Source organism: Megascapheus bottae, chromosome 13, assembly GCF_031878675.1.
Source record: "Megascapheus bottae isolate mThoBot1 chromosome 13, mThoBot2.hap1, whole genome shotgun sequence".
In the NCBI taxonomy this organism is placed as follows: domain Eukaryota; kingdom Metazoa; phylum Chordata; class Mammalia; order Rodentia; family Geomyidae; genus Megascapheus; species Megascapheus bottae.
The window spans coordinates 3,886,936-4,013,852 of NC_143521.1; the positions used below are offsets into that span (position 1 = coordinate 3,886,936).

The 126,917-nt window shown below is 38.6% G+C and overlaps 1 protein-coding gene and 1 non-coding gene across 4 annotated transcripts; both read right to left on the reverse strand.

Moving 5' to 3' along the window:
• Positions 1-16,325: 16,325 nt before the first annotated feature.
• On the reverse strand, positions 16,326-84,836 carry Tmem144 (transmembrane protein 144). Of its 3 annotated transcripts, none has more exons than XM_090343194.1 (12): positions 73,914-74,030; positions 68,440-68,609; positions 65,733-65,855; positions 63,978-64,077; positions 60,635-60,715; positions 54,166-54,247; positions 51,879-51,952; positions 49,698-49,816; positions 46,437-46,556; positions 44,498-44,595; positions 41,531-41,584; positions 16,326-16,386 (listed from the first exon to the last, which is right to left on the reverse strand). In XM_090343194.1, exons 2-12 carry the CDS (start codon positions 68,546-68,548, stop codon positions 16,336-16,338), a joined length of 1,011 nt encoding a protein of 336 aa, XP_090199320.1. In that variant the 5' UTR covers positions 68,549-68,609; positions 73,914-74,030; the 3' UTR covers positions 16,326-16,335. The 3 variants fall into 3 exon arrangements, with proteins under 3 accessions (XP_090199320.1, XP_090199319.1, XP_090199318.1); XM_090343193.1 differs by lacking the exons at positions 16,326-16,386; positions 73,914-74,030 and adding exons at positions 36,622-38,975; positions 84,748-84,836; XM_090343192.1 differs by lacking the exon at positions 16,326-16,386 and adding an exon at positions 36,622-38,975.
• LOC150055434 (U6 spliceosomal RNA) lies at positions 45,311-45,417 on the reverse strand. Its single transcript, XR_016537519.1, has one exon. It is a non-coding gene; the product is annotated as a U6 spliceosomal RNA (small nuclear RNA).
• Positions 84,837-126,917: the final 42,081 nt, after the last annotated feature.

The window sequence follows — 126,917 nt, forward strand, 5'->3', positions numbered from 1 at the left end:
CAAACCCACAGAAGTCTAGTGAAATTAAATGCCAGATACTACACTGTGCATCTTAAAGCATATTTATTAGAATTAAGAAAAAATAAGCAACAAGAATTTCATTTAGTCAGTTTAAATACTAATGAAAAATCCAACAAGAATGTCATGCCTGAATTTTTCTTTTTAGTGCTTATCAAATAGCACCATAAGAAATCATCTTTCTTTTTGGATGGAGGTTTTCTTTGCTAAGTAGTCTGTGATTAAAAGCATGACCCCTGCTTTTAGGGTTAAAAGCATATCATCTTTGCAATATATATATATATATATGTATGTGTATGTATATGTATATAATAACTGCTTACCATTCACTCTGGTCCTTTGCCTAGGTCTTGAATGAAATAGAGCTAGAATAGCTGGAGAGCAGGGAACAAAACAAATCTCAGCTGGATCCTGGGGGATTGAATCCTTGGACTATGTTATTGGTCTGGAAATGAGCCCACCAATGAGAATTTAGGGTTTGAAGAAATTTGTTAAGGTGTTGCAGAAGCTGACTGGCTGGAACACAGGGTGGAGCTAACCCTGTGACCCCAAATAGGGGTTCAAGTTGGGCTTATAAGAGTAAACCCCACAAAGAGGTATGAGTTGCAGGGTGAAAACTACAAATAGGTGCAATGTTCCAATATAAGGAAAACATCAGCTCCTTTGAACCAAAGGGCTTTTACAATGGTAATTACACATTACTCAGCAAAACATTGGCTCTTTTTAACTCAGCAGGAGGTCAGGGGACATTTCTCTGGAAAAACAGAGTCTGTGGTTTGAGTTAGAGAAAAACTGTGCATTCCCTATCTTTACATTCCTTGGCTCCCAGTTCTAGTTTCTGGCTCTGTTTGCTGATTTAGTGAAGGGGCTTTTTATTATAAGGGACCCTTACAACTAAACCAAAATATTATTTACCACATAAGTGACAGCAGCCTTGCTTCAAGATAAGATTGAAATCCTATTAGTGGTCTCTGTAGATCTGTGTTGTCACTTGAGAATTCCAAGTTGCTCAAAGAGATGCAATTGGCATTTGCTGAGAAGCAGGTGCCTCTGATATATTTTCTCTGTTTTATGACGTAAATAATTACACTCTCATTTTTTTAATGAGGAAATTGAGAGAGTTCAAGTCATTTGCTAAACGTTATGCTCTGATGTGCAAAAAAAAAAAAAGCTAAGAAATGAGCCTGAGTTTGTTTCCAATCTTTATATATGGCTTTTAACCTAGAATATACACTAAAATCACCTTGGCAGATGTAAAAATAACACTGATACAATCCTTCATGTTTCCTTTGATGGAAAAGTTGACAAGGTTATATGACGATATTGTCCTAATATTAAATTTACTATTTTTGATAACTGTTATGCAAGGTAATGGCCTTGTTTGAGCAAATATATGCTTAAATATAATCTATGTATTGATCAATCGCTCTATAGACAGAAAAATATAATAAAAATGAGGTGAAATATATACACTTGATATCTCTAGTTGTCGCATACTGCAGTTTTTCAGAAGTACCAACAATAATCCCATTTATAACACTTCTATTAGTATGATGAATCTATTTCCTTCTAGAATGTGTGTGTGCATGGTCATGTCACAAAACACGTCCTGTGACTTTCCAGGTAGCTCACAGGTGGCCATATATTCAGAGGAAGCCCAAACTGCCCCATGGAAGTTGTATGTGGAGACCTACACAGAAAGGAACTTCAGCTGGCACCTCTCAGCACTGGAGGCCTGAGTTGAGAGCCATATAGCAGTGATTTGTTAGTCAGGGGTGAGTCTATCTTGGCTTTATCTGCTAGTTGAGCTACAACAGCTACTGATGGGTCATCAGAATTTTGGGATTTCTTAGAAATCTTCCAGAAGTAAGTCTCTGTTTCTGTCCTATTTTCTGTAATATATTTTTCTGGGGTAGGATCTGAGTGGGAGCTGCTCACTCAGCAGACTTTGGACTCAATTGGCTGAATGGGAGTGTCCGGCCCATTAGGCAAACTAAGAGTTCTAACAGGGAGGAGCTTGGGTCCACTAGGCCCCAACTCAAGCCTTCTGTGTCTTCAGGAAACCCTAGCCTTATTAAAATAAATTCCTGGTTAATGAAAGTTGTCACTATGGTAAATTATCCTAGGGCCACTGCCTAAAAGTTTGCCTCGAAAAACCAGTAGGGCTTCTGTCTTCCAAGTCTACATAATGTATCTTTAACCAGTTTGTGCAGAAATTTGTAGGCAACCCAGCCTACAGATGTGACAATCCTTTGGAGCTGCTGGGAGACCCTGTTGCTGCTGCCCATTGTTTGGAAAAACTTCAAGGATAGCCTGACATCATCTGGAAGGAAATCTACATCATCATCCTGACCATCACTCCCTGCCTGACTACATCATGCCCTGACTGCTTCCCAGTGGGAGACTACTTTGGATTCACTGGAACTAAGACTTTGCTTGTGGGACATTCTTTCTGTGGTAGATATAAAAGAAAGAGGGACATTAGTAAAGAAAGCCTTGGGAAATGAATTGAGGAAACAAAAATAGTTTCCTCTGGATAAGAAACAATTTGAAAGTGTTCATGGTCTGAGTCCTGGAGGAACCAGGCCAGGCAGCTGGTCAAAGATCTGCAGACCTGAGGGAAGCAGGCCCTTCCTCTGTTCATGAGGACATGGGCTGGGAAACCCTGGCCTCATTCCTGAGAACAAGTTGGCAAGCATTGGCACAGGACCCGTGATGCTGGAACAGACTGGTGGTCTTGATTTGCTTTTTATGAAACAAGGGGGATTATGCATGATACTAGAAGAGACTTGTTTTTATATCAACCGATCTGGAGTTACTAGGGAAAGTCTAGTTTTAGTTAAACAATTTTTTTAAAAAAAATTCTGGCCTCAGAATCCTGGTACCAGTCTCTCTCTTCTGGTCGCCAGGGATCATTGCACTGACATTGGCCTTGGTAGAGCCATTAGTTATGATCCTACTAGCTTTAACATTGGAACCTTGTCTTATTAATTGCCAGACTCGTTATATCAGGATAGAGTTTGAGCTGTTAAATCGATGGTCTTATATATGCAGGCCAACTCTCTGCCAGAAAGATAAGGTCAAAGCATGTCAATGATGTTGACATGTACCGGTAGGAGTCAAGAAGGTAGTAACTTGAAATTATGTCTAAAATTAACCAAGTATTCCAAGCCAGGTGAACGTGGTGACTTTCGAATAAGGAGGAAACCACGACAGTCACCTAACCAGTAGGATGGGGACACTCCAAAAGCACAAATAACAGAGAAGAAAGGGAAATGTAAGTTTTGTTTTGCCATATGTTTAAGAAAGGGAGAGTAGTTTGAGATATAGATTTGTTTTGATGGAAAAGTAGACTGGGATACAGATTTTTCTTTGCTCTATGTTGGGGACCGACTGTGGGGTCAATGACCATGGACCTGACCTTGGACCTATACAACTGTATACACAAGGAAGTAACTCTTATCAGGATAACTTTAAGCAATGTCAATCAGTTCTTATCTGGATAACTTTAAGCAATCTCAATCAGTTCTTATCAGGATGACTTTAAGCAATGTTAATCCTTTCTCATTTATCCTATATGTGACTTGTTTACTATTTTGTATGAATGTAGCCTCTGGCAACTCCCTAGTTTTAAGAAGAGTATTTAAGGTCGGAACTTAAAATAAACAAGACAGAGTCTTAGGCGGCAGTCTGGAGCTCACAGTCTTCTTGGACGGCTGACTTGGGCTGTAGTCCTCCCGAACTCCATCTGTTTGTCTCTCTTCTATTTTTTCCTAGTCCTTGCCCCTATTTCAGGAATCCCAATCCGCGAACCCTGGTTTGCTGCCGGCTGGCCCGGCAACTGGCGCCCGAACAGGGACCCTGAAAATCTGGGACGAAGGCGGAGGACCCTGCTGTGGAAGAAAATGATGCCCGTTGGCTGCCCGAACTCTATGTTCAGATTGTGGAGAGTGACAGTGGTCATCCAAGCAGCGACTCACTGGACCTTCACCCCCAACCCTCCAGTAATGCATCCAGTAATGGGGAAAAGACCTGAATTCATGTTTTTGTGTTAAGTGTAAAAGTCTCTGTTTCTTTGTCTTGTTCGTGTTACATATTTTTTCTCGTCCAATTTTGTCTTTGAAATTGGTACCAGTTTTAAATATGGATCCTTATGGTTTTTCTAAAGTTTTGTTTTGAGCCTGGTTCTCACCTGCAAGAGTAAAATTGGCAAAGCTCTCTTGACACAAACTTCCGGAAAATGAATGGCCAATATTAATTTTGTGCACTTTAAAATCTTTGAGTATGAGTGTGTATGAATGAGTGAGTGAACATGTTCAAGGTTTAATCAAGAAAATCATTTAGGTTTTAATTATTGCATTGTTTTAAAGAAGGGGGAGAATGGAACATTAGCAAAAAAAAATGTACTTGATGTTCGTATGACAGCTCTTAAGTCCCATTAAGAAGGTCGAATCAGTAGATTGGAGAGAGAACTCCGAGAGCATCAAGGGAGGCACTTGGAGCAGAGAAAAGAGCCTCAAGAACCTACTAGTAAGGTCCCAGAACAGCAGAGACAGATCACGTTGAAAACTACTGCAGCTTCTGAAGAACGAGGAATTGCCAGCACTTCAGATCCACCAACAGCCAATATCAAGCCAACTGCTGTTGTTTCTACTCCAAGTAAAGTGACAACTGAAGCTATGGCTGGGAACAAATCAACACCTATGGCCAGTACCCGTCCAATGGTCACATCTGCAACAGTCACCAATCGAACAACTCCGCAGATCTAAGCCCCAGATGGATGAATTCCCCCCCGAGAGGAATCGCAGTCAAGGATGGGATAAGAGGGGACGCTCTCTGACCAACCTAAGACAGGGCCTTCAGCTTGATCTGAAGAAGTTCCCCATGACCGGTAAGGCAGAGTCAGCGATCCACCCAACTTAAGACAAGCAAGTCCGCATCTTTTAAAAGAAAGACGGGGGAGATGTTGGGGACCGACTATGGGGTCAATGACCTTGGACCTGACCTTGGACCTATACAACTGTATACACAAGGAAGTAACTCTTATCAGGATAACTTTAAGCAATGTCAATCAGTTCTTATCTGGATAACTTTAAGCAATCTCAATCAGTTCTTATCAGGATGACTTTAAGCAATGTTAATCCTTTCTCATTTATCCTATATGTGACTTGTTTACTATTTTGTATGAATGTAGCCTCTGGCAACTCCCTAGTTTTAAGAAGAGTATTTAAGGTCGGAACTTAAAATAAACAAGACAGAGTCTTAGGCGGCAGTCTGGAGCTCACAGTCTTCTTGGACGGCTGACTTGGGCTGTAGTCCTCCCGAACTCCATCTGTTTGTCTCTCTTCTATTTTTTCCTAGTCCTTGCCCCTATTTCAGGAATCCCAATCCGCGAACCCTGGTTTGCTGCCGGCTGGCCCCGGCAACTAGAAGAAAGGAATAAAGGGATATGTAAATTTTGTTTACTACTTGTGGACTATCTGCTTGTTTGTTTCCTGCATATTACCTGTCAGCTGGATGGAAGACTGGCACTGCCCTCTGCTATCCAACTAGTGGAGTATAGTCTCCATGGCTAATTAAAGGCTTCTAGCTATTTAAAATGAATTTTGGGGTGTTGGCTTGAGATTTGGAATACTTTAATGTCAACATTTTTAATATTTTTTAGCAGTATAGAAAGGTTTTCTTTTTTTTCAGTTGGTCCCAGGGCTTGAATTCTAGGCCTGGGCACTATCCCTGAGCAATTCAGATTAAGGCCAGTGCTCTACCACTTGAACCACAGGGCCACTGCTGATTTTCTGGTGATTAACTGGAAATAAGACTCTTACAGACTTTAGTTCCTGGGCTGGCTTTGAACTGTAATCCTCAGATCTCCTGATTAGCTAGGTTTGGAGGCATGAGCCACCACTGCTCAGCCTGTGCAGAAACCTTTTAGTTTGATGTAATTTCCTTTGTCCATTTTCTTTCCTATTAGCTCCCTGGGATTCTACTCAGGAAGTTCCTGCCTATGCTGGCAATAGTTTCAAGGTTTTAAGTTTTTCATCCAGTATTTGGGTATTTGGGTTTATTTCTGGATCTTCTGGGCTATTACATTGTTTTATTTTTGTGCCAGTACCAACTCTAGAAACTACTTAAATATAATGAAAACTAAATACATTATACAAATTTAATATTTCACCATGAAATATTTGAAGAGAGATACATTTAGCTTGATCACAATATATATGTATTAAAATGTGTTACCCAATAAAAGCCAACACTCTGAAAACTTTATAAGAAGGAATAGGAGATACACTAGACCTCCTTGGCACAGGATGAAACTTCCTTAATCAGGACCAAGAATCACAACAAATCAGAGAAAGGCTGGATAAGTGGGACTGCATTAAACTGCAGAGCTTTTGTATGGCAAAGGACATAGCTACTAAACTAATCAGGAAGCCTACAGAGTGGGAGAAGATCTTCACCAACCAAACAACAGACAAAGGCCTCATATCTAAAATATATCAACAACTCAAAAAATTGAATCACTCCAAAACTAATCTCCAAAGTAACAACCATCCTATTAAAAGATGGGCCAAAGACTTAAAGAGAGTCTTCTCTGAAGAAGAAACAAAAATGGCCTATAGACACATGAAGAAATGCTCAACATCTCTGGTCATAAAAGAAATGCACATCAAAACAATGCTAAGATTCCACCTCACTCCAGTTAGAATGGCCAGGATCAAGAAAACTAATAACAATAGATGCTGGAGGGGATGTAGCCAGGAGGGATCACTACTACACTGTTGGTGGGAGTGCAAACTCCTTCAACCACTATGGAAAGCAGTATGGCAGTTCCTCAAAAGACTAAACATAGAACTCGCCTATGATCCAGCAATTTCACTACTCGACATTTGCCCAATCGTCCAGAAATAAGGACATACTAAATCCCCTAGCACAACAATGTTCATTGCAGCACTATTTACCATAGCAAAGATATGGAACCAGCCTAGATGCCCCTCAGTTGATGAGTGGATCAACAAGTTGTGGTATTTGTACACAATGGAATTCTATGCTGCTGTCAGAAAGAATGACATTGCCCCATTTGTTAGGAAATGGAAAGACTTAGAAAAGATCATATTAAGTGAAGTAAGCCAGACTCAAAGGAACTTAAGCTCAATGGTTTCCCTCATTTGTCCTAATGAGTATAAACCTTGGGCTCTCCTAGCAGAGATTTGCAATAGAGCAAAACCTTGATACAAAAGGCCATATAGTATGACGCTAAATGAAAGGATCTCTAGGATATAGAAACATAAGCCATATAATGAATGATTGTTGTTCTTATGGTACTATGTTATCTCTCATCTCTTTTGCTGTCCCTTGGTTATCTCATATTGTTACAGTATCTCACTTTGTTACCTGATATATCGGATATATTTGTATTTGGTTATTTGAAATTGGATAGGGAAGGGGGGAAAACAAGATGAGGGGTGGGGGTGGGGGGGAGGGAAATGGGGACCAAGACATGTGAAAGGGTATCAATGTATGTGAATTAATGCACCATCTATCTGGCAAATATCATGTAACCCTTGTATTAATTACAATAAAAATATATATAAAAAATAAAATATGTTACTCAATTATGTCAAATTTGTAATTTTATCTGTCAGTATACAATAAATTTAATTTAAATAAAAAGGAAGTTATGCATGGACCCTGTTTAAGGAATGTGATGTAGGCACAAGAACTAACAAAATGAAGACTTCTCAAGGTATTCATTTTATTATTTAAAGTCTGAGGTGTCACTTTTGAAGTTCATTTATGATTCTGTCTCTTCTTGTGTAGTTTCTGGTATGGGGTTATGGGGAGGGGATTCCACACCCCTCCTGCTCTGGATTCCACATCCCACCTGAATCCACCACACAGAGACAGTCTCATATAAAAAGGTGAATTTATTGGGCAACTAGATAGTGAGCTGGCCTGCCAGGGACACAGTGGAGCTAACACTGTGGCCCCAAGCGGTTCTCACGCTGGGTTTTTACAGGCAAAAACCATGCAGTCAAGTTGGGCCACATGCAGATGGCCAATGGAGTTATACTATACACAGAGGGACTACATAGTCATATCCTGCTACACACAGCCAGCCAATAAGGTTACAGCCTGCCTCAGAGTAACTGTTTGAACTAACCTATCGTCTTGGTTTGAATTTGTGTGTGAATTTGGTGGGTCTCCACACAAAGCAGGTGGATGTTCTTTTTCATGGGGGTGGAGATAAGGTTCCTCCTTCCTGGAAGGGCAAGAGTGGCTAGGATGTTTTACTACTGTCCAACTTCAACATTCCCCAGTGAGGTGGGGGAGCTCTTAGTTTTTGCTCTCCTTAACACTCTCCCCTTTCTTTTTAATCTAGTAAAATCCTTGACTCATTTGCCTCCGTACCAGGGAGTTATATTAGGTGTGTAGGATCATCAGTTTTATAGCCCCAATCCTGAGACTACAGCTGCTGTTGTAATGGCATTTGTAAACCAGGGGGTGCCAGACATTAGGAAGAAGTTACAGAAAGTAGAAAGGCTGGGAGAAGAGTCTACAGGATTTGATGGAGGTAACTGAGATGGTATACAATAAAAGAGAGATGCAGGAAAGCAAGATGTGAGTAAGGGTGGAAGAAAGAAAGGCTAGAGCAGTAGAAAGTGCGAAACAAACCCGAGACATGGCAAGGATCCTCCTAGCGACCACAGCCAATGCTCCGGACGAAAGAAAATGCCCACTACATAGCCTTACTTGAGGCCAAGGTAAGGACATCGGTCGGAGGGAGCAGGAGCATCTTAGGTTACAGAAAGACCAGTTTGCCTATTGCAAGGAGCTAGGGCACTGGATTAAAGATGGTCCAAAAGATACTATGACACTGGGTGAGATTCTTGTCACGTGTTAGTTGCTAAAGCAGGCCACCTCAGGGATTAGAGGAGATGAAGTTCAGCCCCCTCCCTGAACCCAGGGTAACCCTCAAATTGGAGGGGACTCCAATTAACATTTAGTTTTACTTGAGCCTGAGGGCAAATTAATGGAAAAACCTCCTGGGTGCAGGGAGCAACCCGGATGAGCCAATACTCATGGACCACTTGAAGAACAGTGGACTTAGGCATGGGCCAGGTATCCCAGTCATTCATGGTCATTCCAGAATGCCCCTACCCCCTATTGGGGTGGGACCTGCTCACCAAAATGAAACCTCAGATGCCCTTTCAACCAGATGGAATTTCAGTTCTGGATCACCAAGGCCACCCCATCCAGGTTTTAACTCTTAATTTAGATGATGAATATGAGCTACACCAACAACCAAGGCCACCAGATGCCAATATAGACTACAATAGTCTGGGCAGAGACGGGGGAAATGGGGCTAGCAAAGCCCCATTTAATTGTATGTATACGTAGAATTAAAACCAGGGACAAATCCAGATAGGGTCTGACAGTATCGCATGCCACTTGAGGCCTGAATGGGAATAATTCCCCACATCAGGTGTCTTCTAGAACTAGGGATACTAAGGCCCTGACATTCTGCCTGAACACACTGTTATTGCCCGTAAGCTGCATTCTAATGACTATTAGCCAGTTCAAGACCTGAGAGAAGTCAACAAATGATTAATGGATACACATCCAACTGTTCTTAACCCCTACACCCTACTAAGTTCTCTGCCCCCTCACTATCAGTGGTACCCTGTCTTGGATTTGAAGGATGTTTTCTTTAGCATTCAGGAGTCAAAATTTGCTTTTGAATGGACGGAGGCTGAGAAAGGCATCAACGGACAAGTAACATGGACTAGACTACCCTAAGGATTCAAGAATTCGCCCACCATCTTTCACGAAGTGCTTCATGAAGATATGGGTGAGTTCTGCTCTAACCAGTATGTTGCTCTTTCAGTATGTAGATGACCTTTCGATTGTAGCTGAGAGTTATGAAGCATGCCTGCAGGAGACCAAGGACCCACTCCAAACTCTGGGAGACTTGGGGTACCTGGCTTCCACCAAAAAGGCCTTCATCTGCAAACCTGAGGTAAATTATTTGGGATACCTACTAAGGGAAGACCAGAGAAGGTTAACCAAGGCTAGAAAAGAGACTGTACTCAAAATCCCCAGGCCACAGAGCCCTTGCTAGATACGACAGTTCTTGGGGTTAGCTGGCTTCTGCAGATTATGGATCCCTGGGTTTGCTGAGTTGGCTAAGTCCCTTAATGCAGCTACTAACGAGGGCTCTGGACTGACAGTATGGAAAAATCCTTCAAACAGTTTAAGATGGCCCTGCTGTCAGCTCCTACCCTTGGACTACCTGATGGGACAAAACCTTTTTATCTGTATGTAGATGAGCACAAGGGCTTAGCCAAAGTAGTGTTTACCCAATACCTGGGCCTTTGGAGGAGACCAGTGGCCTACCTCTCCAAGAAATTAGATCCCGTGGCTGCTGAGTGTCCTTCATGTCTGTGAATGATATCTGCCACTGCCCTGCTAGTCAAAGATGCTAATAAACTTACTCTGGGGCAGGAACTGCACATCACCACCCCTCATGCCATCAAGAGGGTCCTTAAATAAAATAACCACCTGACCACTGGCTGAGCAATGCCCAACTCATTCAATATTAAGGGCTATTACTGAATCCTCCCATAGTTACACTTCAGGCACCAGCTGCATTGAACCCTGCCACCCCGCTGCCTAACCCAGACTTAGAAGCTCTGCTTCACAACTGTGCTGAAATTCTGGCTCATGTGCATGGAATCCGAGCCAACTGGAAAGACCAGCCACTGCCGGATGCTGACCTGATCATGTACACAAAGGGTAGCAGTTTTGTCAGGGACAGCCAGAAGTATGCGGGGGCAGCAGTGGTGATGGAGACAGAGGTCATGTGGGCTGACCTCAGTGCAATGGGCAGAATTGGTGGCACTAGCCAAAGCACTGACTCTAGGAGAGGTCAAGAACCTGGCTGTTTTTATTGACAGCCATTATGCCTTTGCTATGGCCCATGTCCATGGGACTACCTATAAAGAGAGAGGACTGCTGATGGCTGAAGGAAAAACTATCTTAATAGTCTGCTATCTTAATAGCAGCTCTCTGGTTGCCAAAGAAATTAGCCATAAAAAATCTAAAGATCCTGTGTCAAGGGGAAACAATTTTGCAGACAAACTGCACAAGAGGTAGCCCTCCAAGTAAACTGAGCTCTGGTGGCTACCCTACCTGATCCTGGACCAAGAGACCTCCCTGAGACCCCCAACCAGACTAAGGAAGATATAGAATGGATAAAGCAACTGCTCATGGCTCATGGTGGTTTGATTCAAATGGCAGTGTGATTCTACCTGAAAAGCTGGGAGACCAGATCCTGTTTAAAATGCACCATTCCATGCTCATGGGCATGAGAAAAATGCAGGACCCATTGAGACATGCTAAGATCTGAATCAAAAATGCAAACTCAAAAATTGAGCAGATTGTCACTAAATGCAAAGCTTGTGAGCTGACTAGTGCTATCCATAATTCCACAAACCCTGGTTCCAGGTTGAGGAGCAACAAGCTGGGAGTCTACTAGGAAGTAGACTCCACTGAGGTAAAACCTGGTAAATATGGTTATAAATATCTGCTAGTCTTTGTAGATACTCATTCAGGGTGGGTGGAGACCTTCCCTATAAAGCATGAGAGGACACAGATTGTGGACAAGAAAATACTGGAGGACATTTTACTTAGATAAAATGAAATAGGAAATGAGACCCAAAAAATTAAGGTGAGTAAGGGTCTGTCTACGGACAGCCTCAGTGTAAACTTTAATTCATCTTGTGGACTTCTGGATTCCATTTTGCCTCAGTAGATAATGGTGGCCCTTAGGCAATATTTAAACTATGAAAAATACCTTTAGTAATCTAACCCCACCTTTTGCCTGCCAAAGTGAAACCCCTTTTGCCCACCAAACTCGTGTGCCAATTTAAACCAAAGTGATAGGTTGGTTAAAACAGTCATTGTAAGATAAACTGTAACCTCACTGGCCACTATATAATCCTTTGTGTGTGTTACAATCACACACACAATGTGTGTGTGTCACAATGTGTGTCACCTATGTATAACCAGACTTGACCGCAGGGATTTTACCTTTAAAACCTTAGCCTGTGGGCCATTCGGGGTTGCAGTATTCAGCCTCAGAGCCTGTGTGCTATGAGTTTAGGGACTGGTCAGTTTAGGGACTTCCTCAATAAAGTTGCTTTTTGTTAACAACTTTGTTGTGGTGGACTCTGTCACTTTGGACAATTAGGTGGGCTTGCCCACCTGGATGGGGGTCTTCCCACTACAGAATGTCCCACCATCAAGGTCTTAGTTCCAGTAGAATCAAAGCAATCTCCTATCAGGAAGCAACTGTAGGGAGGACAGGATGGGTAGCAGCAGCCTTGTCTCTCAGCAGCTCCAATGGAATGTCATACCTTTTGCAGGGTTGCCTGAAAATTTCTGCACAGACTGGTTCAAGAAGCTTAACCTAAGGCCTGACTGGTAAAGTCTCCCAATGATTTCCTGGTTGCTTTCTCTGAGTACACGGATTTTCGCAGGCTGGCACCCCATTGGTTTTTAGGACAGTACCAGGGTGACAACTTTTAGTAACCAGATTCCTTTAAATGAGGTTAGGATTTTCTAGATTTGAACCTGTACCCATTGCACACAAGTGCAGTCTCCACTCTTACACACTTGCTTATTACCACTGTTTCCCATGCCTCTTTAATTTATCCTGTCTCATTTTCCAAAAAAGACTCTGATTCCTTTGTCTTAAGGGGAATTGATGGGTGAAGATCCATCTTCCATAACTTCTTCAAGCTGACTCAGGGGTACTGACTCTACACTTAGCCAGGGATCCTAAAAGCTTAGCCTGTTTTGCCAACGGGTTACCAGGTTTAGATATCAGGAGCAATATTTTACTTCAAACTAGAGATCATATATAACATTTAACAACTGCTCAAACCTTTTCTTTGGCTACAACAGTGTAGCTTGCTTTGCACTTGTTTGCAAAGGCATTTTGATTGTCTGGGTAACTTCATCTCTGCTACCCTAACAACATCTATGTTAGCTGTGCAGATCAATAGGGACATAAACTTCTTTCCTGAATTTGTGGCTTGTATCAGTCCAAACTCTGCTCAGTTACAGTTTTGAGCAGATACAGCGGGGTTACAATTTTAAAATATTCATTCATTTTGACAACCTTAAGTGTTTACTGCCCCCTATTACAGATGACTGGCAAGTTCCTGCCCAGTTATGAAATAGCTACACATGGGCATTAGAAAGGCATGTTTACAAACTATTCTATGACCTCCTGGCTCTGATTAATTTTGAAAGGCAAAGCACAAGTGACTCTAGATTCTGACACCATCTCTGCCATCCAAGCAGTGGCTTACTGCATCTGGATGCTCCTTTGCTTTTGTCCTGTGAGTGTACATTCCACACAGGGATAAATGTCCCATTGGCATTTCACTTGGTTGGTTGCTGGACTTGAACTCAGGCTCTGGCACTGTCCCTCAGCTCTCCAGTTCAAGGCTAGCACTCTGCCACTTTTGACTCCAAAGCAACTCTACCTCACCAGCACTCTGCTGGCAAATTAGAGATCACAGTCTCACAGGGACTTTGCTCTGTCCATGCTGTGGACAAAAACAAAGAAGAAAAAATACCTCAGGAAAACATGCAACAAAAACAGAGAAACAGAGACCTTTAAGTAGCCCCAAAATTGTGATGCCTGGTGACAAATCAACTGTCAGAGTGACAGAAAGCCCACAGAGGGGCCTGAAAAGTCTCAGGGGGTACCTCCCCTGTGGAGTTTCCATTCTCCAGCAGCCAGCCAGCCGTGGCCACTCTAACCTGCAAAAAGTTCTAAGTTTCCCTGGGTAAAACTCTCTTTCCAGATTCTGAAGCTTTTTCGTTTTAAAACCTTTAAAATGTTGCAAGACCAAGTCTAGGGGAAGTTCCTTGGTGGATGCCACTTGTCCTAAGCTTTCCTGCAAAGTAAGTCCAGTCATGCAGTGGCAAGGAAAAGGGAAAGCAAAATCAGAGGCTGACAGACACGACCAGATACAGAACAAGAAACAAGATCAAGGTTCCTTCCTTTTACACAATTTTCAACATGTCCTGGCTCTCTTCCCAAGAGGGTTAACAGAAAGGGTTCATGGTGTTTCTTCTCTGTAACAGAAAATGTTACAAGAAAATCAGACTCAATAAAATACACAACACAAAAACATCAACTCAGATGAATGTTATCACCAAAAAACCTGTTTAGATTCAGACATGTCTTGCTGGTAGGACTTGAACACGTGTCCTCTCAGATACCACCTATTATCCCAGAAGGGGGTTAAGATGTCCCTTGACCACCCCGGCCTTAGACAGCTTATAAATTCAGCTTTTTCAATCTGTTTTAGGCCCAGAGTGCACTTTTCAGATACAAATACAGAAATACAGAGCGGTTGACCGACTTCTACTGACCTCTGGAGGCCTTTACTTTTCACCCAGGCATCTTCCCCACAAAAATGTGGCTAAGAATTCCTCCAATCAGAGACTCTCTTGGGTCTGATGCCCCCTGGTTATGGATGGGATTCCATATCCACCAGTGGTTCTCAAATCCATGCATCACTGCATTTAAGGTCTCATTCCTGGCCCATTCACCAGAAATGTTATGGAGTCAAGGGGAGGGGATTCTACACCCCTCCTAGTGGGGATTCCATGTCCCACCAGAGTCTACCACACAGAGACAGTCTCGTACAAAAAGATGAATTTATTGGGCAACTAGATAGTGAGCTGGCCTGCCAGGGACACAGTGCAGACTCGAGGTAACACTGTGGCCCCAAGCGGTTCTCAGGCTGGGTTTTTAAGGGCAAAAACCATGCAGTCAAGCTGGGCCACACACTGAGGGACTGCATAGTCATATCCTGCTACACACAGCTAGCCAATAGGGTTATGGCCTGCCTCAGAGTAACTGTTTGAACTAACCTATCATCTTGGTTTGAATTTGCGTGTGAATTTGGCGGGTCCCCACACAAAGCAGGTAGATGTTCTTTTCGTTGAGGAGAAAGTTACTCCTTCCTGGATGGAGAAGGATGGCTGGGCTGTTTTACTATTGTTGAACTTCAATATTCCCCGATGGGGTGGGGGAGCTCTTAATCAGTTTTTGCTCCCCTAATCAGTTTCCAGGTTGTGACAATGTTTTGAAATTCTATGTATTAGCTTGATGTGCTGAATACTTCCATGGCAAAAGTTTTGATTTTGTGGTTCATATTCTCAAGGTAGATTTAGACTTTACAGAAAGATTTCTGCAGTGCAGATCCTACCCAAGAGGGATGATGACTTTGGAGGTTCATTTGGATTACTATGAAGGCTGCAGTGTTGGATTTCTTGAGTAGGCTACGGTTGTCCTAAAGAAAGGTATGAAGGGACAAATATCAGATAATTTTGCTGAAGAGATGTGTCAGAACTCAGGACAATCATATAGGAGCAGCCACTCTGCCTTGCCTTGGCACTGAACAGACATGAGAACCCTTTACATCCAGTGGAAAACCACCCAGGCAAGGTGTCTGTGCCTCTAGGGGGATGTTCAGAGCATGCTCTATATCGTTGACACTCCCATCTCTTCCTCCTATCTGTAAGGTTCTGGATCTTAATACTCTTAGATTTAAGATACTCTTTCTTGTTTATTAATAGCACAATAATTTACATAGTAAGTATATCAAAACTGAGAGAAAACCTTTGATCTTTTGCTTTTAATTTTCAGGTCAAATGTCCATGTCTTGGAGCTCACTGAGGAAGTGGAAATCCTTTGGCTGGTTGTTTGTCTTTTTGCTAGCTGTAGGGCTTAAACTCAGGGCCTTGCTCTATCCCTGAGCCTCTCTGTGCTCAAAGGCTATTGGCTAGTTATTTTGGAAATGAAGCCTTTCTGGTCAGGTTGGCTTCAATTTTTGATCCTCAGGATTTCAGCCTTCTGAGATTCTAGAATTACAGTTGTGAATCACAAGTGCTAGATTTGGAAAATCCTTGAACTTTACCTCCTTTTCCAGCTGTATTTGCCTATTTCAGGCCATGTGGTCAAGCATATGTGCTAATGCAAGGCCCACCTAAGTGGTCCTGGCTATTCATTGAAGGTATTCATTGAATATTCCCATCAAAATGTAGGCTCACATTTAATGTTTTGAGGTAATAAGAAATGGAGCCAGGTGGGACCTTTGTGTGGTGATCACATTGAGAGAAGAGCCCTCAGTAAAAGATTAACCTTCTTATAAACTAATGGATTATTTAAAGTGGTCTTGCCTCTGTCTAGTGTCTGTGTGTCCTCTTGCTTGTGTGTCTTCTGCCATATCATGATACATCAGGGGACTTCTCCCAAAGTATGCTCTCAGTTTCTGCAGCCTTTAGAACCAGAGACCCAAATCAATGGCTTCTTTAGAAATTATCCAGCATTGGCATTTTGTTAAAGAGTTACAGACCATATCTTGTGTGATTGTTGTTCATAATGTACTATGTCATTTCTCTCTTTTTTTGCCCCTTGGTTAATTTCATATTGTTTCTATATCTGACTTTGTTACCTGGTATATTGTATATATATATTTGTTTGTTTATTTGAAATAGCAAAGGAAGGGAGAAAACAAGATGATTCGGAGGGGTTGGGGGAGGGAAACGGGGACAAAAACATGAGAAGGGGTATCAATGTGTGAGAAGTAATGCACCTACCACCTGTCAAATGTAACTGTAACCCCTCTATACATTACCCTGACAATAAAATAAAATAAAACAAAATATGGAAGAATAGAAAAAAAAGGAAGTATAGGTCAAGTGGCAGAAAACATGCATATGAAGTATGAGGCTCTGGGAACTATTCCTCAGTATAAATAAATAAATAAATAAACAAACAGTCACTTCCTCATTCAACCACTGTGTTTAAAGTACCCACCAGGCATGTGGCAAGCACTAAGTGAACAATCAGATATTCAGTGCTAAACAAAGTACTCTATTCTCATGTCATTTATGGTAAGAAGGTATATCTATCTATTTATCTATAAGTGTATATACATATATGTGCATATATATGTACATATATGCAAATAAAATAAAACACTATGAAAAAGTGATAATAAAATGATTATGATTAAGGATTCAAATTAACAGTGTGATTATATAAACACAGTTAAAGAAGTATTTTGTTAAATCCTCCTAGATGAATTCTTGTCACATTAAATAAGAATATATAATTTAGAGAAATTGTATAAGCCAGGCGCTGGTGGCTCATTCCTGTAATCAGTCATGAAATTCCTTGAGAATTTTATCTCGAATTAAAACTGCCAGAAAACTAGAAGTGGCACTGTGGTTCAAGTGGCAGAGCGCTAGCCTTGAGCTGAAGAGATCAAGGACAATGCCCAGGCCCAGAATTCAACCCCATGACTGACAAATAACAACAACAACAACAACAACAACAACAACAACAAAAATCAAGTAATTGTATAGCTACATCTGCTTATAAAAGAAGAATCTCTGAAACAAGTCACAGAGTAATAGCTCAGCTGAGACATAATCATACCGTAGTTTTTGAAAGACCATGCATAGTCTGCCTCTGAAATAGCTCTACGTGGCCTACTTTTAGTTTTAATGTGTTTACTACATTACTACAGAAGAGAAATGACCTGATCCAATACAGAAGAATTCTTGTGTTTTACAGTGAAGTAGGACATATTTTGTTTCAACAAAGTTCTTCCTTATGAAATAGTTAATGTTGAACTTCAATAGTCACATTTTATGTTGAAGGTGTTTGTGTTTGTGATGGTTTACATCATGGAATAGTATGTAAAAGTGGCTTGACTATACTTATTGCTATTTTTCTTGAATGCTGGCATTTCTGTAGTGGATGTGTTAACTGGCTAGAGTCAAAACAAAAAATGTACTTTTGGAAGAGACATCTCTAATATCCTCCTACATGCTTATGGTTTTAATCTTTTTTGTTTTCTTTGTCAGTCATGGGGCTTGAACTGTGGGCCTGATGCTGTCCCTGAGCTCTTCTGCTCAAGGCATGCTCTACCACTTGAGCCAAAGCTACACTTCTGATTTTCTGGTGGTTAGTTGGAGATATGAGTCTCACAGAGCTGGGTACTGGTGGCTCACACCAATAATCCTAGCTACTTAGGAGTCTGAGATCTAAGGATTGCAGTTCAAAGCCAGCCTGGGCACAAATGTCAGTGGAAGAGGGAGAAGAGGTGACAGAGCTTGGGTTTTTTTTTTAGTCAATGCTAGCTAACTATCACTTGAGCCCAACCTGAATTTTTGACTTTTTGGTAGCTAAGTGGAGATAAGACCCTTATAGGTTGTCCAAGCTATTTTTCAGTATAGTTTGTGTAAAATAAAACTTTTCCAAGGTAAAATCCCTCTAGCTAAATAGTTTTTAGTGCTTTTATTAACTATACACTTAGACTACACAGTTTTTCTGAAATATTTATTTAAATTTTTTATTGTAATTAATAAAAGGGTTACATGATATTTGCCAGATAGGAGGTGCATTAATTCACATACATTGATACCCTTTCACATGTCTTGGTACCCATTACCCTCCCCCCCACCCCCCACCCGTCTTGGTTTTCCCCTCTTCCCTATCAAATTTCAAATAACCAAATACAAATAAATCCAATATATCAGATAACAAAGTGAGATACTGTAACAATATGAGATACCCAAGGGACAGCAAAGGAGATGAGAGACAACATAGTACATTAAGGACAACAATCATTTGTTATATGGCTTTTGTTTCAATATCCTGGAGGTCCTTTCAATTAGCTTCATACTATATGGTCTTATGTATCAAGGTTTTGCTCTATTGCAAATCTCTGCTAGTAGAGCCCAAGGTTTCTACTCATTATGACGAATGAGGGAAACCATTGAGCCTAAGTTCCTTTGAGTCTGGCTTACTTCACTTAATATGATCTTTTCTAAGTCTTTCCATTTCCTAACAAATGGGTCAACATCATTCTTTCTGACAGCAGCATAGAATTCCATTGTTTTTTTTTATTTTTTAATTTTTTTATTGTAATTAGTAAAAGGGTTACATGATATTTGCCAGATAGAAGGTGCATTAATTCACATACATTGATACCCTTTCACATGTCTTGGTACCCATTTCCCTCCCCCCCCACACCCACCACCCGTCTTGGTTTTCCCCCTTTCCCTATCAAATTTCAAATATCCAAATACAAATAAATTAGAATTCCATTGTGTACAAATACCACAACTTGTTGATCCACTCATCAACTGAGGGACATCTAGGTTGGTTCCATATCTTTGCTATGGTGAATAGTGCTGCAATGAACATTGTTGTGCTAGTGGATTTAGTATGTCCTTGTTTCTGGATGGTTGGGTAAATGCCAAGTAGTGGAATTGCTGGGTCATAGGGGAGTTCTATGTTTAGCCTTTTGAGGCACTGCCACACTGCTTTCCATAGTGGTTGAACGAGTTTGCACTCCCACCAACAGTGCAGTAGTGATCCCTCCTGGCCACATCCCCTCCAGCATCTGTTATTATTCGTTTTCCTGATCCTGGCCATTCTAACTGGAGTGAGGTGGAATCTTAGAGTTGTTTTGATTTGCATTTCTTTTATGACCAGAGATGTTGAGCATTTCTTCCTGTGTCTATAGGCCATTTTTGTTTCTTCTTCAGAGAAGACTCTCTTTAAGTCTTTGGCCCATTTTTTAATGGGATGGTTGTTACTTTGGAGATTAGTTTTGGAGTGATTCAATTTTTTGAGTTGTTGATATATTTTAGATATGAGGCCTTTGTCCATTGTTTGGTTGGTGAATATCTTCTCCCACTCTGTAGGCTTCCTAATTAATTTACTAGCTATGTCCTTTGCCATACAAAAGTTCCTCAGTTAAAGTACCTAGGAATTAGCTTAACTAAGAATGTAAAGGACCTTTTTGATGAAAACTTTAAAACCCTAAAAAAAGGAAATTAAAGCAGAACTAAGGAAATGGAAAAACCTCCCATGCTCCTGGATTGGAAGAATCAACATTGTGAAAATGACAATCTTGCCAAGGGCTATCTACAAATTCAACGCAATACCCATCAATATCCCAATGGCATTCTTTAAAGAAATAGAAGAGGCAATTCAAAATTTCATATGGAATAATAAAAGACCCCGTATAGCAAAAACACTTCTTAGCAGAAAGAACAGCGCTGGAGGAATTTCAATTCCAAACTTTAGACTCTATTACAGAGCTATAATTCTCAAAACAGCTTGGTACTGGCACAAGAACAGGCCTGAAGACCAATGGAATAGATCTGAGGACCCAGATATTAAACCACAGACCTATGGCCACCTAGTCTTTGACAAGGGAGCCAGAAAAATAGAATGGAAGAAAGACAGCCTCTTCAACAAGTTGTGCTGGCAGAACTGGTTAAGCACCTGCAGAAAACTAAAGTTGGATCCTTCTTTGTCACCCTGCACTAGAATTAACTCCAAATGGATCAAAGACCTGGAGGTAAAAGCTGACACACTGAAAACTTTACAGGAAGGAATAGGAGATACACTAGGCCTCCTTGGCACAGGTCGAAACTTTCTTAATAAGGACCAAGAATCACAACAAATCAGAGAAAGGCTGGATAAGTGGGACTGCATTAAACTGCGGAGCTTTCTGAAATATTTTTGTAACACTTTTGAATTTTGCTATTTGAAAAAGTTGTGTGGTATAGTTGGTTTGTGGTTGAGTTACAAATTTAAAACTGCTGTTAGCTTTGTAAATTAATATACTGCTTCTTGTACTGTATCATGTCCTTCCATCTGCAGCTGAAGCTGGAAATCCTATTGATTGTATAGCTACCATTCATTTTCTTCATAAGTCACAAAAAAAGAATGTGAAATTCAGTGAATGTAAAAAATTCTATTGGGAGATGAGTCTCATTTTACTAAAATTAAATTATGGGGTTTGTTTTGTTTTGTTTTTGTGGGTCACAAGGCTTGAACTTGGCCTGGGAGCTGTCCCTAAGTTCTTCAGCACAAGGCTACCACCCTACCCCTGGGCCTGGGCATTCCCTGTGCTCTTTAGCTGAAGGCTACTGTCCTACCCTCGAGTCAAGCCCCATTTCCCAATTTCTATAGGTTCATTGGAGATAAGAGTCTCAGGTCCTTTAGTGCCCAGGCTGGCTTTGAACCTTGATCCTCAGATCTCAGCCTCCTGAGTAGCTAGGATTATAGGTGTGAGTCACCACTCCTGGTAAATTATGTTTTTTTTCCACTAAAAAACTAAAAAAGAATTTTACAGCTTTTCCTGTACAGACTGTCTTTGAACTGATATCAGCCCCTGAATAGCTAGAATTATGGAGACAAGCCACCTTTGTCCAGCTCCATAGTATTTCTTGAGTCTTAGGCAAATATCCTCATCATTCATGAGACTTGATAGCATGATTAATTTAGGCTAATTTTGTTTCATCTCAGTTATTTGAAATTATTTCTTTAAGGATACTTGCTTTGTTTTAGTGGCTACTTGTATTTAGAAACTATTTTGTGGTTGGGGCTGGGAGTTTGGCCTAGCATGCACGAAGACTGGGGTTCAATTCCTCAGTACCACATACATAGAAAAAAGCCGGAAGTGGTGCTGTAGTTCAAGTGGTAGAGTTCTAGCCTTGAGAAAGCCCAAGGACAGTTCTCAGGCCCTGAGCTCAAGGCCCAGGACTGGCAAAAAAAGAAATTATTTTGCGGTTATCAGTGATTGGAAACTTGAAGACTTTTATTTTTATTTGGGAATTATTATACACAATTGATTTCACACTTGCTTTACTTGTATATATTTCAGTGTGGGATAACCCCTAAGAAAAACTTCTAAAATACTGTCATGCAATTGTCAAAATTTAAACAATCCCAAAGTAAGAATACTTCACATTTAAAAACCCAGGTATAAACCCTGGTTAACCTATAAAAGCACATTAATTTTTAGATATCATGACTAATTTATCAAGGTAGGAAAATGGGGCCTTACTTATTTTTAAGACCTTAAAAAGTTTAAGTCATTATATATTTAGAAAATAAGTTCAAGTTACACTCTGGTTGTTGTGCCAAAATTGTTCCATGTTCTGGGAATGACCCCCTCCCCTTCCTTGCTCAGGGCCCATGTACTAGGAATCAAAAATACATGTTCCCAGAACTAGCCTGGACTTGAACCCCAGGTGGCAACAGCCCAATGTTCAGTGGTTAGACGCCTGAGCTCTGACCAATCCTGAAGCGACCAGTGGTTCGAAGTTACCAAACAACCAGTCAGGTGATTGTAACTATGGAATTCCCCTATAAAAGCTGTGTAAAACCTTTGTTTGGGGCCTCTTAGCGTTGCCTGCTACGGGTACGCGGAGGTCCAAGTTTGAACTCGTAATAAAAGACCCTTGCTTCTTTGCTTTGACTTCGGCCTCTGGTGGTTCTTTCGGGGTCCTAGGAATTCGGGTACAACACTGGTTAAATATAATTGTTTTTGCTTCTATTATAATTAGGAGTTCCAATTTGTTCTAGTACACTAATACGTATAACACAGCCTACAAACTTAACCCTCTGATAATTAAAATTGACAGGGAATATTTGCCTTTGGCATTTCTATTTGCTACTCAAACACCTATTTTCATCAGTGTGTTTCTACAGGAGACCAAAGCTTTGGAATTTTTTTGAAAAGTGTAATTATGCTAATATGGCTCATAGCATCTTTGACATCTGTTTTAATATAAAAAAAGAACAAATTAACTTTTTAAATAAGTATTTTGGGCAAAAGTAAAACTCAAATTTTCTCCAAAATGAATTTTAAAATTTACTTAACTCTTTACTTTATTGGTAAGACTTAGATATATATGACATCTTGAGTAATTTTGACTCTCTCAGTATACACCACTTAGTTCTTACAGTGTGTCTCCACAGGATCTCAGTGGCTCATGACTGCACCACTGTTGGTACAGAGGTGTCCTGATCAACTTCCCCAAATAGCTGGATTCCCTAATGGCAGGATCTGCCAGGTTTTTCAGCTAGACACTTTTTCCTTTGCAGTTCTGAGTCCTTACATTGAGTATACTTCTACCATTGTAACTAAGGTAGACTTAGATTAAAGCCATGTTTTAAAATATGTTGGTTTCAATATGAAAAAACGTCCCTGAGTTCCAGGCCCAATATGAAAGTTTCATGCAATGGATACATATGAAAAAAAATTATTAGTAACGGTCTGTTTTGGTGGGAAGATGTAAGGCAAATTCCTCACAGTAAAGATTTCTCACAATCAGTTTCCTTTGCATGATTTTTGAAATAGCCTCATACTTCAAATCAAAGTATATCTTTGTTTCCTCTGAAGAGGGTTGGCCTTTCTATGCCACCTGCCAGTCTCCAAATCTGTCTTTTCTTCCTTTATTCTTCTGCTTTATATTTTCTGTTTGCAGTAGCCAGTTAATGTGTGTGACATTATTATAAAACTTGCTTGCCAGTAATTATAGACTTCCCTTGAATTTTGGAACAATTTTTTTTGGTTAGTCCTGAGCTTGAGCTCAGGGCCTGAGCACTGTCCTTGGACTTTCTGAAGTCTAGAGCTCTACTACTTGAGCCTCAGCACCACTTCCAGCCTTTTTCTATGTATGTGGTACCAAGTAACCAAACCCAGGTCTTCGTGCATGCTAGGCAAGCACTCTACCATTAGGCCCAACTCTTGGCCCCTCATTTTTAATTACTGTATTAAAGGCACTGTTTGTAGATTGGAACATACAATGAGCTCAGCTGTTCACACAAATACCTATTTGTTCTCTAAGAAAATGGAGCTACTCATCCCAGCTTCCACAGCATGCCCTGTCTTGATAGAGATGTGGCACATGGGTCTCTCCTGGGACTACAGCATTCCCTGGCATTTCCTCTCTTGGCCTTCTTCTCACCCTTTGCTCTTCTATGTAGTGATTTGTTAACACAGACGGGTGGGTCTTCATGTGAGTTTCAGGTTTTATTATTGCAGTAAAACTGCTTTCCATGGCATTTTCTAAAAGAAGGAAGACCTCTCAGAATCCTCGAAGAAAAATAATTATCCCAGCAATGATTCTCAGCTGACCCAAAGTTTGAAAAAAAATAACCCAGGTGAATCTTCATTTCTTATTCTAAAATTGCCAATGCAGGTCTTAAGCGTTTCAATATAAAAGATGAAAATAAAAAGCACTAGAAAATGCAGTTGAAATTTAAGAAGTACCTTGAAAATGTGTCCATGACTCATCTGTTAGGAGGGGTCATTTGATATTATTTAGATGCATGTTAACTAGAAATAAAAATTAAAAATAAGCTGCAAAGTATGCTTATAAAAATGACACTATTGGTATAGGAATGAATTTTTTTGTACTACAAAAAAGAGATGTGACCAATGACAAGTTTAAAGTTCTAAACTTCATAGGAAAAATGTTAAGGGATAAAATAGGAAGTTACACAGGAAGGACACTGAAGAGATATACAGACTCAATCAATGGTGCCAACTAGGGACCACTCACGCACACACAGAGGCTCTACCACTCACGTAAATATTGGACACTGGGAGTTAACTGGGAATTGTGTGGAGACTCTATCATCACTTAGAGTACAATTAAGTTGCAGCTCTGCAGCATATCATGGTAACAACTATCATAGCTTCAAATGCAAATCTGTCTTATGATACAATACTTCAAGGAATATGCCTTGTAAGCAGATTTGCACAAGTGCATTAGACAATTACAAAGACATCAGTTTTTTATTCTGCTTTTATTTTAGTAACAGAATGCTGGAAACTATCTCCAGATGTGGTGTGTGTGTATGTGTGTGTGTGTGTGTGTGTGTGTGTGTGTGTGTGTAAAGCAGATGGAGCTTGAGAGATTGGAAGAGATTAAGAGTGCTGTTTTTGTTTATATTTTGTTACAGTTCTATCATTATTTATTTTAACATAGACAGAAACCTAATTGTAATTACAGATACCATAGGAAACATGAAAAACTCCCTGATAGGGCCTTGTGTGCTTCGCTTTTTTTGCTCAAGATTGGTCCTTTACTACTTAAAGCACACTTGCATTCTGGCTTTTTTGCTGGTTCACTAGAGATAAGCCCGACACTGGCTGCTCAGACCTATAATCCTAACTCTCAGGAGGCTGACATCTGAGGTTTGCAACCCAGTGTGGGTAGGAAAGTCCATGAGATTCTTATCTCCAATAAAAACTATTCAGAAATCACCAGAAGTGGCACTGTGGCTCAAATGGTAGAGCACTAGCCTTGAGCACAAAGAAGGTCAGGGACAGTGTCTGGGGCCTGAGTTCTATCCCTGGGACCAGAAAAAAGAAAGTCTTAACAAACTTTTTTGCCTGGGCTGGCTTTGTTTCTTAATCCTCAGATCACAGCCTCTAGAGTAGCTAGAATTCCAAGTGTAAGCTACTAACATTTAGTTGTTGGAGTTTTGAATTCTAACCAATGTGCTTATCTCATGGGCAAGAATTGCCTAATGAGCCATTTGGGTCCTGGAGGATTATGTTGAGCCTTTGTGGAAAGCTTGCCTGAATAAATATTGAGCCAAATGGATGGGGCCATGGAATGATATAGGGAAATGATACAAAATCAAAGGAAAAGCACATTGTTTTCTCTAGTTCTTGTCTTTTGATTTGAATCCTCGTTTTGATCTTGAAAAATTTTTTTTTTCAGGCAGAGAGCTGCACTTCATAAAGCATAAGCTAAAGTTAATTCTAAATGATTAGGCATTCTGAGGGTTTGCAGTGGCTATAACAAATCTCTCATTTTACCCTTTCCCTCATTCAACACTCATTGATCTACAGACATACCTTGTGAGATTAACGTTCTGTTCTTAACCCATGGAAGAAATATGTCACATTATCACATTAAAGTCTGTGGCTTTGTTATCAAGATAATCTGTATGTATCATAATTTAGTTTCAGGTCTGAGAGCTCCAAAGAGAAACACCAGGTCGTGGGTGACAAAGTGAAGGATCCTAAATGACTCCCGAGTCTATAAGTGAAGGTAACTCTAGGAAATGTGTCAGCTTATGACTCTGAGCATTGACAAATCCAGTTTTCCTCTTTTAGTGAGGCCTACATCTTGGTAATTTTCCACTCAGTGTTTAAAGCTGAAATAAACACTATTCCAGCTTCTCTGCCACCCACTGATGCTGAGCATTGTCGGGCACCAAACACCATCCTGTACCCAGAACACAGGGACTGAGGACATGCCTCTGCAATCCATTCAGCCAGCAGTAGTAAAATCCCCAAGATTCACTATTCCTTGAATTACACAGTGTGATTGACTTAATGAGGCCATTGGGGAAACATTGCACCCTCTTGTTTGCAAAGAGATCTTCAAAAATATCAGGGCAAACAGTCCCAGGTCTCTGTGACCTAAAAAGCCAATTAAGTCAAAGAATTATAACTAGATCTTAGAGAAACCTGAATTCAATCCCCTTAGTGATTTAGTATTGATGTCTTTGTCACGGGATGGGAGAAGAATGCGGCTTCTAGCTCAACATTTTTTTCAGTAACCCTCACTCATGTTGGTAGCCTGAGCTCTGAAAAGTCCATCATGTCCTGATTATTCTGGAAAAATAAATACTCTTCTGCTCACATACCTCTAAAAATGAACTTTTCTGTGATGTCTCTAACTTCTAGGAACTTCAATGATAAAATCCAAACAATACAGTAAATAAAACAGGTAATGAAAATGCTATATATATATTATATATACTTATATATACATATGTATATATATATATATATATTCTTTTTGGTGAGTCATAGGGCTTGAGCTCAGCCTGGGTGCTGTCCCTGAGCTCTTCAGCTCAAGGCTACCAGCCTACCCCTGGGCCTGGGCATTGTCCCTGAGCTCTTCAGCTTATGGCTACTGCCCTACCCTTGAGCCAAGCCCCACTTTTCATTTGTCTTGAGGTTAGATGGAGAGAAGAGTCTCAGGTTCTTCTGTACCTAGGCTGGCTTTGAACTTTGATCCTCAGATCTCAGCCTCCTGAGTAACTAGGATTACAGGTGTGAGCCACTGTGCCGGCTGATAATTTTTGAAATAGAATATGTTTGTTTTTTATCCCAGTTTGATTGTAAACATCTGCAAATGGAATGAAATAGAATGATTATAGTATATTGATTCAGAGGAAAATTGAAAGACAGAGAAAGGAAGAAGAGTAGAAGGACAAGAAGAGGAAGAAGAGGGAAAGAAGGAAAAAGGAGGAAGGGGAAAAGAAAGAGGGAGGGAAAGAGAGACTCCAGAATAAAGATCTAAAAACAAGTTTTATCACTCAGAATTAAGCCTATGCTGCCCTCAGCTGGACAGTTTGAAAACATATTTTCACATATGAATTAAATGAGTGATTGTGTAAGCATTCCAAAAACTAAAGGCAAAGCAACCAGACATCTCATAATCATGTTAACCAATTTATCTGATGCCATTTTCCACAGTTATTAAAGCTCAACATTTATCCCTTGTAAATGTCCTAATTCTTAAAACGAATTCCTAATTCTTAAGAATAAAAGCTCAATAAGCATTAATACACCAGAGATACGAATAATAGAGAACTGAAGGAAGAAATAATTTTCTAAACAATGGCAATGGCTCTAAGCCTCAGATTTCATTGGGTGATATTGATATATGTATTTGGGATTTTGGTATTCAATTATGCAAATATAGGAAAGAATTTTTTTCTGGATTTATTATACAACTTTAATTTTTAAGAAATTAGACCATCCGGTTTGGCTATACTTATTAAAAGGTAAAGTTTTAGAAATACAGAAACATAAATTATCAGCTTATCAAAAGATTTAGAAGCTTAACGCAATACTCAAGGCTCATTTTTTGTGGTTATTATATAAAGCCACCTTCTATACTTTTCTTTTTTATTCACATACACAATGTGCAATTTATTATGGCCTTAAGAGATTTGGTATTCTTTAATTTCAAGATTTCTTGGAATACTGGTTTTACTATCAGCAAATTACATTCTACATATGAGGATGCATTTTCCTTGGTTATTTAGTTTTCACATAGCCTTAGATAATTTCATAAAGGAACTGACAGAATTTATCTTTACTAATGTATTCTTTGAGAAGCAAGAGCAAATGAAATAGATAATTTAATTTCTCTACTTTTAAAACTTGCTAATCATGTTTTTTGTTGTTGTTGTTTTCGTTTTTCATTTTGTTGTGCCAAGATTGTTCCATGTTCTGGGAATGACCCCCTCCCCCCTTGCTTAGGGCCCATGTACTTGAACCCCAGGTGGCAACAGCTTGGTGCTCAGTGGTTAGACACCTGAGCTCTGATTTGACCAGTGGTTTGAGTTATCAAATAGCCAATCAGGTAATTGTACTTTCCCTATAAAAGCTGTGAAAAGTTCTTGCTCAAGGCCTTTCAGTGTTGCCGGCTACAGGTACGTGGAGGCCTGAGTCTAGACTCGTAAATAAATGACCCTTGCTTTTTAGCTTTGACTGTGGCCTCTGGTGGTTTTTTTCGGGGTTCTAGGAATTCGGGTACAACAATTTGTTTTTGTGGGTCATGGGGCTTGAACTCAAGGCCTGGGCATTGTCCATGAGCTATTCCTCTCAAGGCTACCATCCTACCCCTTGAGCTCTAGCCCCACTTCCCATTTTCTGGTGATTAATTAGAGGTAAGAGTCTCACGTTCTTTAATGCCCAGGCTGTCTTTGAACTGTGATCCTCAGATCTCAGCCTCCTGAGTAGCTAGGGTTACAGGAGTGACCCACCATGCCTTGCTTTATAAAATGTTTTTTGAAAACATGTGAGTATATAGCTGGGTGCTGATAGATATGAAAATATGTCTTCAGTGTACTTGATGACAAAAATATTCCAAAATAAAGTATACAATTCCTAGTTTGCCACTTATGTGTGTCTGAGTAGAAAAATTCTCAATGTAAATGTCACATAGTAGTTCTTTGCCGGGGCTAGCTGGCAGCGAACCAGGATTCCTGAAATAGGGAGCAGGGACTAGGAAAAAATAAAAGAGAGACAAACAGATGGGATTCAGGAGGACTACAGCCCAAGTCAGCAGTCCAAGAAGGCTGTGAGCATAAGACTTCAGCCTAAGACTGTAGTCCAGTTTATTTCAAGTTCTGACCTTAAATACTCTTCTTTAAACTAGGGAGCTGCCAGGGGCTACATATGTACAAAATAGTAATCAAGTCACAAATAGAATAAATGAGAAGCTATTAACATTGCCCAAAGTCATCTTGATAAGAAGTGATAAACATTGCTTAAAGTTATCCTGATAAGAGCTACTTCCTTGTGTATACAATTGTGTGGGTCCAAGGTCACTGACCCCACAGTCACGGTCACTGACTCCACAGTCAGCCCCCAACAGTTTTTAGATGAGCTTTCATGAAAAATAGATTTTTTTTTGGTACAAGTACTGGAATTTAAACAACAGTCTCCATCTCCATGTAATCTTCATAATTTCATCTCAAGACTTATCTAAAGACTTGTATTCCAAAATAAGCTCATATTTAGAGACACTGGGAATGAACTAGACTGTTACAAATAGTCTAATTCCTCTTCTTGTTCTTCTTCTCCTCCTCCTCCTCCTCTTTCTCCTCCTCCTTCTTTCAATTCTGGGGCTTTAAGTCAGGGCCTAGACACTGTCCTTGGGCTGTCTCAAGGCTAGCACTCTACCACTTGCAGCTTTTCCTGTGTAGTACTGAGAAATTGAACCCAGGGCTTCATGCATGTTAGGCAAGCACTCTACCACTAGGCCACACTCCTGGACCTTTAATTCTTTTGCTGAGAGAGAGATAGACAGAGAGAGAGAGAGTGACAAAGAGACAGAGGGACAGAGACAGAGAGAGACACAGAGACAGAGATAGAGAGAGGAGACAGAAAGGAATAAGGAGACAGAGAAACAGTAGGGTGTAGAAAGTTTATCAGATCGTTCACTGATTTATAGTAAGCCATGACTAGGAGAAAAATGCGAGACTGAATAAATATTATCTGGAAAAGGAACATGTGGAAAAATTCTTCCAAATGGAATAGGGCTTGCAAGAGTCTCAGTTCACTACAAACAGTAAACAAAACAAATAGACTCATGCTGTAAAAGGTATTGAGCACTAAGGCACTTAGCAAGGTAATCCTTCAAAGAGGCATAAGTCAGCACAGACAGCTTCTTTGATTGCACCTGATAAAGTTAGACAGCAAGCATTAAGACCAACAAACCACTTCTAACAATATTGCATCCCAGAACAAAGCTCGAAAATGGAGAAGGAAAAATAAACTTAGCATTCAACAGCAAAATCCACTACAATTGGCATCTAAATAAAAATTCTCATAAACAGAAGCACTTGTATTCATAGAAGCCCCTTATAAAGAAATTATATAATAGAATTAGAAGACAATGACATTAAAATAGCATATTCTCCACATATTCGAGAAGGCAGAGGAAAGCATAGTGTGTGAAGAGGAGACTAAGAGATGTAAAAATGACGTAGGTAAACTTTTAGAGGTAAATAGAAATATGTCAAAAGGGAAAAACACTGAGTGTGATTAATAGTATTTAGACACTAAAGGCAGAACCACCGATAATGTCTAAAATGAAACAAAGAGGCGGTATAAAAATAATTGGTGATTTATGAAAAAAATAAAGTGACCTAACTTATGTGTAATTGTAGCTTTAAAGTAAAAAGAAAAAGAGAAAGGAAAGTGTTGTACCCGAATTCCTAGAACCCCGAAAAGACCACCAGAGGCCACAGTCAAAGCTAAAAAGCAGGGGTCCTTGTATTTACGAGTCTAGACTCGGGCCTTCTCGTACCAGCAGCCGGCAGCACTGAAAAGGCCCTGAGCAAGAACTTTACACTGCTTTTATAGGGAAAGTACAATTACCTGATTGGTTATTTGATAATTCAAACCACTGGTCAAATCAGAGCTCAGGTGTCTAACCACTGAGCACCAAGCTGTTACCATTTGGGGTTCAAGTACATGGGCCCTAAACAAGGGGGGGAGGGGGTCATTCCCAGAACATGGAACAATCTTGGCACAACAAAAGCTTGTTAAAAAAAAAAACCTACTGGAAGGCAGGACTGTGGCCTAGCAGTATGGTGCTTGCTTAGCACACAAGAAGCTCTGGCTTCAATAACTCAGTACCACATACACAGAAAAAGCTTGAAATGATGCTGTGGCTCGAGTGGTAGAGCACTAGTCTTGAGAAAGCCCAAGGACAGTTCATGCCTCAAGACTGGCAAAAACAAAAACCAAAAACCAAAAAAACAAAACCCTACTGGAAACAGTATAGAAGAGATAGTATAAGTCAGTTAAATAAAAGAGAAAACAGAGTAGAGGAAACCTTAAGACCTAAAGCCAACTCATGAAATAGATCCTGAAAATAGGTAAATATTAAGCTAAAGTGTTTAGGAAAGAAAGCTCCAAAATGATCAATACTGTTAATGAGAAAGTTGTCATAATTGAAGATCTAACAAATACCAAAAGGAGAAAATGAACTATTGGCTGGGTGTCAGTGGCTCATACTTGTAATCCTAGCTACTCAGGAGCCTAAACTCTGGAGGGTCACTGTTGGAGGCCAACTTGGTCAGAAAAGTTCATTAAACTCCATTCCCACAATGAGCAAAAGCAGGGCTGAAAATTTAGTACCAGTGTAAGAATACCAGCTGAGAACGCAAGCTAGAGCAAGCAGAAGACCCTCAGTTCAAATCCTACTACTGCCCCAAACAACATAACTAACAAAATAACAACTTATTAGAGGTAAATGTTGACTGTAACATAGTTGCGAAGCACAATCTGTGCCATTAAAAAACCCCATCAGAGTAGGAAACTTCCTCACACTCTATTGGTTTTTAGCATGAGAAACTAATAGGGCTAAAGCCTTATCTTAATGATTACCTAAGTGCCTTACAGTACTCTGTAACTTTCTTCATAGGTCTTTAAGATTTTAATTTGATTTCTTTGGATTTTCTGATCAAGTTCCACAACAGATTTGTTAATGTATCTCAATGGGTAGCCTCAGATGCAAAGAAAGTACTTAATAAATACGTTTATTATGATTTAGTAAATAAATAAGCACCTATCTTATAAGAATTGCTGGTGTGTAGGTCGGTAGTAGCATGTATGTTTAGCATGTGTGAAGACCTGAGTGTAATCCCCAGCACCAAAAGAAGAAACATTCCAATGAGAAACAAATTTTGGAAAGTCTATTAGTCCACTCTGACACTCAGGAAAAATTCCTGAGCTGTTGATATATTTTAGATATGAGGCCTTTGTCTGTTGTATGGTTAGTGAAGATCTTCTCCCACTCTGTAGGCTTTCTAGTTAATTTGCTACCTATGTCCTTTGCCATACAGAAGCTCTGCAGTTTATTGCAGTCCCACTTATCCAGACTTTCTATGATTTGTTGAGTTTCTTGGTCCTTATTAAGAAAGTTTTGACCTGTGCCAAAGAGAGCTACTGTATCTCCTATCCTTTCTTGTAAAGTTTTCAGTGTATCTGCTTATACCTCGAGGTCTTTGATCTATTTGGAGTTAATCCTGGTGCAGGGTGACAAAGAAGGATCCAACTTTAGTTTTCTGCAAGTACTTAACCAATTCTGCCAGCATCACTTGTTGAAGAGGCCGTCTTTCTTCCATTCTATTTTTTTTGCTCCCTTATCAAATATTAGGTGGCCATAGGTCTGTGGTTTAATATCTGGGTCCTCAGTTCTATTCCATTGGTCTTCAGGCCTGTTCTTGTGCCAGTACCACGCTCTTTTGGTCACTATAGCTCTGTAATAGAGTCTAAAGTTTGGTATTGAAATTCCTCCTGTGCTGTTATTTCTGCTAAGAATTGTTTTTGCTATACTAGGTCTTTAATTATTCCATATGAAATATTGGATTGCCTCTTCTATTTCTTTAAAACATGATGTTGGAATATTGATGGGTATTGCGTTGAATTTGAAGATAGCCCTTGGCAATATTGCCATTTTCACTATGTTAATTCTTCCAATCCAGGAGCATGGGAGGTTTTTCCATTTCCTCAGTTCAAAGAAACAACCATCTAATTAAAAGATAGGCCAAAGACTTAAAGAGAGTCTTCTCTGAAGAAGAAATAAAAATGGCCTATAGACACATGAAGAAATGCTCAACATCTCTGGTCATAAAAGAAATGCAAATCAAAACAACTCTAAGATTCCACCTCACTCCAGTGAGAGTGGCCAGGATCAAGAAATCTAATAACAACAGATGCTGGAGGGGATGTGGCCAGGAGGGATCACTACTACACTGTTGGTGGGAGTGCAATCTCTTTCAACCACTATGGAAAGCAGTATGGCAGTTCCTCAAAAGACTAAACATAGAGCTCCCCTATCACCCAGCAATTCCACTACTTGGCATTTACCCAACCATCCAGAAACAAGGACATACTAAACCCACTAGCACAACGAAGTTCATTGCAGCACTATTTACCATAGCAAAGATATGGAACCAACCTAGATGTTCCTCAGTTGATGAATGGATCAACAAGATGTGGTATTTATACACAATGGAATTCTATGCTGCTGTCAGAAAGAATGACATCGCCCCATTTGTAAGGAAATGGAAAGCCTTAGAAAAAATCATATTAATGAAGTAAGCCAGACTCAAAGGAACATAGGCTCAATGGTTTCCCTCATTTGTTCTAATCAGTAGAAACCTTGGGCTCTCCTAGCAGAGATTTACAATAGAACAAAACCTAGATACATAAGGCCATATAGTATGACACTAAATGAAAGGACTTTCAGGATAAGGAAACAAAAGCCATATAGTGAGTGATTGATTGTTGTCTTTAATGTACTATGTTATCTCTCATCTCTTTTGCTGTCCCTTGGTTATCTCATATTGTTACAATATTTCACCTGGTTATCTGATATATTGTATATATGTGGTTATTTGAAATTGAATAGTGAAGGGAGGAAAACAAGATGAAGGGCGGGGGTGGTGGGAGGGAAATGGGGACCAAGACAAGAGAAAGAGTATCAATTTTTGTGAAATAATGCACCCTGTATCTGGTGAATATAATGTAACCCTTCTATTAATTACAATAAAAAATATATGGAAGAAAAATTACTGATACAGGCAGATACAAAGAAAAGGGGTGTAGGTGTCCAAAGATTCAGATGCACCAAAGGCTTTGGGGTAAGGGATGCCCTTGGCTGTATCACCTCTTGGTAGATGGTGGATGAAAGGGACGATGGCATGGTGCATGGATGATGGTGACAGTGATGGCATGACCATGGTAGAATGTCGGTTGAGCAGGATTCACATCTCAAGCCAGGGTGCAGTGTAAGAACTGCCAACAGGTTTCACCAGAACTATTTCCATTCTCAATGGCTTCAGGACCTTCTAGGACCCATCTTTCCTCCCCTCCCTTCCCCTCCTGTGCTTTGTCCTCTCCCTTGCCCCACTCCAACTTTCCTTCTTCCCCCCTCCTACCCTTTCTCTTCCTCCTCCCTGTTACCTCTCCCCTTCCCTTTTTTTCCTTCCTTCCTTCCTCCCTCCCTCAATCCTGCCCTCCCTCTTTCTTTCTTTCTTTCTTTCTTTCTTTCTTTCTTTCTTTCTTTCTTTCTTTCTTTCTTTCTTTCTTTCATTATAAAGGTGATGTGTAGGATTCTTCTACCAGAGTATCACAATGTCTCAAAAGCTATGTACATAAGGCCATATAGGATAAGACTAATGAAATGAACTCTAGGATATGGAAACAAGAGGTTTATCTTTGTGATTTTTTTTGCCAGTCTTGGGTTTGAGCTCAGGGCCTTAGCACTGTCCTTGGATTTTCTCAAGGCTAGAGCTCTACCACTTGAGCCTCAGCTCCACTTCCGGCTTTTTTCTATATATGTGGTACCGAGGAATCGGATCCAGGTCTTCATGCATGCTAGGCAAGCACTCTACCACTAGGCCAAACTCCTGACCCTGTGATTGTTGTTCTTTATGCACTACGTGAAGGTATTTCTTTTATCTTTTTTTCATTTTATGGTTCATCTCACATTGGTAATGTATCTGACTGTGGTACTTGGTATATTGTATATACATTTATATGAAATAGGGGAAGGGTTGGGGGAGGGAAAGTGGGAGAAAAACATGGGAATGGGTATCAATGTTCAAGAAGTAATGTACCCATTACCTGATGAATATAACTGTAACTGCTCAATATATCACTCTGACAATAAAGTACAATTAGAAAAATAAAGGTGATGTATTGAGGGGTTACAGTTGCATAAGTCAGGTAAAGAGTACAATGTCACTTCTTCCCATTTCTTCCAATTTTTTTCCCTTTCTTGAAAGGGTCAAGAGAAATACTCCTCTTTCCAGACCATGTTATACCACAGGCAATAAATTGGAAAGAGGGTGATGTGAATTTTAGCTCTTTGAAATCTTTCATTATACTGGACACTAGTGGTTCATGCCTGTAATCCCAGCTACTCAGGAGGTTGAGATCTGAGGATCATGGTTCAGAGCCAGTCCAGGAACAAAAGTGTGTGAAACTCTTATCTCTAATTTCATCAGAAAACCAGAAGTGGTGCTGTGTCACAAAGTGGTAGAGTGCTAGCTTTGAGCTGAAATGCTTAGAGACAGCTCCCAGGCCCAGAGTTCAAGCCCTGTAACTGACCAAAACAAAAACCAAAAAAAAAAAAAAACCAACCCTCCCCAAAACCCAACTTTCATTACTGAGTAGCCAGTCACAAAACAAAAGGTAAAAATTTCAAAAATATATTGCAGCCATTCTAAATCTGCTTCCCATAGCTTCACCTCAGTGTTAACATTCCACGTTTATTCAAAGTCACAAAAAAGCAAGTATGTTTTAAATCTTGTACACTTAGTATTTTACATAAAATTCTATGTAGTTGTTTTATATAAATATTATAAATTATATATGGTATTTTACATAAATATTGCTTTAGTTACTAATAATCTACTTATTGGCTCTATGTTATACACAGTATTGTATGCCTTGCCTTGATGACTCAATATTTTTCTGTTAACAGTATAGATGCAGGTAAGTATAGTCATTGAGAACTCCAAATATAAACAAATTAATACAAAAAGAAATAAAAGATTTGGTTCCTTTGGAGAAATGCTGTACTGTTGATGTACTGTTAATGACTGTTAATATACTGTTAATGTACTGTTAATGACTGACTCGAGTTCTCTTTTTCCTGCAATCAGAATGACCTGGCTAGCTGCTCCTCTACTTGCTGTAGTACTGCTGCTGGACGCAAGATGGCAGGAGCTCTTTTTACAATAAGGCAATCATTTCCGATAAGGAAAGCCAAGCTAGAAATCATTCAACATAAGGATCTGGTCATACTAGACAGAGAACCTCAAGGGAAGTAGGCATTAACTCCCTAAGATGAGCAAGTATGGTGGAGATTCCAACTTGTTCCTTTAGACAAACCACAATAAATTGCTTGACAATCATTTGGAAAAGCCTTTTGATTTGTTTTTTACTCCAGGCATTGTCTGGTCACAGCAACTGTGTATAAGGAATCATACTTTTGTTGTAGTTGTTTTATTCATTTTTCTTCTGAAATTGCTTTAATTCATGTCTAAATTTGGCACTTAAATTCTGAGTCTCAACTAACAGCTATCCAATATAAAATCCTAAAATACATTTAAAGAAGAAAAATAGCTTTGGTATCATGTCAATTTATTAAAAAGTTATCAGCATACATTAATGTTTCAAGTTAAAATTAAGATATTATACTAGAATATTCATTTGTATTAGCAATCCAATTTGAAATAGGAACTCATTGCCATTTGTGATATGGAGCAATGTGATGTAACTAGGTGGGAGAGATAGGCAGGTAGCCCTTGGATCTTACAGTCTATAGATATTCTTTGCCCCCCAATATTATGCAATGATAATGGCTAACAGTTTTATAGTGCTTGAGAAATTCCAGGTGTAAACATTTACCCATTCTAACTAATCTGAACCATACAGTAGCCACGTGAATTAAGTACTGTCATGAGCTCCATTGCATAGAAGGAAGGCTATCCTGAAGACTCAGGACCTGTCCAAAGCCCTGGGATGATAGAGGAAGCAGAGGTGGAATTTATAGTTGCACAGGTTGGCCCTGGAGTCTATGCAGTCAGACCACATTCTGCTTCTGCACTACAAAGCACGAAAAGATTGGGCAGCAATGGGTGAATGAAACAGATCTGAATATATGTAGAGTTTGGAAGCCATGGCTGGTCTTGCACTAAGATAGTACTTCTATTTGTGTGTTCATAAGGGATCAGCAAGTTCGTCATTTTCTTCTGTCTACTAGAAACCATCAGTCAAAACAGGAAAAAGTGTCTGGCTTGGAGTGCATGTACATGACCCCAGCACTCAGAGGCTGAGGCAGAAGAAGAAAAAGTTTGAGGCCAGTTTGAGCAATACAGAGAAATCAAAGAACCAAAATAATAGGGAAAAAAAAGGCAGAAAAATGCCAGATAGAATGATCTTAGATGTTTCACTAAAAAATAAGTGGCTTCATATGCTCATTAATCTGTAGGAGTTGCTAATCGAAGATGTTAATGCGGGAAACTAAATGCAGATAGGGAATAAAGTGAGATCAAGGAATTTCAAGACTTTTGATTTACAATATCTCAAGTAGTAGTATACAATCAAAATAATTGTTGTCCATGCTTTCTCACAAATACATAATGGGAAAAACAACTGCTTTTCAGCTGATCTGTTTTACATATAGCCAGGCTAAGTTGATAATTCATTAAAAACGAGGAAAATAATATACTTGAAATGATTAAAGCGACATCTTAGAGTAAGTTAATTTAACTAAGGTCAACAATATTAAACAGATGATGAAAAGGTAAGTACCAGAAAATGACTGAAAAGAGAGGGGAAGAAAAGAAATAAAAAAAATATTGTGTAGAAATGGTGAAAAGTTTCAACTTTGTGGGAGAAAATATTTTGGAGATCTCTTGCAGTGAATGCATAGAATTATTACAATTAATAATAATGTTAAAATTTCCAATGTATGTCCAATATAAAAATGTTGAGCTGGTGAGGTGAAAAATATATGTTCATTGTTTAATAGGATATTTCTATAATCCATAAGTAGATTAAAATATCACATTATTAACACATGCATACGTAAATACTTTTCAATTAAAAGCAAAATTTTATAAAATCTTTTAAAAAATGGCTTCTTTAAATTGTTCCTGATGAGCTGGACTTAAATACCAGGGAATCAGTCACAAATACAAAAGATAGAATGCAAAAATAGGCCATAACAGTCCTGAATCTGACTTTAGTTAATTTCCCCCAAATTTTGCATGACTAGGTGTATACTTATGTCTGAATACTTGTGTTCATGTGAGTTATCTATGTCCATAAATTCACTGATGGAAGATTTTGGTTCTCTGAGGATGAATTTTATCTGGAGACAGTAAAAGTATTTTGAGTTAAAACTGATGATGTAGAGCTAAGAAATATTCATTTGACCGAATAAAACATTTCACTTAAACATAATAGAATGATCTTTGTAACATAAATGTTACCAGCCATGACATTTACTTTCTTTTAGCAAAGGATCCAGGCATCTTTGAAATTTAATTACATAAGGTCAGTTTTTGCCCTTCTCTTCTCTTTATTTTTGCTCCTCTTTAGTCATATGTTAGAAATTTGCACAATTGCTTCTCTGAGCACAACCCCACTGTTTTGTAGCGATGTCACTCCAACCACTCCAGAGTAATGCTCAGAGGATGAAGACTTTCCTTTAGTCACCTAGAGTCCTGTCTTCATTACCAGCTCATCATAAGTTTCCAATCACATTTATTGGTGGCAGTCATTTACCCATGCCAAGCATGGCTGAGATTCATTCCCTGAGTGAATTCACTCTGCTCACAGAAGTATCGCTCTGATCCAGCAGAATTCTCTGAGCCACTGCCATTTCTGTTAGAGTTTAGAAAAAGCAGTGCATAGAGCTCCAGTCAGGATAGTGCAAAATGCAAGAGTCATTAGTAAGTAATTCCGTAGACCCTGGATAATAAAGGAGAATAACAAATGTAAAAACCTGATTCAAATTCAAATACATAAAAAGGATTATATTCTTTCAAGATGGCTCGGACTTTGGAAACCACTGCTCTAGCCACCTGTGTGCTTTTACTGCTCCTTTTTGGAAATCATCCTTATTCTCTTGCAAACCTAAAGCCTCAGCAACTGACTCTCAGTAATCACACAGGAGCCCAAGTGTGGCCCTATGTAATGAGGTAATGAGAGAGACAGCCATTAACCAAGAAATTGCATCAGAGAAGGTTGGGATATGAGAGACATGATCAATTAGAATGGCTGTTAGAGAGTATATTGTAGGATTCTTAATAAAGCTTTGTCTGAACCACAGGGAGTTGAGCTTCTAACAAGTATGGATAGATTGATTGCCCAGGGAAATAGGGCAGGAAGTAGAAGTTCCAGATAGAAGGAGATCTATGTGTAAAGTCCTGTTGTAAGACAAAGCTTGGTTCTGGGCAGTATGACTGGAGTGAGGAGAGGTAAGATGGAGGTGAAGGAGGTGGGCCTGCCTGTTCATTTAGAGGTCTTATAATCTTGTTATGCTTTTGAGTTCTAGTTCTCCAAATAACAGGAATACAGTAAAGAAGGCATATGTGCTGAAAAGATCAACTTGGCTTTCAGTAGGGGCTGGACTTCTCCATAGAATGGAGAACAGATTGGAAGGGCCAGAATAGATTCAAGAAGGCTGAGCAGGAACTGGCTTTGAACCTCCAGAGGAAAGATGGCAAAGCACAGATAGACAAAGATGGTTCTAAAGGGTGAGAAGAAACAGAGAGGAGGTCAGGAAGGACAGCGTGCTGTGTCTGATGGTGGTGGTGCTTGCAGTGGGAGACATTGGTTACCACATTCCAATGTAACCAAGTCCATTTTCAGATTAACCAAGAAATATCTTCTAGTGTTAAACAGAAATATTTCATTTCCTATAAGATCTATAGCTAGGGGTGCAAATAGATCGATTTTAATCTCTCACACAAGATAAACTCTCAAGCATTGAAGAATAGCTATCTTCTATTCCCAGGGGCCTTTCTTTTTGGTCAATATTTTAGCTGCTCTGCCCATTTTTTACCTGGAATGATTTTAAGCTCATCTTCCTGGCTACCCACCTCTGAATGCCTGCCTGTCACTTGCAGATAGACACATATAATATTTAGAGGCAAAATTTGAATGGCACAAAGATGTCTCCCTTATTTGGGGGACACTGTCTCAGGTGACATTCAAGTCTTCTAATAATCAAATCACAGAATATTTCTGTTATTAATTCTTCACAGTGTGAAGTAGCAATGTCATGTAGCAGACAAACAGGGCTCTGGGAGGAAAAGGGAGAATTTAGGAGGAGGTGACTCTTTGAGCATCATGCATCTTGCCTGCTTCACAGCCCTGAGGAAGGACTGGTAGCTTCCCTCTCTTGGTAACTCTGCTAAGGAGCCTGTGGAACATCTACTAAATCCTGGGCTCCTCTAGCCAGGCAAGGAGGTGTGCTTGCCTGGAGAGACTTGTTTCTCCATTTAACATGAGAAGCTTGGGGGCTTTTTGTCCTTACTGGCCCATTGCCAGGTCTGCTTTGGGGGAAGACCAAGAACAGAAACTCTTAACTGGATGAAAATATCTGGACAGGAGAGGTCAGGCTCTCCCAGTGGCACAAGAGCTTGCTGCATAGGGCCTTCCATTAGTCTCATTCTGCCTCCTTCCCTCACACTTCCTGAGAAGACTCTGGCCTATCTATTGCTGAAAAACAAACTGCAGACATTAAAGGTAAACTTGTGCTACAAACCCAGAGCAGAAACTATAGACAGGATGAAGAAAAATGTGAGCACTGCTAATGGAGATCTTCTTTCATGCAAATAGCTCTTTAAGATGAATGGCACTTGACATATAAAACACCAATATATCTATATCTATATATTTCTATTTATACATTCTTGCAGCAATTTACCTTTGTCTGATCAGAGGTAGGTCTTTATGAAGTTGAATGACTGTAAACATCATCTCTACTAAATCTCAGTTTCACTACAAGTTCTAGAAATAAATGGCAAAGACGTCCTGATGTGTAACAGCTTACTGACACATATTCATGGACACATACATGTATAGGGATACAAAGACATACATATATGCATTTGAGCTCCACATGAAGGCTTCAGGTTTCCCAACATGCTTTTCCTAATTTTCAAGTCTTCTACCTTAACCTCAATACCAGCAGTAGGGCAGAAAAATTCTCAATGAATATTTAACAATGTTCAAAGATTGAACATACTCAGACAATTTCTAAATGTACTCTGTGAATTATAAATTGATATAATTACTTAAATTAAAAAATGGGATTTGATCATAAGTACTCTACAACCTAATTATGTGTGAACACTTTGCTAAGCTCTTCTGTATTATCTGTGTAACAGAAGAATAATGTTTTCCCAGAGTCAGAATGAATTTTCCCTTTTTAGGTTAAAATTTGCCCAAATTTTCTGTCTCCCAGAGAAAAGGGAGTGATTATATTTGGGGAAAATCAATCACTTTCTTTAACATACCTGTATTTCCTTAAAAACAAAGATGCCCCACAATGCAGCTATAAATCCTGGACCCTTAAATAAAAATAAGAATTTTAATTAAATTGGATATTGTCATATACTATATTCTATGAATATAGTTAGAATGTTGAAATATTTTCTGATAAAACTATCCATAACCAACGATAGCCTCAAATTGAGTTAAAAGATTTAGTACAACTGAGTAAATGTTTTATTGTTGTTCTTTTCTTGCTGGTGTCTGTTATTTTGATATTATAATGTATGACATAAAATATTGTTTAATATGGCATGTTTCTAAGAAACTATGTGGGGGGGGTCTTGAACTTGTTCTTAGCTTGTTTTTCATAGCTGGTGCTCTGTCACTTGAAGCACACATTTAAGCTGGCTTTTTTGCTGGTTATTTTGGAGAGAGAGTCTGTGGATTTTCCTACCTGGGCTAATTTCAAACCACTAGTCTCCCAGATCTCATTCTCCAGAGTAGCTTCTAGTACTACAGGTGTGAGCTCTGGCACCCCGTAGCTTATTTTTCTATTGGCTTGGTTCCTTAGTGTACTAGAAATGGAATTACTAAGATAAAGTTATAAATAACCTACTTTCTTTGACACTGGATAATTTCAGTAGGAGTAGGAGTAGTTCTATGTTCTTGGGTCTTACAATAATGCATATAGTGTATACTTCTAATTTTAAAAAAATATTACAAATTCAGAACCATCAAGTATGTCTAACATTAAACACAAATGAATGTTATAGGTACCATGGAGAGAAATTAAAAATTATATAAGTTAAACCAGGTGCCAGTACCTCGTATCTATAATCTCTGCTATGGAGGATGCTGAGACCTGAAAGATCCCAGCTTGAAGCCAGCATGCACAGAAATGTTTGAGAAACTCTATCTTCAATTAATCAGCAAAATGCTGGACTGGAGGCATGGCTCAAGTGGCAGAGTTCCATCTGTGATCAAGTAAGAGTGAGAGTGTGAGGCCCTAAGTTTACCCCAGAATAATTAATAATAACAATAATAATAATAATAATAATAATAATAATAATGACAACAACAAATAGAGTAAAAAGATAAATAAGATTAAGTTTCAGGAGTTACTTAACTCAAAGATTAGAACAAATAACAGGATGCAAAGAGTGAGAAAAAAATGCAAAGAAAAGTAAGGATTCTGCAATTTGTAGACCTGGAGGTATGTAGGATTGGTATGGATATTTTCAACAAGAAAAAAATGTGGTATTTGGGTTAACCCTGGTATTTGTGTAGAACCTGTGAAGAATGCAGCCTTTTCAACATTTTTATGATTCCTTTTCAAGCCTTGCAGGAACTATGGATAAACAATTTTTATCATGTTCTCTCCTCTACCACTACCAACCAGCTCCTTGACTAGGTCAACAACATTTGATTCCATTCTCTGCAAGGAAAGGAAGCAAGAATATTTTACTGTGTTTATCAGCATCTGAAAAGTCAGCATCCAAGGAGGCAGAAAAATAGGTCAAAGGAACTGCCTTTTATCAGTGACATAAAGTCCTGACCCTCAAGCGTCCAAATCAAACAAGCATTATGAGGCTTTCAGGCAACCCCACTCTGAGAAACAAAAGAGCAGACACAATATTAATGTCACGCCAGCTTTTTTTCACTTAACTCTCAAAACTCATTTCCCTTCAGAGAACACAGTAAAAGTTATCATTGCAATTTTAAGTTTTCTGTCTGAAGATTTTTCTAATTGCTTTTGGACATATCCTGTGCTTGCATGAGGTTGTATGGGTACACTTGATGGAATGCACAAGGTAATTCAAGCAGAGGAAAAAAAATCTGTTCAGCCTCTCTGCTCTAGGCAAATAGAGCATCTCATTGCAGACAAAACTGCCTTGACAATTGGCATTGTGTATTTTCCTTTTTTAAAACAATGCCAATCACATGAAAATCAGTTTTTAAAATAAGTTAGTTTGATCCTGGCTTTAAGAAGCTGAACCTTCAAGATTAGCTTTTAGAATTGTAAGGGATAAAGAAAAGTAAAGGTTAACAGATTATGATCACTACGGGCTGTGATTTCCCTCTCCTCCTCTCCTCTCCTCTCCTCTCCTCTCCTCTCCTCTCCTCTCCTCTCCTCTCCTCTCCTCTCCTCAGTAGCTCAATAGCTTTGAGCAAAATGAAGCTCAGGGACAGAAAGCAGGCCCTGATTCAAGCTCAGCTCTAAAGAAAAAACAGTAACAAAAATGTGTCAGAAGGAAGAATCTTAGATCTGAGTACATTTAATCTCTCAAGTCTGCCATGAGCTTTCAAGTATGGTTTATAAACTTGTATCTGCATCTTTATCTATATCTCTTTATCAATGACTATCAATATCTACAATGGCATAACCAGTTGATATACTTGTAAATTGCTTAAAAAAAGAGATCAATAGCATTATACACTGCTTAATGTCATCTGAAATGACATTAAGTAAAATGGCCTAACAACAGTAATAAAAACAAGAGCAGGATGGTGGCTCATGCCTCTAATCCTAGCTACTCAGGAGTCTGAGATCTAAGGGATCAAGGTTCAAAGTCAGCCCAGGCACAAAAGAATCTGAGACTCTTATCTCCAATTAACTCCTAGAAAACGGGAAGTGAGGCTTGGCTCAAGGGTAGAGCCATAGCCTAGAGCTGAAGAGCTCAGGGAAAATGCCCAGGCCCAGGGGTAGGGCGGTAGCCTTGAGCTGAAGAGCTCAGGGACAATGCCCAGGCCCGAGTTCAGGCCCTATGACCCACAAAAAAAGGATATTAATGATAAATATCAGTAAAACTGCTAAAATAAGTTAATTTACAATCAAGGGCATAAAGATTGAAGTATGTCAATATAGTTACCTGAAAATCATTTTGTCTATGAAATAGTCACATTTTATAGCAGTGTTCTGTGAGTAATTAAGTATGCTTCAGAAAAATTAGATTTAATTTGAAAAATGAAGGAAAAACATGGCTACTTACAGCAGTGATGATTGGAAAACTGACCACGGCACTGAGAGCGTGATTAGCCAGGAACCAACAGCAGGTGGCTATTCCCCACAGCACTCCTGACAGGAAGCCTGGAACATACAGGCACAGCACACACTGCAAGACAGGCTCTGGCATCAAAAAGTCACACTCTACCTAATGGAAAGCATCTGGGTGCACCGAGAAATGCATTCTGTCAACACTGTGGCCAATATCGATTTTTAAGCTTGTTGATGATCATGTTAGAAACCAAATGCTTTTTCTGTTGCTATGCTGTAACTACCCAACCTTTCCTTTTGTTGACAGCAAAATACAGTTCTCTAAGTCTGGCTGAGCTAGAGACTGGATTGTCCAGCTTGGGGAGGGATAGGATCTGAATAGTAACAGCATTCCCGGTAAACCACAGATCGAAGAGGAAGTGACTTTCAGAGTGATGCTGGAACACAGATATACAGATACCAGCTGACATTGCATACTTTAGTTCCTATTCTACCATTTCCTAAGAGGTAGGCCAGAACAGTGCTATCAGGCATCCAGAATGAATCTCTAACTTACATTTCATATTTAAATGTTAGTTGTGGACCTATATCATAAATAAAGGGGAAATAAAAATATCTCCTAAGTTAAAAATATGTATTGAGTCAAGACCAAAAGCAAGTGCATATAGCATACACTTTCTTTTAACTTTATAACAAGCTCTTCTTACTTATTGGAAGCATTCCTGAAGTGACTGTAGAGTCTTGCTAGTTATACTTTGTACATTTTTTTAATTTATGAACTTCTATTATTATCTTCAAATAGTTGTATAAAAATGTGGAACACTTCACTAATTTGCCTGTCATCCTTGTGCAGAAGCCATGCTAATATTTTCTGTATTGTTCCAATGTTTGTATATATGCTAACAAAGTAAGCACATATTTTAATATTTTAGAGTAATAGACTGCTTACTTTTTTTGGTGCTAGTCCTGAGGCTTGAACTCAGAGCCTGGGTGCAGTTTCTGACCTTCTTTTTGTTCAAGGCTAGTAGTGTTCTACCATTGAAACCACAGCTCCCCTCCTAACTTTGGTTGAGTCATTTATTAGAGATAAAAGTTGCATGAACTTTCATGCCTCAGCTAGCTTTGAAGCTTTGAACTCTGATCTTCACATTTCAGTATCCTGAGTATCTAGGATCAGTGCCTAGCCAGAACCCTGACTTTTTTTTTTTTTTTGCCAGTCCTGGGCTTAAGCACAGGGCCTGAGCACTGTTCTTGGACTTTCTGAAGCTAGAGCTCTACCACTTGAGCCTCCGCACCACTTTAGCTTTTTTCTATGTCTATGGTACTGAGGAAGCGAACCCGGTCTTAGTGTATGCTAGGCAAGCACTCTACCAGTAGGCCAAACTCCTGGTACAAACCCTGACTTTTAATATAAAACAGTAGATAGTGAAAAAGAAATTGTAGACCGATGATCAAAATAGATATTTTGGCACTGGAAAAATCTCTTACGATTGACTGTTGGGTTAAAGTTCTGTGAAAATGATCAGCATTTTACATCTAATTTCATCAGAATATGAATTACTTTGTATTTGGTGGCAAACTGGGACAAAGCAATTATGATAAATAACAATGTGTACACATTTGTAACATATATGCTGACACATACACATAATACACAATACACATATACACACACAAGCAACATATATACACATACATGCATGCATAGAACCATACACATAACACATGATTCTACACACATATGCAAATACAGACATACACACAACACAATACACACATACAATGAGTATGCAAATACCCACAGACATACAGATATACACATACTCAAACACACAATAGATGGCTGAATTCCCAGGAGACGATTAATCAGACTCAGCAAGTTGAGCTTGCTACTTTTCCACAGAAGTAAGAGTCTGTGCAGTTAATCCTCTTACCTGGTAAGATTGCCTTTGGATAGAGCTTAGGACTATTTTTCATGATGACGCAATAGGCCAGAAAGTAGACTGTACTCGTAAGAAAGATGCCACTGAAGTGTGCGAAAACATAGTCTAAATCTGAAAGGACATAAGCATCATGTTAACTATCCCAAGTCTACCTACATTTCTGAACATACAACAAACTCACCAACATCAACCTTAGCACTAAAGGAAACACTTATTATATTTAATCATCCTCATTATTTACATGCTATTTCATAGAATCTTGACAATCTTATTGACTCTAAAAAAATCTAAATGGATAGATTTTAGAATCACCTTAGAAAGCTACACAAGTTATTCCAACGAGGATCCTGTCCAATTGTTTACAGTAGTGCAGCTGCTAGGGAGACGGGTGAGAGGCTTAATGGAAGCCATCTTGAGAAGTCCTGCTGCTACTGCCAGCCTGAGCAGGTGGCACTCTGTCACACAGATGGTGCACTATAGGGCCTTGGCATTCCATATTTCTGTCACCTAAAATTTTGACCAAGTGAGTGGTCATGTTTAGGGATTAAAAACTTAAAAAAAGGGAGGGCAGATGAATGGGAAAAGGAAAGGTTGGCAAATGCATTAAATATTAAGTAATAAATAATATATAATTAAATATATAAGTACATTTAAATATGTGAAATGGAAGCATGCAACTTGACGGCATGGGTGAGGTTTGGAAAGATGGGAGGGAAACATTGGAAGGGTTGATAGTAATCATCTTGACCATTATCCTTATAAACTGATTTGATGAACTGAAAAAAATTAAACACAAAATAAAAATCTGCCTATTCCTGAAAATCCTAAAACATTCCACTGGTTCATGAAAGAGCAATAGATTTACATGTAGGTCTTTACAAAGACTTACAAGACAGCATAACATAGTGTTTAAAACAGACCAGGGCCGGGCCCGGGAGTTTGTCCTAGTGGTTAAAGTGCTTGCCTAGCATGCATGAAGACCCGGGTTCGATTCCTCGGTACCACATACATAGAAAAAAGCCAGAAGTGGTGCTGAGGCTCAAGTGGTAGAGCTCTAGCCTTGAGAAAGTCCAAGGACAGTGCCCTGAGCTCAAGCCCAGGACTGGCAAAAAAAAAAAAAACCAACACAGACCAGGGCCACAAGTGCTGGCTTGTACCTACAATTATAGCTATTCATGGTGAAGAAACCATGAGGAATTTGGTTTAAGGATGTTTGATCCAAGTGTTCTTGAGAGCCTCGTGTCAATGACAAAGCCAGGTGTGTTGGCACATGTCTGTTATCAGATATGCAGGAGGTGTAAGTAGAATCATGGTTCAGGACAGTCCTGGCAAAAATTGGAGAAGTTGTTTGAAAAGTAATGATAGCAAAAAGATGGGGCCATGGCTCAAGTTGTAGAATATTTGAATAGTAAGAATGAGGTCTAGTGCCTCACCACCACCACCACCACCATCATCAAAAAAGACATGGCTCACCTGATCAAATACGTACCCACTACTAATCTTGGGATTTAGGCAAAGCAACTCATGTTTCTCTGACTCAGACTTTTCCCCCATTTTTAAACAAGATAAGTAATAGTGTCAGTTGCTATGAGAATTAACTCGGTAAAGATCTGCAAAGTCCCTACAATAGGGCTCAAGCAAAATTAAAAAAAAATTCCTGCCTAGTATTATTTTTGAACACATGGTTATAAAATGTGTTCCCATGAGATCACTTCAGAACAGTCCCTCAGAACTTGTTGTTCCAGTTAGAGAAAGAAGGACAAGGACATTGTTTATTATGTCCCAGTACCAAGAACAACTTGACTTCTAAACAATTACTTGTTTTAGTAATTACTTGTTCACTGAATCCTGAGACTTGTTTGATTTCCCTTGTGGCTCCAAGAAATTTGAGTGCCAAGGATATAAGTGTAGTTCAAAGATTTTTAGACTCCTTTTTGGCTCCATGTATTTATTTCCTCTTGTTTTTTCTTCTTTTTAAAGTTATCTTACGTTATCCTCTTTTTATTAGTTTCTAATCCTTAAAAAGAAAAATATCAAAATCTCAGAAAAGTATTTGGATAAAATCTTAACAAAAGAAAGACAGGTCAATGAAAGGTTTATTTGATCCACACAAAGCATAAGGCAGAAAGGAAACCATGCTTCTCTTCCTGTCTATCCACTGTTAAACTCATGCTCAAAACTCATCCTTTTGGTTTTGATTCCTATATTATTTTATGCTAATCTTGCTATTTGATTTTAATTTACATTGTGTGACAGAGTATCACCCAGTAGCCCATGCTGGTTTGGAAGCCTCTAAAGCTAGGGTTGGCTTCAAATTTACTTTTTTTTTGCCAGTCCTGGGGCTTCCATTGAGGGCCTGGGCACTGTTCTTGGACACTTTTTGCTCAAGACTAGCCCTCTACCACTTGAGCAGCAGCAGCACTTCTGGCTTTTTCTTTGTATGTGGTACCAAGGAATAGAACCCAGAGCTTCATGCATGCTAGGTGAACACTATCACTAGGCCACACTCCTGGACCCATAAAGTTATATTCTTTGTCATCTGCTTTGCCAACTTCTTTATCAATCTTCCCCTCATGACTTTTGCTCTTCATACTCAACCCTTATCTGAATGGCATTTACATGGTTTCTGCCCCATGTGATCTAGAACTTCATTGCTTCATCCTCTTATCGCTTCAGGGGCATAATTCACATGATTATGATCACCATAATTATGGGGCCCAAAAGTAGAGCCTCTTATATTCCCTTGAGATCCTTCCACAGTTGCTGAGAACAGTGCTTACTTCTGAGAGATTACTTTTATGGCTGGGGGCTGCAGATTCATGAGGAGGTATTAAGTAGGCCCTTTCAAAGGATCCCATTCTCTATACTTGAAAAATAACATCCTCTGATGAAGCAGGCTAGCTTTGACCTTTACTTGTTTCAAAAGTGCTATGCTTTATATATTACCTTTTATTAAAAAGTAGAATACATATTTTCCCAGAGATCATCTAACTGGAAAATTATCTGAAAATCTTACAGCAAAACTGGAAACTGTCAGTTTTCAGCAGTTGAAATAAGTCCTGAGCATAGTCCATTCTGCTATACAAGATCACATGAAAATACTTAGCCTTTTATTACTTTTAGTCTTTAGTGCTTTTCTAATTCATCATTTACAAATGAAAACTAACACACACACACAGCATTTACTCAAATTCTTTTTTATACTTGTATTGATATGAGTGAAATGGCTTATAAATAAGACTGAACTCTCACCATACTGGCTCGCTCCTGCATACATGCTGTCATTCCTTTTGCCATGGTCTTTGATGTAAATGATAGGCACAAATGTAGACCCATAGAGGATTCCAGAGAGCACTGCCAGGCTGCAACCCCTTCAGAAGCAAACAGACAGCACAATGACTCTCAGCTCAAGGCAGCGCTTCTAGAAACATACTAATGGAATCATGTCAGATATTTGCTTCCAATGTGATCACAAGTAACTTAGCAGAAGACACACACATCCACGACTGGTAGATATCTTGTACTCAGAAAGGGGCAGCGTGGGCACTCCATAGTATCATCCTGGCACAGGTGCCATTACGCACAGCAGCACGTCACTGACACACCCACAGCATTGCAGTGCTACACACTTGACTCTCAAATGGAGTTGCTTGGTATGTGTGGACTGTCTGTTTCTCGGGCTTCTTTGTGCAGCACCTTGTGGCATTTTGCATGGAAGTAATACGGACTAAGACTGGGTACATTTCTGCTTAAAATAACTACCAAAAGCACAGACTAGCTCTGATTTAATCCAAGAATCTGCATTTCCATCAAAACTTTCTTTCTTTCTTTCTTTCTTTCTTTCTTTCTTTCTTTCTTTCTTTCTTTCTTTCTTTCTTTCTCAGTTATGGGACTTGAACTCTGGGCATTGTCCCTGAGCTCTTCAGCTCAAGGCTACCACCCTACTCCTTGAGCCACCATGCAAGTGTCTCATAAGAAGAAAATTCGATTTTAAGTGCTGGAGTCCTGCTGCTTTCCTCTCTGCATGGTAAAAGCACTTCCTGTGATTGTGGAGGGAGGTGATGAATATGCTAGAACAGATCTTTTAACTTAATTCAAAGGATAGATAATGACTTCAGATAAGAAATAGTTCTAGATACAACTTATCTCCTTATTAAGGCATAGTGGTGCATTCCTGGAATCCCAGCACTTGGGTGGATGATTAAGTTGGATCATGAATTCCAGGTCAGCCTGGACTACATACAGAGACTGTGTCTCAAAGCAAACAACAACCAATCAGAAAACACATGCACATACACAGAAAACACTGAAAAATAACTTGAAAATAATCCTAAACCCTAAATTTAACTCTCATTTGACTTCAATACTTCTCATTCAAGCCGTCTGAGTTCAGGCAACATTGCTAAAGGGGTATGAGAGCCTGGGACTGTTTCAGCTCCCCGTGAAGTGTTCTATTCATAATGGAAATCCATGCATTGTGTAAGAACTGTCCTAACCACAGACAAGACACATCTCAGGCCTGCATTATTATAAAACAACTGAAGTTACTCTCAACAAAGGTTCCTATAACAAAGGAGATGGTTTGTGAGAAAAACAAAATTCAAATATATTTGAAAGAATTTTGTTATTTAAAAAAGTCTGTATCATTCTGAGAGCAAAAATAGTAACCTACTTATTGTTTCTAGAGATTTCTTATTTGTTTGTTCATTCGTTCATTTATTCAGTTGATTCAAATTGTGCTGCTTCTTTCCTACTGTTAAGTTAATGTGTATTTAATTAAAAAAAAGTTTCGGCTGGGACATACATAGCTCAGTGGAAAGGGGCTTGCCTAGCATGTAGAAGGTCTTAAACCTGCTCTCCACACACATCAGCACAAAATATAAATAATAAATAACTTTATATTCAGGCACTCAAAGAAAGCATCTGAGACAGTGTTCAGATTCAGAGTTCATGCCTCATGACTGATAAAAATATAAAATAAATAAATAAAACTCAGCATGTTCAAGTAAACAAGGTGATAGTCAATTTAACCCTGCAAGTCCTATATGAGTACAGTGGGGATAGGTATCACATAGACAATATTCCATTATATTTGAGGACAAATACAAAGTATTACATTTTAGCCCCAACGAACTAGAAGTCAGCTTGGCTCTGTGTGTGTGTGTGTGTGTGTGTGTGTGTATACGCCAGCACTAGGGTTTAAACTTAGAGCCAGGGATCTGTCATTTGAATTTTTGCTCAAAATTACTGCTCAACACTTCCAGTTTCTTGGTGGTTTCCTGTCCAGGATGGCATTGAACCATAATTCTGAAATATTGGCCTTCTGAGTAAATAGGATTATAGGTATGAGACATTTTCTTCTTCAACTCTGTTCCCCTGCTCTCTGCCCAGCTATGGAACAGAGCACTAGAGAAGGAATTCTCCTCTCCTTACACTATGCGGTGGTGTGCTGAAGAAAGTCTGTCCACCCAGGAGCAGCCCGCACAGGGGTCTGGAGTGTTGATCACCTGTTGAAAATATAGGCACAAATGAAAGACAAGAGACACATAATGCTAAAAAGATTTCACTGGTTTTTCTAGTGTCTTAAGATATGCATAGATCACCTATGAGATTTTGAAGGCCTTATTTGAGAAGTATTTGGCTGTCGCCAAGTTCTCCATTTAAAATGTGTGACTATTTTGATATATTTGTTAAAACAAACAAAAGCTGTTAACTCTTGTGGTTCATTAGCACTGTTTTCATAAACTATAAAACAAAAAAAAACCAAAAACAAAACAAAAAAAACTCCTATAATCCCCTTGATTTTGGGGGCTGGGAGTTTGGCTTAGTGGTAGAGTGCTTACCTCGCATGCACGAAGAACTGTGTTTCGATTCCTCGGTACCACATACATAGAAAAGTGGAAGTAGTGCTGCAGCTCAAGTGGTAGAGTGCTAGTCTTGAGGAGAAAGCCCAAGGACAGTGCCCAAGCCCTGAGTTTAATCCCTAGGACTGGCAAAAACAAAACAAAAAACCAAACCCCTTGATTCTCCTATTACAGAATGCTTAAGATCAAAGAGCAGTTTTCAGATTGAATTTATTTTTTTGTTACTAATTTAGCTAACAAAACATTCCCAGCCATGTTTTAAGATTAGGTCAATATTGTAAGAAAAGAACACTTAAGAGCACATTTATCACATTTCTGTTATTGAATGTATTTTTGGTGCTCCTTTCCTAAAGTGTCCTGAAGTATTCCTGAAGTTACTCCTGTTACTTATAGGAATAAGTTTCCTTCTTCACAGGAAGGGGACCATGATGTGTGTCAACACAGGAACCAGTCACTGCTTTATGAATCTTTAAGAATATTTGTTCAAGTCTTCTTCTTGCCTCAAAAATGTATGTATCTTTTGCCACGTTGTACTTATTTCATTGGATGATTTGTTCCTTTGTTTGCAGTGGTTGGTTAGGAGACATCAAATGACTCAAATTACAAGGAACCACCTATAAACTCTACTCAACCTTTCTTCCAGACCGTCCCCAAAGTACAGATACCTATGGATTAATAAACTTTTTTCCTTTGGGCTCAAGTGGATTACAATTCAACTTCAGTGTCAATTTAACTCAGCTTTCATTTTGGTAAAATTTTAGGGGAAGTAAAAGAGATTGCCTTAGAACAAAATAAGGAGATACAGTACAGGCAGCTCAGTGGTCTGTGGACTCTGAGTTCAGAGGAAGAAACCAGCACTGGGCCTTGGGCAGGTGCAGGAGGCAAGATACAGGAAAAATTAGTGTCCAGGTCAGGGTAAGGTGAATTCACCCTAATAACATTTCTGCACCAGCAGCCATAGATACCTGTGCAGATTCTGCTCCCTTTAAAGCCCGTCTCTAACTCCTATTTGTGACTCCAGTCTAACTAGATTCTTTAAGTCACAAAATGCTTCCAAAATGCTTTCAGTTCTTTTTTTCTTAGATATGTCTAGTTTTGTTCAGGACTTCCAGTACAGGCATATGTGCAGATGCAGCCATAGAGATGGTCATACAATGGAATACTATGCAGTTGTACAAGAAGACTAGGCATGATCTTAATGCTCTTGATCATGAGGGTAGGAAGTCAAGCATAATGCTAATATCACAAGTCTTCATTGATTCACCACTGGCCTCTTGTCCTTTTTCTCCTTGAGCCCACTTCAAACCTCAGCTCCTCCTTTCTAAGGCTATTTTTACATTGCTCTGTAGAAATGAATTCAGAGTCGTCTGTTGTGTAAATATCCATGACACTCTCTAAGTCAACTATGAACAGACACAGATCTCTTAGCTAGGAGATTCTTTGACTCTTTTCTTTCTTTCTTTCTTTTTTTCTTTCTTTCTTTCTTTCTTCCTTCCTTCCTTCCTTCCTTCCTTCCTTCCTTCCTTCCTTTCTTTCTTCCTTTCTTTCTTTCTTTCTCTCTTTCTTCTTTCTTTTTGCTAGTCTTGGGGTTTGAACTCAGGGCTTGAGCACTGTCTTTGGGTTTTCTCAAGGCTCGTCTCTACCACTAGAGCCACGGTACCACTTCCAGCTTTTTTCTATGTATGTGGTATCAAGGAATCAAACTCTAGCCTTCGTACATTCTAGGCAAGCACTCTACCACTAGGCCAAACTCCCAGCCCCACTTTGATTCTTTTTTTAAGCCATGAAAGGTAAGCAAGTACTGCTTTCACATTCTTTTCAAATTTATATCAAGTTGTATCTCACACAATACTTACATGTTCTGTCATTAATGGTGTGGTGTCAACGGAACATGCATTTGTTGGTATTTCAGTTTTGATGAATAAAAATATGAAAGCACTGTAAAGAAAAGAAAATGTGGGCTGGGATGTAACACAATGGCAAAGCGCTTGCCGAGCAAGGGCAATGTCTTGGGTTCAATCCCCAGTACCAAAAAAGAGAAAGACAAAAAATAAAATTGGAAAAGAAAAGAAAATGTCACTGTTAATGATTTCTATCTTAAGAGATTTTAAATCAAGCTAACTGATATTTTAAGAGAAAACATAATATAAATAATTAGGTCTCTAATGATATGATTACTTCCCAATTGCCTTTTTAGTTTTCCTCCATTCCTTCTAAACTTCAGTTCTACAGTCTCATCTCCAGTCGTAACTGTGAGAAGGGAACATCTCCCAGGCTGACTTCACTCATCTTCATCCAATTGTCCTCTCTGAATTGCCATAATTCAGAGAAAAATCACTGCACAGTCCAGACTTTGCAGTATAATTCCACAGGCAACTTTCTTTCTAAAGATTTTCTAATTTAACAGAGGATAGGGTCACATCTTACTTCTCTTTAAAACCCTCAAAATACTAACACTCAGTGAAACTGCCTATATAAAAGTAATGATGGTGTGGAATATTGTAGAATATACCTGTAATCAAAGCTCCTAGGAGGCTGAGGCAGGAGGATCATGAGATCTAGGCCAGCCTAGGCTGTACAATGAATGATACCCTGTCTCAAACAAACAAGCAAACAAACCAACGAATGCCCTCACAACAAAATTTAATTATAAGCACATATGTATGAGTGTGTTTGAATTTTTAATGAACAAAACTAATATTAGACATTTTTCTTTGAGAATCCTCTACTTTGTATAGAACTGTTTTCCAATAATTTTATTTTTTCCCAATAATTTTAATACAGAATACATTAAAACTACAGATAACTACTTTAAAACTATAGATAAACACTTGCATTTTTCCCAAATAAATTGATCTCTCCAAGCTTAGAAAAGTTTTATCTAAGAAATAGGAATAATCCTTATTCAGAGCTATGATAAAACAATTAAGTGATAATGTACACACAACTCTCAGTGTACTCTTTATGTTTTTTGTTTTGTTCATTTGCTCTGAGATGGAAACTAGGTAGCTTAGCCTGCCTGAAATTCATGATCTTCTTGCATCAGCTTCTCTTATTTTGGGATTATAGGTATATACCACCTTGCCTACCTTGGTGTACTTTCTACTGAATAGTAAAATCTCAAAACATGCTAGTAAAGACAGTCTTGACTTCCATATGAATGGGAGAGGGACTGCTGGAATGGGGAAACAATCATGATTCCAGTGGTGTAAGCCCATGCATCTGGTCATTTGAGTGGCAAGAACAGGTGAGTCAGAGAGAAAAATGCTGGTTCAAAAAGGTCAAGAGGAATAAAATGGCAGTAAGCTAGGGGAAGGTATCTGATTTATAAGTCTAGCACCAGTGGCTCACATCTGTAATTCTAGCTACGCAAAAAGGATGAGACTTGAGGATTATGTTTCAAAGGCACCCCAGGCAGGAAAGTCCATGAGACTCTTACCTCCAGTTAATTACTAAGAAGCCAGAAGTGGAGCTGTGACTCAAAGTGTAGAATGCCAGCCTCGAGCAAAAAAGCTCAGGACAGTGCTCAGACTACGTGTTCAAGTCCCTACCTAGCACCACAACAATTAAATACAATTGAAATAAAAGAAAAGAAAGAAGAAGAAAACACGGAGTGGCCAAGGCAGCTGAGGAAAGTGTCTGAGGTTTGGTGTGATAAGTAATCCTGGGTGGAAGACTGCGTGGAGCAAGGTGAAAGCTGAGTTGGGAGGAATGGCTGGATCTGAATTCTGTGAAGGCCAATCCATTGAGGAGCTTCCAAAGTTTTAAACGGGAGAAGCTATGAGCGATGAGCAAACCATTCCAGCCAAAGGAAAGACTGAAACCTGGGAAATTGGAGTGAACATATGGCTGAGTGGTGACTGACCAAAGAGCAGAGGAGGGAAAGCTGGAAAATCTTCAGAACGAATTTTCTGGAACTAAGTTTAGGGGAAGGGTATAAAGAGAAAAAATTCAGACTTGAGAGTTTTCATTTGAATGCTTAATATTATGCACGAGAAAGGGAACTGAGAAAGAGGAATTGGAGTGCAGGGAAGCGCCCGTCCCGTGCTAGTCACACTGGTGAGAGAATGCTGAGGACAGAGGTGAAGGACCTCATGGTGATGCACTGGTGGCTGCTGACCCACAGGACCTGTTCCCCCTGGCTTCTACTGGACACCCAGGAGCAACCTACCTATGGCTGTCTCTGTAGGGTTAGTTCATTTTGGTCTACAGACATCTACAAGAATGGTAGCCCTGCAGAATAATGGCTAGAAATAAGAGTTTGGGGCTCTTTGGAAAGTGAGTGAGCAGCTGAAGCTGGGGAGATGTTCTGCCCTCCAGGGAGAGCAAGTACAGTAGAAGAGCAGACAGCAGACTCTAGGAAGATCTACAGCTTATTTTTTTTTCTGTGGGTCATGGGGCTTGAAGTCTGGACCTGGGTGCTGTCCTTGAGCTCTTCAGCTTAAGGCTACCGCCCTACATCTTGAGCCATGGCCCCACTTGCCGTTTTTCTAGTATTTAATTGGAGATAAGAGTCTCACGCTCTGTAGTGCTTGGGCTGGATTTAATCTGTGATCCTCAGATCTCAGCCTCCAGTAGCTAGGATTATAGGTGTGAGCCACCATGCCTGGCCCAGAAAGAAAATGAGAATGAAATGCTGCCTTTTTGGAGTCCTGCCTCTTGAGATATCACTTAAGCCAACAATGTTTTGTTTCAAATCCTACTGAACTCAAGAATGATGTTGTGGACAGATTTCACATATCAGATAAAAGGAGAAGGCAGCATTTAATATCTAATCCTTTAAATATTAGACCGTGAAGAGCATTAACTGTGTGGTTAACACAATACAAAGTCTGATCCTCAGATTATTTTTGAGATTGCTACTATTATACTTCTTTTTGGCAATATTGAAGTTTAAACTTAGGGCCTTGTGCTTGCTCAACTGATGCTCTACCAATTGAACCATACCTTCAGCCTTGCTTTTTGCTGGTGAATTTGAAGATGGAGTCTCACAAAATTTTCTGCCTAGATTGGCTTTAAATCTTGATCCTCCAAATCTCAGCCTCTTGAGTAGCTAGGATTGCAGAAGTTAGTCTCGTGTGTCTGGTTGTTTAACTCTTTTTCACAGATACAAAAATTAAGGAATGATTTGGAGAATGCAGTAATTTTCCCAATATTACATGGGAAGAAGTAATTACATAAGTAAGTGAGCTGTAATTTTAGAGTATGTACTTTTTATTTTCTTGGCTGGTTGATCCTGGGGTTTGAATTCAGAACCTGGATACTGTTCCTGAGAGTTTCTGCTCAAGACTAGCACTTGAGCTACAGTTCCATTTCTAGCTTTTGTCTGATTCATTTGAAATGAGAGTCTTATGGACTTTCCTTTTGGGGATGGTTTAGATCTATAATACTCAGATCTCAGCCTTCTGGGTAGCTAGGATTATAGGCATGAACCACCAGCTCCTGGCAAGAGCATATACTCTTTTTTTTTTTTTTTCCAGTCCTGGGCTTGAGCTCAGGGCCTGAGCACTGTCCTTGGACTTTCTCAAGGCTAGAGCTCTCTCACTTGAGCCTCAGCACCACTTCTGGCTTTTTTCTATGTATGTGGTACCGAGGAATCAAATCCGGGTCTTCGTGCATGCTAGGCAAGCTTTCAACCACTAGGCCCCAGCATATACTCTTATTAAAGGAAGAAAATATAGAAAAGCAATATTAATAGGTTGGATAACTGGCCTTAAATTGACATTAAGGGGAAGCTTGGGCATGTTAGATTATAAATAAATAAAGAAATTATTTTTGAGAGAGCCATCCACAGCTAGAATTGCACAAAGTATATAAAATTGCCACTAACCAGAAGTTGCCAAAATTTATGGTTTTAGAATAAACTATATTACTTCATCTCTTTCCCTGGGACAACTCTCTAGGTGACATGGAGACTGTTCCTGAGTGTAGCCAGGGACCAACATAGCCGGAGGAAAGGGAACATATTGTTCTTCCCTGAAGTATAAAAAAGTGTTAAGATCCTTCTGGGTATTCATCACATGAAGTACTAAGAGGGAATATAAATGAGATCCAGCAAGGATAAGGAATTGAATTTAAGGTGAACTAATTCCTATTAAAATGTTAATTGACCAGTTAGAGATTTCTAGTCTTATTCATATAGTGTATACTACTAGATGCAACAGATACTTCCAAAATAGGTATTCAGGATGAGTATATGTGTTCACTGGTGAGGCAGTGTCATAGCTAACTTAAGACTGAGCAAAGAGACAGGGAAGTAGAACAGAGATGGCATAGTAGTTACCCTATCCTGAAGCTTCATGTTCTATGATTTCATTTACTTGCCTGTGGTTAATTATTGTCTAAAAATACGAATAGAAAATGACAGAAATTAGCACAGGCTTTAAATTATACATTGTGCTAGTGTCACTGACTCATGCCTGTAATTTCAGCTCTGCAGGTAGCTGAGAACTCAGACTCACAGTTCAGAGCCAGCCCAGAAAAACAAATCTGAGAGATTCTTATATCCAGTTAACCAGCATAAAGCCAGAAGTGGAAATGTGAGCCCTTTATGATTGGAAAAGCTAAGTGTGAGCACCATGACTAGTAAATAAACACACAGGCACACAAAATTGTTCACTATTGTGACTAGTGTGCTGAAAATTCATTGCATCCCATTCTGTAAAATACAGTGTGTGATTCTTCCATTTGTCCAATGTATCCACAGTGTGTATACTATTAGGTCTGGATATGCAGAGGTCCTTATCTTGAAACTCCAGTTCAGTAGCATGATTTGCAATCACTCCCACCTTCTCTCACTCCATAACATACCTCACAATAGACTAGAACTTTGAACAGAGCTTTGAGTAGCCAGGGCTTTGAAATGACACTCCATTTTACTTTGTCCCTTTCTCTATCTGTGACCTATTTCACACGTTATATATGTCTCACATTACTTACTGTCATATCAGCCTCCACCAGACAATTTGAACATTTCTACAATCCACTATAAATATCCTAGGCTATAAGAAAGACTAAGGCTCTAACTCAGGCTGGAACCTCCTCTCTGCAAGTATTTTCTCCTGACTAAACCTATGCTGGTACTGAGTGGTCTTTTTGTCTATTCTCTGGGCCTTTGCACCTAACATTCACTACGTGGAAGTTAATCATATGGTAGTAATCTTGGGTGTCAGTTACTCTAGTGGTATCCCAGTGCTGCTTCTAAGTGCCCACACACATAAGGGGAGTGATTCTGGAAAATCAGGTATGCCAAAGTAGTGCATGAAGTAATTTCTTCAATTGGAACCTTGGAAGTTCTCTACTATAAAAAGAATATATATATATATGTCCAATATATGCTCATATGTACATACATTATACACATGCATGTGTATATACACATATATCTACATACACACATGTATATAAACACATATGTGTATGTATATATGTATTAGGTTTAAGCTGGTAAGACAGCCAGAACCAATCTTCTCTCTGTGATACTGTGAACGAGGAGAAGGAAATTCATGCCTTGTTGTGGCACCTCACACTGCAGTAATGCAGCCACAGTGTGTAGAAGGGTCTGACTAGATAGCAAAGGTACTACATTTAAGTACAGTTAAGTACCATCTGAATTTTTGTACACACACAGGAGGCTGGGTTGATGCATATTCCCCTTGGAAACAGAAGTGCTATATTAATTAGAAAAGCAAGCCAATGATGAATGTGGAATCAGGAAGCCATTCTAACATTTTTTGTGTAGCATGTTTTATATATATATATATATATATATATATGTCAATTCATTTTTGTGTTGGTACTAGGGCTTGAACTCAGGGCCTGTGCTCTTGCTTGGATTTTTTGCTCAAGTATGATGCCCTATCACTTGAGGTATACTTCCACTTCTGTGTTTTTGCTTAGTAATTGGAGATTTAAAAAGTCTCTCAAATTTGCCTTCTCTGGATGGCTCGGAACCTTGATATTCAGATTTCAGCTTCCTCAGTAGCTAGAATTACAATATGAATCACCATTACACAACTATAACAATGTTTTACTTAGCAAAGTAATATACCCAATTCTGATTCATGAGATACATTTTATGACTTTTCCACATGACGAAACACCTTAAAGGATTTTTCAAGTATTTTATAGCTTTCTAATCTTGAGACTCCTGACCCCTGACCTGGTACTTTTTTGTCTTCTGACATACATCTGCCATGGTAAATTAAGAATCTGAAAAAAACTCATGCAGATTTTATGACATATAGTTTGGAGAGATTTTTAAACACATGAGGGTCAAAACATACAGTAAACACTGGGAGGCAAAGCTAACCCACTCCATGATACCTTAGTATGGACAGCCCAGCTCCAATGTAATTGAGGAGTGGTTTTGACACTTCTTCTGAATCCATTCCAAACCAGCCAAACCTGGAAATTCAGAAAGTCACCTCAAACCAGACACTGTGGAAATAATTTATCCTAACATTTGAAGCAAGAACATGGGACTAGATTTCTGGGTTTATATCTTAGTCCTTTAACTTACTAACTTTGATTTGCGATATGCTAGTTCATATTATGAAAATAGTAGCCAGTTGTTGTGGTACACATATGTAATAAGCGCACACAGGAGGCTGTGGCAGGAGAATTCTGACTTCAATCCAGACTAGCTAGATAACAAGACCCTGACCAAATGATGAAGATAAGAATGATATATTTTATTCATAAACTGCTTTGATACATGGCAACTCCTTTGTACAACTATTTAAAGATTTTTTTGCAGATGGATGCTATTTTTATTGTATTTTATTGTCAGGATAATGTATAGAGGGGCTACAGTTACATTTGTCAAATGGTGGGTACATTATTTCTCAAAACTTGCTACTTTTTCTCATGTTTTTGTCCCCATTTCACTGCCGCTCCCCCTCCCAGTCATCTTGTTTTCCTCCTTCCCTTCCCTATTTCAAATAAACCAATAAGTGTGTATACGTATACTAGTATACAAATCAGATGCCGTAACCTCATGAAATTAACCCAAGGTGGAAAAACAAGAGAGAAAGGAATAACTTTACATAGTACATTAAGAACAGCAATCACAAAGATAAACCTCTTATTTCATTCACCTAGAGTTCATTTCGTTTAGTCTCATCCTGTATGACCTTCGGTACACAGCTATTGTGGTCCTTTGTTAGGAGAATCCTAAATGTGTACTAGTAATTACAAATGAGGGAAAGCATTGAGCTTGTGCTCCTTTGGGACTAGCTTACTTCACTTAACACGATTTTTTATGTCTTTCTATTTCCTTACAAATGGGGCAATGCCATTCTTTCTGATGGTAGCATAGAATTCCATTGTGTATAACTACCACATCTTCTCGATCCAATTGCCTACTGAGGGGCATCTGGGTTGGTTCCATATCTTTGCTATGGTAAATATTGCTGCAATGAATATCATTGTGCTAGAAGCTTTAGTATGGCCTTGCTTCTAGATATTTGGGTAAATGCCAACTAGTGGGATTGGTGGGTCATAGGGGAGTTCTGTGTTTAAAGATAATTTTTTTAAAAGAAAAGGATGTGGTAGGCAGGTGGGAAAATTATTGTACCTGATTTACAGGTTTGTTGTAAACATTAAATGGGCTAACTTATGTAAGAGTATTTACTATGAATGTCCCTTTTCTGTTAATTCTAAGAAATACAGTTCAAGTGACTATGAATACTAATTAAGTTATTCTCATTTCATAGTGTGTGTGTGTGTGTGTGTGTGTGTGTGTGTGTGTGTGTTTGCTGGTCTGAGGTCTTGAACTCAGGAGTTGAGCATTGTTCTTGACCTTTATCTGCTCAAGGCTAACACTCTACCACATAGCTGCACATATGGCTTTGTTTTGGTGGTGAGAGATAACAATCTTATGGGCTTTCCTGCCTTCACTCACTCCTAATCATGATCCTTGACTCCTGAATAGCTAAATCACCAGCACTCAGCTTGTATGGCATTTTTGCTTCAAATTTTTTTGTCTTGAGGATCATACTGAGCATCTTGTATATGCAAGGTAAATTCTCTACCATTGAACTCCAGCTGCAACCTGTCTACAAAATTTAAACATACTTAAAAGGAAATTCCTGATTAAAAATTAGCTCTTTGGCATCAATTTAAATTCTTTTTTTTCCGGGCTGGGAGTTTGGCCTAGTGGTTAAAGTGCTTGCCTAGCATGCATGAAGACCCGGGTTCGATTCCTCGGTACCACATACATAGAAAAAAGCCGGAAGTGGTGCTGAGGCTCAAATGGTAGACCTCTAGCATTGAGAAAGTCCAAGGACAGTGCTCAGGCCCTGAGCTCAAGCCCACGACTGGCAAAAAAAAAAAATGCTGTGACATTTTCATGACCATTAAGAAGAATCACTAAGGTCTATTCAGTGATTCTGAGTGTTTCAGAATTCCTGTCCAAGAAGTACAGATGCAAGGAGCACCACTGCCTGGGTAGGAAGCTGGCCAAAACATGGGAAAGAACAAGAAAGAGTGCATTCATGGGGAGTTTCTAGTAAGTGACTTTGCTTTGTTTTGAGGTGTGATGTTTTTGAGTAGAAAGAAAAGTTCAGAAAGTAAAATGAGAGAAATTCTTCATCTTACTCAGCCTTCCAAGTTGACTTTCCTGTTCATCCTAACACTGACAGAGGGCAGCTCAGCCCAGCAGAACTCTCCTTCCATGTGAGTCCAGGGCATCACTTCCCACCACATGTAGCTAGTCAGCACTTAAAATATGCTGAATGTTCCATTATCCCAGTTTTTAATTAGCTGAAGAGTCCCTTACAAGATCACTGTTGACTTGTGGCTACTCTGTTAGACAACGAACTCTGACTAAGGTTAGCAAGGGTTTCCTTAAAGAACCAGAAAACAGGGACTCCAGGCTTTGTGGGTATGTTCACTTGTAACTGCTCAGCTCTCATTGTAATGTAAAATGAAAAATGCTTGACATGGCCTGGCCATAGTTGGCTGACCTTGTTTTCAGGAAGAATGTTTCAGAATGGGAGGATTGGGTTTAAAACCAACTGGAGTGGCTGTAGGTTTGTCACACACCAGTGTGTGACATATATTTTCAGGACAATATATTTGAAATGAGGTTTACAACTTGAGAGGAGGTGAAGTGAAGGGTGAGAAAGGGGAGAAAAATATGGGAAGGGGTAACAATGTTGAAGAAGTAATGTACTCACCACCTTAGGAATATAACTGTAACCCCTCTATACAATACCCTGACAATAAAAAACAAAACAAAAATACTCCTGAAGTAACTGTAATTCTGCAACTCAACCTTTGAATGTCATCTCCTGTATACAGTGCTTAGCTCATGTAACTGTGAAAACCAGGTAATGATAAACACATTTCCAGCAAATTATCTTACAATAGAAAGGGAAAACAAATATCAGCTTCCTTTTTTGTTCCTAAGTTGTCTCCTATCTGTAATTCTTTGTAATGTTTTTTGTTTTGCTTTGGAGTTTTTGTTGTTTTGTTATATTATTCAAATATCTAGATAGCTTAGTAAGAATTCAGGGTAAATAACTATGGCTTATGTTATTAGCTAAAAGAAACATAGCCACAAATATACTGTTATAATTTTCTGAGCAGGGGCAAGTCCTGACACTTGCATGCCATTAGAAATAAGTGCAGGAAATCTTAGTTGAAGTAGTTTGATTTGTGTTACCTTGAGCTTGCCCAGCCAGTTAAGGCATTAAATGATCCCCAGATCAGGATGCCAAGGCCTAAGCCGATGGTTTTGATAATTGGAACAACAGCAATGTTCCCTGTAGATACAATACACAGAAGAAATGTTATTTTCAATATAGAAAATACATTAAGAAACTGAGATAGTGTTTATGGAGTTTTGACAAATTTAGTATACTAGAGTTTCTCATTTATTAAATACAATAACTACTTTTTTTTTGCCAGTCCTGGGGCTTGAACTCAGAGCCTGAGCACAGCCCTTGGGTTTTCTCAAGGCTAGAGCTCTGCCACTAGAGCCACAGTACCACTTCTGGCTTTTTCTATGTATGTGGAACCCAGGAACCCAGGTCTTTATGTGTGCTAGGCAAGCACTTATCACTAGGCCAAACTCTCAGCCCCTAAATATAATAACTATTTTTTAAGCACCACATTTTTTATAATGATTGCTAAAAGAATCAGAGCCAAGGGAAAAATCCCTTAGAAAACAAGCTAAAATAGCTTCTAATTGTACAAATGATCTTCATCCTTCATACAAACCTCTATTCCAGATGTCTTTCAGAAGCTGTCAATGATAAAATTAATGGTAATCATCTTTTTGTTTTTTTCACATAGGCTTTTTATTTGTCATTATTAGAATTCTGAATTTCAAACAGATTCTTGGACTGGTGGTTTGTATCCATCAGCTCGTTCAAATTTACCACCAGTCTTGTCCTCAGTAGCTTTTCCATAACTACCACCTTCACCATAAAGCTCCGTGAGTTTTCCCAGTTCAAACTGGCTTCTTCAGCATTGTTGTTTCCTAACGAAGACATCATGATAAACAGCTTGGCAAGTCTTTTCTATGTCTTTCTCAATGCTGTCTGGAATCAACTGATTACTTCTTTCAAGTCATTTGTCTGCACGTCTCGGGTCTCAATTTCTTCCATTGTCTTCTTTCAGATCTGGTGGACCTGCTGATGCTGAGCGCAGGAGGTCCTGCGGATCTGATTGTTGTGTTTTTGTAAAACCAACACGGAACAGGTGAAGCATATTACCATCTGCAGTCTTTGGCTCCCTGACCAGCACTATGGAGGTTGGCAAAAACAAGCGCTTTACAAAAGGCGGCAAAAAAGGAGCCAAGTAGAAAGTGGTTGATCCATTTTCTAAGTAGGATTGTTTTGATGTGAAAGCCCTGGCCATGTTCAATATAAAAAATATATAATTGCATAATGTCCTATTAACAAGAAAGAACTGTAGTCAAAATTTTCTCATAGACAAAAGGCCAGGGCACATAAACTACACACAAGTTATACTTCAAATGACTGGAATATTTTTACTCTAATAATTGTTTTTATCAGAAACTTTCAATGCTTGAAGAAACAAATCAGGGGGGCCGGGGGTCTGGCCTAGTGGTAGAGTGCTTGCCTAGTATGCATGAAGACCTGGGTTTGATTCCTTGGTACCACATACATAGAAAAAAAAAGCCAGAAGTGGTGCTGTGGCTCAAGTGGCAGGATTCAAGCCTTGAGACAGCCCAAGGCCCAGATCTGGCAAAATAAGAAGAAAGGAAAGAAACAAATCAGGAAGTGTACAAAAACAATGTACTGAGTATCTGAAATGAAGAAATGACTTAATTTGTACTATCTATAACTAAGAATTATTCAGAATTGTTGAGCCATTTCTACTAATTGTGAACAAAACTTCCTATTCGGCCATTACATTAAATGTTTATACAAAAAGTCTTATTATACATTACCTGTTGCCCAAATGCAGCCCCCAACCATGGCAAAAGGCCAAAACTTAGGGCATCGCAGAATCAGGTTGACCACTACAGCAACCAGCCACACAGCAGCACAAAGCACCCACTGGAGAAACATGCCTAGAAATAAATTATGCAAGATCAGAACTTCAAATATTGAACCAATTCATGTTTAAGCACACATACATGTACATATATACACATGTATGTGTACATATATGCATACACATACATTTATTTTTATATATTTATATAATGTATAAAGTATATTATACATGCATGTGTATATAAATACATATATATATTTATGTATATATATAAATTATAGGAATGGTAACAATTCATTGAATGCCTACATACCAGGCACTTGGTACATATCATTCTTATGACTAGTCTACATATAATCAACTTATCTCAAAGATGGAGAAAATGAATCTGGGATAGATCTGCTTGTTCAAATATCTGGATGTTTGTAGAGCCTACACTCAGTGTGCTCTTGCTTAAAATTGTTTTCTTTCATTGCCAGACAAATCAGTAGTTTTCCATCAAAAGGACTTTGATAAGTGGAGACCTATGTTTCCACTGAGATGCCACAAGGTGACATGAACAGCATGAGCTTTAGAAGAGCACAATAATGATTTAAATCTTTAGGAATCATTTATTTAGATAATCTTTTGGGTAAAATGAGTCATTTACAGCCATTTACAAGCCTCATAGCATTGAAATTCAATGTGTATGATAGGCCAGATTTTATAAACCTTAGCATTAGCTTTCTAAGTAAGGGCTACTTCCTTTTTGATGTCCTTTGTTACTTCTGGCACTACTTAATAGCACAGAAAGAAACACCAAGATGGCTTCTATGCTATCATCTTTGATTCTAACTTTGGAGGATTTTTGGCCTCACTGCTGAGGAGAGAAAGTATGAGCTGCTATCATCTAAAACAATATAATAGTGTCACCTAGATCAAAAAGAAGTTTATTTTACAAGCAAGAAATTGAAAATAAAACAGCTGATAAGACTTTACCAGAGCTGTGGGTATAGCTTAGTGATAAAGTGGTATGTGTGAGACCCTGAAGAATCAGTTTTCAGCAAACATACACACACACACACACACACACCAACCCACCCACCAAGCTTGTGTGGGATCATAAAGCAAATTGTGAAAACCTCAAAACTGAGTCCTCTGCCTTTGTCTGCTGTTTTTCTACTATTTCCATTCCAAAGAAAAGACAATACAGGATCTGGCAGAAAAATATTTCCCATCCTATTGTTTAAGTTATATGAAGACATTAGAAATTAAGAAGATAAAACAAAGCTTCTGGGGAAGTTAGCTCAACTGACATTCACTTTAATATCTACAGCCTTGCTTGTGGTTTCCATATGGCGGGCATAAAAATATAACAGTTCGCTTTTCATTACCTGACAGTTACCTCACATTTAATTTTAGTCTATTGTGACAGGTGCTTCCTCCCTATCCCTGGAAGAAGGAAAACATTAGGAGTGTGTGTGTGTGTGTGGGGGGGGGATTTAAGGGTCCTCTCAGCTTCCCATTTCCATGTAATTGACAGAAATATGGAATCCATGACAAAAAGCATTTTTAAAATGTCTCACCAAAAGGAAAGTCTCACACTGTGGCATTTCTAGTTTATTAGTAAAATAGAACAAAGTAGGGAGAAACAGAGAAGGGAAGGAGACCTATCTTCTGCTTTCTATATAAGAGATGGAAGTGAAAAAAAAAAGATTCCAAATGGTGGTCTTACAGTATTCCTCTTGGAGAATACATCTTGAATGTTCATCTAGATTATGCTCATGTCTCTAGCAATCCCTAATCACATGTTTTTAACAGTGGAGTTAGGGTAAGCCTATTACCTAAAATATGGCTAAGAAGGATTTTATTGTTAATATATCAGAGATAAGTGTTCTCAGTCCACTCAAGCACAGGGACAATAGGTATAATTTTTAGCACAGTATTTCAGATATGTCCTTTTAACATCGGTAGCTTCTTAACTTCTAAAAGGAGAAGTGAGTCAGGTATTTTATCTTATGTACTCCTATTGAGCAGAGGAAAATTAGATGCTCTCATTTTTTTTTCAGTTTTACTTCCTAGTTCTAATTCCTGAGTCTGGATCTTTAACATTTTTAATTTCTTTGTCACCTCATCTACTGATTCTACCTCAAGTACACCATGCAAAACCATGGATGTTAAGGGAATAGCTTCATTAGAAATATAATAAAAATGTGTCACATAATAACAATAATTGTGTAATGATAACTACATATATGCTGCAATAAATATAGCAATTTAACCTAAGGTTGCTTGTAGAACTGGCATCAGAAGGGGCTGGATAACTAGATTATTATGAAGTTGGATGAAGGACCTGATACTAGCTGTAGCTGGTTAAAATACTACATTACAACATATATTAATTGAACTGGGAGCATTATTCTATGTTTGCTTCTGATTTTCTGTGACACAAAATTATGCACATGAAAGTATGAAATTCACGTTAGGCTCACATTGTTCTCTAATTTATCAGTTGTGTTGGATAAACAGGGTATTATACAATTTATGTGAGTTCTGTTCATTAGCTATCAGTATCAACAACAGTTTATTTTTGCAACTATTATTTTAAAAATATTGACAAGGAAAATAATTTAAAATTTAAAAATATTTTTAGTTTAACAATGGAGAAAAATAATTACCATCACCAGTATCATATTTTTTGAGTGGCACAAAGTTTGAGCCAAACAGAAGTATCGCTACAGAAGAGGAGAGGTAGCCAATTGCCAGGCCTGTTCCATTATTGTTCATGGTGCTAGGAGGTCCAGGGAGAGCTGATGCACTTTAGACTCGATGGCCTTTTCAAGGGTTTCTGAAATAAAGAAATAAAAATGAAACAATGAAAAGCTGTACAACTCTGGACAAATTATGATCAATATATGATATTTGTTCAATAAACATCTACTAGAGTTCTTTCTTGTTAATAGGACATTATGCAACTATATATTACATTTACACTCCATTTCCATTTACTACTAGTAAATATGCTTTATTACTAATGTACAAGTAAAAAGAAATCCAATTTTTCCTCCAAAACTTGAAAACTTCTTCCAAGTTCTGAATCCAGTCTTCACTACATTATAACAAATATTTCCTTGTGAAGGGGACTGGTATTATGAAAATGTGTTTGAGCTTGGAGTTCAATTGGCTGTGGTGTCAATCAAACTCAAAGGTGCCTGGAAAGACATTTAGAATTATTAAATGCTTTACAAGCAAAAGCTTTGGTTGTATTTCAGACAAGAGCTTAAGGGGACATTTAGGTTGTATTGTTGCTTATTGACTCAAAATAATCTAAAGGTGAAGGCATTTTTCTTTCAAATGAGAACATATCTACAGTGGACATCCACTTAAATAGTTGCATAATCATGGTATATTGACAGGTGGTATAATTCAATTGTAGAGTGTATGCTTATATGCATATATGAAACCTGGGGTTCTGTCCTTAGATCAATCAATCATGAATCATTATTTGACCTTTATAAGCAAATGGAGATAGAGTAGTGCTTTAGCCGGGCACTGGCAGCTCATACCTGTAATCCTAGCTATTCAGGAGGCACTAAAGTCCATGAGACTCTTATCTCCAATTAAGCACCAGAAAACCGGAAGTGGCACTGTGGCTCAAGTGATAGACCACTAGCCTTGAGCTGAAGAGCTCAGGGACAGCACCCAGGCCTTGAGTTCAGGCACTATAACTGACAAAGAAAAAAAAAAGAAAGAAAGAATGCTGCATGGAACTTGTTGAATCAAATATGAGCAGTGGGTGGGTTGTGTAATACTTGCAATTTGCAGAGCAGTGCAAGGCAGCCTCTGGCTTGTGCAATTTAGAAGCCCTGAGTCATGTATGGATAACTAACTTTTTATTAAACTTAATCAAATCAAGTTAAAAAAAAAGTCCAGCCATGTTAACTACATTTCAAATGCCTACTATCCATGTGTCTTGTAGCCACCACCCTGGACAATGCAGATTCTAGAACCCTTTATCACTGCATAAAGTTGTCATACCCAGTGTACACATGATGACAATTAACCTATTCCCTAGGAAAACCAAAATCACCAACTACCCAGAGTCAGATCTTTTTCACAAGAAACATTTGGAAATGGTCACTGAATATAATTCACCTTTTTCATTGGATAAGCTCCATAAGGAAAATATCCATGAAATAATTTGTTAGTCTTTTCTCAACATCATTTTAGATTCATGTTTTATATACTGGCTTTCTGGAACCACTACTCTGGAATAAAAGTCAGGATAATCCAATCTTTTCTTTCCCCTTTCAACCTCAGATGTTGCAGTGACAAATTAGTGTGGATGTTTCCAGAATATATCTGAAATCACTTTATTTTATCTGGAATTGCTAATATTTAAAGATCCATATATTGTTCTTAAGTGTTCTTGTCTTCTTGCAGAGGATATTAATGTAACTAATAAACAACTACAAACCATCTTGATTCCTTTATGGACAATTTAATGAAACAGAAATGTATTCAAAACAGGACAATATCTATAGTACGGAAAATTCTTATTTGAAATTTTCTGTACTTTTTTTTTTGCAAGTCCTGGGGCTTGAACTCAGGGCTGGGACACTGTCCTTGACCTTTCTCAAGGCTAGCGCACTACCACTTGACCATAATACCACTTCTGGCTTTTTCTGTGTATGTGGTATGAAGGAATTGAACCCAGGACTTGGCGCATGCGACGCAATAACTCTACCACTAGGCTTCATGCTTATCCCATTATCTGTACTTTTTTTTGTTGTTGTTAAATATATCTAAAATATATATTTAAAAAATATATACACATTTTAAATAAGTATACAACTGGAAGTTCATATCCCATGTCATTAGGAGATTGCTCACTTTCCATCTAATAGAATGGCTAAAATCCAAAACAATGACAATACCAAATGTTGGTGAGAGAGAGAGAGCATGAAAGGTGAAAAATATCCCTAAAAAAGCAGTACATATTTTCCAATGTAGTTGAAATAATATAACACTCATTATTAAAACTGTTATGTATCACAACTAGAATCCTAATTAAACATGATACATGGTTACAGATGTTTTTACTTTCAGATTCTACATCACATTGTAAGAAATGTTAGTTGCTATGTAACCATGTATTTTTTAATTTCATCACTGAGAACTACAAATGCAGTGAGAATGAACCTCAATCTAAGATACTTCTTCTCTCAAAGTAAGTGGCATTTGTCTTTACTAAGAGCTAATAATATTTCAACATAGCTATGAAAAAGCATAATATACTTGGCATATTTTCCAATTGACTCTGAGAACCAGCCTGAAGTTACCCTCCCTGAGATTAGATATGAGTATCTGGGAAAAAGAAATGTGCCTGAAGATAACTAAATTACCTTAAACCCTGAATCAGTCACTGGAAAGATTTGCTGGAGTTTACAGAAAGCAAAACATATACCCCATTCATAGCTGCATGAATAAGGATCTGATATCTTTGACTATATTAATGGCTTGATAAGACTTATTCAGTATCTGTCCATTCCATAAAAAGTAAATTAATAATCAAAGCTTCTGATGGCTTTAAAATGAGTTTTGGAGAGAAATAAAGATAATTGTATCACTTTACCATGTAAGTGGCCAAACAAAGGTATGCTTTCTATAAATTGATTTGCTCATATTCAGACTATAAAAATTAAATAGACTATCGTGAAAAGGTCAAATATTGTTTATGCTCCTGACAATATATATTTTCATTAGTATCAGTAAAACAGATCATTAAAATTATAATTTTAAAAGTGAATTGAATTTGAGAAAATGTACTTGCTAGAATTATTCAGAATTCCAAGATAAATAAATTCATCTTATTTTATTTTAATTAATTGTAATTATCTTTAAGTCATTGTGCAAAGGGATTTCGATTTAACAGTCAATTTGTAAGTACATCCCATTTTGATCCATTTACATTTTTTTAATTTTATTTTTTTTATTGTAATTAGTAAAAGGGTTACATGATATTTGCCAGACATATCTGTACTTTCTTAAAAACATACTGCTGAAAAGAAAGTCCCTTCTGTGGGGATGAGACTGAGGAAAAGGCTGAGACATATTAAAAAATTAACCTAGTGTCACTATCCATATAGTCACTATCCATAATGTTAATTATGGATAAACCTAATGTTAATTTACATGACCCAAGTAGGAAAAATGATAGGATAAGATACCAAACCTGGCATAATAATATACTGGGATGAAAGTTGACGGAACTAAGGCCAGAAGAGGCCTGCTTGGATTACACAGAAACTTTCTCATAAAAATCCCACCCAAAAAAGAAATACAAAACCCATCACTTCAGGAGAGCTGAAAAATATAATATATATAATATATTGAGTAATAAATTATATAATATACAATATATTATAGAGAGAGAGGAAGAAGGAGTATGAGAAGGAAAAGGAGAAGAGGAAGAGGAAGAAGAAGACGAAGATGAAGAAGGAAAGAAGGTGGAGGGGCATGAAGAGGAGAGGAGAATCTAGGAAGGACATCGAATGAAACAGGATTAGCTCTTGGCTAGGACATTATTTTCCATTTTAATTAAGATCAGCTGAAAAAGCCCAAAGTTTTACATAAAAAGAAGAGATTGTCATCTGGGAGCTGGAGGCTCATATCTGTAATCCTAGCTTCTGAGGAATTTGAGGTCTAGAGGACTGAGGTTTGAAGCCAGGTTGGGCTACCTGGATTCTATCCCCAAATAACCAGGCAAAAGCTTGGCTGCAAGCATGGCTCAGGTGGTAGAGGGTTTGAAGGGCCAAGTGGAGGTACCCTACTACCTGAGCCAAGTTCCAGAAGGGCAGAAGGACCCTGAAGTGGAAATAATTGGAGGCGCTGGTCAAGTACAGAACCTGCACACTGTGCCTGCTGAGAGACCTGTCTTCAGTTACTGCCTGCAGGCACATGGAAGTTATGGCACAGCAATTCGTTTCACAGTGCCCGTCTTCTATCGCAGTTTTGACTATCAATAGCTTAACATCATTAAGGCAGAACTGATCTTGGTTGAATTAATGACAAGTTTGTGGAAACGAAAAGACATCACTTCGGCATATTATTCTGAAATTCTATGTAGCATATACCTAAGGCTCAAACTACTGGTATTTTTTTTAAACTTTTACTTTGTCATTATTTTTCTTGAAAAATTTAGTTGCTACATATGAACATAGAAAACATACCTAATAATCAAGTGACATGCCGCCTATTGGGTTTTCATAAGTCATGTCATATATATATATGTATATATATATATATATATATATTTTTTTTTGCCAGTCCTGGGCTTCAGCTCAGGGCCCGAGCCCTGTCCTTGGACTTTCTCAAGGCTAGAGCTCTACCATTCGAGCCTCAGCACCACTTCCAGCGTTTTTCTATGCATGTGGTACCAAGGAATCAAACCCCGGGTCTTCGTGCATGCTAGGTAAGCACTCTACCACTAGGCCAAACTCCCAGCCCACCTCAAGTCGTATTTGAATCGGCTTAAACCCATTTGTTTTCTCAAACGTTCAGGGTAACTTTGAAATTCCCCGTTGCTCCCCATTTAATGCTTACTTTGAGATGTTCATTGATGTTAGCTATTTATACTTTAATTTTTTTACTACTTTTCTTTCATTTAACTGGTGTCTTCCTACAACCCCTTGTAAACTAGTACTGGCTGTGTCCTCTGCCACGTGCTACTTCAAAGACTGTATTTTCAGTTCCTTCTTGGTTTCCTCAAGGCTCCAGAAAAGTCAGCAGGGCAAGGACTTTACTCGGCGCCCGCTTCTATTTGCAGAGATCAGAGATCAGATCTGCCGTAGGGCGAAGGATCCGAAACTGCAGGGCTCCAGACTGGATAAGGTAGGCCCAGCGTGCAGTCCCGGTGCTCTTGCTGAGCAGAGTCCGCTGACCACGCCCGCGCAAAGATCGTACCCGCTCCTGGGCAGAATCTGGGTACGCTCGCTGCGCAGAATCTGGGTACGCTCGTGCGCAGAATCTGGGTACGCTCGTGCGCAGAAGAGTCCGTGCCTGCCCCGGGCGCAGACGTCTTCCTGCGCAGAGTCCGTACCCTCTACGCAGAGTCCCTACCGGTTCCCAGACCTCCCAGGTCGGTACTCACCCGCCTTCCGAGCCTCTGCCCAGAGCCGCGCTGTCCCACTGGACCTGGAAGCCAGCTGGAGCCGGGCTTTATCCTGACTCACCCACCCCGCCTCACGCCACTACTTCCGGCCGAGCCCGTCACCTCCACACCCGCTGGGAGGCCCTCCCCAGCCGGCCGGCGGGGGCCGCCCTCCGCCCAAGGCTGGGCCACCCTGCGGTCAGGTGACTGGCTGGATCGTCCAGGCCCTCTGTCAACTGGAGGAAAAGAGAGGCTTGGTGCGTGCACGTGGGCACAGCCATGCAAGAAAACCTCTCTGAAGTGTCACTAGTGTTGTGCATGGATCAAACAGGAGCTGGGGGATTTCACAGTGAACCTGGAGACCCGAAACTGACCTCTTCCCACTTCACTTCATCACCAATGCTCTGTAAATCCAGATCACTGATCTATGTCTCGACTTAATATATAAAGACTGTGATACGGGAATAGAGCTTAAGTCTGATTGCCCCTGACAATATCCCCCACCTTCTCTTTTCTACTCCCTCTCACCTCTCTCTTTCCTTCTCTCCCTCCCTCCTTACTCCTTCCTTCCCCCTCCCCCCTTTTTTCTCTACCATACTAAAACCCATACCAGACCAAGTACAGTAGAATCTGTACGGACAGTGTTCAGAAATAAATTTCTTTTTGAACTTCTTGTAGATTTAGTGTGGAAATTGGTATGAAGATCATGTTCTAGATCAATAGTTGTCTGATTTCTCTGCCTATAAAAATCACCTAGGAAGGGGTTAAAATAAAAAGATCCTTACTATTGGTTCAGAGTTTGAGAAACATTTCTCTAGTTTTCAGCTGTCTAATATGTAGCTTCTTGTAGCATGTGGTTATTTATCTTAGAAAAAAATAAAATTAATAATTCTACTGAGTTACAATAATTAAACACTTTCACAAGACATTCAGCTTCCAGTAGTAATACAGACATCTCTATTGCTGGTAAAAATAAAAAGTATCTTTATCATTGCAGAGAGCTCCACAGGAGAGCATTGTAATAGACTTGAGTACAGTGTTAAGTGAAGAAACCACCTTCCAGGTTTCAGTACACCAAAGGACATAGACATTAAATTCCAAAATAGGAAATACAAGTCCTTTCCTACTGAGTTTCAGCATAGTCTCTTGAAGAGCTGATACTAAACTAAGACCAACTGGTGTTGATAATGAGTTTTGAGATCACAAGGGAAAAACAAAACAAAACCAAAACCCCAAAACTCTAGGGACTGTTAAATGATGAGGTTTCTGTCACATTCATTAATAAAGAGAAGGCAAAGTATTTCACTTAAGATTTTTTTAAAAATGCCTCTTCAACATGATAAATTATATAGGATGCTAAGTATTCACACATAGTAAGACCAAAAGAGAAAACTCTCAGAGTACCATAAAAGTGCGATATCTACGTATGTCTGGTCATACAAAAATATTTATTGAAATGAATTCTAGGAAATGGAAAAAGAGGGTTTTTTTCTTTGTTCCCCCCTCCCTCCCTCCCTCTGTTGCTCACTCATCTTGTTTATCTGTTGTTAGGAGGGCAAGTGGTGAGACAGAAATGGGGACAAAGGATGAGCAAATGTAGGAGTGGTAGACACTATATTAAAAATGTACTATTCACTTCATGGTTGACAGGTCCTCTTTTCCTGACTTACGCAATTGTAACCCCTCAGTACATCGCCTTTAAAATAACAATAAAAAATAAAAATGCCTTTTTACTTAAGGGAAATGATTAATTAAGCAATCCAGAAAAAATTGAAGAAATAAATGCCTTCGCCATATGTACACAGACATATCAGTTCACTATGCTCTATTGTGTTTTGTGGAGACACGACGAAGGTGATGATCTCACACACTGAATGTTTATGGCACTTTATTGGTACCATTTTGCTAGTCTCATAATACTTTATGAATAATAATTCATAACAATTCATGACTTATCATCATACTTGTTATGATAGTGATGTGGAGGTGACTTTCTGATTGCTTTGTGGTACCATGAATTTCAAACATATAAGACAGATTTTTGGACCTCACTTCTTCCTCACCCCAGGTTTGGCTCCAAAGCCTTGTACATGCTAGGTGAGTGCACTGTCACTGGCATCCCAAAACAAGGAACTTAATCAATTCAGTTGCTCTACTGGCTGTTTCCTTGTCTCTCCTAGGTCCTCCTTATTCCCCAGGACACAAAAATATTAAACTGAGACAGTTAATACCCCTACAATGGTAAGTATTCATATTGGATGGAGTCTAATATCTATCACCTTAAATAAAAAGCTAGCAATGATAACACTTGGTGAAACAGGTATGTTAGGAGCTGAGATAGGTTAACAGGCTTTGCTTGCCAACTGCATACCCAGTGGTAAATTCACAAGAAAAATGGGTCAACCTTCACAGAGCTATTCCCCATACATGTCTTCTGTTCAGAAGTGTCTGTCTAGATCATTTTCCCATTTCTCAAGTGTATTGTTTTATTTTTATCATGAAGTTATATGGGTTAAAGTGAAGTTGAGCGTTTTATTGTGCCCGTCTTGGGGCTTGAACTCAGCACCTAGGTGCTGTTCCTGAGCTATTTTGGTGAAGGCTAGTGCACTACAACTTGAGCCACAATTCCACTTACAGTTGAGTTTTTTCTTTTTGTTTGTTTGTTTGTGTTTTTTTGTAATTAATTGGCAATAAGAGTGTCACATATTTTTCGCCCAGGCTGGCTTTGACCCATGATCCTCAGATCTCAGCCTCCTGAGTAGCTAGAATTACAGGAGTGAGTCACAGGAGCCTGGCTAAATTCTTTATATATTGTCGGAATATCAATCCTCTGTCAAATGACAAGTTGGTAGACTCTGCAAGTTGTCTGTGCACTCAAGATTTCTTCTGTGCAGCAGAAGTGTTTTGATATTATGTAATCATACTTGTCAATTCTAGTTTGTTTCTTGGGTGGAAAACCACTGCTTATACCAATGCGCTGAAGTATTGCCCTTCTGTTTTCTTCTAATACTTTCAGCATTTCAGGTTTAGGTCTTTGATTTACTCTGAATTGATTTTTATGAAAAATATACTGTATTGTTAATCTTCAGAGAAATGCAGAAAAAAAACTACCATTAGATTGCATCTTATGTCAGTTGGAATGGCTACTAAAAAAATAAAAGAACAGCAAACACTTGAAATGATGTAAAGAAAGGAGCTCTTATATGCTGTCGATGGGAATGTACATAAAGAGCCATGATTAAGATTGTCAGTCTACATATTGAATCTCTATGGTTAATATACTGAGAGATGTATTGACAAAAAGAGACAACATGTAAGCAGAGGCATTAATATAAGCAGAGAGATGTAAGCTCTGAGAGCGAAAGAAAGTCTGGGAAAGCAGAAACTGCAACAAAGAGAATACATGATAGCTGATAAAACATGGATGAACTAGCTTCACAGTGACAACAGAAACTTCTTAAAGACAGAGAGAAAATAGATTCCGCCCCTCCCCCCACACACTCTTTCCTTATTTTTTCAGGTCCTCAGACTTAGGTGCTGTTCCTGAGATCCTTTTGTTCAAGACTAGCACTCTACCACTTGAGCCACAGCATTACTTCTGGAGTTTTCTGTGTATGTGGTATTGAGGAATTGAACCCAGGGCTTCATGCATGCTAGGCAAGCACTCTATCACTGAGCCAAATTCCCAGTCTGAAGGAATTGTTTAAAAGATGCAAATTTGTACAGTACAAAATAAAGAAGAAAATGGATTTCTATAAAGGGATAGTTGGGATATATGGGGTAAGAGAATGCTAGGGTGTGACACGGGTCAATACTCATTGTACTCATCAATGGACATAGTGAGTTAAAATTTCTTTATACAATTATTTAAGGATAATAATAATGTAATATTTAAAATCAGTAAGGACAATAAAGGAGAGAAGCCCAAATAGGAAACATAGAACAACTGCAACAAATAGAAAACAGTTACTTTATAAAGGATTGCTTTAAATATAAATGGTCTTCATAGGGGCCGGGAGTTTGGCCTAGTGGTAAAAGTGCTTGCCTAGCATGCATGAAGACCCGGGTTCGATTCCTCGGCACCACATACATAGAAAAAAGCCAGAAGTGGTGCTGAGGCTCAAGTGATAGAGCTCTAGCCTTGAGAAAGTCCAAGGACAGTGCTCAGGCCCTGAGCTCAAGCCCAGGACTGGCCAAAAAATAAATAAATAAATAAATAAATAAATAAATAAATAAATAAATGGTCTTCATAGGATGGATTTACAAAACTTTCACTGTGATAGGAATGGTCAAAATAGCAAATGTTGAGCATGCTAATCATTAGATTGTTCAATAATTTTGAATCAGTAAACACATATACACATACATGCATGTAAGCATACACGCGCATGTGGTCTAAATATACTAAAGAGCAAGGCTGACAATGAGTAAATTACAGGATCAATGAGATGTTTTATAAGAAAAATCATATTAAGTGAAGTAAGCCAGACTCAAAGGAACATAGGCTCAATGGTTTCCCTCATCTGTCACAATCAGTAGAAACCTTGGGCTCTCCTAGCAGAGATTTGCAATAGAGCAAAACCTAGATACATAAGGCCATACAGTATGACGCTAAATGAAAGGACCTCTAGGATATAGAAACAAAAGCCATATAGTGAGTGATTGATTGTTGTCCTTAATGTACTATGTTATCTCTCATCTCTTTTGCTGTCCCTTGGTTATCTCATATTGTTACAGTATCTTACTTTGTTATCTGATATATTGGATATATTTTTATTTGGTTATTTGAAATTGGATAGGGAAGGGGGGAAAACAAGATGAGGGGTGAGGGTGGGAGGAGGGAATGGGGACCAAGACATGAGAAAGGGTACCAATGTATGTGAAGTAATGCACTTTCTATCTGGCGAATATAATGTAACCTTTCTATTAATTACAATAAAAAATATATAAAGGAAATCGACTTTAGTTAATTATCAGGCCACTGATTTAGAAAGGTGAGGAAAATATACCATACTAGCACTTGTACAAAAAAAGCTGGAGGGGTTGGAGGTGTGGCTAGCTGTTAGAGTGCTAACTAAGAAGCAAAGTGTCAAGTACTGAGTTCAAGTCATAGTTTCAGAACAAAAGAAGAAAAGAAAGCTGGAATAGCAATTTCACTTCAGATGAAGCCAATGACCAAAAAGATCACCAGAGATAGACAGGCATTGCAAACCACTCTGAGATCGGACAAGCCTGCATAAGTGCCTCACGGTATAGTGTCAAAATATGTGAGGCAAAAACTGATAAACCAGAAGATGAATGGGCAAATAAAATGTGGTGTATATATATATAATGAATTTTTTCATATATTTTTATTGTAATTAATAGAAGGGTTACATGATATTTGCCAGATAGATGGTGCATTAATTCCCATACATTGATAAATCAGAGAAAGGCTGGATAAGTGGGACTGCATTAAACTGCAGAGCTTTTGTATGGCAAAGGACATAGCTAGTAAACTAATTAGGAAGCCTACAGAGTGGGAGAAGATCTTCACCAACCATACAACAGACAAAGGCCTCATATCTAAAATATATCAATAGCTCAAAAAATTGAATCAATCCAAAACTAATCTCCAAAGTAACAACCATCCTATTAAAAGATGGGCCAAAGACTTAAAGAGAGTCTTCTCTGAAGAAGAAATAAGAATGGCCTACAGACACATGAAGAAATGCTCAACATCTCTGATAATAAAAGAAATGCAAATCAAAACAACTCTAAGATTCCACCTCACTCCAGTTAGAATGGCCAGGATCAAGAAATCTAATAACAACAGATGCTGGAGGGGATGTGGCCAGGAGGGATCACTACTACACTGTTGGTGGGAGTGCAAACTCGTTCAACCACTATGGAAAGCAGTATGGCAGTTCTTCAAAAGACTAAACATAGAGCTCCCCTATGACCCAGCAACTCCACTACTTGGCATTTACCCAATCATCCAGAAACAAGGACATACTAAATCCACCAGCACAACAATGTTCATTGCAGCACTATTTACCATAGCAAAGATATGGAACCAACCTAGATGTCCCTCAGTTGATGAATGGATCAACAAGATGTGGTATTTGTACACAATGGAATTCTATGCTGCTATCAGAAAGAATGACATTGCCTCATTTGTTAGGAAATGGAAAGACTTAGAAAAAATCATATTAAGTGAAGTAAGCCAGACTCAAAGGAACTTAGGCTCAATGGTTTCCCTCATTTGTCATAATCAGTAGAAACCTTGGTCTCTCCTAGCAGAGATTTGCAATAGAACAAAACCTTGATATAAAAGGCCATATAGTATGACGCTGAATGAAAGGATCTCTAGGATATAGAAACATAAGCCATATAATGGGGACCAAGACAATGAAATTTTATTTATTCCTCAAATGAGATACTATTATTGGGAGGGAAATGGACAGGCCTAAAACAAATTATGTTAAGTGATATAAGCCAAGTATACAGAGACAAATAGCACATATTTTCTCTCATATGTGGAAGTTAGATCTAAAATATAATTGGATATGATCCATTCCTGAATAGTTAAACCAGAGGAGGGTAGCAGTGGGGGAGGACTCAAAGGCACAACTCTCCTAAACATGTAAAGTACTGTTTAATGAAATCAATTGCAGGAAATGGAAATGGGTTATTTATGTTGCTGTTGGTGCTTTGTTGTTTGTGTTTTCATATTTTTTTCTGCTTATTGGGGAGACAACAGGGGTGCAGAAAGGGAGGGAGGAAGGGTAAACAAATGCAATAATGGTATTCAGTATACAATATGTGGAAAATGAGTTACACAACTTACAGGCAGGAATGGGAGGGTGAAACTGGGGGGGTCCAAAAGAGAAATGCAATATATATAATATATTACACATATGCATATATACATATTTATACACATATGTGTATATATAAAGATATACATGCATATGAATATATTTACATATGTATAGATACATACAAATCTATTTTCATTTCTGTTTTTTAAGAAACTATCTCCATGCTGGATTTAACTCATAGTATACACTATGTGGAATATGAGCTATACTCTTTATAGGCAGGGATGGGAGAAGGAAACTGGGAGAAAGTGAAGTAGATGACACTCTCCAAAAGAGAAATGCAAACATTACCTGAATTGTAAACATACTTCTCTGTATAACACCGTAATAATAACAAAAACTATTTTTTAAAACTGATAAGCCCCCAGTTAGCTCATTAACCCATTTATTAATTGGATTGTTGACTGATGGTTTAGTTATTTCAGCTCTCTGTATCTTCTGGATATTAGGCCATTGTCTGATGTATGGGTGGTTAAAAAAAAGAAAAAGTAGCCAACAGACACGTGAAGAAATGTTCAACAACTCTGGCCATACAGGAAATAAACATCAAACAATACCTTTGGAAGGGCCATCATTGAGAATACAAACAATAACTGATGCTGGTATGACTTCAGCCAAAAAGGAACTTTAATGCACTGTTGAGGGGAATGTAAACTGTTCAACTACTCTGGAAAGCAATATGGAGGTTCTTTGAAACATAGAATTACCTTATGATTTAGGAATTCAACTCCTGGACATTTATTAAAAAGATTAACAGACCAGGATTTAGCAAAGCCACTAGTATAACTATTTCACTGCAGCACTATTCACCACAGCCAACGTATGCAATCATCATCTCAGATACCCTTCAATGGACAAGTAGATCAAGAAAATGTGATACACACACACACACACACACACACACACACACACACAGACAATGGAATTTTACTCATCAAGTTGAAAGAATGATATTCTATTAGCAAAGAAATTGAAGGAATTGAAAAAAGTATGTTAATTTTAGCAAATGAGACCCAGAGAGACAAAGGTTGCATGATTTTGCTTATATATGTGAACTAGAATTGGTTTATAAATACATAAATACCTTGGGTGGTATGCAGGTGTATATAAATAAATTAATTGAAACATGGTAGATTTATGGGATATCTCATACAGTGTAATTCCTTATAAAAGTAAATAACAATTCATTGAAATATATACCAGGAAATGAATACTTGAAAGGAGTAGAATGGGATCAAGGAGAGGTAGAGCAGATGAATGAAGAGAAGAAGAGAGAATGCAGTATCCCACAACATTCAATGAGAGTTCTACAATTTGATGTGTAGCCTACAAAATCAAGAAACTCAAGGTGAGTTGGATTGGGCACGAATATTGAATGGAGTGACACTGATCAAGATACCTTGTATTCCTAAACTGCTTTGTTGAATGGTGACTCCTTGGCACTACTACTTGGGTCTTCCCTGCACAGATCCACCATGCAACTGATCAGGAAGAACAGTGCTAAACATCAACAACAGCATCAGCTAATTGGGTAGTTACAGGATATTTCATCCAACAATGATGGATACTTTCTCACATAGAATACTAAGCCAGACAGATTGCTTTTGAGGCCCCATATGTCTATCTGTCAGAACCCACAAAACAGTGTAACATACAAAAAAAAAATTAAGTTAACCACTGATGGCTCTTGTCTGTAATCCTAGCTACTCATGCCTATAATCCTATACTACATTGAGGATTGAGAGTTCCAAACCAGTCTGAGTAGAAAAGTCCATACATCTCTTCTTTCCAATTAATCATCAAAACACCAGAAGTAGAGGTGTGATTCAAATGCTAGAGAATTAATCTTGAGCCAGAAAAAGGCAAGTAAGAGAGTGAGGCCCTGAGTTCAAGCTCCAGAAAAGGCACACACAATGAAAGAACAAATAAATTCAAGACTACTGCATCATTATTGCTTTACTAATTCCAATAAATGAAGCACACTAAAACAAGGTAACTGTGATATGAGGGAGAAGGGCTAAATGAGAATTCGTTTTTTCAATTTTTCTGTTAACACTGTTCTAAAAACAATCAATATTTACTTTAAATTTCTGATTATTTTATGCCAGTGGCTCAGCCCAGTGAATTAAATCAATTGCATTATTTATCTTTATATGTAAATTTATATATACACATATATACATATATAAAGATTTACATGCATATGTATACGCACAAATTAATGCATTTTCCTTCTTTTCTTTTTTCTTTAGAGACAGGCTTTCCACGCTGGCATCTAGCGCAAAATTCTGCCTTTTTAGCCACCCCAGCCCTTGGGGTTATAGGTATGTGTCACCAGGCTCAGCTCTGTATTTGCTTACTGAAATATAGTTAAGTCACTTAATACAAGAGATGTACTTTCTAAAATGAGAAATCTAATGACAAGTAATATTTTCCCATTCTACAGGAGCTATACCAATCAGTTCCACATTTATTCTTGGGATACATGTTCACTGGTTTATGAGGTTTGGGAGTTGTTTCTATGTAAGTTTTAACTTCCACAAATGCTAAATTCTTTACAGGCTGAGTGATCCTGCTTCCAGTTTTGAGAAAGTATGCATTGTATTGGGGTGGGGGGCTGCTGACTCCTTAGATTATGAAATCATGTACGGCATTCTCTTTCTGAGTTTATTTTAGAAGGAAGAAGTTTAATCAACACACATAGTTAAATACCAAGTCTATTCTCACCAAGCATGGGGGAACTAAGAGATACCAATGAATCCTCTGGATTTCACAGGCACAAGTTCCCATCACTGTAAATCAAAGTATTATTCTTTAGTTCTTCAGAATGACTAGCTTAAATGACTCCATTGATATAGTGACTGCTTGTTTTGCCTGGCACACCAACAAATCTTCTTCTACTTCGTTGTATCTTTTGCTTGACCTCATGCCAGAAAAAGTCTTGCAGTTATGTGCAAGTGGACTTTCCCCTGGGGAAACCGGGAGACTGCTCTGTGCTGTTGCTACAGATTTGAGCCCTGTCACTGTTCAGGAGGCTGAGACATGGGGTGACAGCTTGAGATGGCACTGTCATGCATCTATCTGTCTCAGAAGAGTCTCCAAAGACATCTGGGGAGGGGAGGCCACAGAGGAGACATTTCTGCCATCCTCCATGGATCAGGAGCATCCAGCATCCAGCAGTTCAGATGTCCCCATTGTAAGAGGCATGGTCCCATTCTGTTCCTGTTACAGCTCCAAGGTGACAAACAAGGTCAGTCAAGTATGCACATGAGCCTCTGCTACCATTCCAGTTCTGGGTGAGGCTTAGTTTTCATGACATCTGCTTTGTGGGTGGGTGAAATCTTTCATTTCACACCACGAACACTGTACTAATCTTACCTTGTCATTTTGATTTTGTGGGGAAGTAAGTATCTTAATTAACAAATTCTTTTCAGGAAAATAACAGATCATGTCATGGAACCCTATGAAATTTTCCAAGAAAATGTGATATTAAGATGGAAAGAGGGGCGGGGGCTATGAGAGAGGAAAGAGAGGGAGAGGAGGAGAAGATCTCTCTGAAGTGAAAATTCTCCCTCAATGAGGCCTGCCCTGAAGGAGGCAGGTGGAGAGTAGAGAGGCTCTGGTTATCCTTTGAGGAATGCAAGGATGTGATTCCAGCTGGTACGCAGGTGCTCCAAAGAGAGAGTTACATTACAGTGTGAAATGGGAGTGGGCAGTGTGAGAGAGGCCTAGTGGGTTCAGAAAGGACTTAGTTATTTCTCAGAGGGAAATGGGGACTCACCAGAGTGGTTTAATCACAGGGTACTATGTCAGCCATCTGTGTGTAGTGAATGCAAATGTGTAGTGGTAGCAAGAGAGGACACTAAGGCTTTGTTGTCTCTTAGTATCTGTGGGCCAAGAATCTAGAAGCAGCTGGCTAGAAGCTAGAGGTCATGTAAGGACACAGAATCCTGGATAAAGGGGTTACTCACAGCCTGGAAAATTTTCTCTGGATGTTGAAGGAAGACCTCAGCCTCTCCTTACATTGAGCTTACAGCGGCACTGCTGGACTCTTCTTGTAAGGTAGTGTTGGCTTTCCACAGAGTGAGGGCTAATGGGAGAGAGTAATTTGTCTTAGTGACCTAGCCACTGAAGTCACAGCTGCCCCCTCTGCTGGGCTGTCTTCATCACAATGTCCATTCCTGGGGGATTGTGGATGTCAGGGATGGGGATCCATGGGATACCTTACAAGTTTGCTCCAAGTAAACAGAGACAAGCGAACTGTGGGAGGATTAGTGCAAAAACAGAGAGAATCACCTTGGTTAGGCGCAGGAAGATATTTGTAGTAAGGACATATTGCTGCAGTTATAGGAAGCGAGTTGAATGGTGGTATATGTTGGGGTATATTTGCTTCAAGATGACTCTGCTTCTTAGTGAAATAGGAATAAAGAACCTAGATCAAGAGGAAGGACCAGAAAGTAAGTGTTGGAGGCTTATAATTTGTTTTTTTTCACCAGTCTTGGGGCTTGAATTCAGGGCCTGGGCACTATCCTTGGTTTTACAAGGCTGGAACTCTACCACTTGAGCCACAGCACCACTTCTGGCTTTCTCTATGTATGTGGTACTGAGGAATCGAATCTGGGTCTTCATGCATGCGAGGCAAGCCCTCTACCACTAGGCCAAACTCCTGGCTTATACTTTTTTTTTTAAAAAAAATTTCATTCAAATGACTCAGATGTCATTACCACTAACCCTTGCTCAGTTAGATTGTAAAGGAAAATGATCTGTCTGTCTGTCTGTCTGTCTGTCTGTCTAGGTATCTATCTTGATATTTGTGCTGATACTGGAACTTGAGCCCAGGGCTTTGTGCTTTTGCTTGTCTTTGCCCTCAAGGTTGGCACCCTTTATCACTTGAGTTACACCATCACTTCCAGTTTGTGCTTGTTAATCTGAGATAGGAAGTGAAGTTTTCTGGGTCTCAGATCTCAGATGATTCTCAGCTCTTAGCTTCCTAGGATTACAGATGTGAGCCACCAGCACCCAGCTTTTAACAAAGATATTTTGACCATTGTTCTACTGGAAGAGACACAGCCTTAGTGTTACAATAGAGTAAAAGAAAAACAGTAATTGTTCTGGCTTTGGGAACTTTTAAGCCATGAGCATCCTTTTGTTTGCAATTGATCATTATTTCTGTCTATGGAGCAGTGACAAAAATGGACTCCTGAACATGCCCATAACTGCAGTTTTATCAATAACCATGATGCTTCCAATTACATGTGTTTTAAAGGATGAAATCTTTTTTTTTTCCTTCTTTTTCTTGGTCTCCCTATTTCACACTTCCAATTCCCCATATGGGAGAACTCAGGAATGTCTTTACATTTCCAGGCAAGGTCACTACATTGCCCTCCTTATCTTTCTGGATGGGAAAATGAAAACACATTAAGAACAAGAAATACAACTCAGGAGTCTGATACAAACACCTCAGGAGACAAGAAATCCAACATCACTAGCCAGCAGGAAGTCACACTTCCCCACAGACATCTAAAAACACATTACTTCAAAGTATTCTGTAAAAACTGTCCTTCTCCTCCTACCTACTAAGATGGTACTTCTTTCTAGCATCATAATTCAAGCAGTCCCGTGTTGCCTGGCAAAATTGTTAACCTTTATTTCCTTTTCTCCCATACCCACATCTCACCATTGTGGATTGGCATTGAGTTCAGGGAACCAAATTTCAGAAAACATTTCTTTCTTTCTTTTTTTTAAAATGCTTTTAATTTTATTTTAATGTATAGAGGAGTTATAGTTATATTTGCCAGATAGAAGGTGCGTTACTTCTTACACATTAGTAGCCATTCTCACGTTTTTGTCCCCAGGCAACGTTTCTTATGGAACAAAATATGATTATTTGTAATGGAACCATAACAATTGGCACAAAATACCATTAATTGTACTTACAAGAAAGATTTAAAAATGAGGTATCATCTTGTACTGACCAGATTAGCTCACAGCTAACAAGGATAACTACCAGGTTTTCAGAGTAGGGTATGTCATTAGATAAAGGAAAAAAGAGTTAACAAAGAATATTTTGAGCAATGCTTCTGATCGTACAAAATAATACTTACCAAAATGAAAACAAGAATATTTTGACTTGAACTAATGAGCAGTGCGAATGCAGTCAGTCATACCTTGACAGACTCAGAGCAAAGTGGAAGCGTGTGAAAAGAGTCAGAGCCATCTCTAGACTATTAACTGGGCCTGTTTTCGTGGAATCTATGTAAAGATGTCAAATGTGTCCACAGATGTCCTACTTGAAGCTCTGCACACAGGAATCAAGGCTGATATGCTGAGTCACAATGACTCAGCTTCTCCAGACAACAGTAGGATGTTCTAGTCTCACTGAAGTAATTTCAAACGGCAGTGTTTCTGACAGTCCACGCTTTCAGAGAATACAATTTCTCAGTATGAAAGCCATAGTCTCTCCAAGAACTGGGTAGTAGGAACATTTTATAACTATAATATATATTTGGGAAAAGTGATGTTTTCTAAGAAATTCATATATTGACTTTATCTATGGTCCTGACTCTAGAGTGATGAATAGCGAGGTAAATTTGCCTTTAAGTCCAAGAAATGTTTTATTTTTTTTTGGTTTTGCACAATAGTATTAGAACACATATAACTTCAAAATATTTATACATATCGCCATCCCTTCCTGGGAAATCTGAATTATAGCTCATATTCTCAGTGTAGAATGTAAAGACATTGGAAGAAGTCCTCATCAGCCTACATTTAGAAAATCAGAGTGTCTTTATTTTTAATGCCCAAATTATGGTTCAGTGAAGCATATTTACCATAACTCAGCACCGAAAAGTTCTTGAATAAGGCTCATTTGTTGCCAAATGGAACTATTGTGACACATTTGAATTTTTTGTCCATTTTTTAATTTATTTATATTTAAATTTTTATTGTAAAGGTGATCGACAATGATCTATAGTTATATGAATCAGGTATTAGATTCATTTGTTTTTGAACAGTGTCACCCCTCCCTCATTTTGTCTTTTTAATTGCCAGCCCTGGCTAATAACTATAGCCATTAGTCCATTCTGAGGAAGACCTGCTGCTGTGAGTGGCACAGAGAGCCTTGGGTTGTGATGCCCTATGGACATGCACATACCTGCAGTTCTACATTGCACCAGTATTCTGCAGATTCTTTAATATCCATAAAGAGTGTCTCATTATTTGGTCTTTTACCCCTTGAAGCAGTTTGAGTATGTCTGTCTTTCAGGGAAACCGCTTCTGTCATTGGTGATTCATCTTCTGCAAGTAATCTTCTCAACCCAAACTTATAAACAACACCAAAAGAAAAATAGAAGCGATAATAAAAGCTAGAAGCTAAATCAATTGGTTTCAATAAATAAGAAATGAGGTTAAAATTCTATGTATCCAGCTTTAATTCTACATTGCACAGTGATCAAACCATGACATGACCTCACCTTACAATCCAGGCTCTTTTTCTTTTTGTCATTCCTGGGACTTGAACTCAGGGCCTGGGCACTGTCCCTGAGCTTCTTTTGCTCAATGCTAGGACTCTACTACTTGAGCCACAGTGCCACTTCTGCTTTTTCTGTTTTATGTGATCCTAAAGAATGGAACCCAGTGCTTCATGAAGGCTAGGCAAGCACTCTACCACTAAGCCACATTCCCAGCCCTCAAGTCTCTTTTGACAGCCATAATAGACTTGACTTACATTGGTATAAAACAATCAGTAATTTTGTAAAAAAAAAAAAAGAAAGAAAGAACGATATTGCCCCATTTGTAAGGAAATGGAAAGACTTAGAAAAAATCATATTAAGTGAAGTAAGCCAGACTCAAAGGAACATAAGCTCAATGGTTTCCCTCATTTGTCCTAATCAGTAGAAACCTTGGGCTCTCCTAGCAGAGATTTACAATATAACAAAACCTAGATACATAAGGCCATATAGTATGACGCTAAATGAAAGGACCTCCAGGATATAGAAACAAAAGCCATATAATGAGTGATTATTGTCCTTAATGTACTATGTTATCTCTCATCTCTTTTGCTGTTATCTCATATTGTTATAATATTTCACCTTGTTATCTGATATATTGTATATATACATTTTTGGTTATTTGAAATCGGATAGGGGGAAAACAAGATGAGGGGTGGGGGGGAGGGGAGTGGGGACCAAGACATGAGAAAGGGTATCAATGTATGTGAAGTAATGCACCCTCTATCTGGTGAATATAACATAACCCTTCTATTAATTACAATAAAAATGTATGGGAAAAAAGCAAAGCAATAAAAAACAAAAGAATAAGAAAAGAAAAAATAGTGTGTTAGGGTAAAACAGCCTGCATGTTTAGAGAATAGAAAATACTTATCAGCGGTAGGACTCCCTTTTCCCTGTAAGTCAATGGGATGAGAGTTAGAGAACTGTAAAGTACTACTATAGCACTGTTAATGTCAATTTAAATGCTCTAAGCATCTCTTTTTATGTATTTTTATGTAATTAATAGAAGGGTTACATTATATTCACCAGATAAAAGGTGCATTATTTCACAATCCTTAATACCTTTTTTCATGTCTTGGTAAGCATCTCTTTTTATGTTCATTTTCTCTTTGAAAGCAATGAGATATTGGTGGTTGAGACAATTTGATCCTCTAATTGACAGTTTAGCCCCTTTCCTGGGGCACTGGCTACTTTTGAGTTTGGACAGTCAGCCAAGCAGCAGTTTCTTTGGTCACTGCACAGACACAGTGAGGAAGCTATGCATTGAAGCACAGCTCTGGCTTCTGAAAACACCATCCCAGCAAACAACTTGCATAGGACATTACAATCTTGGCAAACTCTAGATGATCTCGTTTCCTTTTCTACCAGGGTCAGTGGAGGAGTAAACTTCTGTGATTAGCCTAACAGAAGATCTGTGACTACCGAAGAATACTTCTTATGTAAAAGGAACTGCCATGATTTCTGCAAACACAATCCATTCTTTTTTAAGGGGCAGACACCCTTGTCCTCTCCACCTCTCTCTTACTGCCACATAAGTAGGCTGCTTAGTGCACCTGGTGGACACTAGGGGATGCCTCCTGTGCTGCCACCTAGTGTTGCAAAATTAGATCCCAATGACTTTCTCTAGAGTGGCCTGGCCTACACTGGCTGAGCTGGTAACAAAAGAAAAAGAAGAAAAGAAGCAATGGTAGTCAGTGGCAGTGTTGTCAGGAAGGAAGAAGTCCTGAAGCAGGGCAACAGCAGGCCACCAAGTGGTTCTCATGGCAACTAGAGCCACAGTACCAAGGCAGCCCTGTGGAAGTCTAATTGGCCTGGGAGGTAGTGATGACAGGAGTTATGGCAGTGGAAGTAAAAGTAAAGCTGATATGAACAGTGGAAATGACATTGACAGCAGCTAGCTGGGGTTGTCAGTGAAAGAATCATTTCCAGTGAGGGTTTCTGCCAGGGAGCACCAAAGGGCTGGGATACATAGGGCCTCAGCCAACTCCCAGGCTTGAATCATGTGCTGCAGTTCTAGGTATATAGTTCAAGGCTCGCTGGCACCAATCTAGAACCTTAAATAACTGGAGAAGCTTCACCTTGCCCCTGCATAATTTTCTTTTGCCAGTCCTGGGCCTTGAACTCAGGGGCCTGGACATTGTCCTTGAGCTTTCTTGAGGCTAGTGCTCTACCACTTGAGCCACAGCACCCCTTCCACCTTTTCCTGTGTATGTAGTGAGGAGGAATCGAACCCAGTGCTTTGTGCATGCTACCCAAGCACTCTACCACTAAGCCACACTCCTGGCCTTACATGATTGTTATAGAATAAAAAGACCCTAGCCTTTTGCAGTCTTTTTGGAGGTCCTCGCTGGTTTTCAATAGTGTAATGATTAAATACAAGTTTTTACTTGATTTTATTCATTGAGAACTTTAAATTTCTTGAGTCTAATATAAGCCCTAGCTTATCATCCCATTGAATGAATAACTTTTAAAATGTTTCTATTTGAATATGCTTTCCTGTCTTGTCGTCATGAATATGAGCCTCGTTAGTGGTGTCCCCATGTCAGGGAGTCAGGTGAGAGTCATCACTTGCTATCTGTGGTACAAGGACAGATGAGAAAGTTTACAAGAATGCGAATAAGAATATAATTGATAAGACTCAGTAAGGGCTCTAAGAGTAGTAGAGAAATAAGTGAGCAAAGAATGGCCCTGATGGAAAAGCCTGAAAGAGCATTAGAGACCTGTTATAACACTATGCATTACTAATTATTAGACACACGCCACGGGCAGATCCACAAAGACCCTTATGTGTGTTGCCTTGATCAGTTCTTCAAGCACTTAATGAGTTAGATGCTATTATAGAATATGCTGGTGAGGATTCAGACATCAAGAAGAAACTTGTGCAGCTTTAGCATGGCTCATCTGTGGTAAGATAGTTCTTAAGCAAAAGCTTCTCTGATTTTTGTGAATTCTTAATGATTTCCTTTCCCAACATATGAGATATGTTCCTCCTTCTGGTTCCTTAAAATAGACCTGAATGAACACTCAAGTAAGTATTTGAAACTGGTAAAAAAAAAAGTCATACAGTGTTATATGTTTTTACATGCATGTTTAACAAACTTTAGTCCTGTTTCATACCGTGGCAGTCAACTACATCTTGATTTCACTTGTTTCTGATTTCCGAATCTCTCTTTATATCTTGTTTTTTTTTTTTAGGAAAATATCCATTTTTCATGCTCCATATTCTTATTTTAGAACCTTACTTCAATTTCACAAACTCCAAAGCACCCACACAACAGAACTTTATAGTTGCCAGAAAACTTCAAGGAAAAGATTGGATTCTCTTGAGAAACTATTCAACAGTAAGCTGTGACTATGACATAGGAGATGCATCGGTAAGAGCATAATGAAGTAGGATGCTGGTGACTTGCTCTGTATTCTGAGCTATTCAGGAGTAAGATCTGAGGATTGAGGAACAAAGCCAACCAAGCAGAAAAGTTTATGGGACTCTTATGTGCAATTAACCAGCAAGTAGCTGGGACTGAATACATGGCTCAAGTGACAGAGTACCAGTACTGAGTGAAAAAAGGCAAACAATAGCTGAGACCAAGGGCCTGAATTCAAGCCCCAGTGGACACACACACACAGACACACACATACACACACACACACAAGCACTCATGCACACAAATAAACCCACATAAAGGTCAACAACTGAACACAGGCAACAAACCTAATAAGGCTAAGACAGTTTCTTTGTTTTTTTTTCTACAATTATTTTGTTCTTTGTATTTTCTTGTAAGAAGAAAGAAGACTCTGATAGTCTGATTTTCTAGTTTAAAAAAGAAGCTTTATCCAAGACTCATAATTTTGGAAAACAAATTAAAACAGCAGAATGAGTGCTTAATTTATCAATAGTCTTGCAATCTCCTAGCTACCTCCCTCAGGCAATATCTTCAAGTATGTGTGTATGAGGTAAGGATGAAACTCATTGGACATTATAAATATGGAAATGTCAGAGTCCTAATATGTTACTTTTTTTTTGTTGGTTGTGGGACTTGAACTCTGGGCCTGGACATTGTCCCTGAGCATGTTACATGTTTTGGAATTACCTTAGCTTTTAGAACAATGTCTTATCTAATTTCTGTCTTTGCTGTTGACACTCATGACTAAGTTATATTTATTTTGTTACCATCACTCCATGGAAGCTGTCAAAATCACCAAATGGAGCTGTTTTTACTTCACTTTGATGTTTTTCATTTATATGACTTCCAGATTGCTACATTGTGTGTGTGTGTGTGTGTGTGTGTGTGTGTGTGTGTGTGTGTGTGTGTTACTCTAGTATTTTAAAAGATTCTCCACCCATTAACCAGGAAGATTTTTCTCATTTATTTCTGATACTTTCTGGGTTATTTTCTAAAATCTGGCCCCGATTTTCTTTTATAAAATATTTTAGGGCCAGGAGCAAAAAGTGTCCAATGACATTTCCCAGGTCCTGAGTTCAAGCCTAGCACTGGCAAAAAAGTATTTTATTGTTATTGTAAAAGTGATGTACAGAGGAGTTACAATAACATAAGCCAGGTAATGAGCACATTTCTTTTGTTTGTTTGTTTGTTTTTTGCCAGTATTAGGTTTGAGCTTAGGGATTGAGCAGTGTCTTTCAGTTTTCTCAAAGGTAGAGCTCTGCCACTTGAACCACAACACCACTTCTGGCTTTTTCTATGTATGTGGTACCAAGGAATCGAACCTAGGTCTTCATGAATGCTAGGCAAGCATTCTACTACTGGGCCAAACTCCTGGCCCCACATTTCTTTTTGTCAGCTTTTCCCAGTTTTCTCTCCCAATGTTGCTCCCCCATAAGTTGTCTAGGTCATTTTCAATGGTGTTTAGCAAGTATCACTGCTGCATGTATTCATCCTTTGTCCCATCATTTCTGTGCTTACTTTACCCTCTCCAAAACACATAAGCTTACATACAAGACCAAAGGTACACAAATAAAAGTGAGTGCGGGAGTGGAAAAAAGAAAAACAACAAAAAATCTTTTGTTTCCATTTCTTGGAGTTCATTTGGATAAACTTTATTTTATATGTTTGTATGCACATAGCTACTAAGCTTTTGTGATCTTTTCCTAAGAATATACTCCTTTCAGATCTCTACTGCACTGTTGGCGGGAATGGAAACTCGTTCAACCACTATGGAAAGCAGTTTTGCAGTTCCTTAAAAGAGCTCCCCTACAATCCAGCAATTCCACTCCTTGGCATTTAAACAAATGTCTGGAAACAAGAACATACTAGCACAACAATATTCATTGCCGCACTATTTACCATAGCGAAGATAGGGAACAAACCCAGATGCCCCTCAGTAGATGATTGGATCAACAAGATGTAGTACTTACACACAATGGAGTTCTATGCTACCATCAGAAAGAATGACATCCCATTTGTAAGGAAATGGAAAGACTTGGAAAAAGTCATATTAAGTGAAGTAAATCAGACCCAAAGGAACATAGGCTCAATGATTTCCCTCATTTGTAATAATTAGTACACATCTAGGACTCTCCTAGCAGAGGATTACAATAGCTCAACACCTAGGTTCATAAGGTCATATAGGATGAGACTAAATGAAAGGATCTCTAGGATATGGAAACAGGAGCTTTATTTTGTGTGATTGTTGTTCTTAATGTATTCTGTTATTTCTCTTCTCCTTTTTTGCCCTTATGATTAATCTCATATTGTTACTGTAACTGCCTTAACAAAGGTATATTGTATATATGTTTATTTGTTTATTTGAAATAGGAAAGGTAAGGGGGAAAACAAGATGATTGGGAGGGGAAGAGGGAGGGAAACGGGGAGAAAAACATGAGAAGGGGCATCAATGTTTGAAAAGTAATGCACCTACTACCTGATGAATGTAACTGTAACACCTCTATGCATTATCCCAACAATAAAGAAAAGAATAATAAAATAATATTCTCCTTTGGTCTCACTGTGTGAATGCTTAGAGTACTGCATAATATATCATGTCCAAGCATAAGTTTTTTTTGTCTTTTACCATCCAGTATGTTTACTTGTAGATTTATAGGCAGATTTTAGTTATAACAAATGAGGGAAACCAAGCAACATAATGTTTGTTAGGGTCTGGTTTACTTAACTCCATATAACTTTTACAAAATTTCCATTTCCTTATGAATGCTGTAGTTTTATTCTTTCTTATGGAAGCATATAATTCCATTGCATATGTATACTATATTTTATTGATTCATTCATCCACTGAAGGGCATCAAGGTTGATTCCATATCTTGGCTATGGTAAATAAGGCTGATATGAACATGGTTGTGCTGCAGGTGGAAATATCCTAAAAGTCAGTATCACAACAAATCAAAGAAAGATTAGATATAAGAGATCGCATCAAACTGAAGAGTTTATACATGTTCGAGTACATAGCTTGCAAGATAAATAAAAAGCCCACAGAATGGGAGAAAAATTTTACTAGCTATGCGTCAGACAAAGGCCTCATGGCTAAAATATACTTAGAGCTAATAAAATGAACCCCCTTAAAAATAAACCTTCAGAGAAGGTTTATTCAACTAATAAAACAATTCAATTAATAAAAGGGCTGAAGACTTAAAGACAGACTTGTCAGAAGAAGGAGTAAGAATGACCAATAAACACATGAAGAAATATTTAACATCTTTGGCCATGAAGAAATGCAAGCAAAACATATTAGATTCTATATCATCCTGTTTAGAATGGCCATTATCAGGAAAACTAAAACTAGATGGTGGCAGGGATGTGGTCAAAAGGGGATGCTACTACACTGTTGATGGGAATGTGAACTTGTTCAGCCAGTCTGGAAAGGAAAATGGAAGTTCCTCAAAAGACTAAGCATAGAATTTTTGTATGACCCAGCAATTCCACTCCTGTCCTTTACAGACTTGAACAAGCATTTCAACTACCTATTTCCTTGGCTTTTTTTTCTGGCTCTCCATGGGGTCTCAAATTCAACATAGTTGAAATGCTATCCTTCTCATAATAGATGCCTTTTACCATGTTTGTCCATGTTCTATGGATAGGATGTCTTATTTTTGAAATTGTTTTCTTCCTACTAGGTGGCTTCTTGAGCATTACAATTTTCTTACAGTCATTTTGCTGTCTTATCTCATTGGTTCAGGAAGGTCACTGTGGGCCAAGCTAAGCCAATTATTTCAAAACCCTCATCACAAATGACTGATCCATATTTGATACTCAGTGGGTTAGTTACAACTTTTCCTTAATACTATTTCAATTAGAACCCACAGTTCCCCTTTTGAGTTAGAACAACTGAAAATAAAACTTGGTAACTGTATGTACACTTGTAATTCTAGCCACTTGGGTAGCTAAAAGGTGGAATATTGAGGTTTGGGGGCCAGTCTGGGCAAATTTTATTGAAACCACATTTCAACAAATATCAAAAGCTGCTGTGGTTGGTGTGCTCCTATCATCTCATCTGTTCAGGAAGCAAAAATGGGATAATGGCAGTCCAGGCTGGCCTGAACTAAAAACTGGAGCCTATTAAAAATATACTGAGGGCTGGGAGTTTGGCCTAGTGGTAGAATGCTTGCCTAGCAGGCACGAAGACCCCGGTTGCATTCCTTGGTACCACATACATAGAAAAAGCCAGAAGTGGTGCTGAGGCTGAAGTGGTAGAGCTCTAGCCTTGAGAAATCCAAAGGACAGTGCTCAGGCCCTGAGCTCAAGCCCAGGACTGGCAAAAAAGTATATACTAAGAGCAAAAGTGGCTGGAGGAATGCTCCAAGTATTAGAGGGCCTGCCCAGCAAGCACGAGGCCCTGAATTTAAAATCTCAGTCTTGCTGAGGAGAAAAAAAGAACAGCCTGTAACTGTATTTCCACCTATATGAAAGAAGGTACTGTGAAATGAGAGATAAGGAAACCAATAGCTAGTGAAAGGTTTGCTAGACCAATAATATTCTAGGCCTTGGATCTAGGTTTTCCTGGAGCTAAGTAGCATAGCTGGTATCAGCAAGGAATTCCATAGAGACCCATTACTAATAAGACTAAAGTGGAGAAATACATCTATTTTTTTCATATGGTTGGGAAGAATATCAAAGTAGCTAACAGAATCAAAGAAATAGTTGCAGTATCTAGTTCTCTATTTTTGACTGTAACTGAAACTTTAGAATGGCTTGTTTTCTCTTTTGATCCATCTCCTTTTTCCTGGTTTTAGATTTGAATTTGTTCCAATCAGACTTTATGTCATTAGGTTTTTGCTAAGGGGCTTACGAAGATGGATGTCAGCTGCTCTGCTCTTTTACCCTTCAAATATGATAATTCAAAGGATGATTTATAGAGAAAGATCTCTGTTAACATAAATGTGAATAGTCAGATCAACGCCTCCAGCATATGTCACATGATGATCTTTGAGTCAATCACTCTGACTAGAAACATGGCTTACTCTGGAAAGACCTGATTCCCACTCTACTTTGGGTCAGGTTGTGGCTAGGCTATATGTAGTCCATATGAGTACTTAAAATGGGAGAAGCATGGTATGGTAATGTTGGCCCAGGGATATTACAATATATTCTGAGAAGACAGTACTGTAGCTACTATAATCCACTACCAAGTTTTCATTGGTTTAATTATTTCTTGGATGCTATGCAGCATAAAAGTCATTTTCTGTATAAGCCAGTTGAGTTTTCTGGCCTCAAATCAGCAATTCTGATGAATGCACATTTCCATCTCTTTCTTCTTAGATTCCTCTCTCCCCAAATGGCACTGTATACTGAATTAGCTTAGCTAAAAATGTGGAATCTTTCTCAATTTCTCCCACTCTCTGATCTTCATACACGAAGTGTGAGCTTATTTTCAGCTTTTGCCTAGTCCTTTTTTTGTGGATCCAATCAGATTTCTTGCTATGTAAGGTCTAACTTTAAAATATCTCTGAAAATCAGTCTTTGGTTCCCCATCCTGTTGTCATACATTGATCATGTTTTCATTATTATATGCTTGTCATTAGAAAAAGTATTTTCTTGTTTTTAGTGTTGCTTGTTCACTATCTTTCATTCTACTATGAATGCTATGAAAGGTACCATATTTGTTCCTTGGTGCTCAGTCCTTAGAACCAGTATCACCAGTGTCTATTTTTTATAGTGTCATGTTTGTTTTATCCATTCCTGTTATTATTGTCCTGATCCTATTCTTGTTCCCAGAACTAGGTGTTTTCCATCTGTTTTTGAGATTCCCAGATATCTGACTCCTTCAGACTTTGGGACAATCTTACACAATCTTGTATTATAGATAGATATTTGAAATATTAAAAAATAAATACCACCTGGAGATTCAAATGCAGGAGGTTTATGAAACTAGTATTTGACAAATGTGATGGTTGGGTATCTATTTCTGTCTATTATTCTTCATTAAGTTCTTTCCAGACTTAATTTCTTCTTTCTCTACTCCCAATTCTTTTCTAATTGGTTGATGTAGTTATGAGAGTAAGATTTATTTTGCTCATGCATTTATTCTGTCAATCTTGTTTGGTAATCTCTAATTCAATCTCCAGTTCTAGCCTAAATGCTTTTTCCTGACTTCTTTGGGGACATCTCGAGCCACAAATTCTCCTTCTAGGTGGCAGCAGGAAGCGTCTATTGCTCGATGCTCTCTGACACTTAACTATCATTGGCCAGGCTCCAGTCAGTGGTACACTGTAGTGGAGGGCAGATTGTGTGCATTGCCTTTCAATTGACATTTAACAAAATCACATAGGCTGGTTGAAGTTAGCTGTGGTGGGAATATTTACATCTCAGAAATCAGCACAAATATTTTATTCTTCCTGGAGGTGGGCTGTTAAATATTTATTGACATCACTAGTTCCAGTAGAAAACCCATTTCATTAGCTTGAGGTACCCTGTTTAATGAATGCTTACCTAAGCAATGTGCACCATAGACAAAGAACAACTAAATGCAAAGGTGCACTGAGACTACATAGGTGTTAATTAATGATGTCTAGACTTTAACAGGTCCAAAACTATGTTATGAACACAGCTCTGAAACCATTTACTCCTGTGAAGTCCTTTCAATCAACGACAACAGTATTTTACATTAATTGGGAATATAAACAAGTCATCTATGTAACCTGTGCATCTATTCCTCATCTCTAAAATGAACTTGTTGATAGTGTATATCTCATATGTTATAAGGATTTGACTAGACAATATGCAGCACAATGAACATTTTATGAAATAGCATACAAGTATCTACATAATTTCTCTGACTAAAATCGTTAGAGGCAGCCTAGAAGCCACCTTATGTACACAGTGTCCAATCTGTCAGAAAATTCCTTTTCCTAGACATTAAAATATGAGCCATGACCAATCTGGATTAAGCTTCTATCATGTCACTGAATTGTTTTGATGGCCCAAGGATGCTTTCTCTTCCCAAATCCCTCATTTTTAGTCTGTTTATTTTTCCTTTCCTCCTTATTTCCTTCCCTTTTCTTTCTTTCTCCAGTCTTTCCTCTTTTCCTTTTTTTTTTGTTTCTTGAAGTAAAGGTATTTCAGGCTGATGTTGAACTGGCGATCCTCCTGCCTTGAGATGAGACATGCTGGAATTACAGATGTGAGCCACATGTTCCTAACATAACAATCAGAGTGATCTGTTCCATCTCTTTTAGACCATTTCCACTTCTCAGCTGAAATCCCTCAATTAGATGTCCAGTTCCGTACGATTAAAGCACAAGTTCTCACAATGGCTTACAAGTCTTTGACCTGACTTTGAGCTGTCCTCTGAATTCATCTTCTATGCCATTCACTCATGAAAGCCAGTGTGGGCCCCTAACCATGTATAGACTACAGTAAGTGTGTGAAGTGGTTTTCTTTAAAGCAATAATCAGTAGGAAAGCAAGAAAGGGACTAGTAAAGAGGTCAGGGATATGTAAAGGGTATGGTTTTAGTAATACCCATAAGAAAGTAAAAGTTAGGGCAAGAGAACTGCTGAGAAATTTTGTGCAAATAAAAGCAAGTAAGAACAAGATCTCTAACCATCCACTTGGAAGCAATGTGAAGAAGGTAAGAAAGCAGATACAATAAGAGCCTACAGAGAACCCAGAGGCCTTGGACCCCCGGCTCCGCCCAGACCTAGAAAGGGACAAGTGTGGTGTGGCTTTGTTTGAGGAATGTTGGGAAGCCCATTCAGGTTCTGAAAGAAAAACAGTAGTGTTGAGGGTGTGAGATCAATTCCACTGAAAATAATGACCTACTTTTCATGTAGAAAATGATGGCATGGCTTTCAATAATTGAAACTTCTTGCTTTATGTGGCTAATACATAACAAAGAACAAAATCGGTGGCAGGTCTTATGGGAGGATCAGACTTCTTCTGGCTCTTAGATAGCCTCTCTTTGTATTCATAGCCAGAAAAGCAGACCAAATTTGAAATACTGAGCTGGGAGTAGTGGGTCACACATGTAATCATAGATACCTAAGAGGCAGACAGGAGGACTACGATTTAAGGCTGCTCAAGGAAGATAAAATGTAAAACAAAAATGAAAGAAAAGCTCTGAAGCATGACTAAATTGGTAGACTACTTGCTTAGTAAGTTTAAGGTCCATAGTTTAATGTCTAGTAAACCTGCTCCCCCATTTCTTTTTTTCCCTCATATATATTTTTATTGTAATTAATAGAATGGTTACATTATATTCACTGGATAGAAGGTGCATTACTTCACATACATTGATACCCTTTCTATGTCTTGGTCCCCATTTCCCTCCCCCCACCCCCGCCCCTCATCTTATTTTCCACCCTTCCCTATCCAACTTCAAATAACCAAATACACATATATACAATATATCAGATAACCAGGTGAAATATTGTAACAATATGAGATAACCAAAGGACAGCAAAAGAGAAGAGAGATAACATAGTACATTAAGGACAACAATCACTCATAATATGGCTTTTGTTTCTATATCCTGGAGGTCCGTTCATTTACCATCATTCTATATGGGCTAAAGGTTTTGTTCTATTGTAAATCTCTGCTAGTAGAGTCCAAGGTTTCTACTGATTAGGAAAAATGAGGGAAACCATTAAGCCTATGTTCCTTTGAGTCTGGCTTACTTCACTTAATATGATTTTTTTTCTAAGCCTTTCCATTTCCTTACAAATGGGGCAATGTCATTTTTTCTGACAGAAGCATAGAATTCCATTGTGTATAAATACCACATATTGTTGATCCACTCATCAACTGAGGGGCATCTAGGCTGGTTCCATATCTTTGCTATGGTAAGTAGTGCTGCAATGAACATCGCCGTGCTAGTGGATTTAGTATGTCCTTGTTTCTGGATGATTGGGTCAATGCCAAGTAGCAGAATTGCTGGGTCATAGGGGAGCTCTATGTTTGTCTTTTGAGAAACTGCCATACTGCTTTCCATAGTGTTTGAATGAGTTTGTACTCCCACCAACAATGTAGTAGTGATCCCTCCTGGCTACATCCCCTCCAGCATCTGTTGTGATTAGATTTCTTGATCCTGGCCATTCTAACTGGAGTGAGGTGGAATCTTAGAGTTGTTTTGATTTGCATTTCTTTTTTTTTAATTTATTTTTTATTGTAATTAATTAAAGGGTTACATTATATTTGCCAGATAGAAGGTGCATTAATTCACATATATTGATACCCTTTCACATATCTTGGTCCCCATTACCCTCTGCTCCACCCCCCCCCGTCTTGGTTTTCCCCCCTTCCCTATCCAATTTCAAATAACCAAATACAAATAAATCCAATATATCAGATAACAAAGTGAGATACTGTAACAATATGAGATAACCAAGGAACAGCAAAAGAGATGATAGATAACAGTACATTAAGGACAACAATAATTCATTGTATGGCTTTTGTTTCAATCTCCTGGAGGTCTTTTCAATTAGCTTCATATTATATGGCTTTATGTATCAAGGTTTTGCTCTATTGCAGATCTCTGCTAGTAGAGGCCAAGGTTTCTACTGGTTATGACAAATGAGGGAAACCATTGAGCCTATGTTCCTTTGAGTCTGGCTTACTTCACTTAATATGATTTTTTCTAAGACTTTTCATTTACTAACAAATGGGGTGATGTTGTTTTTTCTGACAGCAGCATAGAATTCCATTGTGTACAAATACCACATCTTGTTGATTCACTCATCAACTGAGGGACATCTAGGTTGGTCCATATTTTTGCTATGGTGAATAATGCTGCAATGAACAATGTTGTGCTAGTGGATTTAGTATGCCCTAGTTTCTGGATGGTTGGGTAAATGTCAAGTACTGGAATTGCTGGGTCATAGGAAAGCTCTATGTTTAGCATTTTGAGGCACTGCCATATTGCTTTACATAGTGGTTGAACGAGTTTGCACTCCCACCAACAGTGTTGTAGGCATCCCTCCTGGCCATACCCCCTCCAGCATCTGTTGTTATTCACTTTCCTGATTCTGGCCATTCTAACTGGAGTGAGGTGGAATCTTAGAGTTGTTTTGACTTGCATTTCTTTTATGACCAGAGATGTTGAGCATTTCTTCATGTGTCTATAGGCCATTCTTGTTTCTTCTTCAGAGAAGACTCTCTTTAAGTCTTTGGCCCATTTTTTTATCTTTTTTTTATTGTAATTAGTAAAAGGGTTACATGATATTTGCCAGATAGAAGGTGCATTAATTCACATACATTGATACCCTTTCACATGTCTTGGTACCCATTACCCTCCCCCCCCACCCGTCTTGGTTTTCCCCCCTTCTCTATCAAATTTCAAATAACCAAATACAAATAAATTCAATATATCAGATAACAAAATGAGATACTATAACAATATGAGATAACCAAGGGACAGCAAAGGAGATGAGACAACATAGTACATTAAGGACAACAATCATTCGTTGTATGGCTTTTGTTTCAATATCCTGGAGTTCCTTTCAATTAGCTTCATACTATATGGCCTTATGTATCAAGATTTTGCTCTCTTGCAGATCTCTGCTAGTAGAGCCCAAGGTTTCTACTGATTATGACGAATGAGGGAAACCATTGAGCCTAAGTTCCTTTGAGTCTGGCTTACTTCACTTAATATGATTTTTTTCTAAGGCTTTCCATTTCCTAACAAATGGGGCGATGTCATTCTTTCTGACAGCAGCATAGAATTCCATTGTGTACAAATACCACAACTTGTTGATTCACTCATCAACTGAGGGACATCTAGGTTTGTTCCATATCTTTGCTATGGTGAATAGTGCTGCAATGAACATTGTTGTGCTAGTGGATTTAGTATGCCCTTGTTTCTGGATGGTTGGGTAAATGCCAAGTAGTGGAGTTGCTGGGTCATAGGGGAGTTCTATGTTTAGCGTTTTGAGGCACTGTCATATTGCTTTCCATAGTGGTTGAACGAGTTTGCACTCCCACCAACAGTGTAGTAGTGATCCCTCCTGGCCACATCCCCTCCAGCATCTGTTATTATTCGTTTTCCTGATCCTGGCCATTCTAACTGGAGTGAGGTGGAATCTTAGAGTTGTTTTGATTTGCATTTCTTTTATGACCAGAGATGTGGAGCATTTCTTCATGTGTCTATAGGCCATTTTTGTTTCTTCTTCAGAGAAGACTCTCTTTAAGTCTTTGGCCCATTTTTTAATGGGATGGTTGTTACTTTGGGGATTAGTTTTGTAGTGATTCAATTTTTTTTTTTTCCGATCAAGCTGCGAATTTTATTTTTCACACAGGGGCTTATATGCCTCTTCAGGAGAGGCAGTGATTCAATTTTTTGAGTTGTTGTTATGTTTTATTTTATTTTTTAAAATATTTTTAATGTATTTAATAAAAGGGTTAAATGATATTTTCCAGATAGAAGGTGCATTAATTCACATACATTTATACCCTTCCACATATCTTGGTCCCCATAACCCTCCCCTCTATCCCCCCTCTTGGTTTTCCCCCCTTCCCTGTCCAGTTTCAAGTAACCAAATACAAATGTATCCACTATATCAGATAACAAAGTGAGATATTGTGACAATATGAGATAACAAAGGAACAGCAAAAGAGATGAGAGATAACATAGCACCTTAAGGACAGCAATCATTCGTTATGTGGCTTTTGTTTCAATATCCTAGAGGTCCATTCAATTAACTTCCTACTATATGGCCTTATTTATCAAGTTTTTGCTCTATTGCAAATCTTTGCTATTAGAGCCCAAGGTTTCTACTGGTTATGATGAATGAGGGAAACCATTGAGCCTAAGTTCCTTTGAGTCTGGCTTACTTCGCTTAATATGATTTTTTCTAAGTCTTTCTATTTCCTAACAAATGGGGCGATGTTGTTTTTTCTGACAGCAGCATAGAATTCCATTGTGTATAAATACCACATCTTGTGGATCCATTCATCAACTGAGGGACATCTAGGTTGGTTCCATATCTTTGCTATGGTGAATAGTGCTGCAATGAACAATGTTGTGCTAGTGGATTTAGTATGTCCTAGTTTCTGGATGGTTGGGTAAATGCCAAGTAGTGGAATTGCTGGGTCATAGGAAAGCTCTATGTTTAGCGTTTTGAGGCACTGCCATATTGCTTTACATAGTGGTTGAACGAGTTTGCACTCCCACCAGCAGTGTAGTAGTGATCCCTCCTGGCCACATCCCCTCCAGCATCTGTTGTTATTAGTTTTCTTGATCCTGGCCATTCTAACTGGAGTGAGGTGGAATCTTAGAGTTGTTTTGATTTGCATTTCTTTTATGACCGGAGATGTTGAGCATTTCTTCATGTGTATAGGCCATTCTTATTTCTTCTTCAGAGAAGACTCTCTTTAAGTCTTTGGCACATCTTTTAATGGGATGGTTGTTTCTTTGGGGATCAGTTTGGGAGTGATTCAATTTTTTGAGCTGTTGATATATTTTAGATATGAGGCCTTTGTCTGTTGTATGGTTAGTGAAGACCTTTTCCTACTCTGTAGATTTTTTAGTTAATTTGCTAGCTATGTCCTTTGCCATACAAAAGCTCTGCAGTTTAATGCAGTCCCACTTATCCAGCCTTTCTCTGATTTGTTGTGTTTCTTGGTCCTTATTAAGAAAGTTTTGACCTGTGTCAAGGAGCCCTAGTGTATCTCCTATTCCTTCTTGTAAAGTTTTCAGTGTGTCTGCTTATACCTGGAGGTCTTTGATCCATTTGGAGTTAATTCTAGTGCAGGGTGACAAAGAAGAATCCAACGTTAGTTTTCTGCAGGTGCTTAACCAGTTCTGACAGCACCACTTTTTGAAGAGCCTATCTTTCTTCCATTTTATTTTTTTTTGCTTCCTTATCAAAGAATAGGTGACCATAGGTCTGTGGGTTAATATCTGGGTCCTCAGTTCTATTCCATTGGTCTTCAGGCCTGTTCTTTCGCCAGTACCAAGCTGTTTTGGTCACTATAGCTCTGTAATAGAGTGTAAAGTTTGATATTGAAATTCCTCCTGTGCCGTTCTTTCTGCTAAGAAGTATTTTTGGTATATGGTATCTTTTATTATTCCATATGAAATTTTGGATTGCCTCTTCTATTTCTTTAAAGAATGACATTGGGATATTGATGGGTATTGCGTTGAATTTGTAGATAGCCCTTGGCAATATTGCCATCTTCATGATGTTAATTCTTCCAATTGAGGCTGCCCCCCCATTTTATCTGTCTATAGTACTTATTATGCATCTATTCTTGAGCTTTAGGTATCTACTGATGTCTATAATTATACCTAAAATTATACTACTTATGCCTAAAATTATGTTTCCCTCCCCTACCCCTAATGGCTTTGTTACATGGATGTACCCATCCTGGCCTCTTCATGTCCCATTCCCCTTGTCCGTCAGAGATCTACTTGTTCTCACAGGGTATGTTGTGCAACATGTCATGGACATGGGAGAAATTCCATCATAACACATTCAAACACCAAATAAAATGTACTGACATGTAATAAGATTGAAACTTAGTCTTTGTATGAAAAGTTGTCCTTAGGCTGGGATCATTGCTTAGTGTTAGAGTGCTCACATAGCATGTCTAAAGCCCTGGGTTCAATTCTTGGGTACCACATACACAGAAAAAGTAGGAAGTGGTGCTGTGGCTCAAGTGGCAGAGCACTTGCCTTGAGCAAAAATTATCCAAGGACTCTGCCCAGGCCCTGAGTTCAAGTCCCAGGACCGGCAAAAATAAATAAATAAATGAAGTTGTCCTTGGTGACAATTTGGGATTACTCCATGATTAGACCTTCCTAAGAATCACTTCTGAATACCTCCAATAAGAGTGGCCCAAATTTGCTAATGTATCATTTCTACTCATATGTAGCTGATGCTATTGCTTCCACATGAGCTCTTCATTCTATAGTGTGCTCTCCTTCAGCTGTCTGAAGTGTAGCCACTCAGGTTGCAGAAGCTGTCCTTGTCCTCAGGGAGTTTTCCTTGGTTGACAAGACTTACTTCAGACAGATCTTTTGGGAAGTAATTTTATCTTTTGCCATTCACCTAACTGGATGAGATTTCAAATTTCAGGGTTAATGCAGGATGGAGTTAAGGGGAAAAGATACTTTCTCAAAATCACCATACATATTTTTCTGAGAACCCTTCTAGTTGTGACTTTGTGCCTTTGGGTGATGGAAAATTAAAATTATTTGGGTCTTAAATCTGTTTTTATTCACTTCAAGCATTAAACCATTTTTAAGCTATTATTTCCTAAGGAGAGCTCTGATACCTGTACAAAACCTCAAATCTACGCTTCAAATAATCCTTCTCTTCCTGTAAAGATGTGCATCCTTTTTAGGCAACAGAGATTCAGATTCTTGAAATACAGGTAGCAGGTTGTATGTTAGCTTCTCCCATTGATGTGAAGCTCCAGAGAGAGGTGTTGGAATCTGTTTCCATGGCAACTACTTCACTGCTCAAGGGGAAAACAGGAAAGCAATTGAAGTCTGTGTTAATGGTAGCTCTAAAAATAATCAGCAATGAATTGAAATCAAGTGAAAGACCCAGGAAGCCACAGACAAGAATTATAAGCATGTAAGGTGGGATTGAACAACAATGTATTATACAAATATTGTTATATCAATAATATGCTTTAAGAATTGCAGGGATTGTTGGCAACAAATACATTTTTAGGGGAATCCATTTTTCTCTCATTTCCATAACACTTTACTTGCAATTATAGATAGCCCTTAAGTAGAATCAGAAGATACTGTCTACAACCTAGTAATCGAATGGGGACAATAGACAAGAAAATGCACTCCGTGATTATTATAGATATTGTGTTTGCTTACCCAAGAGTCATGTTAATCTTTTCCCACTACTTAGCAGCTAGGAAATGTTTTACCTAAGAGAGATTCCCTCAGCCAGCTCTAGGACCAATTCAAAACCATTTACAGCTATCTATTCATTGGCTTAGAAAAGGCATTTAACCTAGGTACAAAGCTGCTTGACACTTATACAGTGACTGACTTCTATGCATAGTTCAGAAATCTTGTTTGGAACTCCTGGAATGTTATAAGCTTTTTACTTGTTCTGCAAGGGAGCATATGTAGTATCTATTGATTTTAGTAACATTTTTGTGATCCAGGGTAAAGTCAGCCCAGGAATGAAGCCAGGTTTTAGGCAAGGGAAAAGCCAAGAAAATTGCAAACAGATTAAACAAGAACTGATTGAAATACACAGAATCTGCTTCTGCCTCTGTTTCTTTTGATAGTAGCAACATTGCTTTTTGTGGAAGCTTGAGTTGGGAGTTCATGCTTTCTATTGCCAGAAACAAACAGAACAATGGGATAAATTTCTACAGTGAGAAGCACTGATTTTGGACTTACTCCACTATCAGTATTGACTGTTCATCTTTAGAACTGCTCATTTTTGGCAGATGACCCTTTGTCAACCCAAGGTTTATGTAGAGATACACTGTCATGATCACAAGGAAACATAAGTCCAGTTGTTCCTTGGCCACATTATACCTTTAAGTTAGTTGTAAAAGTAGTGATATCCCTACATCATGAGTAGAAGAGTGGACCATGAGCCCAAGACTTTATTTTCATAGCCTCTAATAACAGGCACTGCTGGGCATATTGTCTAGCTCTCCTGAACTCTGCCTCCAAACTAGTTAAAATTATAGACATGTGCCATCAGACTTGGCCTTGCAGTATTTTTTTGGCTTGAAATATTCTTGGCCATTTTCTCGTCAAAGGTTATTGTATTTTCTTTTTAAATTATCTTTTAAGTACTTGTGCAAAGGAGTTGCCATCTAATAATCCCATTTATTTATACAATGCATCTTATCTACTCCTTCCCTCATTCTTTGTAATTATGTAGGATGTGATATAAATTCTTGCCTGAATTCTTCCTCCTTCTCCTTTTCACTCATGTTCAAATCTCCCCTTGACTCCACCTCACCCCTTTCAAGTATACATTTCTTGGTATTTATTTTTTTGAACTTTGATGTTATCTTTCTAAATGATTACACTATCTGAGCTTTCAGTTAATACATTTGTACACTTGCATATCACTTAATGTATTTACTTAGAAATTTAGAAGTTAATTCTAGCTTCCCCAGAAGAGAAAAAACATTCAACCTTTGTCTTATTTTATCTAATTTATTTTTTTCCAGGTCTTTCCATTTCTTTACAAATGATACAACATCATTCTTTCCAATGGATGAGTAAAATTCCACTGTGTGTGTATATATGTATAGATATACGCATATACATATATATTATACAAATGTAATACATACACATTATATATAACATATAATACATATATTATATGTAATATATAATGCAATATTATACATATATAATACACATATTAAATATATAATCACATTTTCTTGATCCATTTATCCACTGACTGTCATCTGAGCTGATTTCCTACCTTGGCTATGGTGAGTATGCTGCAATGAGCATGGCTGTGCTGGTGACAACTGTATTCTTGTTTGTAATATTTTGGATAAATGCCCTGGAATGCAATTGCTAGGCAACAGTGTTTAGGTTTACTTTAGGTTTAGTTGGTTTTTTTGAGGAATCTCCATACTATTTTCCAGAGTAGCTGAACAAGTTTATATTTCTAACACCTGTGTTTTAAGGTCTCCTTTGGCTAAATCTTTATCAGGATCTGTTATTTTATTTTTTGATAATGACCATTCTAACTGGAGTGTGGTTTTCATCTCAGTGTTGTTTTGATTTGTATTTCCTTTATGGTCAAAGATGTCAAGCATTAACTCATGTGTCTATTGGCTATATTTACTTCTGGGAAGACTCTCTAGCTCATGAGCCTGTTTATTATTTGGGTTATTGGTTTTTCGAAGCTTTAATTGTTTTAATCTCTCTGTATACTTTGGATATTAGGCCACTGTTTGGAAAAAAATCTCCCATTACATAGACTCTCTTTTCAACTTACTGGTTCTCAAAACAAAACAAAACAAAACCAGTACAAACACAAAAACCAATCCTAGGAATTAACCAAACATATGGAGCACCTCTGTGATGAAAAATATAGAAAATTGAAGGAAACTGAATAAGACATAAGGAAGTGGAGAGACTTCAGTGCTTCTGAATTGGCAGATTTACATTCATGAAAATGCCAATATTGCAAAAAGCAATCTTCAAATTAAATGTAAGCCATCAAAATCCCAACATTCTGCAACAAGATAGAAAAATATATCAAACAATTCAAATGGAAAGACCAAGGGCCCCAAATTGCAAAAGCAATCCTGAGGAGGAAAAGTAGTGCTGGTAGTTTATTAATACCATACTTATAATAATAATGAAAACAGTTTGGCACTTGCACAAAAAAAGACCCAAAGATCAATGGAACAGCATAGAAGACGTGGAAATAAACCCAAAGACCTACAGCTATCTAATATAAAGGAACAAAAAACATAGGCTGTGAGAAAGGCAGCTTGTAAGAAAGACAGCTTCTTCAAAAACTAGTGCTAAGAAAATTGTACAGGAACATGCAGAAAACTGAAACCATACCTATCTATCATCTTGTACCAGCCTCAATTCAAAACTGACCAAAAACCTCATAAAAGACCTGAAACGTTGAAACTATTACAAGAAGAAGTAGTAGAACATTGTTATTTCTTGGCACACATAAAAACTTTCTGAGTAAAGATCCAGAAGCATAGTAAATCAAAGAATGACTTGATAAACAGATTGCATCAAATTAAAAAGTTTCTGCATGGCAAAAATTATTTTTTATCTGGTGTTTTTTGGCTTCAATTTTGTAGCTTAAAGAAACTTACTGTGTCTAATAAATTTAAAGTTCTCTTTTCAACAATGTTCATCTTTTTAACTGTGTATCAGTTTATTTTCTTTTAACTAACTTTTCAGAGTACATGTTTTCTGCTGTATTTGTTTTCATTTTTAGTAAACAATGTGTTACTTTCTTTTGTAAGAAAATCTTATATTGAGTTCAATGATTTTTGTGAATCTTTGAACTCATGTCTTTGGTCACTGTGAAAAAACCCCATCATTATATTTACAAGAAGTGTTTGTGGTGTATTGTCTTACATTTTTTTCTTTCAGATATCTACTTACACATGTTTTCAAACTTTTAATTGTCGAGTGCAGATCACAAAAACTACAGATGCAATTTTTCCATTTGCTTTTCCTCTCAGATACTTACGTACTCATGTTTTCTAGGATCTTGATTTTTATTTCTTAAATACTGTATCAGCTTTGTCAACTCTGCCTTTAAAAGTATCCAAATAATTTTTAATTGCAGATTATTTAATTTTATTTTTGGCCAGTCCTGGGCTTGGGCTCAGGGTCTGAGCATTGTCCTTGGGTTTTCTCAAGGTTGGAGCCCTACCCCTTGAACAACAGCACCACTTCTGGCTTTTTTCTATGTATGTGGTACCAAGGAATTGAACTCAGGTCTTTGTGCATGATAGACAAGTACTTAACCACTAGGCCAAACTCCTGGCCCACATTATTTAATTTTTAAGATTGGGTATTCATTTCACTCTCTTTATGGGTTCCAATATTCTGCTGGAATCCTCTTACTCCACCTTTGCTCATATGTCACCTTATTTTTATGAAACCGACATGCTTCCCACTATAATAATGAAGCACCTCATATTTTACCTTACTTTAATACATATATGAATCTTATGTTTTTAAAGTCTATGTTAGCTGTGGATGTCTCATTCAGGAAGAGGTTATTTGTTTTTTTTTATTGTTGGGATAATGTATAGAAGGATTACAGTTACATTCTTCAGGTGGTAGGTGCATTACTTCTTACACATTAATACCAGTTCTAATGTTTTTGTCCCCATATCCCTCCCCCCACTCACTCCCAATCATCTTTTTTTTTGCCAGTCCTGGGCTTGAACTCAGGGCCTGAGCACTGTCCTTGGACTTTCTCAAGGCTAGAGCTCTACCACTTGAGCCTCAGCACCATTTCTGGCTTTTTTTCTATATGTGGTACCGAGGAATCGAACCCAGGTCTTCATGCATGCTAGGCAAGCACTTTAACCACTAGGCCAAACTCCTGGACCCACTCCCAATCATCTTGTCCTCCCCCCTTCCCTTTCCTTTTTCAAATAAACAAATAAACATATATATATATATATATATATATATATATATATATACCAGGTAACAAAGTCAGATACAGAAGTACAGAAGCAATATGAGATTAACCATAAGGGCAAAAAAAGAGAAGAGAAATAACATAGTATATTAGGAATAACAATCACACAAGATAAAACTCTTATTTCCATATGTTAGAGGTTTTTTTTTTTCATTTAGTCTCATCCTACATGACCTCATGTACCTAGGTTTTAAGCTACAGCAAACCTGTGCTAGGAGAATCCTACATGTGTACTAATTATTACAGATGAGGAAAACCATTGAGCCTATGTTCCTTTGAGTCTGGCTTACTTCACTTAATATGATTTTTCCCAAGTCTTTCCATTTTCTTACAAATGTGGTGATATCATTCTTTCTGTTGGCAGCATAGAGTTCCATTGTGTATAAATACCACATCTTCTTGATCCAATCATCTACTGAGGGCCATCTGGGTTATTTCCCTATCTTCACTATGGTAAATAATGCTGCACCGAACATCATTATGTTGGTGGCTTTAGTATGTTCTTGTTTCTGGACATTGGGGTAAACGCCAAGGAGTGGGATTGCTGGGTCACAGGGGAGCTCTATGTTTAGTCTTTTGAGGAATCACCATACTGCTTTCCATAATGGTTGAATGAGTTTGCACTCCCACCAACAGTGTAGTAGTGATCCCTCCTGGCCACATCACCACCAGCATCTGTTGTTCTAAGATTTCTTGATCATGGCCATTCTAACTGGAGTGAGGTGGAATCGTAAAGTTCTTTTGATTTGAATTTCTTTTATGGCCAGAGCATTTCTTCATGTGTCTATAGGCCATTCTTATTTCCTCTTCAGAGAAGTCTCTTTTTAGTCCACCTTTTAATGGGATTGTTGTTTCTTGAAGATTTGTTTCAGAGAGATTCAATTTTTTTAGCTGTATATATATTTTAGATATGAAACCCTTTGGAAAAATCATATTAAGTGAAGTAAGCCATACTCAAAGGAACATAGGCTCAATAGTTTCCCTCTTTTATAATAAGTAGGACTCTTCTAGGAGAGGACTACAATAGCTCAAAACCTAGATATGGCCATATAGGATGAAGCTAAATGAAATGCTCTTCAGGATGTGGAAACAAGAGCTTTGTATTATGTGATTGTTGTTCTTAATGTACTATGCTATTTCTCTTCTCTTTTGTTGCCCTCATATTGTTACTGTATCAAACTTTGTTACCTGGTATATTATATATATGTACTTGTTTATCTGAAATAGGAAAGGGAAAGGGGGAAAACAAGATGATTGGGAGGGTGGGGAGGGGAAGGAAAATGGGGACAAAAACATGAGAGGGGGTGTCAATGTGTGAGAAGTGATGTACCCTCTGCCTGGTGAATGTAAGTGTAACCCCTCTATACATTACAAGTTTTAAAAAAGATATGAGGCCCTTGTCTGCTGCATGGCTAGTGAAGATCTTCTCCCACTCTGTGGGCTTTGTATTTAACTTGCTAGCTATGTTCTTTGCCATACAGAAGCTCTGCAGTTTAATGCAGTCCCATTTGTCCAAACTTCCTTTAATTTATGTGTTTTTGAATCTTTATTAAGAAAGTTTCAATCTGTGCCAAGTAAACCTAGTGTATCTCCTATTCCTTTTTGTAAAGTTTTCAGGGTATCTGCTTTTACCTTGAGGTCTTTGATCCACTTGGAATTACTTCTGGTACAGGGTGACATAGAAGGATTCAACTTTAGTTTCCTGCAGATGCTAAACCAGTTCCAGTTCTACCAGCATCACTTGTTGAAGAGGATGTCTTTATTCATTCTATTTTTTTTGACTCCCTTATCAAAGATTAGGTGGCCATAGGTCTGTGGGTTAATATCTGGGTCCTCAGTTCTATTTCTTTAGTCCTCAGGCCTGTTCTTGTGCCAGAACCAAGCTGTTTTGGTTACTGTAGCTCTGTAATAGAGTCTAAAGTTTGATATTAATCTTCCTCCAGTTGTTTTTGGTATATGGGGTCTTTAATTATTCCATATGAAATTTTGGATTGCTTCTTCTATTTCCTTTAAGAATGACATTGGGATATTGCTGGTTATTGCATTCGATTTTTAGATGGCAGGATTTCCATTTTCATGATGTTAATTCTTAGAAAGAGATTATCTTTATTTATTTATAGATAGAAAAACTAACATCAATTGTAAAATAAATAGTATGGTAAAAATTTTGAAAAAGAATCAGTATCTTAGTTATTACTTCCCATTTAATATTTTCAAGAAATATGAAGTTACAATAAAGAGCTTAACTCTTTGCATTCTGTTCAACTCTTTATATTTCATATGTTTATTTTGACTAACTGTGGGAATTGTGGAAGATAGACTTTGATATATTTTCTATTTCTTGTATGGAGATTACCATTGTCAGCTTACAGATTCAGCATGTTCAGGAATACAAGTGTGGTTTTCTTAGGTAGCACACAGAAAAAAAAAACCACAAAAACATTTTAATACAGGGGGTTGATGGGTCTGTGACCTGCACAAGTCAGGAACTCATATAACTCAGGATCTCAGAGTTAGGCGTGAAATCAAGGTGCACATAAAGGTAGTTGCACATCAGAATAAGGCTGAAGCTGAAGTTGCAGCCTACTGGAAGGCCTGGTTACATAGCACTTGAAGTTACTTTAATTATTTTATTTACTTTATCATATTACTCAATCTTTTATATTGTTTAATTTTTCCTTTCCTTTCAACTTATTTTTAGTATGTTTTATACTTTTCAGTTTTTAACTGTAGATGCTAAGGCTTAAAGGTACTGTATGAAGTCCTTGCTTCCTGACCACCCCCCCCAAAAAATGTCATTGGTTAAAGACCTAATCTAGTCATCTACTCAAGCTTTGTTGTGCCTGATTTATTTCAACTTTATTGATTATAAAACACAACCTCTAATTTCATGACATGCTTTTTTCAGGACTGTGGATTGAACAAGTTCTCCTCTACTTTGAATTCCAATCACTTGTTTCCCAATGTTATTTGGCTGCTATAATTTCTGCATTTGTTTTCTGTCTGCTGTTTCCTACCATGTTTCTTGGAGCCTTTACTTATGCACACACAACTTACATGACAATGAGAAGTTTGAATGTAAATTTTCGGATACTCTTTCAGGTTCCTTTGTTCCTCAGATATCAGCTCTGTTGCCATCTTAACTTCTAGTCTCTCTCCATGACCGGCGATCACTGCTTCCCTTTGGCTTTTTTTTTTTAACTTTTAGAACAATTTTGAAAAATAGACCCCAGAAAATTAAATTGAGCATTTGTATATCTTGTGCATGAATTCTTTGTCCAGGATTCTATCTGCTACATGTTACTTGATCTTGGATCTCCAATGCCTTCAGAAGATTATTTATATATTTCTTCAACTTCTAAAACTCTTCTGGTAGACAAGACGATTAGGCAGTTATTTAGGTAAATAGCCTGTGCTGTTGTGTACTAGGGTTTGACCTCTGGGCTTCATGTTTTCCAGGCAGGCAGTCTACTATTTGAATCACACCTCCAGCTCTTCTTGGCTTTCTTTATTTTTATTTTATTTATTTATTGCCAGTCCTGAACTCAGGGCCTGGGCACTGTCCTTGGGCTTTCTTAAAACTAGAGCTCTACCACTTGAGCCATAGCACTGAGGTACCAGCAAACCCCAGACTCAATTTAAGTTGATGACCCCCTCAAACTAAACCTGGTCTTATATGCTTATTAAACAGTTAGCTTTACAAGATGCTTGCTAAACAGTTTCACAAGGAGGCAGAAAAGGACAAAAATAGGAAAGAATAGCTAGGCAAGCACACCCCTGTCTCTGTTTGCTCTGGCAGCTGTTTGTGGTTTTTGCCTTTAAAAAGATTGTGTAAACCCTGAACAGGAACTCCTCCTGGCCTTGCTGTGCTGAGTGTCTGCGGATGAGTTCCCTGCTGGCTTTTATCCTGCAATAAACCTTTGCTATTGCATTTTGGACGCCTCAATCTCGGTGGTCTTCATTGGGGAACCCCTCCTCTGGGCACAACAAGCACTATTTCTGGCTTTTTTCTATATATGTTGTACCAAGGACCCGAACCCGGGTCTTCGTGCATGCTAGGCAAGCACTCTACCACTAGGCCAAACTCTGGGCTGTTTCTTTATTTTTAAAATATGGCCTTTTCCTTTTTACCCCTAGGCTTAGCCTTCTACCTTGATTTTGTGCCTCTACCTCCAACATGACTGGGTTAATATTATGTGTCACCATACCTGGTTTGGTGCCCAATTTATTCTTTCGTGTGTGTGGAAGAAAATTCATCTCTATTTATTTAGAGTCATATATATCCATAGTTGAACTGTAACAAAAAAAGAAAAAAAATAGCATCAGATAAATGTTTATGAACAAAACACCTTCAAATAGATTTTGCTCATTTTAGCCTGACTGGGGTAAATGATAAATTGTACTGATGTACTCACAGTGTCAGTCTGTAGTCCAGGAATTTAGTCTAGTCTTTCTGTGAGCTTAATTTTTGTCTACCATGGACAATAAACTCAATTATTGATTCCCAAGATTTTATCTACTAAATTTTAATAAAGGAAGAAAAAGTGAGCATGCAACAAGAAGGGATTAAAAAGATTTGGTGCATGTTGTGTACTTACTCTGTCTTCCATTACACATGTTATACACTTATTTGTGTTTGGGTTCTCCCGTTTTTATTTGTGTTTATGATATCTTATTTCATATAAACAGATGCCATTTTTTTGGAGGGGGATATGAGGCTTGAACTCTGGGCCTGGGCACTGCCCCTTAGCTCTTCAGCTCAAGGCTATCATCCTATCCCAAAGCCTGAGCCCTGACCTTGAGCTCTTCAGCTCAAGGCCTACCCCTGTAGCCACAGCATCACTTCCGATTTTCTAGTGGTTAATTGGATACATGAGTCTCATGGACTTTAGTGCCCAGGCTGGCTTTGAACAGCGACCCTCAGTATTAGGTCTCCTGAGAAGCTAGGATTACAGGCATGAGCCATTGCACCCAGCTTTATGGGAAATTTTAATGTGGATAATCTTTCATTTTTTAGGGAACAATGGATTATATATATATTTTTTCCATATTTATTCTGAGTCTGAGTCTAGGTTTAAAGGAACGGAGCCTTTGAAGATTTCTAGCTTGACATACTGAGTGAAGCAGAAGGTTATCTATTTTAATTTTGAATTGTGCTTTCCATGGAAACTTGAAAAATAAAAATGTTTAGTAAACAGATTTATCAAGCTTCTCAGGCACATGAGCTTTAGCTTCAAAAATTTCAATCCTCCCTTATTAAGCATTTTTGAATTAAAAACATTTCTATTGTAGAAAGAAGCTATCTACCAGCTAGATAAAATATAACTAAATATACAGGATTTTTTTAATGTACAGGAAAAATTCTTTCCCCCTAATAATCCAACCAGTATATTAGTGGAAATTAGTTTTGGTTCAGTTCAAAACTTCTAGCAGATTAGTAGATGAATTGTTTATCAAGTAAAATGAATTACCTATGCAACTACCCAAAACAGTCTAGTACTTTCACTTGAAAGATGATGAGTCTGACACAGAATTACCATGTCTGAGACTGTATGTAGGCATGATATATTTAATTGTGTCAGGATAAACTGGAATAGAAAGAACTGAGATCTATTAACTTGAGCAGGTTCTCAGAGTGGGAAACTATGAACAAGTTAAAGCTTAGGACTTCCTCATAGAATTGAATCTAAAAGTTGTAGTCCTTTAAATTCTTACTGCTAAGCCACTGTCTGTTTTTTTTAACCTCTGTGTCTAAAGTGACTTGAAAGGGCATATCACATCATAGTACCCACATAATATTTTAAATTAAAAAAAGAAAGCATAATATAGCAGCCTAGATGTATGATAGAAAAGATTTCAGTCTCCAATAAGCTATTACAAATTTCTCCATTTCAAGGAGATACCTGCTGAGATAACTGGCTAATTAATCTGATGCAATAATTGGAGAGTTTTTTTCCCTATCAACTATGAGCAATGAATCTCTCTCTCTCTCTCTCTCTCTCTCTCTCTCTCTCTCTCTCTCTCTCTCTCTCTCTCTCTCTCTCTCTCTCTCTCCCTCCCTCCCTCCCTCCCTCCCTCCCTAATTTTTTTTTTAAAAAAAGTTTTCTAGCTTCTTTTTTTTCTCTTTTTGTTGGGCATAGGGCTTGGACTCTAGGTCTGGGAGCTGTCCCTGAGCTCTTCAGCTCAAGGATACCGCCCTACCCCTTGAGCCACAGCACCACTTCCTATCTTTTAGTAGTTAATTGGAGATAAGAGTCTCATGGTCTTTAGTGCCTGGGCTGGCTTTGAACAACAATCCTCAGATCTCAGCCTCCTGAGTAGCTAGGATTACAGGCATGAGCCACCATGTTCATCTAGCTTCTATTTTTCTTTACCACAGTTTCCTTCTTGGTCATGACAAAGGTAACTTTACATGAATCTGAAAGTTCATTAAGAACTTTCATGTATTAATTTATCTACTGATCACATTAGCCTCATGGGACAATTGTTGTTAATAAGAATGTTAAAATGAATATTTATCTGTTTATGACTATTATTAATTATTATAATCTTGGTTATATTACTGAAGGCTTAAAAGACACATGTCTCACGAGTTTGTGGATGTAAATCACTTCATGAGAAATCCTTCAGTTTCTGATCTACCCCCAGTATCTTTTATGACAACAAATGCCTCCAATTTCTGTTGTATTACCTTACGATAGCTGCATGGAACACAGGGTCTAGATTACAAAGGCAAGGTTGATCAAAGATTTGAACACAAAGTAGTGTACAGAACATATTCATGATTTTCTCCTCAGCCCCACAGTAGCTATAGAAATAGTGAAGCAAATTCTAGATGATTTGTTACATGACTAGCTTGGCAAATCTGGCAACTATTCCATGAACCTGAAATTATGTGCAGAGCACAGAGGCCTATGGCTGTCTTCTCTGGGCTTCTCTAGAGCATTCAGTCACTAGCATCATCCTGGTCCGAAAGGGAGAACTAACGAGTGACTAAGCATCTCATATAGATCACTAAACATGCTGCAGGTGTAACATAATTTACTTGGTGGAATTCCCTGAGGGACAGATACAATGATTCCAATCTTTCACGTGAGGAAACTGAATAACAATTAATATCTTGACAAAACACTAGCTAACATTTGTTGTTTACAGTTTCCTCACCCCAATTAATTTAAATGTTAATTTTCTGTCATAAATGGTATCAGCTAAGCAAAGTAGTTTATGCCTGTAATCCTAGCTACTCAGGAGGCTGAGCACTGAAGGTTGAGGTTCAAAGCCAGATTAGGAATTATAGTCCATTAGACTCATCTCCAATTAACTTCCAGAAAACCAGAAGTAGCGCTGTGGCTCAAGGGGTAGGGTGGTAGCCTTGAGTTGAAGAACTCAGGGACAGTGCCCAGGCCCATAGTTTAAGTCCCAGGACCAAGAAAAAAAGAAAAAAGATAAATGGTACCACTGGGCTATGTCTGTGTTTTATTCAATTCCTGTGAAAACAAAATGAAGAGTTGCCTGTGAGCTGGTGGTTACCTCAGTTAAGGATGGGTTTCCTCTCCAAAGAGTTGCAATTTAATTGCTTTCTTTATTAAAGCATTGGTCATTTCCCATGAAAAAATAATTGAGGTGAGTCACATTTAGAAAAACTGCATATTTGTTCTTATAAAATTTTAATCTTTTCCTGTGTTACACTCTGTTGTTATCTTTTCCCCTTTATTGTAAAATCAATTCTAGGTTTCTAACCCAAAGCTTTGAGATTTATAATTATTGGCTATGGTACATGCTATATGATCATGAGAATTTGAAAAAACTGATTTTTCTATAAAAGGCATCTTTATGGCACACAAGTTTTCCTTAGATGGTCACTCTCTACCTAGCTATAAGTATGCCTGTCTTTCATACTATGGGTTGCGAACTGAAATCTATCCTCTACCTGTTTCTTGTTTTCCTGCTATCTACATGCTCTGAACTTGCTTTGAGAAAGGGGTTTAAGTCTGTGAAGCTGGGTAAGTGAGGGTGGCAGGCTGAGAAGACCATGTGACAGAAGCACATTCTGGTTTTCCCGAGCCACTGGCAGACAGTTCAGGAGAGTAATGGAACTTTGAAAAACAGAAAGGTGGCCACTGAATCTTCTTACAATTTTGTATGATATCCTTCCTTTTTGGATAGTTTCCTGTTTTCCTTTAGCGCACTTCATTCTTTTGGGGGCTTTTTGTGAAGCACAATGGTTCTTAAGTTTTTGGTCAACTGGAAGGTTGACAATACAGATTATAGAGCCTACCTTCCAGAGCTACCAATTCGATAGCTCTCAGGAGCTGGCTCTGGGTTTGCATTTTCATCTAATTCTCAGATGACGACAATGCTTCTATTTCAGGGATACTTTGAAAGCCACTGGTTTAGCAACTTAGCTATACTTCCTAAATATTCCTACAAATTCATTCCTTGATGCAATTTTATTGAGCCATTACAGAACTAGATAGTGCCTTAGAAATTTCATACCCTTTGTGGAACCCAGATGGGCATCTGGTAGTCTCTATCCTCTGATCCTCTCCTCCTGAGTAGTGAGTTTTACAAGTGTGGGGCCTTGGCATCTATTATTATTATTACTTTAGTAGCACTACAGTACTTGAGTATGAACCAAGAGACACTTGCTAGACAATTCTTTTACTACCTGAATTATATCTATTGCTATTTTGCTTTCAGTTTGTTCTTCAGATAATGTAATGTAGTTTGGAGCCATAGAATTACTATCTCTGCCTCTGTAGCATCAGGGACTACAAATTTGTTTGACCATTGAAGTCCAGTAGATTTGAATAAATGTTAAATCTCTCTCCACATCTCATTAGCTTAAGGCTATGAAGCCTTCTTTAGCAGGAATGAGTCAAATTTCACTGACCCTTACTCTGTTCTGCTCATGGTAAGACCAATAATACTCCTGATACAGCTCTCAACTGTCACACACATGCATATAAACCCATCGACTATGTATATAACACAGATACAAGCCTCTCTCACGACTGAGTTTTGATGGTACATCTGCTTCAGGGCAGATCTCTGCTGCATCTGTCACTCCTGCTGTTGTTGCTGCTTCCTGTGGATTCCCCCATAGGAGGAAAGATCTTTCTGCCTAGAAAGATTCCAAAAATAGCATGGGCTGGCGGCCAGCAGTGCTTGCTTGGAATCCTAGCTACTCAAGAGGCTAAAATCTTAGGTATTATGGTTGGAAGAAAGAGTCAGGGCAGAAAACTCCATGAAACCCTATGCAAAATAATCAGTAAAAGGCCAGGATGAGTCATAGCTGAAGTGGTAGAGTGAAAATCGAATAAGCAAATTGAGCAAATGAGAGGTCCTGAGTTTGCCAGTGTCAGTAATGATAAAAAAAATTGTAGTAGTGGTGCTTATTTGACACTATGTTAAAAATATGCTATACAACTTTTGGGTGGAGATGAGAAGGAAAAAGTGGGAGAGAGTGAGGGAAGGGGTGATAGTTCAAAAAGAAATGTACACTTAGCTGGGTGCCAGTGGCTGACATCTATAATCCTAGTTACTCAGAAGGCTGAGATCTGAAGATCACGGCTCAAAACTACCCTGAGCAGGGAAGTCAGTGAGCCTCTTATTACCAATTAACCACTAGAAAACCAGAAGTGAGGTTGTGGCTCAAGTGGTAGAGTAGTAGCCTTGAGCTGGAGAGCTCAGGGACAGCACCCAGGCCCAGAGTTCAAGCCCCATGACAAAAAAAGAATAAATAAATAAAATAGAAAAGAAATGCACCCTTTTTCTGACTCATGTGACCATAACCCCTCTGTACATCACCTTTGAAGTAACAATAAAAGTACATAGAAATATCATAAAAGCACAACAAGAGCATACAACTTAGGCTGCTATTACATAGTGGAAAATAATGGTATTAAAATACTAACTATATCTAAAGATATACCCAAAACTGACCACCACCAAAGTGGACCCTACACCACATCTCACCTGACAACCGAAGTGTACTGCTGATTTCTTCACATGTCACAGAGAATTCAAGAGTGTCTTTGCCAGTGTCCTTCTATAATATGTGTCATCTTATTAGGATTGGGAGATGGGGTAGGTGGAGGAGCAGGAAATTTTGATATTAACCCACTGCCTTTCCTAATCTAGTTGAGAAAATCCATGTTCGTGGTTACAAATGCTGGCAAGTTATCAGACACAGCACACATGCTGGAATCATAGTAGCAACACGATGCAATCACAACTGCTAGATTCAAATGAATAAAAGATTGAACTACTCTCTGCCTTTTTATCCTGCATTCTATTGTGTTTAATTGTGACTCGAATGTATTTTTAATGTGCCAAATTCAATCCAGCATAGCCCATGGCCTTTCCTTACTTGAAATGTCAACTCCACAGCTCATTTAATTAGGTCTTAGGTGAGGAGAGATAATCTGCAAGAAGACTGCAGATTGTGACAGCATCTTCTTATCTTTACTCCAGTCAAAGGCACCGAATAAGTGCCTTCCCCATCTTTTGTTATATCTTTTACCTTGGCTGAGATCTGAGGATCACAGTTCAATGCCAGCCTGGCACTAAAGACCATGAGACTCTTATCTCCAATTAATCACTAGAAAACAAGAAGTGGGGATGAGGCTCAAGGGGTAGGGTGGTAGCCTTGAGCTGAAGAGCTCAGGGATAGCACCCAGGCTGCCCAGAGTTCAAGCCCCAAGACCTACAAAAAAAAAAAAGAATTATTTTTCCTTTTTTTTTAATCCTTAAGTAGTTTCATGAGGGAGTTTCAGTTCAACATGTCAATTTATGTTTACAATGCATTTTGATCAATATCACTCCTTTTAAAATTCAATCTATCTCAACTCATCCATCCCCTTAAGGTTCATAATTCCATTTTCACATGTCTACATTGGGTAAGTCAAACTGGATAGTATCATTCTACCTATCTGTTACATTCTGGATTTTAAATGCAAGCATTATCTGCTTTTAGCCATGATCACATGTTTAGAGCAATTCTGTCACAAACACAACTTTAAAGACCTGCAACAAATATTCCCAGGGAGGTGAAGCTGAAGGATTATTGCAGGTGATTTTGTTATTGTGAAAGCAAGCAGCCTAATTCTTTTTTTTTTCTTTTAATTGTTGGGGTAATGTATAGAGGGGTTACAGTTACATTTGTCAGGTGGTAAGGGCATTACTTCTTACATATTGATACCCTTCTCATGTTTTTGACCCCATATCCCTCCCTCCATCCCTTTCAATCATCTTGTTTTCCTCGCTTTCCTTTCCTATTTCAAATAAACAAATAAATGCATATGCAATTTACCAGGTAACAAAGCCAGATACAATAACAATGTGAGATTAACCATAAGGGCAACAAAAGAGAAGAGAAATAACAGTAATTTAAGAACAACAACCACACAAGATAAAGCTCTTGTTTCTATATCCTAGAGATCCTTTTATTTAGTCTCATCCTATATGACCTTATATCCCTAGGTTTTGAGCTATTGTAATCCTCAAGCAGCCTAATTCTTTTCTTAACAAGGTTTAATAGTAGATAGTGGGGAGAAAATTCAAAATAATGAAGGTAATTTACTTCCTGGAAATATGCCTGCTTGGTGGTCTCTTGGTTTTGTCTGTGAGACAAAGTGATGGCACGACTGGATGGATTTATAAGGGGAGCTCTGAGGAGACACTCGTGTTCTTCTGAAGTGCTTCTATACCAAGTGGGTGTTATTGGATAGGTCAACAACAACAACAACGAATCTTTAGGGTAACATCTCATATTCTATGACTGTGCCTGCATTTTTATGAAATATAAGTCAATATATGTAACTTCCTTTTTCTACAGGTCAAAGGACAATGTATGGAACATTATTTAAAGAACTATAAACTTCTTTGTGCTAAAGACAAAATTTGAAAGATTATTTGGGTAAGACTTGGGACAAGCTCAGTATCTTCATTGGCAGTCCTGAGGCTGTACATGGTATAAGTGTTAGACTATAGTTTGAAAGGACATGGATATGAGAAATTAGGAGGGGATGGAGCACAGATGTGGTCAGCGCAAGACTAGGAAATTCTGTCACTTGTAACAAGCTAGAGTCAACAAAAGCAAGGGAAGACTTAATACTTAGCTTGACAGCATGAATTCTTACATGTTCTTCCTCACTTTCCCAGGACCTTTCTGTAGGTGGGCAAGCTTATGTCCAGAGCAGCAGTGGATCACACACCCAATTGGAGGGGGGCTGGGAAGGGACAGGGAAGAGGACGAAATGCAGAAGATGTGAGATTTGAACCTGTTTACTGTCTAATCAGGACCTGGAGTTGTCCCCAGTTCACAGCAAAGGCAGCTTTCATCACATTCAAAACTTACAACTTGGAGCTGGGCGCTGGTGGCTCATATCTGTAATCCTAGCTGCTCAGGAGGCTGAGATCTGAGGATCATGGTTTAAAGCCAGCCGAGTCACAAAAATTCATGAGACTTTTACCTCTAATTAACCACCAGAAAACCAGAAGTGGCACTGTGACTCAAGCACTAGCCTTGAGCTCAAGGACAACACACAGGCCCAGAGGTCAAGCCCCACAACTGACCAAAAGCAAAAACAAAATCTTACAATTTGGTCTTGAAGAACTTATAGATTTACAGATTTCATTGCCTGTGAATCTCAAGACTTAACCATTGAATTTGAAAAAAGGCATGAACTGACTTCTGAGACTACACATTTAACCTTACAACATTGAATCATAGCCTTGCATGTGAGAACTTTGTTTTTTAAAGATTATAGATTCCTGGGCTCTACTTAGACCAATTAAATTAGAATCTATATATCCTAAGGATTTTCAGTGATTGTATTATTCAATTCTATAGTGACTAAAGTAATTTGAACTCTTCATTGTAAAAAATGGCAGGGCCTGTGGATTATCTCCAAACAAACACATTGTGGTGAGTGATGCCTCAGTGAAGATGAAGAGTATTTCTACAGTCCCTAGGTCTTCCCCATTATAAGGCACTCCCTCCTTCACAGAGGTGGATGGGAAGGTCAATAGGGAGTTCTAATAGGTTGTACCTTTTTCTTAGTGTCTTTTTTTGTGTTTTCAGTCATGGGACCTGAACTCTGGGCCTGGGTGCTGTCTCTGAGCTCTTCAGCTTAAGGCCTCCATGCTACCCCTCGAGCCACAGCACCACTTCCCATTCTTTGACAGTTAATTGGAGATAAGTGTCTCCAATGCCTGGGCTGGCTTTGAACTGTGACCCTCCGATCTCAGCCTCCTGAGTAGCTGGAATTATAGTCGTGAGCCATCAGCACCTGGATTAGTGTCTTTTATTATTATTTTTTATAACCCAGTTTCCATTGTATATCATTTTAAGAAGAAAGAGGGGAAAAGAGAGGTTGGCAAGTCGATCAGTACCAACACCTTCTTTCATAGAGTCTCTGCGTTCCTCATCATGGCCTTGAGTAATCACACACGTGTGTCCTTTGGCACACATTGGCTGACTGGAACCCAGAGCTGTGTGCTTGAATGGGCATCTAGTTAGAGGGGTTGGAGGATGTTTGGAGAACTGTGCAGGCTGTGGGAAGCCTCTGATTGGGGTTGGAAACTGATATAAGCAGAACATTGATAGTCATCCATTTACTTCTCCCTCTATGTCCATGGACTCACTCTTGAAAAATCATAAAGACAGAGGACCTGATCCAGGTGTTACAGGTTTTCAACATCATTCTTTTGTAAAAAGACGAAACACTTTAAGAATGGAGTTTCTTAGTCCTCCTGATCTAATGACAGTAATTAATATGTTAACTGCACTAGGTATGCTCATACACTGCAGTGCAAGATTATTTCATCAAGTTTTCAAACTCATCATCCACTCACTCACTGAAGGAATTTAGCTTTGTTATGCAGAAAAACAGCTTTCAAGTCTCATGAGACCTGGGCCTTGCAAAACAGATCACAGAGAAGTAGCTGGAAGTGGCTCCTACATTTTGTGCTGAGATGTGGTCCCACCTGGCCCAGGGCTGTGGGAAAGCTGAGGATGATGTGGGCAAAGTATGATGACTGTCTATTGGATCATTTATGGAACCCGGGAGAGCAAAGCAGCTTGCTGACCACTCTGTTTGCTCTAGAGAATGGGCTAGAGTATGAGGTAAACTTGGTAAATCAGAAGACTTGTCTGATTGCAGTGGATAAACAGTTACCAACAGCCAGCCAGAGCTGATTTGACAGTGGGGTGTCATTGCAATGACTGCGATGCCCACTAGAGGTCACTGTTACACACCCGTGCTAGCCAGGGAGTTTCTAAGTGGAAACAACTGTTCCCGGGCCGAGAGAAGCTCTTTTCTGTTGTTACCACTTCTTGTTAATGACAGTCTTCCTTCCCTGGAAGATTTTGAGCCAGACTTAGTGTGGGGGAGTAGGTGGGTAAATGAGAAATGGAAAATTTGGATGGAAGGAAAAGAATCCCAGATGTAGTTTGTTTTTGGTCCTGGGGCTGGAGCCCAGGGTCCTTTGCATTCTAGGTTAAGTCAGTAACCAGTGATATACACCTCAGAGCTTGCTGTGTGTATTTTCTGATAATTCAGCTACAAGGGAAGTTCAAAGGGCTGGCATGGTGGGTCATTTCTATAATTACAGCTCTTCTGAAGCTAGAAACGGGAGGCCCAAGGTCAAGGTTGTCAAAGGCAAAATTAAAAGACTATCTGAAAAATAAACTAAGAGAAAAACTTTGATGTATGGCTTAAGAGATGGGCTTTTGCCTAGTGAGCATAGGCCCAGAGTTCAAATCTCACCATTGCAAAACCATGCAGAGAATACAAAATATAACATGTGAATTAACTTATATACTTGTATATGTAGGTTGAGGATCGTACACTGACTGGAACATTAAAAGAAAAAAAAATGGAGCCTGTTTGAGTTTTTATCAAAGGATATCAAAGGATATTTCTACTCAGTTTGACTGGGTGGTAAATGAGATGATCAACAGAGCCATTCTCGGATCATACACCGGAAGCCTTTTTACAGCAGTATTGGTTTCGTTAATGTGTTGGCTGCAACAATGATTTTAGTGCAATTCAACTACCCTATCTTGAAGGTCTCAGAAAGTGCAATGAAGGGGGAGATAAAAATAGATCCACCCCCATCTTTACCCGAGGTTCATTTCATCAGCACAATTTCCTTTCATTGTTACAAGAAACCTATACGATGGGTGCTATTGTCATTCTGCTGCAAGAATTGGTAGACTGAGGCTTAGACAGGTCCACAAGACCTACATCTAGCAAGTGAAAGAGGAGCACTGAAAACCAAGATGTCTCCCTCCTCAGCCTCTTCTTTATCAATCCTATGCTTCCGTGGTATTTGCTAGTCACTCGTAGAGCTTTAGGAGGAGACGAGACATTTTTGAGGTGGGAGAAATATACCAAATCTACTAACTTATCCAATTCTTATCTGCTTCCTAGGTATTTCTCCACCAAAACCAATCTGTTTTGGAAGTGGTTGGAAAGGGCCCAGTGCAGTGGACTCTATCTCTGGGGAGGTTGGAGCTGGAGAATCCTAATGAGACCTCATTTCAAAATACCAACAAAAACATCTACACACAAATTCTGCCAGAGACTTTAAATTTCAGGCAGATACACTGTGCTATACCCCTCAGTTCTCATAATTTGGGGGATTGTTATTCTACTGAGTATATAAAAATGATAGGAAGTTTGATTTTGTTATCTAGAAAATGCCCTCAATGTTGAAGGGCAAAGATTTGATATCCAATTTTTCACAAAGTTTAGCCCAAGCCTACAGGTACTTCTAGGCTTCTGTCAATTTTGAACTTATTTCTTCTCTTTCCACTGTGTGACAGAATTTTAATGACCATGACAAGACTAAGTTTAAAAGTCTAAAACACCGGCATGTAGTTTGGCCTAGTGGTAGAGTGCTTGCCTAGCATGCTCTAAGACCTGGGTTCGATTCCTCAGTACAACATACTTAGAAAAAAGCTGGAAGTGGTGCTGAAGCTCAGGTGGTAGAGCTCTAGCCTTGAGAAAGTCCAACGATAGTGCTCAGGCCCTGACCTCAAGCCCAGGACTGGCAAAAAA

What these genes read in the sequence shown, in the direction of transcription:
- Tmem144 (XM_090343193.1), bottom strand. Translation starts at nt 68,548, where the DNA reads ATGAACAATAATGGAACAGGCCTGGCAATTGGCTACCTCTCCTCTTCT. An exon ending in AAAATATGATACTGGTGATG is followed by an intron (nt 65,856 to 68,439) that starts GTAATTATTTTT and finishes ATTTATTTCTAG; the next exon opens with GCATGTTTCTCCAGTGGGTG. An exon ending in CACCATTAATGACAGAACAT is followed by an intron (nt 51,953 to 54,165) that starts GTAAGTATTGTG and finishes TATTTTCAACAG; the next exon opens with GTGATCAACACTCCAGACCC.